At 38.8% G+C, this 121,896-nt stretch overlaps 7 protein-coding genes and 1 long non-coding RNA gene across 9 annotated transcripts in view; 5 read left to right on the top strand and 3 right to left on the bottom strand.

Annotated features, from left to right (window-relative positions):
* The first annotated feature begins 4,188 nt into the window (after positions 1 to 4,188).
* Positions 4,189 to 13,399, top strand: LOC140936511 (aristaless-related homeobox protein-like). Of its 2 annotated transcripts, XM_073385994.1 has the most exons (4): positions 4,189 to 4,335; positions 5,785 to 6,071; positions 6,527 to 6,741; positions 11,970 to 13,399. In XM_073385994.1, the coding sequence occupies exons 2-4, from the start codon at positions 5,849 to 5,851 to the stop codon at positions 12,420 to 12,422; spliced, it is 891 nt and encodes a 296-aa protein (XP_073242095.1). In that variant the 5' UTR covers positions 4,189 to 4,335; positions 5,785 to 5,848; the 3' UTR covers positions 12,423 to 13,399. The 2 variants fall into 2 exon arrangements, with proteins under 2 accessions (XP_073242095.1, XP_073242094.1); XM_073385993.1 differs by lacking the exon at positions 4,189 to 4,335 and having other exon boundaries at positions 5,670 to 6,071.
* Positions 13,400 to 22,215: 8,816 nt separating this feature from the next.
* On the bottom strand, positions 22,216 to 29,580 carry LOC140937766 (retina and anterior neural fold homeobox protein 2-like). The gene is made up of 3 exons (XM_073387334.1): positions 26,037 to 29,580; positions 25,734 to 25,906; positions 22,216 to 23,780 (listed from the first exon to the last, which is right to left on the bottom strand). Exons 1-3 carry the CDS (start codon positions 26,257 to 26,259, stop codon positions 23,364 to 23,366), a joined length of 813 nt encoding a protein of 270 aa, XP_073243435.1. The 5' UTR covers positions 26,260 to 29,580; the 3' UTR covers positions 22,216 to 23,363.
* Positions 29,581 to 29,631: 51 nt separating this feature from the next.
* Positions 29,632 to 40,506, bottom strand: LOC140938714 (homeobox protein orthopedia-like). The gene is made up of 3 exons (XM_073388216.1): positions 38,869 to 40,506; positions 38,470 to 38,723; positions 29,632 to 31,490 (listed from the first exon to the last, which is right to left on the bottom strand). The coding sequence occupies exons 1-3, from the start codon at positions 39,185 to 39,187 to the stop codon at positions 30,966 to 30,968; spliced, it is 1,098 nt and encodes a 365-aa protein (XP_073244317.1). The 5' UTR covers positions 39,188 to 40,506; the 3' UTR covers positions 29,632 to 30,965.
* Positions 40,507 to 53,062: 12,556 nt separating this feature from the next.
* LOC140939062 (uncharacterized) lies at positions 53,063 to 64,665 on the bottom strand. The gene is made up of 5 exons (XM_073388618.1): positions 63,780 to 64,665; positions 59,268 to 59,918; positions 56,599 to 56,855; positions 54,964 to 55,198; positions 53,063 to 53,952 (listed from the first exon to the last, which is right to left on the bottom strand). The coding sequence occupies exons 1-5, from the start codon at positions 64,603 to 64,605 to the stop codon at positions 53,534 to 53,536; spliced, it is 2,388 nt and encodes a 795-aa protein (XP_073244719.1). The 5' UTR covers positions 64,606 to 64,665; the 3' UTR covers positions 53,063 to 53,533.
* A 13,485-nt stretch (positions 64,666 to 78,150) lies between these two features.
* Positions 78,151 to 89,067, top strand: LOC140939063 (uncharacterized). The gene is made up of 7 exons (XM_073388619.1): positions 78,151 to 78,964; positions 82,222 to 82,393; positions 82,733 to 82,988; positions 83,847 to 84,074; positions 84,422 to 84,673; positions 85,648 to 85,833; positions 88,456 to 89,067. Exons 1-7 carry the CDS (start codon positions 78,178 to 78,180, stop codon positions 88,918 to 88,920), a joined length of 2,346 nt encoding a protein of 781 aa, XP_073244720.1. The 5' UTR covers positions 78,151 to 78,177; the 3' UTR covers positions 88,921 to 89,067.
* A 5,818-nt stretch (positions 89,068 to 94,885) lies between these two features.
* On the top strand, positions 94,886 to 111,076 carry LOC140939061 (uncharacterized). Its single transcript, XM_073388617.1, has 9 exons — positions 94,886 to 95,819; positions 98,046 to 98,214; positions 99,148 to 99,406; positions 100,774 to 101,001; positions 101,743 to 101,997; positions 104,405 to 104,590; positions 105,799 to 105,924; positions 106,608 to 106,739; positions 108,953 to 111,076. Exons 1-9 carry the CDS (start codon positions 94,916 to 94,918, stop codon positions 109,145 to 109,147), a joined length of 2,454 nt encoding a protein of 817 aa, XP_073244718.1. The 5' UTR covers positions 94,886 to 94,915; the 3' UTR covers positions 109,148 to 111,076.
* Positions 111,077 to 114,845: 3,769 nt separating this feature from the next.
* Positions 114,846 to 121,896, top strand: part of LOC140936229 (uncharacterized) — a 25,879-nt gene continuing 18,828 nt past the window's right edge. The window contains exon 1 of the mRNA XM_073385661.1: positions 114,846 to 115,697. Within this exon, the coding sequence (XP_073241762.1) occupies positions 114,848 to 115,697 (850 nt within the window). The 5' untranslated portion in view covers positions 114,846 to 114,847. The remainder of the gene's footprint in view (positions 115,698 to 121,896) is intronic.
* LOC140937279 (uncharacterized) overlaps positions 118,138 to 121,896 on the top strand; it is a 3,784-nt gene continuing 25 nt past the window's right edge. Inside the window, exons 1-2 of the long non-coding RNA XR_012165450.1 lie at positions 118,138 to 119,957; positions 120,561 to 121,896. The exon at positions 120,561 to 121,896 is cut by the window's right edge and continues 25 nt beyond it. This is a non-coding gene — a long non-coding RNA (uncharacterized lncRNA). The remainder of the gene's footprint in view (positions 119,958 to 120,560) is intronic.

The following is a 121,896-nucleotide window of genomic DNA, read 5'->3' as shown; positions in this document are numbered from 1 at the left end:
ATGACGAGGCACGCGACAGGCTGAAACCTGCCTTTACTTAGTTAATGTTGGAACATCGTTACGGAAATAATTTTAAACATCAGGATCTTAAATAGGTAACAAGCCCATGACCTATTTTTTGCAACTTTCCCTAATTGCACAGCTGAGGATGTTACAAACATTAAAGTCAAGATGCCAAAATTGACAAGAAACTAAGAGGCCTGGAAGTAAATGAGATTTTTCTAGTTAAATATCGGAAAAAAGCGAAAAGCGAACGCACAGTTCCACTTAGAGCTTTTGTTTTCAGCATTCAGAGCTGAATCACCCAATTAACTCATTCGAGGACTTGTGGTGTTAAATTGTGATATATCGTTATTTCACTAAACATTCCGTCAGTCTTAACGTACTTATTTTCCGCATAACCTTTCATCGGCACTAGTTTATCGATAGCACATAGGAATCTGAAACATTTTGAACATTTCGTTCAAGGAGAGAGAACGTCCTCAATTGCCATTTACTAGCTAATGGAGAGAGTATTGCAAACTTTGTTTTCAACCTTCATTCTTCATTCTCGAAGCTTTGTTGGTGTTTAACCTTCTGCGAAATTACTATGAATATTACAGTTTAATTGCCCCATGTTCACCTCTTCATCTTATCGCCAACACCTACCATTTATACTGACTCATTATGGTTTGAGAAAAGACGAGCGGGTTTCCCTCCTGGTAACTTACCGGCCATTAAAAGCCTAGTTATGCGTAACTGACATCTTGTGTAAAATAGTTAGTTAGTTTCAGGTGTGTTCCAGAAATATTAGAAACCGATAGTTAGTGGTAAAAAGATGTTGTATTTGCTATGCGCAAAGCAACCAATAAGAGGTAAGGTCAGTAGCGACTGATATCATAATGGTTTAAAAAACGCGAAACTGAAAGTGTCGATAGAAATTAGTCTAACCATTTCTTCTCACTTAGTCTGCATTTTCTGCATTTATGTTTCTACGTTTTTTCAGTTTAATACTTTGTTGAACATACTATATATTACGTCGTGGTTTCGGTTGCTACGCCAGTCAATTCAGTAAGACAAGCCTCGACAAAAATTGATAAAAAATCTCAGCTATTGTAAGAACGGCTTGAACTTACTACAAAACTAGCGTTCCAGTATTTAATAATTTTCTCGTCAATTTGGTTTCATTTTCCAAATTTTTGTTAAATAATTGTTTGTTTCCTCGTCAATACTTGAACTAATATCATGAATACTGTATTACGTGCATTTCCTTTATACAGAAAAAATAGTATGTTTTCAACGTTCAGGAACATTTCTTAGTTGAAACATCCCAAGATGGATTACACTGTACAAGCTATTTTCAATTGCTATTTTCTCATCAGTAACTTTCCCTATCTGGTCAATTTTCCGTCAATTTATTTTTATCATCCAACTGAGTTAAATTCCTTGACTGTATAAAAATAAAATATGTCAATTTTATATTCAATCTCCATCCGTTGCAATAAAAATTACTTACTCATCAAAAAGTTTGAATTGAGATTCCTCCGTTGTTTCAGTGCAAAATAAACACTTGAAAAAATATTTGCGGTTAACTCCATCAATTTTCTTAATAATTCGGCATCTTTTCTGTCAATTTTGTGTAATAATCGTTAAATTTTCCATCATTGGTACATGGTCCGTATACAATTTGGATGAGAACACAGTTAACTTCTCCTCTGGTAAGTATAATGCAATTTAATTGCGTTAACAGTCATCCTACAAACACAATTGAAAACAAATCTGTTTTCTTGTTTTGGGTACTAGTTTTTAGCTTTCTATTATTGGGTTAACTTCTCCTTAAAATGTGCGAAACTTGCTTTAGTCCGGGTTTACTTGTTGTAAGTCTTTGCATGGCATGATGAACACGCCTTTGGTTTTTACATTCCGGTATTCTGGGTCCTTTATAGGTTTTCTACTTTGGTTTATGTGGAATAGGCATGAAATCCTTAACCTAGTAGAAAAACAGGAAATACTATTGTTTAATAACTCAATTTAAGAGATGTTAAATCCTGCAGTATTCTGTTTATTATACTGTGCAAGATTTTATCATTAATCTGTGTATGAAATCCTCCAGTCAGGGTGTGACCATTCAAATGGAAGTTACTGAGTAGAATTTTTCTGTGGAGCTGTTTATAATTCAGCCCGTTGACTCTAACTTGATTCAGTTATATAAATATCGAAATCCTAGAGAAGCCACGCCCGAATGAACGCTGATTCGTTTCTCTATATTTAACTATGACAATGCAAAATGGTTCGCTGTCAATGTGGCACACAAAAAAAATTCCCAAAATTCGACCATTATATAGAATAGATTAAACAGGTGCGATTGAAAGCTCTTAGTTTGGCTCAGCACGCAGTATAAGATGGTTTTGTTCATTACTTTCCTGGGGTGTTGTCTGGTTTTGCTACGCGAGGCTCAGTTCTAATCCATAGTATAAAACTACTGATAAGTAAAACTACTGCGGTGGTAGCTGCTGTTATTGCTACTACTACCGCCCTGTTTATTGCTGCTGCCACTACAAGGAAGGGCTCGCGGCGTTGCACACTTTAGTATGCAACTAAAAGTGGTACCAGGTTTTGATTTTGTGGCTTAAAAACCTCAGTGCTTCTTCCTCGGAAGGTGCTGGTAAGCTTCATCATAGAGGATTATCCGCTTCGATAAAAAATGAGGCGCGCATCATTGTAGAGTACTTTTCAATACTCTTTCAGTTTTCATAGCACTTTTCATATTAAAATGAGGGATTCAAACTCAGTTTTGTCTCATAAGAAACTGAAAAATGAATCTTATAACTTGTCAGCTTGTCCTACAAAACTGGCAACACCCAAACACTTGAACTCCTGTTAAAAACTTGAAGGTGACATGGCCGAGAAACTAACCCATATAAGAAGGATCTGCTCAGTGGCAGGACAAGTGAAAGCTTGACGAGCGAAAATATTGAGTTATGTAACAAGTGCAACAATACTTGATTTTAACGGGAAAGGTACTTAAAAATTCTGAGTCTTTAGACCTGAGAGATGTTAGATACTCTTTACTTATTATCGACTGCAGCATCCTCTGCTTTGTAACTCTCTCAGTACCAGAGTGAGAATAGTAGGCTAAGGCCCTTACACCGGAAACTTGCTTTAAGTATTTACGCAATTTTGGAATTATTTGGAAGTGACAGGGATGCCAAAAATTGAACTTACTTGGTTCGAAACTCGAGACGAGTTAAACTGAAAGTTGAAGGATAAGTAGAAAACAAGCCAGGTTGCTGGCGTGCAAATGCCAGTTTCATTCACCGGATTCACAACAAAAGGGTATACTAAATGTAACTGAATGAATCTTTTCCAAGCGCTTTTGCACTGAAAGAGAAAAGCGTTTTTCAGTTAATCGACAATAAGCAAATATTTGCTTTTGGTTGTGTGGGCTCTCAAGGATGATTTGTTTAGTTACGTTTAGTTTCCACTCATTTATGAAACATTTCTAAACTTGGGCAAAATTTTTAAGACTTATCCTTTTCTTATGCTGCAAAAGATGATCACTAGATGATAAAAACCCGCCACGACAATGATTTTCCAATGTTCAAAACTTTCGTCTCAAAAGCACCCCAAATAGACAACTTTGTGTTGATATTGCGACTTACGTTTGTTTACCTCTGATCTATCTTTGAAATGTACTTACTATAAATCGAATGCGTGCCACGAGAAAATTTGTCTTAGAAGAAACTGTTCCGAATCTTTTTTCTTTCAAATTATTCTCTACCCTCATTTAATAGAGTTCCTCGAAATGACTCATGTTGCGTTTTTGTGTTTTATTATATTTACTTAATATTTTTTTAATGATCAAATCCTTCATGTATACCTAAATTCCGTTTTTGGGCCTAAACGATAACGACGTAAATGTGCAGTTTTCCAGGTTCGTTCTTATTAGCAATCAATAAAATTAAAATATTGTTTTGATCGTGCCACATAATTCTCTCTAAACCGAACGATAACCTTAAGTCCCAAACACAATACTGTAAATACAATACGCTGAGGCATCCATATATTACCTTCCTTTATATTGATGTTTGCCTTTAGTTCATTATTTATTACTCTTGGCCACTTAGTTTATGCTCCACCATGAGCTAAACGTCAAATATCAAGTACCATATTAAGTGATGTTGTTACTCGCGACACGATCACTATTTCAGTCCAGCCTTACATAACTCTGCAGCTCGAAAAATAGCTCAGTTTGACGTTTAAGACTTTACGTGAGGTGGGTAGTAAGTCAAGGAAACAGAACTGTTCTAGCGCGTTGATAAGGTCTTGACCACTCAGGAAACGCGTAGGTTGTGGGTAAGTAGTTTATGATGTTTGGTAAAAATTAGGCGCCATTCCGGATAGTTTCTTTTGTTTTACTATACAATAGTTTAAGTTTGCTCGCGGCAGTGGCTGTAATCCCCGTTAAGTAGAGATGCAATATTTTTCTCTCTAGGTGTAAGAATGTATTGACAAGATACAATAAACACAACTTCTAAAAAGAAGACCACATAAAAGGCTCCTTGAATTTTCAAAAAGCAGTAATGGTTTGTTCTTTTAAAAGACAAGGATTCGTGCGTGGCAATCTGCGTTCGAGCTTCAAGGACCTACACAACTGACGCAAACGAAACTTGGTTTTAAATAGTTTTTAAATAGGTCATTAACCAACTAAGGAATATGTGAAGTAAAACTGTACTATACTTCAGTTTCGACAAAGATAAACAACTAACTTGCCCAAGGCTATAATTAATTAGTTATCTTTGAAATATTCCAGTGGACTCCTTTATACGTATTCATTTAATTTGCAAAGCAATTGTTTGCTGCACATAACAGATTGTTCTTTAATTAGAAAGTTACGAATACATTAGTGCTTCTAAACACCTCCCAGAACAAAGAGCGAAAAGGGGCTTAGAAATTGTGCAATACTGCGAAGAATAACCCTTTTGTGCTTTCGCAGCTTGAAATTAAAAGTATGATAAACATTTCGCGGATATAATGAAAGCAGCAGTTAGTTCATGGTTTCCAGTGGGGCTATAGCGTGCTGCGATTTACTCACTTCCACAATCAACGAGACTGTTTCATTCCTCATACAGGATACATGCCAATTTTAATCGCGCGATGTTTAACACTCATCACGTATTCTCGAGGCAAATTGGCTGCGACCGAAATTTAATTAATTTATTAACCCTATTGCCTTAGTGAAACAACAAGAGAGGTGTTAATATATCCATGGATACAGAGACAGTTTAATAATCTTCATTGAACGTTAATTGTATTATGGAGTTCTTTTAATCACCACCCAGCGGTCAAAGACGACGGCTTTTGAGATTTTAAGTCCATAAATCTGGCCCAACGATCGCGGTATTCAAATTCCGGAGCCACGCACTTTCGCCATCATGGCGTCAATTTTACCTACGGCACTCATGAGCTATTAACATGTAATAAAAAGAATTAAGACAACGAGGCGATGACACAAATACATTTTATCAACTTCCTGGGAGGAATAGTGTTAAGAGGGGACCATGGGGGCGAGAGGAACAAACAAACTTAAGTATTATATTGTTAATATCGCCTTAATCACAACGCGCGCCCCTGATTGGCTGAGCGCAATAGCCTATTTATTTTGAGGCCTTTGTTTGAACAAATAAACACTGATTAAAACTATGACAGTCGGTCATTTTGATTAACTAACAAAGGACGAAGATTAGGGGCAAATATAAAATCTGCATTAATCTAAATTTTCTTTTCAAATAAAAATTGCTGAAGACGAGGCAAGTTCTTATCGAGGACAAACAGCAAAGCTGGTCTTCAGAGAGAGTAATTGTTGTGGATGTTAATGATGGAAGGAGTGCGACCAACCATGGTGTTTTCAGAGAAGAGGGAAAAAAGCGAAAGGCATGGAGCAGATCACTCGATAGAGTCTGCTTTGATTAACGCATCGAGTAAAGGCTACACGATTGATATGATTCTAGGAACTCACGATCGAAAACCCAAGCAGGAAAGCAATCTTGAAGATGACGGCAAATTTTCTGGAAATCCAAGCGACGATGAAGGTACAGTAATTAAATAAACCATTAACTCGTTCGGTCTCAAAATTGATAGCACAATCTTATTAAAACATTCGATATAGTTTACTCAAGGAATTTCAATGCGTAATTCTACCTTTTAAAATGAACGCTCCGTAAACATAGCGAAGAGCTACAGATGAGGTGCTAATTTCGTGTTTAAACTTCGATTCCTTTATTTTTCTTTCATTAAACACAGGAAGAAATGTTTGCTTCTGTCTCTCGTTAGGCCTTTAAGTATCATTTTCGCGGTCAGACTTCTGCTAACTGTTAGGATAAAATATTTGTATAGTGAGTTTATTTGTGTTTCTCTCGCCCAATATGATTGTAAATTGACGCGCATGTGGCACTGAAATAAGCGCGACCTCTCGCGTCTTGTAAACTAAGTCAAATACAGAGTAACTCGCTCGTCAGTTGCCCACTTAACTTTCATTATTTAACAGACGATTTAAGTATTGGCGACGAGAAAGGGTGCAAAGATGGGGACGACATTGATGATAGCGATGGCAAACCTAGAAAAATGAGACGGAGTCGAACCACCTTTACAACCTATCAGCTGCATCAATTGGAGCGAGCGTTCGAGAAGACTCAATACCCAGACGTGTTCGCTAGGGAGGAGCTAGCTTTACGGCTAGATTTGAGTGAAGCAAGAGTACAAGTGAGTACATTTTCATATCATTCATCGGTGGTCATTTTTTGTATTTAAGGGTAGGTTAAAAATAGTTTTCAAGGTGAAGCCTGGAGTCAGTATTAATGGGCACAGACTACAGTCGGAACTTGGTTCATGGGCAAGTGTTAATGCCCACATCAAATGCGAACACCATACGAATAGACCGCTCCACTGCCGGGCTCGAGATTCTCTCTTCTCTTCACCAACTGAGAAGTTCATTTCGTTCTCTCATCCGGTGACTTGCTGGAATCGCGTGTTTAAGCAGAATGGAGGAAAAACGTAACTCCAGGCTGCGGAAATTATCTTTTGCCTTTTGCATCAGCATATAGAATGGTTGCGTGGCGCCCGAATCTTCATTTCCGAGAATGCAGCAATATTTAAACTTAGTTTGCGATTCAATAGTTGTGATACAGTCAGGGTTCCTTTGTTTTATCAATTATATTGGTGAAAACAAGCCAGTCGCATAACAGTTTCTTGTCTTTATCAATATTTTAGAGATTTGTAAAGTAATATTTTTTAATTAATTAAATAAGAAGTGTTTTTGATGTTTGCATTAGTTCTTTCGTTTGTTATATAAAAACGCGCGTGCGAATTGTTAAAACGAAAACTACCCTTCGATTTTCAGGGCTCATTCCTTATAAAGCCAGTGGTCAGAATAACTGGCGGGAGTGCTTTTTAGAGAGAGGAAATCAATTCTTTGAGTTGCTAGTATAAATAAGAAAAATTACCAGCTGAATAACTATTAATGGGGATAAAAAAAAGTACACGCGGTGTTCGGTAACGCCCGAAGTTGAGTGCCTGTCATTACAACCTGCCAACAAACGAAATATACCAAGAAAGTGAAAAATCGTTCTACACGACCCAAAAGTGATATAACTAGTCCGTTTCGGCTCAAAGTGGCGCTGTTTCAAAATGAACAAGACAACAGAATCTTACAAGCTTTTGTTGTGATACTTTTTATGTTGTGTAATTAAATCTCGGAAGGTTTTGTTAAATTTCAAAGATTTTAAAATTTACATTCAACTGTCGGCGTGTAAATGCGTAGCATTGATTTCTTTTAATAAATAAACTTCCTTTGAAACGCAGACTTCAAATTCAAGTCATTAATATGCTGAAAGAAAATGTTTTACCGGATCTTAATGATGGAGTTTGGACGGCGGCGTTGCGTTTCTTTCGTAATATCATTTCGAATTCATATTTTGTGCTGACGAATTGCTATTAACCACTGTAAATTGCATTTTAAGTGAATATGTATACAAAGAAATCACAATTGAGGCAATTATTTCGCTGTATTAATGGGTTATATTGCACAGCCTTGAAAACAAAGTGGATAATTAAACATGACGTCGATACTAGAATTGGCAATTAGCACAGGACCTTTTGAAAAGTCAGAGGATCTTTACAACTATTTCAATGGGGCAAGGCTTTCATAAATAACGCTTGCCCGAGGGGTTTAGGCTGGCAAATTGAAAAAGTTAATTAAGAATAACCTTTGCTTTGTAAGCTTTGCGATGTCTTCATGAGAAACAAGCGACATGTTAATAGTAATAATTATAACTATATTGAAAAGCTCAGATGAAACAAGAGAAGAGAACGCACATTACATAGATGCCGTGCGCAAGAATAAAAATCAGGAAAAACCTCATGGTATCCATTTCCTTTTCAGACACTCAACATTTGAAATTCTTTCGCGTGTATTTATAACTAAGCATGACTCGGTGCATTCTTTTTATTGAAGTTCCGTCGAGGTTCAATGAAATCGGTCAAGTACCATTATCCAAGTTATCCATCTTATTTTTTTTTTATATAAAAGACATTATTTGAGAGCGTCTTTCAGCTAAGACTGACTGATCAAGACAACGCAAAATATAAACACCTATAGTTTGGTTAACAAAGAGTGAAAAAGAAAGATGCATTGTTTAAATTTTGTGTTGTATAGATGAAGATGACGATGAAAAATAATGCCAAAATAGACGGTTTAAATTTGATTTTTTGATAAGGAAGTGATTTCATTTTTGAAGATACCTTTCGAAATTATCCTTTAAATTTGTTAATTTTATATTTCATTTGCCATGAGCCAATTTCGTTCCTTGTTACTATTAATTACTTTTTTTTACGATGGCAGCCAGTTACGTTCTAAAGTACACTTAGACATACAATCCGGTAAACTTTAGCCTATCAATAAACCTAATAAGTTTTAAAAATGACGCAATTTCTTTACGCCGGCCATTGTGTTCCCCTTAAAATATATTTAGCGCGTCAGTTATGTTTGCTTCTCCCATCTTATTAACGAGATTCAGTAAACGGCTTACCAAAAGAGTTACTCGAGTTTGCGTGTCGTAGAAGGTTAATTTGTATGCAGAAATCACACGTATAGTCAGTTTGCCGGAAGGCAAAAAGTAATCAGACAAAGTCCAACATCGTGCGTTTCATTCAATAGTTTAACGCTCTTTCGTAGAAATACTTAATGTATCACTTTCAAGCTAGAGTTTTCTCCGTTGATAAGACCACAGTGAATTAGTTGTGAAAACAATCTCGTTATCTCAACAGGCCACTCCTAGTTTAGACATAAAATAAAAACGACATGAAAACTATTATCAGGAAATGAAGTACTTAATGAAACTCCAAAATATTGATTCCACCTCAAGCTAAAAGCCCCATAGCATAAGTTAGAGATAAGACAGATAATTAGGTGGACCAAATTCGTCTAATTATAGAGTTTATCGGCGAGATGATCTGATTTTCCGTTGTGCCTCTTTCATTTGTAACGCATTTTATTTTCTCTACTCGACTTGCCCCAAGTTTATTACTTGGCCTATTTAAGCGTTAATTAAGTTTTTTGCAAGTTGTGCCTCTTTTTTCAGCGAAAATCCAATGCGCTAAACTATAAAACTTTCACAAAAATGATGAAAGTATAAGTGAATTATGAATAAGATAAAAATCAATGGCAATACAGCTCATTCTCACCCATTTTACATTTCTCACAATCAAGCTTTCACGGCTGTGTATTTATCAACGCTATGAATCTTCCTCTGTATCAGACACGCGATAAAATTGTTTTATAATGTGTACTTATCAAAATCATTACAATATTTCAATTAGAGGTTTTTTCCACATACAGATATAATTGATACTTGGACGGAAGGAGGACTTCTTTTAACAATTGCAAGAATTCTATGGTTGTTGTTTTTTACATATTCTAAACTGGAGAATGAAATCTTCACCTTACCGGGAAAAATCACGTTAACACAACTTTTAACAAACTGTGGGAGAAGAGTATTAATAGTAGTTAAGTTTAGAATGTCACCATTCGATTTTTTCCCTTTTTAATTTTCTTGCAAGCGGGAATTGTGAGCTAATCAAGAAATAGGAAAAATAGGGGATTTTAAAATGTTCCACAAGTCACAGAGATCCTCAAAAAAAAAAATCGATTCTCGCATAATTTGTAAACTATAATAGATTCTGACCGCGCTGTTATGTTTTTGTAAGTTGTTAATTTTGTAATTGTTAAACAAGTTACTCAGAAACGTTTTAAAAAAAATAAAGCAGAATAAAGTATTTGACAACGTAATGTATGATGACAAAAGGAAACACGTATGTCGACCTAAAGCTGTCTCCAGAAAGTTAGAAATCACAGTTGAATGCAATCTACAAGAAACAAGAGTACATCATTCAATTATAATGTCCTTCATTACCAACGGCCAATTAATTATGACATAAAAACATCTAACGCGGCTATAACTTCTGATTTAATAAACAAAATCTATGATGAGACCGTACCTTTCAAAAGAAATCACTAAACGAATACAGGCTTTTCCATGCTGCTATAAAAATGTTTCTGCTTTATTCAAAATAAAATTGGGTATTTTAAACTATCTCAGTTTTGCTTTCACCGGAGTAAAGAGTAAAAGGGGTTTCTGATTAAGAGGTGAAAAGAGGGGGTAGTTAAGAGAGTGGACTTTTGCTGGTCAATATAACGTTTTCCTTTGCCACAAAACCGTGAAAATGGCGACATCGCGTTTACCTGTATTTTCTAAGACCTGTTTTAAATTAGTTTTGTTGGGTGTATTATTCGCGTGTTTTTATACATGTGGTTCCACCTCTACAATACACGTGCCGTAAGCATGGTTATACCTAAACACGCGGCTTTGCGGTTCTTTGTCTTCTCTAAGCGACATATTTTTTTATATGCCGGATACCTGCACCATTCGCAAAGAAAAAGTAAAATGCGGTAACGATGATCGCATTAGTGTAACGATCTTTGACTGGCCTTTCTTCAGATCAAGAACAGTTCATTTAATAGTACAAATGTCCGTCATCTCGAGCATCGCTTTCCAATCTCCATCCAGTTTCGATCCTAAACTGCAAGCGTTGCATACAATTACAGTAATTTGAAAAAAGTCCTTAATTCAAGCAACTTAATATACAGAATAAGTCTTTAAAGTAAAAAAAGAATAGGCATCAATTTCTTTATATTCAACTAATGGCACATGAAGCGTTTTTTATCCGTTAGAGCACATTCCTCTGCGGAATACCTTGAATTCGCAGCTACTTTAACAAAGAGTATAATAAGTATAATAGTTCTGAAAAGGCTTTGTTGAACAGCGTTAAAGCAAAAACGCGGCATGGGTCGTGTGTATTGTTTTCAGCAGCTGCTGAACACAAGCCTATAGTATTTACCATTGAGAGTGGCTTTAATGGCCTTAATGGCTATCATTTAAGGCTACCAGTTTAAAATGATTGCTGTTAATTGGTTGGACGACACTTTCCAACGCTTGGCTTTCGTTTGAAATTTGGTTTGGGCCTTTGTACGTAATTCACGGCACTGGACATCTAGAGCAATCGGTCCTCGAAAAGGAACAATTAAGCTGGACCTAGGAGGGAAAAATATAAACTGATTTAAGAGAAAAATGCCTACCACCATTGAAAATGTTCATCTATTGCTGGTTCAAAAGGATTAGTGGCAATTACTGTGGCCCCAAAGTTTCTCTCAACCACTCACAATACAATCCCCGTACTAAAAACAAAACAATGCGAGAAGTAACTAGGCCCTTCACGACACTAGCATATATGACGGCTCGTTCGTTGCTGTGGTTGTGGTTGTTGTTTGTGACGCTGACGATGATGATGATGATGATGATGATTTGTTGTGTGCTCAGTGCTTTTTAAAAAACAATATTACTAATGATAACTTTTTGTATATCGTTCTTTTTCAGGTATGGTTCCAAAACAGGAGGGCTAAGTGGAGAAAAAGAGAAAAGTCCATCGGACGTGAAAGCCCGACATACCTTTACGGACCATCAAACGATTATAGAGCACTTCAAGATATGCCACACGTACACGCCGGCGCACATCCCTACCCCCCCGGAGTGGAAAGATGGCACCCACATGTGCCTGCTCTAAGCCTTTTGTCTCCTTACGCAACTGCTCCAAATCCGTACGGTCCCCTAGGGACCCACCTCAGTGTCGCTGGAATCTCACCGGCAGCAATGTACACGCACCATCTTTACAGACAGTACGCACGCCCAGCAATGACTCCATATTTGAAGAGCCCGCTCACTCCTTCGGACTCGCACGAATTTCGTCGGTCAAGTATTGAGAATTTAAGATACAAAGCGAAGCAACATAGTTCTTCTCACACAATGGCGGATGCAGGCAAGACGGCTTAGCTCGCATTTAAAAACACCTTAGGTAGAAAGAACAAAATTAAATTTGTTGAATATTTTAGCCTTGTTGGTGAAACAAAGGTTTCGAGTAAATTAGTTTAGAGCTCAGTACTCTAAGCTTGGTTTTCAGTGTGAAATTATTATTTTTGGTCAATGCCGTTTTTTGATCAACATAATAACAATTTTTAGGCATGTTTGTATTTTTTTCGGTCACTATCAACGCTTATTGTGCTTCTCGAAACATCAACTTGTCGGCCTGTAAGGTCATGATAATTACTAGACATACATTTGTACCCAGTCGTAATATCTCACCTCGAAAATAGAGTGAACAAGAGTTGAAATAAGTTTGTACATAGTAATAAGCCTGACAAATGCACCCTTCGTTAAGAGATGGTTGCCGTAATTTATTACTAAATGCGTGCTTTTTGTACCAATGAGGAATTGAAAATATATTTAACAGAAATATTTCTTATTTATAAACGTGGCCATGTGTGGCACGAGTTAGTAGCAACACTAGTGACAAATCGTATCTTAGATCCCTTACATTACCTGAGAGGTAGAAGTGAACGCAAGGAAAAGCAATTGTAGTGCTAGTAGATACCAACCGGGTATCATTCTAAATTGTATTTGAATAAGCTTTGAAGCGCATTCAGATAACATGTAGAGGTTTTCCGTGCTCATTCCCAAGGCTTCTTGTCACTTGGTCAGTGAAAGAAAGAGCTTTGGGGACGAGAATGCACGTTTTTCATCCTGTTTGACAAAACTATATTTTCCTTAATTTCGTTCAGTGCTAAATTAAATAAACTGACAGCAGTATTCAGCTTTGACCATTACCACTGACGTGGATAGTTTTTTTTTTCTCGCGTCGAAAGACTGACTTGGGTGCAGTGTATTCAGGAAAAAGCGGCTGTGAAAACCACAGTAGAAATTATGATTAGTTAAGGAAAGGAATTACAAATAAACTTCAGTTCAAAATCACAGTCATTGTTGTACTTCTTTATAAGAGCTACATTAAAAATAAAACATGCTGATACCTTACAAACAGTTTCAAAAGGGTTTCTATCTTGGAAATAAAGGTGGGTACCCTGTCTAAATTCAGTCGTAGCTAAGTTTTGTCAGATATTTCGGACCCAGCCCCTTAAGTGTGATTGCCTTCAAGAGGAGCACATATAAGAAAGCAATTTTCAATGCAAAGCAGTTCTTGCGGCCCTGATGTCGGTTCGGCGTATCGAATCAAGATGCACGTGATGTATTAGTGTTATATAAGTCCAAACATTCTTACGAAAGACTTAGTGTAAAGGCAACACCAGCTCTAGTAATACCGATCTGAAATTTAATAGACCTCTAAAACTCTCGAGCTAAACGTAACTGATGGTATAGTAATTAAAAGTTGGCGACGACTGTATTCCAGCTCACTTGATCGCGACCCTCCCCTAAGACTTTCGCTAAGAGTGTACCGTAACCTCTAACACTCACTTAGTTACAAACAAAGGGAGATCGGGGCAATGCCATATCGAGGAAAAATTACTTGGGCGGGGACCACTCAACATGATTTCTTTACTCCGTCTCTTGCGAAGGAAGAGATGTATGACCTCATTTCCACAAGGATAGAGTCTACATGCTACAGCTCAGAAGGGGGAAGGACACATTGCGGCAATCCTTTGAGTTTTTAAGCAATAAAGTAATATTGACCGACAGCGATTTTAGGCACATGGAACTGCAGGAAGGAAAAGTTTGTAATCTTATCAAGCATTCTTTAGGTTTCTCAAACGACTTTTTCGTCGGAGAATACTCTAGGAATCAAAGTAGGCGACGAAGACACCATGTTGTAAATCCTTAATGCCTGTATCCGATCGCGATCGCTAATCGTTACTGCTCGAGTTCCAGATCTAAAGATCACTGTAGAGAAAGAGGGCCGCGGGAAGATTGTCGAAAAATTAAGGGATAAATTTGGGCGTGGTTATAGCTTTATTACGCTAAAAAATACTACTCTGAAAAAGACAGCCAAATGGTAATAATCGAATACTTTCTTTTCCTCTTTTATCCTGACATCTTTATTCCCCCTTCCCCCCGCCACCACCTCCACCAACACCAACACGGATCGATTGATTTTTACAAAATTTTATCAAAATGTCCGTTTAAAAGGTACTAAAATCCAGACGTTTCGAGGGTGCTCCCTCTTCCTCAGTGGCGGTTTTTAGGCAACCAAATTTGCTTGGCTATGGGGCTACAAGCGTGGAGCTCCGCTACAACTGATGCGAAAATGAAGCTAATTAGTTGCCTTAGTAACTCTCACAGCTTCCTTCCACGCCTTGCACAACAGAAAGTTGAGCCGCCTTCTTGACTCGGACGAAGGTCTGTTCAAGAAATGGAAGTAACCGGTACTCGAGCTACAATAGGCTCTGACGCTTAGAAGAATGTAAGTATAAGAAACATCAGACTGTTGTCAATCCTCAATACAAAATCTACGCAATTTGGTTGGTTTAAACCACTGAGGAAGAAGGAGCACCCTCGAAACGTCTGGATTTTTGTACCTTTTGAACGCCCATTTTGATAAACTTTGTAAAAATCAATGCGACGATGGGCATGCGCCCTTCTTTCACGGGAGTTCCCAGGGGCGGATCTAGGGGGAGGGTGCAGGGGGTGCGCACTCCCCCCTCCCTGACATGACCTGCGGTTTTCTAATACAACTGGTATTCTGCCAAAAAAAAAACTATGTGGTTTAATGGTGTTGAAATAGAGCAAGAGACGAGTGCACCCCCTCCTAAAATAAATCCTGGATCCGCCCCTGGTTCCCCTGTCGGGAGGAAAACTACCTGTGAACTGTACACGTTCCTAAGGCTAGATGTTTTACCATTTTGCAGTTCTACCAGGGGCACCCAACTACGGCTTCTTCCTAAGTACATTGAAAACGCTTTTTAGGCTCTCCAGAGATCTCAGATCAGATCTCTAGAAATGCATTTTAAGCGGCGCTATAAAATTTGTATCTGTTCGGTCATCCTAGCAAGCACTTCAGTATTATTATCTCAAAAATTTCAGATGCAATTTAAAGTTTTACGAAAGTGAGAATTTTTCTCATTCCCTTCTCCGTCAAATTTTCGAATCCGAAAATTTTAGGTTTCCTTTTCCTATGAAAAATAGCTTAGCCTGGGGAGTAAAATGTGAACGATTAAACCTCAGATGGAATTTGTAAGATAAGCTTCGAAACTTGTACATGAATGGAATGGTCGCCTAGGACCGTTTTTAGCCGTCCTCAAGAAAAAGAAAATTATAGGTAGTATTTTCTTCTCCGAACAGGTATTTTACAGAAAACAGTCGTTGGGTGCCCCTTTTTTACACTGTAATCATAAAAACTAGACGTGTAAAACGCTCATGCACGCTCCTCTGCTTATCAAATCTATGGTTGCTGTGTCATTCTGAGTCGTTTTTGACTCCCTATTTGCTAGTTTATCCGATCAGAGAAAATACAATATTCTATCGGTATTCATAAGTCCTTGGCGTTACTGCCAAAGGTCTCTTTGCTGCAGCGAAAGTGCGTGTACGGATAAATTGAAAGTAGGATTGGACCCTTACTATTTCAGGAGAGTTTGAAAGGGGGTACCTCGATAACACTTAACACTTCATTTTTTGACTCTGTAACATGAAACAGTAAAATTTTGGGCATTTTAAAACTAACAGTAAAGAATGCTTTGAAACAGTAATTTTTTTCCAGAAAGTAGCAAAAAAGGAAGGCTCCAAAAAGGCCAATATTATTTTGTTTAGTATATCAAGGAGTTTTTGGCCATTTTACGACAATTCTGGATTATTTCAGAAGATTTCCGAAGGCTACCGACGATTCCCGAAGACTAACGAAGAGGTCCGACCATTGCCGAAGATGTCCGAAGAACCCTCCAAACACTTAACGTTCAATAGTAATTGTGAATGACAAAATCACAGATTCGTATTAAACAAATTTGTTTTCCAGGAAATATTTCAAACGTAAGAAACAACAAAAATGAACTTTGAAATACTGTAAGGGTAACAAGTTTTCAAAAACCACAATTGCAATTCGCTTCAATCTTCGTCAAGTTTGTCCATCCGTACCTCCCTTTGTATCTGCTGTGTTATTTATAACTTCTTCAACCCTTTAAGCCCTAAAAGTGATGAGCATCAAATTTCTCCTTAATATCACTGCTTTATAAAACAGAGTGGTCATGAGAATTAAGGACATGATCACACAAGATGAATCTAATTGATACTTCAGAAAATTCTCCCCGCTACTTCTATTGAAAACGTATAGAGATAACTAATGAGAATTTGAATTTTGATGTTAGGGTTTAAAGGGTTAATTTAAGATTTTGAGCGGTTATTTTTATGCTTTACCCAATTTTGTGGAAGTTCCCGCTTTTGACAAATTTCGCCCAAAGCTCCTTAAACTCACTCAAAGCATGATATACTTAGAGTTTTGTCTTTTCGTTAAGGCCTAGCGACAAGACGTATTCTTATAATCCTTTCTCATTCTTTTATAGAACAACCATGCATAGGGGAAAAGAACCGGAGGCTGTCATCTTTTAATGACGGCAAAATAATTTCCGGTGTGTCAGTGCTTCTGTCGTATTGGTTGAGCGGCTCTCTTGCTGGACTGAATATCAGGGTTTTTTTTTTATTTAGAACCGAATATCGCTCGTCACGACTTACACAGCGCTATGTGCTAACCTTCAACTGATTAAATAAGCGGTTGAAATAGATCCAGACGATTTTTTTAAAACTTCTCCTCCACATCAAAAACATTCTCTCGCTATTACAGCCCTGCACCAGATGTAATTTTGCCTGGGGCAAACCTAATTAGTTTGTTTTGTTTTGTTTTTTTTTGCGTGAGACCCTGTTTTTAATCAGAAAAGATATAACTACATATAGTGCCTTTTTTTAATAATTAGCACCCCAAAAATATAATTGGAGAAGTTTTTAACAGTCATAAGTAGATTGAGTAATAGTCTTGGTGACTGGGAGGATAATTTACATAACAATCCTTAAGTGTATTTTAAACACATATTAAAAACACAAGAGAGACATGTCACGCGAAATTTTATAAGTTTTCCAAGCCACACGTACAGGGTGGGGAGTTAGAAAAGATTGACAATAGTTAAAGTCCCCGGTATAATTTCCATTAGGATAACTATGGTTTTTCGTTGAAAGTTACTAAACAAACCGGCAATAACCTACTGGCATACTTGTAGCACACTATAAAGTCGTTAAATAAAAGATATCTAAAAATAATGAGTCTTATAGTGGTCTTATTAACCTATTTTCTACTTGAAATAACCACTTAACTACTGCTTGACGTATGTCAATGACATGCTTCCCCTGCGCGGCAGTCTTTTAAGATCAGTCTAAAAATAATAAGTCAAATAAAACACTTATTAACTTTTCTGCTTCTTAAACTAACGAGCAAACTATGACGTTTTATTTACTTAATGGCATGCTCATTCTTGCCCCACGCAGTTCGTTCTACGATATCTAAAAACGATGAGTCAGATACTTTGCTTATTAACTAGTATTTGCTTCTCGAACTAATGACGCCTCCCCGGCGACCGTGCAGTTATAATATTTATTACCCGAGGCAAAGAGCCTTTTGGCTTACTTTGAACGGTAATCATAGTCCAATATAATTTGGTTATTATGGGCATTTTATTTGCGACAATATTAGCAACACGACAGTCACGGAAAAAATATTCCTCTTCCGTAAAAGTATGCCGAAGCGTTTAACTACATTTTAAATTGTTAATTTTTCGCTTATTTTATAGAATCGTGCTCTCTTTTTAACGAAATTGTGTTTGATATGCTTACTGTTTCTACTGCTTTACGTATATTTTACCGATTTGTTGATTAAGGATTGTCTTCCTCATTGGTTCCACTGTCACCTAGCATTGGCCTTCAGTCTTGACTTTTACTTTCCAACTTTTATCAATTCAGGCAAGAGAAGACAAACTGCCCTAAAACTGGCCCAGTATCCAACGGATAAAAAGAAAATAGTAAGGCATTCAGTAATTTTTTACATTCAGTTTGGGGACTAAAAAATGCCTTACACCGAGGAAGGCCGTTATCTGAATAATGTGTTTGCGCGAATATCACGTGAGGAGAGGGCAAGGAATGTTTTGGTACATCTGAACACACAGCAGAGGTGGACGGCGAAGTTATTTTGAATCTAAAATCCGATCTAAAATATCGGGTGTAAAAATGAAAACGTAAATTACATTCCGCTTCGTATTACTGTGAACTGACAGTTCACATGCAATAAAGGTGTTAGTGGTATCTATTTGAAAAATGGAAAAGTATATATTGATCTTTATACCATGCATAAAAACTGTATAAATAATAATAGCAAAAGCCCAAAAGATCTGAAAGTCTGAAATATATCAGGTCATACATGTAAAACATACACGCGACGTACAGTACAATATAGCAATTTAGGCAATCTTACGCGCGTCTTTTTAGGCCCTGTTTACAAGGAGAGAGGGTTACCCTTGTGCTAGGGTTGCCTCATAGCACGGCAAGCTTTGCCATGCTATGCTAGGGTAACCCTATTGCTAGGGTAACCCTAGCACCAGAGTTACCCTCCCTCCTTGTAAACATGGCCATGTCCTTTTAGGTAGTCAATATGCAAGCTTAGCCCTTTCTCTTCACGAGATATATTTCTTTCTTTAACATCACTAACTGAGCCAAATTTCACCTGATTGTCGCTTTAAAAACTCTATAGAAAAGAAAATTCACGACCTTTCGTAGATAAGAGCCATTAATAATAGCAAAAAAAGTGCTCTCACTTAGCAGTTAGAATGTTTTGTACTCTCTTTACAAATGAGGGTGACATTTAAAAAGCGTTTCAAGCGAAAAACAAAATTTGCATTTGACATCAGTTGACTTTTTTCAAAGATACTACTTGACAAGAGAAAACTAGAAATATGTTAAAGGACTCTTCTAGTACGGTTACTAAAAGTTAACGCCTGTGTCCTAGAAATCAGCAAACAACCGGTAGGTAAATCCATAGCCAAAAAGAGCTTTCAGGATGTTTCTAGTTTCAAATATTTCAGACTTTCAGATCTCTTGGGCTCTTGCTATCATTGTTTATGTAGTTTTTATGGTATAAATATCTTTATATACTCTTTCATTTTTCAAATAGATAACCACTAAACACCTATATTGTGAACTGTCAATTGTAATGCGAAGCGGAATGTAATTTATGTTTTCATATGTATACCCGATACACTGCTATCTTCAGTTGTCAAATAACATTAAATTGCAAAGATTTCACACATTGCTTTTTCCAGTTTATCTAGAAATTTTCAATTGCTAGCTTTACACTACAGCTTTAAGTATAACCTAAGTGTACTTGGAACCTACTTTGAGTGTGAAGGGGTAAAATGTGCCTCTTTCATCTTTACTTGGTGACCATGGAAACGTTCGTAGTTCAAAGAAGCCGAAATTCGCCACCAAGTATGGGCTACACAACACTTGAGAACACACTTGACCAATAAGAACGGGAAGCCATGTCACGATGTGCACGTGCAGCGGTTCAAAGATTCTAATGAACGGAGAGATTGACAACTTTTTCTTCAAGTGATATACTTTGTCAACAACTGTGAAGCCATGTTTTCTACAGAGCAACTTAAGATTTCCAAGCGCACTTGAAACAAGTGCTTACTTGAAACAAACTTACTAGCTTGTGAAGCCAAGTAATATGTTCAGACTTTTTGAAATCTAAAATGAAGTCAAGAATGCGAAATCGCGAAATTTAATGCCCCTTTTTTCATATTTGGCTGTTGAAATCGCGAAAAAACTACCCGCTAAATTAAACACCAATAAGGTATAAACGTTTTCATCTCTCTAAAAGACTCATTCATATATTCAAAAAATAACACTGAGGAATCAAATGGTTAAGAGTTTAACACGCTAGTTGTTTTACGATAATTTGCACTTCATTCTTCCCTTTAGATAATAATCACCCATTAACCACCGTCAATACAAAAAGTTAACGTCTTCGCATTAACGTTAAATTTTTTCAAATATCTGAAGGAACATTAGCCGTCCAAATCCAGCATAAATGGAAATTCCAGTAACGTGCAAACTGTTAACTAGAAACGGCTTGTTTAGAATGGACGTTTCTGTCAACACAGCTCTTTAAATATATTGAGACATCATCAAACTCATTCATCGTATAAGTAAATACAGTTGGATCGACGAACAAGATTAAGTTGAGTCTGACTTTTGCCAAGGGGTAATCCAATTCACCCCAAGAAGTGTAAGATTAATTTTTCATATGCCAGTTCAGTTCTTGCATTTTTTCAAGCCAGCAATAAAAATAGATATAAAGATATATAATTCTATATTTAAACAACTTAGGGATGTCATTAAAATGGGATTGTGTGCTTGTGCTTTCTGTCTCCATGGTAATTGTAATTCGGTTTGTCAGTGTATTCTACTTAAAGTTTTCAATTTATCATTTCTTCCGCTGATTACTTTTTATCAGTTAATCAAAGTATGCAAAGAAAGAAGTGGTTTAAATTCCAGTCAGAATTATGAAAATGCGTCGATCACTGACGGCTTTCTTTCTGAAATATTGAACGTTAAGTTGAGCCATAGTCCAAGATTGGGGAAATTTACCGAAATGTTTTTATTTTAATTAACAAAACAACTTTCTTCAGCAGTGATTATTTGACGTTCTAGCTGCGCGCGAAAACGACGTACTCAAAACATGTGCTCTTGACTAGAAAATTAACTTTTACACCTTCATTTATTGTTTTCCAACGCAAAAAGGTCACTGAGAAAGCCTTTCTGTAACTAAGTAATTCACTCTAATGTAATTTTTTTGGTTTTTATTACAATTTAGGCCGAGGACAAAAGGATCTTTAAGATTTTCCTTGCCAATTTTGTACGCAATTTTTTTTTATAGTACTACACTATGTAAGGATATAAAAACATCCATCAAATAAAGAAGTAACAGGATAAAGTATAAATGGCAAATATATATTTGAATTGATTTATACTGAAGGAGAATGATGACTCAACACTGTATTAACGACCCAAAAAGGTCTCTAACACCCAAAAAACCTTGTTATTAGAACGTGAAATAGCGCCTTGAAGGAAACTATTTACTCTCTTAAGAAAAAAAGGCCGGCCAGAAATAAACGAGAAACGTCCCTTTGAGACAACAGACAGGCACAGCCGGCGATGGTCTTTTAGCGGCGTTTCAAACTACTCCAGTTAACGTTCTTAAACAGAATACTTAATCATAAAAACCGCACATGAAACAAATAACCAAAAGAAAAGCCCTAACAGGAAGTGTTGGCAAGTGGAGCCGCAGCAGTCATAAAGAGGTCATACCGCCTGTGCGCTCCAACATTTGGCCACAAAATTTGAAACCGTGGACAAAATCCGAAATACCATTGAGGTAAATTCTCTTACGCAGTTCTCTTGCACGATACTTTTTGTTTCTCAGTATTTTACAGCATGAAAAAGTCAGTGTACGACGCGTGGGCCGGCACTCTTGGATACAGTACGTCAACTGTAATGACGAAAATGCACACCCTTCCTCGCCTTTTTAAATGGTGGTCAAAAGGCTGGTTGCAACATGTTTGATTTCCCCCGCAATTCCCGCCTTGATATTATTCAGTGACGTCTTTTCATTTGTTTGGTTTAACTGGACGTTTCAATATCAATGTTGGTCCGTTAATGGACAATTCCAGTAAATCATGTGATGTCTCTTAGAAACAAGCAATTCACTCGAAAACGAGACTGAAAAAGGGTTTAGAGAAGTCATAAACTAAAAAACTTATGTCTTTAATAACCTCTCTGTTACTGTCGCCTAAAACACAAAGTACAGAGCTTTTTATTCTTTCAATTTACACCAGATACACTAAACTTTGCCTAAATAAACATTTGCAACAACTATTCTAAAACACAGCAATGCCTTCTACAGGCGTATACAACAGAAGGAACAAGTACGACTGACCTAAAATCCCACAAAACTACGTACGAACCGCAAGTAATTATTATTTCACTACTTACAACTGCAACAGCTATCTGATTTAAGTGGAACGATATGAATATAAATTAAATATGCTCTTAAATATATAGTACAAATTAATGATTTATTTAGTCTGTAAGTCACTGGAGACGATACCAAAGGAAAACGCGAATTAGATTGTGAGCTTTTTTTCCTCTTTCGCTCATACCTTCGTTATTTCGGGGGCTTGAAAAGCTATCAAATAAATATTTCGCGCTTAGTCATAGTCAAACTTTTCATGCGATTTGCTTTTTCTCCATCATGCCAGTTAAATGTGTCATAAATGAATAATTCGATCGATATTGGGTGCAAAAAGATTTGTGGGTGAAAATGCCGACCAGTTATTGAACTTTTCAGACATGCTATATCATTAATCATTGCCATTTTTCAAAAACGGAACTGATTTATGACAAAAGAATGAACGAACCTCGCTTCATCGGAAGTAAAGTTTTGCAATTATCTGTCCGAAAAAATTTTTGGAGGTCTTCATGTTTATTCTTGGACAACATTGCATTCAAGAATTTTAAACCCGTAGCGTAATATTCAAAAACAATTTTGCAAAAATTCTTGTTGCTGAATTAAACCAAATAGTTTCCTGTCTAATATTCAGTAGTTGCGCGTGGTCGCAACTTTGTCGAAAGTGTATGAGTAAAATTCTCGCTCTTCATTACATTCCTCTTTTGAAAACTCTCTTAACTTGCAATTTTGTAGCTGAAATCATTAACATTTTACCAGTCTAATAAAAGAGCAGCACAAACAAGTAGCACTTTTAAAAGTTCCTGTTTGTTTGTTTGTTCTTTCTACAGATATTTGGCTAAGTTCTATTTATACATTTTTGTTTTATTAATTCTTGTAGTTTACTACCCAAATAGGGTGGAAATGATTTAATTCTGTTCTTAAGAGTGTCATTGTGTAGCTGCGGACAGCTCACACCACTCTTTGATGCTAGAGTTTTCCATATGTTCTTTAGCTTTCATTCTCAAAGCCGCAATACTCGTTGTTCTCTCGTCTCTTGGTCCCTGGGACATTCCAGCCATGCACCCAACACCCGATAAATACGACGAGAATGGTACATAACCAGCAGGGGAATACGACCCAGGATAACATCCCATTGTCGGGGATGACGGCAAGTTACAAGTAGTTGGAGGGTATAACGTTCCGCCAAAGGCTGGGGAATACGTTAAGGAACTTTTCCATGGGTCCGGAAATGGTAAACTACTGAAATTAGCACGAGGTAGCGTCGGTGATGGAAGGTTTTCAAGGGAGGCCATCTCCATTTTCTCTTGTCGTCGCCACTTAGCTCTTCGGTTTTGAAACCAGACCTGAGAAATAATGTGGGCATCACGTAAATTGAAGGAAAAAAATTACAGTCACAGACAAAAAACAAATGGAAAGAAGTACGTTTCAGGCACTACTCCAATATCTTGACAGTAACTCAGTAAAAGCGAAGAGGAAAACTGAGAGATTAAACAAAATCTCATCCAATAATACAATGGAATCTTGAAAGTTTTAAAGTGAACCATTAATCCTGGAGTAAAGGGGACGTTATTATCTATAAACATAGCTTAGAAAATTGTAAAGGAAAACGCATGTTCTAAGATATAGATTTAACACAAATACACATAGCTTTCTAACCAATAGTTTACCGTTCGCGAATGTGTATAACAGATAAAAAAGACAACAAAACAATGAACTCTTGTCGGTTGTTCAACAGATAAAAGTAATCACTTGTATTCCACGTAGGCGTATAAATTAAGAACTTAACCGGTTTTGTTATCAAAAAAATCGTAATATGGAGGATAATCAATACGAACGCTGTGAGGCGACAATTACTTTGAATCTTTAAAAGCGTCGGAAAAGAGCTGTCTTTAAGTGTCTTCTTTTATCAGTTTTAAATATTTTTTGCACTTTACATGAAGATTTCCTAAATTATACTGGAGATAAAGAGAGCTTTGAAGAGAAAATGAATCACTTTGTTCCTTGACTTCCGAGTTGCCTGCAAACTTCTTCCAATTATGAGTAAGATAAGGTTTAAATTGAAAATTTACAGGAAATAAAACAAATGCAACAAAGAAACACCCAGGATAAAGAAAAGGACTTAACCTTACAAAGTAACTTCGATTAAAATGAACTTCATGTTTTGCTAGCCTCACAGGCGCTTTGGCGACACACGTATTTCACTCACGGCGTGAAAATGAATTTTACTGGTAGGACCTTCGTAACTGATAATAATGCATCCTAATTAAGGCAAATCACACTTTTTCAATGAAAAAGGAAAAATATACATTTAATAACAGATTTTCAGTCTTCGATTTTTCGTGAAATGATTAATGCGCCACTAAGTACCGCTACTTTTCCCCATCGTCTTTTAACGATTCTCGAGAAAGCTCTTGGTGCTCCAGCCATTTACAGTGATTTTCAGGGGGAAAAAAACCTCGAATTAACGATATAAACATGGCTCGTCGAAATAGTGAGATCCGAATGGCAGTTTAATTAGACTTAATTCTGTCTTGGACACCCTCTGCAAACACTTTTTCTTGAGACGGGCATAGAATATGGATTTCACACGCTGTCCGTTGTTCTATTGGATGTGCTATTGTCACAATAACTATAGAGAGTTATTATGAAGAACTAAGCACCCGCAATACGTTTGACACACTAATGGGTTTTTACAAGAGAGGTACGGCAAAACGAGAAAACAAAACAGTGCCTACAGAGAGCGAGGTTAGATTGTCTGCTTACTATATTTGCGATTTAATGTCTAAAAATGCAACGAACGGTTTCTTTTTTCTGTCCAGCCTCGCCTGTTGCTAATGATTATGACATTAAGGATCTAAAAGTAAACTTTATCGCCAAAGTGTTCTTTAACTCTAACTCTGAATCAAAGGTTATTTTTATTATAATCAGTTTCCTGTCCATTATGAGGCTGTTTTTTCCGTTAATGTTCTTTTAATAATGATTAGGTCTTTTCGAGATAACCCTATCAAACCATGACGTTTAACTACACACACGCTTGTAATGGTAGCTAAACTTGTCCCTCCCCTCACTTGCCTAAGAAAATAAAATAGGTAAATAGATAAAATTAAAATGATTCGCTTCGCGTATCAGTAAGTCCCTAGTCGGTACGGAACCGGTCGTAACAATGATAAAACAGCGTCATCATCATTTTAACAACTTGAAAGCTAACAAAGCGTTAGTGATATTATGTTCTCCTGATGAAATTTATTTACAAAGCTAGATAATAGAAAAAGTACACAAATTAAGATCGTTTGTACCTGTACTCGAACTTCGGGAAGGTCAATTTTTAGTGCCAATTCCTCCCTTGTGTACACATCTGGGTAATGTGATTTTTCGAACGCACGTTCAAGTTCGTGGAGTTGAAAGGTCGTGAAAGTAGTTCGGTTTCGTCTATGCTTCTTCTTCCCTGGTGATCCGTCGTTACAGTCATCTGCCCAACACAAAAGAAAAGAAGTTGTTTAGGTTTTCTTAGGAAGGGAAGTACGTTGTTTAGACAAATTGACAAAGTTTTCAAAAGTGGTCACTTCACTTGGACATTATAAAAGCTCAAGCAGGCCTACCTTGTGGTTCGCTGTTTGAGTCCTCGTAATCCGAGTCGCGATCGCTGTGGCTCCCTTTAGAACTCGTAGGTGAGTTGCACTTTCCCTCAGCCTTTCGCTTCAAATTTGAACTTAGGAACTGGCAGACATCGTCAATGTTTTCGCTGTCTGTCTCGGTGCTTTTCAAATCGCTCTTGTGCGGTGCTGTAGAATCTTTCCCGATGGGAGAACTCATCTTGGTCATAACTATCAGAAGGTCCGAGACGAAGCACCAACTAATCTATCGTCCCGCAATCTATTAACAAAATACTTGGTCCGCTCGTGCTAACAGTGAATTAATAATACTAGGCGGGTGAAATAATGCTTAAGATATCTAGATAACAAAGAGACGTCCAATCACGATACAGAACTCAATATTTTCTATGTTCTGATATTGTATTGAAATTGCCTGCTTGTTTGTTAGTCGTGACAGAGCGGTGATTACTTAAGAAAGGCTAATCGCTAATGAACGCAACCAGGGGAGTGTGAGAAGAACACATTAGTGAAAAGAAAGAGGTGCTTATTTTGATTGACAATAAATAATCACGGTGCTTTCATTTCGTATTCAACTGTTTCTATGTTAGATGGAACGTAGCAGTGACTAAAGGCGTTAGCAAAATGGACAGAAAAGAAATTAAATTATAATAAATGTCATATACTTTTAAGAGAAGCTTTGGCATGTACTCTGCCTTATTCATGTCGACGATTATAAATTGTAATATCTGAGAGATATTCAGGCCGGTACGTTCCTTTTCTTCTTTTTTTATTATTTCATTCAGCACAGACCTAGTGATTCCGCCCCACCAAGCAAACCAAGGAAACGCGGTTTGTAAGCTCAATATTGGTTTTCAAACATTTAAAGAAACTGAATAATTAAGTGCATGAGTTTTGCTTGCGTGTGATCAGTGTTTGCTGTTTAAGTGATTTACTTTAATCACAGGACTATAAACATACTACAAAGGGATATTGGACGGAAAAGGTGTTCGGCGCGCACGACATAAAGAAATATCCATCTATTCATTGAATGATCTGAGAATGACCAACCTTGCTTGTAGGTTAAGACGGTAAGACATACGGTTTTTACTTACGCGCAAGTCATCGGAATTAGCTTAAACTTAGCCTAATGTGCTTGTAATTAATGGTTATTAACTGCAAGACGTGGTAATCCTCTGATAGTAATAAAGTTGAAATCGTTAAGTAAAGTTAACGGTCTCGAAGGAAATCGGTCGTCAAGTGAACTGCGCACGCTCAGAATCTGGATGGCACGTGCAAAATAAGTGAAAAATCTAATAAATCTCGGCTTACTTTTCAATTGGTGAATTAAAGCAGAAATTCCCTACAAGCCGCGAAGGTCTTTGATCTTTTGAATGAACTGACGACAGCGTTTTCACTGTTGGACTGCTCTCATTTTCCTTCCACCGATTTCCGAGAGCGGAACAGCGCGTCCGTTTATCAAGATCTTGGATAAACTGTACCGAAATAATAATCAAGAAATACAATCCAACAACATAATCATAATTTCTATGATAACCAGTTCTTTTTCAGGTCGTACAATCTCTTTTTCCAAGCATTACTTTATAAATTGAGCGCGTGCTATTTATTGCCAAGGCGCAAATGCAATTTATTTTCCTATTAAATTGGAAAATCGACCCATTGTCTTTATCATTGTGTTCCCTACCTTTTTCATTAACAGATAGTTTAAAGAATGAGGGTGTAGCTATAGTAGCGGCCTTCAGAGTTCAAGGAAATTAAAATCAATTTTAATTAAGGTTCTTGTTAAAGTCTTCATTCATTTGACAGTTCTGGGACACTGACTAGATAGGACTGCTTTGCCGCCAAAGGTAATAAAATTAAATAAAAAAAGGGGGTTGATGAAATCTCTAGCTTCTTTCGAAACGATTATGATTGGATTTGCAATTTGACTGGAGCTTTGAACTTTGAGTAAGAGGGGTTTGTTTGGATGAAGAGATTTGAAAAATAAACAAGCTTTTTGAATTGCAATTTCGAGCGCCTCATGAACGTGTTTTGAAAAGCGATATATTGCGTGGATTTTGTTACGCTCGTGTTTCGTTAGATTGGCTTTTAAAACCGACCGACCCGCTAACTCATGCGGGAGACCCCTCAGTCTCACGTGATGAAGCTATATTTAACAAAGAGAAACTTCCAGCTTAGAAATGTGTGTGTTGGTGAATCATCATGAATCATGATCCGTTTTACCACAAAGGGAATTTTTAGGTCTACTTTTTCCAAGTTTCTTTTCTACTCACGTCAAGCTATTTTAACAACGGAAAGTGAGCGTTAAGGAAATTGTCGATGCGTTTTAGGAGCAACATTATATATATATTTAGCTAAAGGGATTCAGTCCATTCCTCTAAGAAAATTGGCAAAAATATCTCTCGGGATTGACGTTAAGCCTTTACACAAAGCCAGTAATCTTCGGGTCATCAAGCTTTATTTAAGATCGGTCTCCATATAGTAATTACATGCTGGCTGCCCATTTGGCCTTACTACGCGTTGAGTCTTTGGCAAACCGCGGGGTCCTCAATCAAATCATAGCCCGAGGGCATGATTCCACCCCCGAATTACGTTGTGATCATATCACAAGCTGCTTATTAATGAAAAGAACATAAATAGTCACTCTACTATATCTTAAATAACAATAAAATTATGCATTGTGTTGTACCAATCCTAACAAATCTTCGGCTACTTTACAATTATTATTATTATTACGAAATTACATAACTGCAAGAAGATGCTCCTTTTGTCGTTGTTTTAACATGCGATTGAAATATTTTGATGATTATGTGTAAATTGCCACGTACGTTTAACGTTAAGTTTTCCAGAAAAAATTCAAGGCCTTTAGTGTAAAACTTAGAATACTTTTTAAAAAACAAATGCCAGACAAAGATCAAACTTTCTGTTGCCGGCGCGTCAGATTCCAAGTGAAACAATCAATTTTAGTAAAATTGTCGTTCGAAACGCTTAACCCACATCTAGACTTAAGAGGACATTTCCATATTTTCATTAGTTTATGCTAGTGGAAAGATTAATTTTAAACCCAATGGAGTGGAAAATAGAGATCAAAATGGTTGTACCGGCTAGAAGATAGATATTTAAAACCAGAGGGCTGAGTGACAGGTTTCTCTGAACACTCGGTGAGCTTCCTATGTAAACGTATAGCGCTTTTTCTATTGATCAGGATGTTACTAGGACTAGCATCAAAGCTTAAGAAAAGAATGTCGATCAAATACATTCCCCCCATTTCTTGAATTGAAAATTGCATAAGAAAAAACGTCGACTTCTACGTTCTTTTACTTGATTCTGTTGCTGTAGGCGTTGTTGATCAAAACTAAAAATTCATAAGAAAATTTACAAAGACGGTAACTTAAAATTCAAAATGCAACGAAACGTTTAAAAATTGATTAACGACTACCCTCTTCTTCTACAGACGGTAAATAAATACCTACTTTCTACACACTATTGATTTGCTGTTGTATTCAACGAAATGTAGTCATGTTTTCCTCCTAGTATCACAATATTTCTTCAACTTGGACCTTAAAAGATACCAAGAGGAAAACATGACTACATTTCATTGAATACAACAGCAAATCAGTAGTGTGTATAAAGTTTCCAATAAGGAAACTATGAATGTAATTTCTTGCTTTCGTGGGTTCTTCAGCCGGTTAAAAAAGAAAGCAATCTATCTTCCAAATAAACGTTTATAACTTACATAATATAAAATGAAACTCAATTGCAAAATTACGTATGTGTTCAAAAAATATTTTTCAAAACAGAATGAATTTTCTCAATAACCTGGCGATAAGATTTAAACGCAATTTAACGCTTACTCAAGTGCAGGTCTTCTGGCATCTTTTGACGCTGGAATAGTAATTTACTGATGAAACAGAACTGCACCACGTGGGGAGTCCATACCATATAGTTAAGACCTTTCGATGAAGTTTTCGTTGCACTTCGTACTTGATAATTAACTTTTTATTAACTTTTGACAGCTGCTTTGATCAATTTGCGTCAAACCCTTAAATAGTTCGTGATTTATTTTTTCCCTATAGTGATGCAAGAGTGATATACTACGCTGGAAATGATGGTTTCTACAAAAACTTTCAACGAGGTCACAAATAAAAGCAAATTTGACTGGATTATTAGCATCAATGGTCTTACCCGATTTTTCTTTTATTATTGTAGCCAGCGTACCCAGGATTCAGGAAGAATGAACCTGTTTGTATGTCCAATATTTTTGTTATGGTCCAAAGGCCTGTTTAACATCACTGAAAAAACTATAACTGTACTTGGAAACGAACCAAGAAAAAAAGAACGATTAAAACGTACAAATGGGACGTGCTATATTCAAAATGATTTCAGTGTGTGTTGGATGACGATAAAACATTCGAAAATTGTGGACATGAACCTTATAACGAGAGGTCAGAGGGGTCTCTTTATCCTCTCTTCATAGATCAAAGCACCAGTTCATCCAGTTCTACACCTTGATTGGCAGATTTCCTGATGTTTCCCAAATTGACAATTTCAATCTATTAAACATGAAAGTTTGCTCTCTGGTCGATATATGGCATAACATGGCAAATTATTGTTCAATAAACTTTTTCTACAAGCCAAAGATCTTTTGCGTTCGGGAAGTTCCAAAATTAGAGAGAAATACGTTTTCACTAAACCAGATAATTTCTAATTTTAAAATCTCTTTAGCGAATATGGCAGAACGACTAACAGGACGACCTAATAAGCTTTCTTCTGTATTGATTATTTCACTAATATGTTACACGTAAAATTTTTCATTGTAGGTGGATGGAGCATAAGCGTAAAGTAAGTATATCGATTTATCTCGCTGGTTGAAAGTCTAGACGTTGACCCAACGCCGTAACTGTACTGGCATACCACTTATCTATACGTAAATGCGGCCTTATGTTCAAGTGCTTTTCTTCTTAAAGACGCTATACTCGAGCCCCGCCATAACTCTCCACCATTAGGAATACTGCATTGAATATCTTGAAGAGATGGCGACGACGATATTGGCATCTCTCTGGTGCCAACGAACGGTTGTTGAAAGGTTGGCTGAGCTGGCGAGTTCCCTTGTTGTTGAATGGACATGCTCAGATGCGACCGAGGCATAGACGACTGGTGTGAATACGATTGCTGGAGTACATCGTGCCCAGTCTGTGCGAATGGATGGTGCGGGGGCGATAGCGGTAGAGAAGGAGTGGTAACTGGCGCCATTGTTGGCATGGCTGTGCCTACTGTGGTGGGCCACCTGTGGTCATTATGGAAGGTACATAGGGAGTCTGCTATGGGGCTTGGATTATATGCCTGTGCCATATGGGAAGGCAGAATGGGCGCTGGAGGACGGAGAATAGCCGCCGTCTTCTTGCGTTTTTTCCACTTTGCTCGACGATTTTGGAACCAAACCTACAAGGGAAAAACATGATGATCAGTTGGCTTGTCTTTTCAAAGAAACTATAGCTAAGTAACTTTCAAGGTTACAGATGGTGATGGTGATGGTTATTTGGTCGGGATGGGTGACCCACAGGTGTCTCGTTGAAAGGCACAGGACAGATTGACCCTTCCGTTGTACCAAGGAGACACCGTTGTAAGGTCCACATCATTTTGACTTATTCCCTATCCACACCGTTTTAAAATGATATATATATATATATATATTTTTGAACAAGTTAACGCTGATTTGCCGAATCCTGTATAAAACCCAGTCTTCTCCCACTTATTTTCTTATTTTTTTAAAAAGGTCGGGTTTGATAAAATATGCCAGCTTTGTTAGTGTGAATGGGACATAAGAGGGAAACAGCATTCGGCTACAAAATAATATTATCACTACCTCAAGTACCTGCAAATAAACATTCGCAAAAAAATCCTACTTGTTGTCCTGCTATATGTTGTAAAACAAATAGATCCACGTAACAGTATCACTGGAAGGGTTTTATTTGATTGATCATAAAAACAGGATTCCTTAAACGGGCTCAAAAGTAAGACCGACTTGTTATGCCTCAGCTAAAATTGATCAGTAAGAAAAAACGTTTCTTCCCAAGGGCTCCAAATATAAAAAAATTAGGAAAAAAAAAAAAAAAACACTGCAACCGGCTATGTTTTGAGAAGAAAAGCTCAGTGAAAAATAACTCATATGTCACAATGTAGAGGTTCTTCTGCGATAGCTGTACATGGATTTTCACACTATATGTATCTCCAAACAACTAGAACTTGTACTTATTACATGACATATTTCCTTAACCAGGGTGCGTACAGACTTTTGGATCCAAACTTCAAGATTTTTTTCCACAACAATAATTTCAGTTTTTTTGGACTCAAGGTTCTCAAATATATGATCAATAGAAACCTCGAAAGGAAACTATCAGAACCAATCTTTTCTCTTGATGTACTGCAAACGTAAAGTTATCAGGGTGCAATGCAGACATAGAGAGTTCTGAAACTTCTCATTCTACGAGAAAAATGCCCGTAACATTCTATGTTACAGGCGAGACTGAAGGAGATTTGACCACGGGAAAAAGTTCACTTACAAAGTACTTGTTGTAGCTTAAGAAAAACTTCAATTTTTTTTACCATTTTTCCAGATTTTCTCTCCATTTACCAGACTTTTTTCAGTTTCGAAAAATTGCGTTGCAAATTTAAAGACGTTCAGAATTCAAGACTTTGCCGAACACTTAAATTTATACTTCTTGTATATCTATTATTTGTTTATTTTCAGTTTAACTTAAATTGAAAGAGTTAGACATTTCCATCTCAACGACTATTCTTCATATTATTCACAGAACGTGTTCTTCGAGAGACCTAATGTCAAATATCTTCATGAAAATTTCTCTTAATAAAGTGCTACCTTAATGGGGGTAAATTCATCCAAAATTTTGAACTTATTAACGATTTCTCGTCTTCGGTACTGTCCGCTTTCAGCGTAGCCATTTGTAGATACTACCTGCGGCGAATAAATTATTTTGACGATGTTTCCCCTTCATGAAAGCTGACTTCGCTGAAGGCCACTTTTACAACGTAAATACTGCATCATGATTTGCGAAATGTTAGCGCATGTTTTCACAATTCAAAGTTACTGTATATTCACTTCATTGGCAAAACATACAGTATCAGTAGCTTAATCGAAGTCGAACATCAACGAATACAAAAGTAAAACATGCCCCAATTTGTTTATAAGTTGCGCAAACTCCTGAAGAGACTATTAACTAACAAATTGATAAGAAATTTTTAACATACTAAAACTATGAATTCCTTCTTTTGGGAAAAATGCGACTCTTCTCAGCCGTACAATAAAAATAGCCTTGGGTTTTAAAAAATGCTTCGGAGTGAAAAATTTAATTTAAAAAAAGGACAGAAACCACACCTTTGTGGACGAAGCAATCTTAGTGGAAATTGAGATTGAATACTGTTAATTGCATTCTGAATACGCAGGATGAGCGATTGTTCTTGGTAGATAGCCTCTGATAGCGAAATCAAATTGCTATTTTCCTACACTCAGAGAGCGTTCTACGTAGGAGAGGAAACCAGGGCTGACAAAATTTGTTCCTAGAAAGCTGTTTAAACATACGAGTGAAGTTTTTAATTAATCTTCTTCGCGGCATTGTCGGAAAATGATTATGTCGATTTGCAAACAATTATTTCGCATTTTACAAGAAGTCACTTGAAATTTAACAAGCTCGGGTATTACAACAAACTAAACGTTATATTCTTTTTTTCCCCTACTCTAGAGACACTAAAACAAAGAATGAAGTATCTCAATCATTGTTAAAGTCACCTTCGTCACTTTTTTAATAAATAAAGTGTTTTTCTCCTATGTTGAATAGAGCCAAAACAGAAGTGAGTAAGCTTTTACTTCGCCGACAAATCTTGGTTGTTTAGTTTTATCTGCAAACACAAAAAATGCTAATTTTGATGAAGTTTGCATTGGGCCTAACCAGCAAAAATAAGAAAGCAAAATATTCGAATTGGAAGGAGAAATTGCTTACATTAATAACAAAAACCTACGTCTGAGGAATTCGAAAAAAATGTTGAATGTTAACTTTTTCTATCAATAAGACAAGGCACCAATTTAACGGGAAAGAAACTAACTGTCCGTTGGGAATGTTAACAGTTAAAATGATACACTTGTTTGTATAAAAACGCACATGTATAACACAACTTCTTATCTCACCTAAAAAATAACTTTACAAAAAATACATGAAAGTACCTTATTGTATCGTTTGAAAGAGGTACCTCTTTAAAATCACACTGCAAGAAATTGGCGAGCCCCCCGTAAACTCAATTGCTTCTTAAGTCGCTAACAAAGTGAACTATTAAAATGATACTTTTGTTTGTATAAAAAGCACATGTATACAACACGACTCTTCCTCCGGCTAAAAACCGATGAAATAAGAAACTAGCAGGTAGTCGTATCGATTGAAAATAATTGTTTGAGGTATACCCGAGGAAATTGACTAACCCCACGTAATTTATTTCCTGAAGTTCCCAAAGATTTCTCAAAACTCGCAGCTGCTTCTTGAATAGCTATGACTAAAGATTTCTCAGAAAAACCTTATCACTGAAGAAACGTATCGGGTTTAACTGTGATTTTTACAAAGATCTGAATAGTCCGAAAATTATCATGACCCGGTACCCGTTCAGTTAACAAAGTGGCACCAGGTTGCCGCCTTGGGTACAGAAAATCAAGCATATGCTGTCCACCGTCGGCTTTCCTTATATTTACTTCTTTTTATTTCAAAGACTCTCTTTTTATTCCTAAATATATAAAACCAACGATGGAAAACTTCAAGACAACCTTAATTTAAGTATCAACGGAGTCCAAAATTTCTCTTCGAAAATATGGAAAATATGGTGATGCTTTGTTAGCAAAATTCACACGCATCTCCTCTCAGGTTTATAATACACCACCAAAATAAAAGTTATTTCTAGTTTTGTTCCGTTTGAAGCTGTTTAGCTTTGATGATTAAGAAAATTATTGGCTAAATTTAAAATATAATTCTTTAAATATGTGAAGTAAACATTTTTCGCGGGGCTGGCAAAGGGAAATGTACACTTTTTCTTACGTTGCACGTTTTTCTAAGGTGTAATCCGGCATAAAAACTTTTGTACCATTTACAATCCGTATTCAATCTATCTTCAATTTGTTTTTAGTTTTAAGATTGCGTTTGCCACGGATTTGTTAGAATAAAAACCGTGCTTTATTATTTGCCGACAAAGGATTTCTACTTAATAACCCCAACTGAACATATAGTAACATTCTTGCTGGCGAAGCCGGCCCTTTTCTCACAATATTCCATCTTTGACATCCACCGCTTAAGAGATTTCTCGCCAATCGTCGTTAATAAAGCCATTAAACCTTCAATAACTTGTAGCGCAGTGATCAGACAAAGAGCCAAGGAAATACTCAAATCCTTGACGACAGTGCAGTGATTTACTTCTATTTTAAAACTTTCGGTTTTATTTTTTAAACGAACAGAAAAGGCAAACAATAGACTTGATGTTTTCATTTTACACTTTGATCAACCCGGCGTAACCTATCGATACCTCTAAAGCAAACACGGATCTGTGCCGCCAATGTGCCGACCGCTATAGAATATTTTGTACAATGGTTCAGAATATATCCCGGTAAATAACTTTGGTATTGCCTTGGTGTTCTGTACCGCCGCGTGTCTGGCTTGTCGCAGTGAATCAAATCCCTTTAACACAGCTAACGTGCGCAAATCCGCGTTGAGTTTCTTGGTGTACAAACTTTTGTGTCAATAGCAGTTAAACTGCACAGGCGTCATTTTTAAATGAAATGTGATTTAAGGTTACATTTAATATTTTCTGGTTCTATTTCCTTGCAATTGACGATTAATTTAAGTTTTACAACGAAGCTTAAGATTTAAGTAAACTGTTTAGGTTTTTCTTTCTAGGGGTCAGGGTCGTTCTCTGCCTTGTGTCATGATCATTGCCAGAAGCGCGGGTTTGACACGCCTAAAAATTAACCACCCATGGAGTGAGCTAATATTTTCAATTTAGTACGACTTGTTCAAAACAATTTGCCTACCCAAAAGTACAAGCGTCTTTTCTTCGCGATAACGTATACACAACACAATTTTTTTATGTTCAAACACAGAGTACATTTAATCTACGCGTAACATTTTGGTTTCGACGACAAGAAAGATTGAGGCCCTAATTATAAAACTCTTTTGCAAGAACCAATCTATTGAACTACCTATTTACAGCAAAACAAGGAATAACAGTCAAGCATCATATACTAATACGTTTTTAGTGACTTTTTAATTCAGTAGTCGTTCAGCGAGACGCGAAAATAACATAATTGTGGTTATGACTCTGGTTCCTTTGTATTCCTAATCATTTAGTTCTCCGAACAATCGCTCAGTACAATACGAGTAACCAAAAGAGATACGAACCCTGGTTTTGCAGTAATTATCTTTAATTTCATTACTGACTACACTGAGGAGAACCAGCAAAAACAGAAGTGTAAATTCGAATGAAAGGTCACACTAAAAGAATCCTCCAAAAAAATCAGTGCGTTTTCCAAACACGACTTGGTGACCAAAAATAGACTTCTCAGTACAAAGTAGCTCAAAATAGCGGATTTTGAACCATGCCAAATATTTTTTCTAAGTAAACAGGTTTTGATGCCCGGCACGGTTTAATTCTAAGGCGGTTTTGAGGTAATCCACTTCTTAAGTTCGCTGTCCTTTATAAGTATGCGGCCAAGAACACGCTGAAATGAAAAATGTAATTACAAGAGAGCTAAGCGAACCCGCCCGCCTTTATAGGTATTCTAATTATATTGAAAAACACCGGTCTTTGCTTTGTCTTTCAAATCACTCTCTCCTCTAACGAGCTCCGTACTAGTCTGCCTTTCTAATACGCAACACTGTTTCTCCTGGAAAATGACTTCATGAAAAATGTTTAAAGTTCTACCTGAAGCTAACTAAAAGCTTGACAAAATGTAGACCAGAATTTATTAGCTCCAGGGGCAAATTAATATCTTGCATGTGACTTTTCAATTTCACGTACTATAATGTGAAAGTAACCCTAAATAGTTTATAGAAGTTTTTCTTTCCTTCGTTGAAGATAAAACTATGTTTACAAAGTTACAGTACATATAACTTTACCACAGATATCGATAACATTTTGTTTTTCCAGAGCCAAAAACCACTTTATATTTCTAGAAGGAATTTTCAGAACTAAAGTAGAATTCAGCTGTCCGCGATCAACGCGCAGAATGTATTGAAACAGGTGTTTATAGGCGAGATGTAGTACCTCATTTCCATCGTTTAATATCGAATCTGCGATAACCGAAATTTGACAAGCTTCGACACTCTAATGTAGTATCAGAAGAAGCCAAGAAAAACTTTCCAATTACCCCGACAGCAAAGTCAAAACAGAAAAGAACACCTCCACTCTGCTAAAATACTTGAAAGTAATTATTTCTACGCCGGTGTAAACACAACTACGGTTGGCAAATGCAACACACTGTTTCGAGATAATAGTTTCCATTTCAGCAGCACCCATTATTCACTTGCACTTCTTAGACATAATAGCTTGCAGATAAATTTTAAAAATCACGAGAGGGTTTTCCGTTTGGCTCGCTTCATTAGAATTTCCAATAGGTTTATTTTGGCCATTGCTATTGAATATGTTTTTAATAATCTATTCATTGTGTACATTCAGAGATGTGTGGTCTACCTTCTCTCTGAGAGTTCTACCACGCCAACGGTCAAGCGCTCGGGAAATAGGGAATCAACAGGAACAACCCACGGTTTGCAAACCCATCTATCTTTCCACACGGTTTATAATCATTTGACGAGAAATTTAGCCGCGAGGGACGTGCCATTTCTCGCTCGCTGAAGACCACCGGTAAAGCGTATCTCAAAACAAAAAGCAAATTAATACCACAAAGGCAATTCTTGTTGTGTCCGCGATAAAAATAATAAATCGTTCTCGCAGCAATAAAAATTTGATTTCTTCTTGCAAATATTGCTCGCTTACTGACATAATTCCCCGAGACAGCGTCTTTGAATTGAAAGGTTTGTGCTAGTCTTTCCGCAGTGTGAAAGTGATTAGGGCGAAAAGTATACAAATATATCATTATAGCCGGAAAAAATTGGTGGCGGCGTAAACGATTTTATCATTTAACAGAAATCAGATACTAAACTCTAACTAGCTAACGTCTGCCCGCTTTGTACGACTAAGTTGCTGGGAAAAAAGTGCCAAAGATTAAGAGGTATTTATACGGAGGAGCGTTTTTGTTTTTCATCTCAAAACAAACCGTTACATAAACTTCATTATGCCAAAAGATCCTTAAAGTGCTATTTTTCTCCCACTGATATCGAGTTAATCATATATTGCCGGTCTTTAACATTTGTACCTGAACTCGCGATTCTGTCAGTCCAATCCGTGCTGCAAGATCTTCTCTCATAAACACGTCGGGGTAATGCGTGCGAGCGAAGCATCTCTCGAGCTCGTTCAGCTGGGCTGGAGTAAATCGAGTGCGATGTCGCTTCTGTTTGACGCCTTGGGTATCACTGCCCTTTCTATCTTCATCATCTAGAGAAACAGTATCAATCCTCTTGTGCTCAGTTGGGGAGCCTTTGCCGTCTATACAGCCGTTCTTGCCGCTATCTGTTAAGGCAGATATCAAGTGAATTAAATTAGAAGGAGCTCTCACTCAAGTCATTAGAAAATTTATTTTTTATAATACTGAGTTAATGTGAGTGATGAGTACAAAATTTTCGAAGATTTGTTACCCTAACAAGATAGCCCCTACCTGAATCTTGATCATTTAGCTCGCCGTTGTGATTCAATATACCAACGATTGAATGCTCCAAACTTGGAACCAGCTCCAATAAAGAGGACGTAGTATGGTCTTCACGATGATCCAAACCCTGAGCTCTAGCCGTACCGTGAGCGTCGCTCGGTGGCTCCATTACTAATCTTCTGCGATTCTGCCAAACTTTCGGCCTTCTTTGTAGAGTGCTTATTACCTTGGATTTAATATCTATAGTCGCGGCTAGCCAATGAGCGCACGCCGTGCCGCTATTTTCTAATAAAATTATGTCAGGTGTCACCACCGGATCAGAAAGCATGTAAGCAAATCACTTTATATTAATATTTAATTGTGCTAATTGAACATGAGAGCATGGCAAATTAAGCGCCCGTAATATAATTTTTTCGCCTTTCAAAGCGCCATCTTCCAGCGGCTCCCAGTGCGTTTCGTGCTCGACGTGTGTAATTAGTAGGAATTTTCAAGCGCGTTTCGCAAGCCGGTTCCTCTCCATGTCACACTCTGGCCATGTAGCGCGAACATTAATTCTCTTAATTAAGAAGCATTTGTTTGTGATGAAGTATTTTGGCTTTCAAATAATTGTTCAAATAGACCGTGATTAGACGAAACTGAATCGTCATTAACGTGATTAATAAAATATTAATTGTTAATTATATCGATAGTAGTTGCTTTCTCCAGCTCGAGGCTTTGCACGGGGAACGATGCATGGAGTTCGACATCTTGGCGTCAGAATTAATGTGATTTTTTCTTTCATTTTTGACCAAAGAGTTCAATTGCGAGGTCGTGTTGCCCTGGGCAGGGAATATATTTGCTAGATTTCCCCTTCCGTGTGCGTTTCCACGAAACACGCGGGAGGCAGACCCACACTTCCCCCATGAAAAAAGATCCTGTAGAGCGACCAGTGAGGAACAAAAACACGACTCGTGCCGAGCTATAACAGCCCCTTGATCTTTGACAAACTCTTTTGTATTCATTTTCTACACATGACTGTTTCTTCGTTTCCCTAATTACTCAAACATGTTTAGCTTACAGCTTTTGTTCTCAAAGAAAACTAACATTTTCGTATGGTTTTCAAATAATTACCGGCCCGCGTGTGATCGTTGAAGAGTTTTTATGTGGCATTTAACTGAGGGCCTCCTACGTAGCAGAATTCATGACATCGCGAATAAACTGCTTTTTAACATTTTGCAGTCGTAAATATCGAGTGGCATCTTAATCACCGAAAAGTATTGAATTGATTGTTACTTCAAAACAACTTTGAAAAATGTTCGCACATCATTTGCAATGAAAAGGAAGTCACTTAATCACTGACGACAACTTTGCTTGCAAAAACACAATGGCTCTAATGGTACGAAGAAAGGCTTAAGAGATACCAATAACTTTTGCTAGTGTGAGAGGAAATCCTTGTACAAACTAGGCCAAATGTGAATGAGTTTTTCTTTGTGCGTGACAAGCATAAAGTACAAAAATATATACTCTGTGTTTCTGGCGGCAGCTGCGTGTATGCGAGGTGATTACTTCGAAATTAATAAAATTTTCTAAATTGTGCTATTAACATTTTTGCATAGTTATTATTTTCATAGCTTCAATGAATTCTGCAAATGTCTCTTTGGAGCTGAGATATGTTGCAAAGTTTCTACAGTCGCCAAAGAGTTGGCGACTTTTTTTTTTTTTTGGCGATTTTATTACTTTTTCACTTTACTTATTGAAATCCCTGATAAATATTACATTGTTTTCCTTTGCGCAGAAATAAAAATGTACTATACTAATTCGCCAAATGAATCTTTAGAAAACTAATTTATCTGTAAATTCGAGACGATATCCGAAAGAGATAAGATAATGTGTCTAATTTGGTTTCTCGTGAATTTAAAAAATCTTTTTTAGACAGCTAGCACAGTAAAAGTTTACAAATATGCCGAAGCTCACGACATAACGGCTAAATTCTTGTCTACTTTCAAACTGATTTCATTTTTCACTTTCCTCAAAAAGAAAAGAAAGAAAGAGAGGAGTGGCGATCAGCTGGGAACGCACGCAGGCAGAGATCGAATCTGGCAAACGAAAGCAAAGATTTTCGGATTTGTGTTAACAGAAAGAGAGCAAATTTCAAATACCAATCGCGGAGTGGGCTCGAAAGACAAATCAGTTTGCTTTTCATTAAAAGTAGTTTCAATTACTCCCAGGTTTGTCGGTCTCCATTTTTTTTTTTAGCCTAAGGTGGTATGAGCATTGCACTGAGCCAAGAGATATTCATTTTTCCCTAGTTATTTGGGGTCGAGGCTTTGATCAATTATTAATTACCACGAAATTTAGTGATTAGAATGTGTTCGTACAAAGAATATAATAAAAACCGCGTGCTTCAAAGGACAGTAATAAGAAGCAACTTTTTAATGCTAAAGATATCGTCATCGCTTTGTACAATAAAAATACGACATTTTTAATATAATTACTTACTTTGTTAAAGATATAAAGCACCTACGTTTATTTTCTTCAGGGCTAGTATCCCTTAAAAGTATGCTTGTTATCATTTAAGGTAATTGGTACAGATCGCGGACTACGAGTTGTGAGATGTCATGAAACTTTATTTGCATGCTCATAAACGCTTCCGTGAGACATTTTGCGACTACACACGACCGCTTAAATTTGCTATTTGAGTATTTCCGATCCATTGTTCCGACCTCAAACCAGCTCTTTTGATATTACAAACACGGCAAAGTGTTCTTTGTTGACAAGAAAACAATTCGATATTTGAATAAGAATCTCCCGGTATGTGAGTCCCGGTTTTTTCACGTAGGCCGCTAAGCGACAATGGCCGAACTTCGACTGAATTGCAATTACGTGGGCCGGGTGAGGAATTGTTGTAGCAAAGCAAGAAGCGACCTTCGTGCGCTATTCGTAAAACGTGGTCTCTTTGTGTTTGTTGTGCTCATGGCAGAAGATTTTGTGTATATTTAGCACCAGAGTAGATTATCATTTAAATATAATTAATCTCTAAAGAAAGAAAAGCGATCGGTCGGGAAAAATAATCGAGAACTTTCGTTCATAAAGACCTCTGTGCCCTCACGCTACACTGTCGTGGTGTCCACCTACTTTCCCGCCAAAAAGACTATTGTTATTGAAACCCCCTTCCGCCCTTACTAAGTCACGGATTGGTATTTTGGTTGAATAAAGTGACTGCAATTTGACTTTTGAGCGCGAGACAGGTATCCGGCTTTAAAGTAAAAACACAAAAGAGATTCCAAAATAAACTCCCGTTATTTCAGAAAGAGAAACCCAAGGCAGCTAATAAACTATTGTTCATACCTTCTCACCGTTTATTTTCATGGATTTTGGAATAAACGTTTCGATTATTACTTTAGTAATATCACATCAATCCCTTTGCAAAACCTTTCTCTGAAGCTGCTCGATTGCTCGCAATTTACTTACACGCGAAGCTAAACTTGACTAATGATCGTTCTCCCTAGCGACGTTTTCGCTTTTTAATAAATTCAATTTATTCTTCATAGTGATTCGGGTACTGCAACAATCTATTCATTTTCAGGTCCTTAAAAACCAATATGTCTGATACACATTAAGCAATTTCTTTTAAAAACTTCACGGTGTACTCTAAACTATTTATGGGTTCTTTTATGGGGACACAAAACGAAATCTATATTATTGAGTTAAACATTAAATTAAATCAAGAAGACATTGAATGTCTTTTAAACTGATTCTTAGGAAAGAAGGGGATTCAAACAACCGACGACTGCTTTCATTCTTGGGAAAAAAGGCTTTGAGAATGAATCCTTTACAAGCGGATACAAAGGATGACGAAAATGACTGTCAAAGAACGAGCCTGTAATTCTGAAAATAACAGACCATGTATAGGTGATTATGACAATCTTTAAATCAACCGTGTTCCTAATGGATTGGAATTTCTTAAACTACGCTGAACAAGATCCATTTCGCGGTTAATCATCGGATATATACATGTCTTGCTTTAATTTTTGTATGTTTTGTTCATTTTATCGTTTATAGATATATAGTACCCGTGGTAAAACAGCCAATATAAGCTGACCTATATCCATTGCAGACTGGCAACCCATTGTATCAGCCATGCTTTATTCTTAAAGAAAGAGAGAAGAAAAGATGCATTGCTATTTCACTCTTTGTATGAAAACAAGCGTATCTGGGTATGTTTACAGTAAAGTATTGCCAGAGAGACCATCCTAACGTGAGACGGTAAGGCTATCTCTTTGTCTGTTTAAATTACTTTACATTTTACTTAGTATTATAGTATTTTTGCCTTTATGCAACACATCGCAACGTCGATTACCTATAAATTCCCATTGCGATTTTTGCGTAAGTTTAACGATATGAGAGTCACAATTTTGCTCACATAATTACATATAGCCTTCTTCTAAATAACATTATTTTGTAATTTTGTAATTTTTTTTGGTCCTCTTCGATAGAACATCTCCCTTATCTTCGAGATTAAATATAAATGTTCTGGAGACCACATATCTTATATATTCAGTTCGAAGCTAAGCAAGGTCACACAAAAAATATTACTGCATCTGATCGAAGAACTGAGCACTAAATACGAGTTGAAACATCGACTTTAAGGAAAGAGCAAAATGCTTATGGTGTTCTGATAGCTTGTAGCAGAAAAAGGGAGCTTAAAACAATAGGGCGACGGCTAAATACTACGAGGAAGTTCAAATCAAAGGAAAAACATCATGTGAAATAATCTCGTACTCTTGCCTCGGGGCAGGTGGTATGAGCACAGAAGGCAGTATTTCGCGACAGCACGTCGCTTGCGCACACTTTTAATTCTTAAATATCTGATTTAAACCCAAGTGAGTTCACGGCAAGCAAAAATTGAGGTTTAACCCTGCCCGGTACGACACAGCAGTCTACGGAAAGCTAGATTTCCCAAATGCTGTGAACTCCGAAGTCGTTGGAAAAACAAAATTGAAAAAACCTTTGAAGAACTACACTGCCTTATTATCATAAATTTTTGTACATTTCGACAACCATCCCAAACGAACATAAATCCTAAAGTTTTTCTAAATTCGTGCAAGAATACACCCATATGTTTTATTTTTGTCAGAATATAATTCAGCGTTTTCCTTATCGACAAGATCTGCAGACGCCACGAGTTTTTAACTATCTCATTTGTCATAAACAGTTTTTTTTGGCACTTGCTGATAATGTAAATCTACTATTTCATGATATTGTCCCCTCGAAACACGTAACGACTATAAATAAGGGTTTTAACACCTGCCTGCGGTTTCTAAGACTCCTATCAGATCTGCATCAATTCTCGTTTTATTCTCTAGGTCAATCGGAATATTTTCTTCTGAGCATACTATCTATTAAAATTTGTGCGTTTTGTCAGCGAAGGCCAAATAACGGAATAAGTAAATTGCATTAACAAGAAAACTACCTATTAAGTACGTACCCCGAGACAAATTAGAAAAATGTCTTTCGAGAAAGCAGGTCACTTAATTTGACTTCTGCTGTTTGAGAACCCTAAGAGATGACTCCAAACTCTTTGCTCTATTGGTTCCTTTCCATTTATTTCTCCTAGCCTATTTTCTCATCGGCGAAGACGTATTACTACCAGTTTTCTGTCGTAACGTTTTCGTTTACATTATACAGCGCAGAGAGATTAAACTAACTTGCATGTTCGGGCTCTCTAATAATAAGTCCCTGGTACGCTAAAATTGGAATTTTCACAAAGGAAAACGCTTTTGGCGTCCCGAATCGATAAGATATGTCTTGTACAAAAAATGTCAGTTAATACATCTTTAAGTAAACGCTGTTCTAGATTTCTGGAAGAGGCCTTGGTCCTGACTCAAAATGAACAAATTCGTATCATTCTACTAGTTGAGTAAGAATAATCTGTTATCCACTTTATTGTAATAGATAAGCGATGAGAACATAACGGATGGCAGAACTTTGCAGCAAATGCAACCCAAAAAAGTAGTGTGAAGTATCACGAAACGTCCAAATCAAAATTGATGTAGGGACAAGGGGATTGAAATCCCAACGAGAGTTTTGTTGGTACCTCACTTGTTTATGTTTTACCGTCTTTTGAGGTCTTCTACTTTACTTTACCATCAGAATAAGTTACAGCAACAGAAGCAAAAATCTATGTCGTTGATAAGAAATGTTTCCTTTTGCGGAGCCTGTAACAATTCCCTTTAGTATATATAGATATATATTGCGTTAAGGGCTTGCAAGATTAGACGCACAAATTGGCTGTTAATCTTACGCAGTCTAATTTATTCCCTTAAATTTAACTTTTAGTGTCATTGCAGGGCACAAAAAAAAGTATGAAACTTATGGTAAAGATATACAGCTTCCTTAAGGTGTTAAGAGAGAATACGTGTTTAATTAAAGATGAACACTTAATCGACAGCAACTTTAACTTACTTCTCCAACTCCGTAGAATATCTCGCAGCAAAGTAGCATATGTGAAGAAAAAAACTGACACCGCAAAGCAGTGATATATAGTATTGAGATTAGGTTTACTTTCTCTTCATAACATAGCATTTTTATATCTGTAAAATATACAGTTCCCCATAATTAACTGGAAAAATATCATATTACCTTGAATAAACGAGTCATCTTTGAGAATAACATACATCTTATGACCCCTACATTTTCGCCAAGTGGCAAGAATTCAAAATTTGACAGACGGAACGAGATTTCTCGTTAGAGGTTTGTTCAGCAGTAGGTTATGAAATAAGTCTAGCCTTGGTAATGCAGGCTACTATCAAATTAACACAGTTTTTTCAAAAACTCTATAAATGTAGCCAGGACTGGATCAACAAAACGTACATTAGAATTACTGGGTTTACTTGATCCTTACTTGATCCTTGTCCGAAAAAAAAAACGTGATACTGAGCCGCCAAAATTTCTACGATCAAGACGCAGATCGGACATTAATTTCTTTTCCCTTCTTAAATAAATATGATAGTTTCAGTGAAACATTTTTACAGAGTGAGGAAATATAGAGAGTTTTGTTTCTTGTGCAAATATAGTAATAGCAAGTTATTTTAAAGACCGCAAAGCCATTAAGCGAAAAGTTTTCTATCACGCAACTTTCCAGCTGAGTAACAATCTTATTTATCCAGATGGAATTTAACGACATACTACCATATGAGTCTCCTTTAAATTGTTCTCATGTCTCATGTTGCAAGCACTGATCTGTATACTTCGCCAAAAGACACATCTCACCTACTTGGCCACCAAACGAAATAGACCGTTTACTTAATTTCAGAAAGAACGACATTTTTTTCTTGACGTTCATATGATGCAAAATTTAGAGTGTAAGTTTTCACCTCCAGATATGTTCGCGAGCACTTAACTCATAAACCATACCTCATCAACTCGGTTACTGAGAAACCTTTATTTAATTTTCAGAGTAAAATTATAAAGCTCAATATCTCAGTACTTGATTTATTTTTCGGATACTGAGGTGTAAGTGTATTATGCGTTAGTCTTTGGGGTCTATTGCAGATGGGTTGTTTAAAACCTTTGTTTGGTCAGGCGAACTCTTTTTGCTGCAGTCTCACTAGCTGTGGGTTTAGCATACATATAGTTTGGTCGATGACTCAAACTGACTGCGCATGAAACCAAAACAACATTAACAAATAATGAAATAATTCGGTACTTGAATTGCTGTGTTCGACACAGTAGAATTTGCTTCTTCTAAGCGAGTTCCTCAGTGAATTCCTCGAAAACATTCATTTTATGACCTTACATAAACGTTCAGTGGAAATTTGATCCAATGAACCGCAAACGATTTAAAGACTCGTAGCAACGATGAAAATACAGTAACTAGAGCTTGAACGGGCGAATATTTCTGCAGTGAATTGCCTTGCTGTAAATACATAGGTCTCTATTTCAAATTGCAAGGGTGTGAACTGTAGTCGAGTATTTCTGCATTGAATTTCCAAGTAAAAATGTAAGGGCCTGTAGTATAACTTTACGTTCAAGATCTTACCACGGAAAATTCTTGATTGAAAATTGTAAATGATGCGAGATCCAAAGTTAATTTCTAAATCCTAGCAATATGCAGGGTGTTTGTCATCATCACTAAACTTGGTTCAGTGAACCTAGTTTAAAGGCCTAAACTCCTGGGAGTCTCCCATAGCTCAGTAGTAGAGTAACTGGGCTAGTAAGTAGAAGGTCATAGATTCCACTACTGTTTATCTTTCCCTAGTTACCTGTGTCACAGACAGAAAAAAATCATTCCCCTGGACGGTTGATGAAGTTGCTGACTTGTCAAAAATAGGTTTTTCAGTATCCAAAATTTTTCCTACTAGATTTTCTTCTAGATTTTCTTGCTGGCCGCAAACCGAAAACTTTTGACAATACAAACGACTGGTCACAACGGAGTCAAGAAAATCGACGAGATGGTATCTCAGACTTTATGAGTTGATCTAGATATCCTTTGGCATCTCCACCTCGGCTGATTCCGTGTAGATACAATAAAAAAAACAACTACTTCTACAAAATGTCCTTTCCTAAAACACTTCTCTAATTAGTGAGCTTAACAGCGCTGTGATATTTCCCACAGTTACAATGTCTCATCTGCAAGTACAAATTCAAGTTGATTGTACAAGCTTACCCATAATTACTTCTTTAGGAATGGAGTCTTTAAAATGCTCAGAGACTCGAGACTCAAATACTTATGCTGGGTAATTCAGTACTAACACTGGATTACAACCAATCTTTTTTTGCTACGAACAAATGAGGTATTCAGAGCATGAGATGGCTTTTACCTTGTCTTCAATAAGATTTCTTATTTCTTTGACTTTCAAGTTTCAAAGTTAACAAAGGGAGTCAGAGTAAAAGGGGAATGAAAAAAGTCCCTATCTGTTTTGAAGCAACCTGGCGCAAATGGAAGAACATTTTTCGGTATTTACGAACACACTGGCTTCACTGGATGCCATTTGTTAGAAAAACTGGGAACAACTGCGACAAATATTGCATCATTCTTGAAGATCGCTGGGCTCGTTACAGAAATATTACAGAGCACGTAATATTCAATAATCAATTGCCTTAGCTAATTCTCTCTCTTCCAAATGTTCTTGGTGATTTTTAGCCAGCAGTTATATATCACACAATCACCACGGTGTAAGTGAAACATCAAAATAAAACTGAAGCAGAACAGAAAAATACTGCAGGATACACTGATTCTTATAATTTGATGTGCACACCCAAAACTGATAACACGGACTGCATATTATTGGTTGTGTATACATGGAAATATTTTTCCATGAAACGTTAGTTCTCGCAACCTAGGATGACTGAGTGTCTATAGTAAATTCATTCAACAAGATTGTTGACACAAATGAAAGATAGGATATCTCAAAACTTTAATTTTTGAGTCAGTTGCAATTCACTGATGATAAATTAACGATACATCTCGTGGTCTTCCAAACTTTGACAGTAAATCAGAACTTATATAGGTAAAATCTAAACAGACAAAGAAAAACGGACTCTTTAAAAACAGTACTGAAGTTACTGATTGATATGATTCGAAAAAAATGAGCTGGTAACGCAAAGTTTTAGGTCATATTCTTTCAAACTTGTGACAAATGTTTCATTGTTAAATCTATAACGTTTATATGATAAGTTTCATTTACTGCTCTTTAATGGAGTTTGCGGTTTAGGTTTGTCAAAATTCAATGGCATTTAGAATTAAGAATCTCATTCCCCATTTGCAAATTTGGGCACGCGAAAGAAAGTAATGAAAGAAAGCATTTAGTCGCCTAATTAAGACTTAGCACGTAGGTTATTAAAAGACGTGTGTATAAAGGAATTACAATCGTAGCCGAAAAGTTGTTTGTCTCAATATTGATCACACAATCTTTAACGAAAAGCCATTTTACATTATCATTCTTTCCGAACTACAAAATTGACGAGCCGGATCGCGGTGTATATCGGCGGATATTTCTAATTCGTACCATGTAATGAAGTGGTGGCGGAAGGCTATAATGAACTTCGCACAAATTGAGTTTAATTCATCGATGAGATTGAAATTTAAGCCGGGAAGAATGATCATTAAGGAAACTAACACCAGGAAAAAAGCAATCAATAAGTTATTTTCGGGTTTATTTTGCTCACGATTATATGTTTTTCGGTAGAGAGCTGTCTGTCAAAAGTTACATTTTCTTTTCAACTTGCAAAAACGGCCAATGAGTTCCTTTCTCTGGAGCAGTCAGTAGGTTTACCGTTTTCTATTTCAGTCTTCAAGAGTCGTATTTTAAACCATTGTCGTATTTTTTCCCTCCTTTAATTTATCGAAGCTTTTAGGTAATCCTCACCTCTTTTTGTTCTTAAAAACGTCCATGTCTTCACAGCATGAACCTTTAAAATACCAAGGGCGCCATAGCGCGAAGAACAATAACTGCGTAAGAAAAAATGAACTATTTATGTTGTAACAAGGTGAAACACGCATACACACACACAAATTCTTTGTGTTTATTTTCAAGACTGCTGTTTGAAACAGTAGAAAGGCGGGTTTTATGTGTTTCTTTCTCCAGTGTATTACCAAAAGACTATGAATTTTTAAAGAGCGGAGCACGATCGTTTCAATAAAATACTAGTTTTTCAAATTGCCAAATATAAAACTTAATATCAATAAGGCATAAGATGCTTGATTTAATAACAAATGACTCGAAAACGTATAAACTACAAGTGCTTCCTTTAGCTGTAAAGAGTTATTAGAAACTGTCAAAAAATCCGACTGAAAAACGCGATTTATGATTTTTCATTTTATTGTTCTACAATGGCGCTTTCTCCGTAAAGGTGCAAATGAATCAGGTGGCTTCATGAGTGACTATTTTAATTTACTGTACTTTTTATGTTATATTAATTTGTATTCTGTGCATTTTCATAAATTTTAAACTATGCTCTGTTTTGCTATCACTTTGACGTGTAGGTAGCAAAGGAAAATAAATGTTGTTCGAGTGTTTAGTCCTCTTTGAAAAGATCATCCATTTTGCAGGTCTGGGCGTCATCTTCGAAAAAAAAGTCCACTTTTTAAAAGTGCTCCTGAAAATGCCTTAGATAATTTATAAATACTTTTTGAGAAAGGGCAGCATTTTCTCGATATAATTAAGTTAATCAAATTAACTTATTTCGAACAGAAAGATGATTTCATAAAAATAAAATTTCATATCGCTCCGGGACTCTTATTTTCTCTCGTTTTTGCCGTTTTGTAATTTTGTCCAATTGTGGAATTAAGACAATGTTTATAACATGAACCTCAAATACGAAATGTTGTTACAACGAACACTGAGATAATTCACTTTGAAAAATGAATTTTTACGCCCACTATATCACGTTAACTCGGCGTTTTTTCTACAACTGAAAATACGTAGTGTTATATTTTTATTAGTATTATTATTTTTAAAACAGTTCTTTTTGTCAAAGTCCTTCTAGGACACTTTTTTACTTTAAGTCATAAAAAAAGAAAAGTGCCATAAATGTACCTTGTTTTCACTTGAAATATACGAACATGAAATTACATAATAAAATTTAAAAGTGCTGAATTTACATAGATAAAAATAAATAAATGTGTAAATAAATAAATAAAAAGCAGATCACAAGAAAGTACTCCACAAAGACACCCTTTTAATAATCTGACTTTTACTTGAAAAATTAAACTTAAAAGAGTTACTCGACGTTTCGATGTTTCAAACATTATCATCAAGTTTTTTAGTTTACTTGGGCGAAAAATATCGTTCGTTATACCCAGGACTTCCTTACATCGAGGTTTTCTTTGCTTTATAATTTTTCCGGCTGAGATAATCCTGAAATCTGCATGTTGTTGATCCATTACCTAGATTCACAGTTTCACTGCATTCTTTTTTTGTTGTTTTACCACGCAAGTCTTTTTTTGGCGAAGTATAAGAAACGCGTCTGCCACCGGACTATTTTCTTCTTTCGCGATCGTAGATATCTTTGTTCTTTTAGACGTACTATCAGCTACTTTTGATTATTTCTCTACTTTTGCCATTTTTAAAGTATGTTTTGAGGTCCGTCTGTTTCTTTAAATGTAAGTGGCTTAAATGTCTACGCCTCACGCAAATTTTGCAACTTTGAACTTGAAACAGTTTTGAAAATACATCGACAACAAAGTCATCAGCCCTGGAAACTTAGGATCGGTATAGATAGCCAAGTGATATACGTATGTTGGTAGTTGTTAGGCAGGGCACAAAAATCAAAGACAAGCTCTCCTCAAGTAAAGATAAAAAACACGTTCAGTTTTCCATTGCCTTTTCTTCTTATTATTCTTCCTTTTTTTCAATGTAACTTTAAGTTGCTGAAAAAAATTAGTTATAGCCACATTTTGTGCCATAAAATTCACATTTGGATGAAATAAACACCATCATTAAACTCACTATCCGGACCGTAGGCTGTTGTGCGAGACAAGGAGACAAATTTAGTTATTCCGCCCAACTATATAGAACTTTAATTTTTTTTCAACAACGGCAATTATCACGTTGGGCTGACATCCTCAAGGCAGGTGATGCAAGATTAATCCTTCCCTGGATTGAATTCAAAAAATCGTTTTAAGCAAATTTGCTATTAAAACAACAAGCGGGAAGTGTTTAGATTAACCCCCTCCTGAGAATATAAACCGACACTGGGTTGCGGTTTAGAGTTAAAGAGAGTTAATTGCTGTTTAATAGCCGATTAGAACCTCTTGAAGTCTTTTATTGTTTAGAGAATTTAAGCATGATTTTGTTTAGAAAACTTGCATAGTATTCCTGTTGTTGTTTCCGGTCTTCATTTGTTTTGTCTCTGTGTGGATTTGTTCATTTTCAATGGCAATATCAGTCATGAATCGATAAAATCGACATGTTGTCCTAATATCTATTGATGCCAATCAAGAAAGCAAACGCCAAAGAAATCCCTGTACAACGACAGTACCAATTTAACTCAATACTTGTCGATGCTGTTTTTGCAGACGGTCGTAAGGAAATCAAAGAATTAGTCGATATGAGCTTTCATCTTAGAACTCCTCAAAGTGTCCCTTTTTGAAAACCTATAGATCAGCATATATGGGTTCACTTTTTATTTTTAAGCTATTACCTCAAAGTGAAAAATACGTAAGCCCTGTTTACTACCGGGATATGAAGATGAAGAACTAATAAAAGTTTGCCAAGACGCCCAGAAATTAATGATAAATTTAGCAATACAGTGGTGTCCCGTTGAGCTACATTGGATCATCACCGGTATTTGTGCCAATTGTACATCAAATTGCTCTCGTTAATTGGAAATTTAACTGCTTTAGAGAACCTATGTCCTCCTACAGCGAGGTCGTAATTCTTGTAAATAGTAGTTTCAACGTTTGAATCTTTTTAAAAACTTTTTTAAAGCTAAAAAATCGCTTGAGCTTCATCCCATAAATAAAGAAGTTCTTGGTTATGGAATTTTAAGCGATAAGCATTGCTTGAATCGCCACAGTTGGGAAGTTTCCTCCATGCTCACGACTTGCACTTTTTGGAGAAAAAAGTTAATTACAAGTCTTATTCTAAATGACATGTCTTGAACATAAATGTGTGTCATGAAGCCCAAAAAAGGATAAATAGAAAACTGTCCGATCAGCGGGTATCTTCCATTGTTGTCATTGGTATTAAATAAAAACACATCAATTACGATTTTAGGTTCTTTTTCTTGTTTTTGTTTTGTGCGGTTTCCACAACGAGACAGTTAAGCATTTTTTTCTTGAATGTCCCCTTTATTCTGTCCCTAGAACAAATCTGCCCTCCACTATCTGCTGGTTGCATATTTGCTGGCAGGTGGTCTTCTATGTCTAAATCACTAATAAAACTCTGTATGGCTCGCCCTTGCTGTCACTAGAGTATTTTTTTTTTCATATTCTGAGTCTTTAACATCTGAATTGATGAGATTTCACAGAAATACCTAAAAAGGCACCTTCCACCTGTTGGCATTCCGCTTTATATCTTTCGCTTTGTTTTGCTGCCGCTTTTAGCAAACTACTGCTTAACGTAGGTTTTTTTTAAAATTTAACAATATTTTCGAAGTGAACTGTCATGGCAAACTAAATAATAATAACAGAAACAAAACGTGCCACTCATACCATATACAAGGCTGGACAGCGAGTAGTTTTCAAGGGTAGTTCGACTGAAACAATCAAATCAAATGCTGATATCGCAGACGTTTAATTTATTAGAAACAGGGAGTAGATCTACAGCTCATTTGATTTACCACAGCTAGAATCAACGTAATCATCGAGGTTTCCTATAAACGAAAACGTCATTTCATCGCAGAAAAAGCATTCAAAAATCGCGATATCTATTAATGCAAAAATTTGAGATGCTTTCTGCTCTGCACTTATGTATTCTTTAGAGTTAACAACCGATATAAAATCTTACAAGAAGAAAGACAAACTTAAGCCAACCAGTCTCTGAAACGTACAGAATTTGTTTTGAAAAATGTGTTCAAGTCTGGAGTCAATATATATCTAATTATCGCCTAGAATTGCCTCGTTTGTTCGATTCTCGTCTGTTCTATGGTGTTTATTGATATTGGTATTGATCAAATAATTATTTATTAATGATAAATCTATTTTATATTAAATCATGTGTATCCTACAACAACGTACATACCAATCCACCTAGTCATAGTGTTCATCATAAGGGCGGGGTTGATATGGCTTCACAGGTTTGTTATCAACGCTAACCATGACGTCAGAGGTCTGCTTCATAGGAGGACCAATGACATACTCACAACCGTCAGCATCCGGATCTATAACACAAGCAGCAAACTTCTTCATGTGACTCTCGAGATAACTGAGTGGTGAAGAACCCTGAGATAAAACTTGGTAGTGGAAATCTTGCTCGTTAAACGTTTTTCCCGCTTCTTCGACAGCCTTTCTCGTATCGTTCCTTATTGACCAGATTTTCAGTTGACCAATCATGTATGCCGTGGCCTGGCCCGGGACACTCTGATACCGTGTGACGTCTTTAACGGCTTTGTCTGTTTTGTCCCAGGCCTTATCAGCAAACAGCTTCAGTGCTTGCCATCGTTTCATTCCTGCAAAAGAATCAGGTGAGATGTTTCGGAAGTCCGTATACATGCAGTGGTTTCATGCGAGTTCATGCGCGACCACCTCTGAAAGCTCTGTAGTTGGAACCTCTCTTAAGCGATCACCTCTAGGCGACCACTTGAGTCTTGATCTGGTCCCTACGTTCGCAGTTTGTACTACGCTACTAAGGGTATGCGAATTAGTTTCGGTGCCATCATGGAACTACTCATATCGTTACTTAGAAATCGCATGTAATAAATTGTTTGCCAAAAAGATGTACCAGGGCATCTTCTCGAAAGAGAGTACGGTGTTTTGATTCTCGGAAGCGACCTCCTTCTGAAGGCGACCACTAAATCTTCACATTTTCGGTGGTCGCTGACGGGAGTTTTCGACTGTATATGCATTTAAAAAACCTGCTAGAAAATGACTATAAAAAGTTTTCTCGCTGATTCAGTCTGGGCTACACATCAGACAAGTTGTACTTGGCTTGCAAAATTAAAACTCTTAGGAGCAAGTTGCACCTCGCCATAGCTTCTTATTGTGTTACAATCTTTTAAAAAGGTTTTGCCAAAAATCCACGTCTGCCTGTAATATTAGGAACCTGTGACGTCACCCAAATGGCCGCCATAATAGATTTCATTTTCATACAAAAAAAATTGATCATAGGAAAGAATTCTGATACTCTCACTTAAGTTTGCAAAAAATGGCAACAACAATCAGACGTAAAGCTCATTTAAAAGGAAAAACGTCTTGATTAGGGATGTGGCACCCCCTACCTTAAAATAATTCCCTGCTGGCAGAGGCCTCTTTTCCCTGGTATTCGGCGGGCGGGGAGGAAAAGAGACCACCCGCCGAATACCAGGGAAAACAGGACACTGTTCTAAGTCAGATGAATAGGCTTCACTGAATAGCGAGTCTGTTGAGAGAAACTTTAGAACACCTTTTAAAACAAATTGCGTAACCTCGCCACGTATTTAATCAGCAGAAGTTTAATAGCGACCGTATATATACCAACAAACCTCTGAAATGGAGGCCAGTGTCCATCATAAGACGCAGTGCCCGCCATATTTGCCACTTGAGCATGCCGTACAACTGAAGAGGGTCGTTATCGTAAGTGTCCGTCTCTTCAGCAATCAGCGGATTCTCGGCGTATAACGCCCAGCCTTCTGTAAACGCAGTATAGTATGAGGCGCCATTAAGCCAACTTATTACGCCCTTGCAGTCGTCGCCAAATAGTTCACGAAAACCTTGAACCTATCACGTATGCACAAAAACCGATGTACGCATTAAGGGTCTTGTCAGAAATTAGCAGGGGGGAATCGGGGGCGGGGGGCGGGGGTGGGTGGGAATTTGAAATTTGGGTTCGGAAATGAGGCGACCCATCCCTGCAATGGGAGTGAAATTTGCTAACCCTCCCCTTGAGCTTGGCCTAAAATATCATGACCCTCCCCCCATTGTATAAATGATAAAAACTATTTCTTGCAATACACCAGGGTGAGTCAGTATTATGAAAACTCAAAATAAATTTCTAATCTGTTCTTTGTAATGCTATAGCTATATACATTTTAGATGACAGCATAAAGAATCCGATTCTGATTCTGACAGCCGATCACTTGACTCTCCTATTTCTCTCTGTTTTTTTTTTTTTTTTTTTTTTACCAAATAAGGAACTTCCTTTTTCTTCTGTGGGTGAACCTCTACATGATCTGGGCTTATATTTGCATGACCCTCCCCCTTTTAACGGTCCATTTTTTATGACCCCTCCCTTTTCTGAGTCTCAAAAAGTTGTGATCCTCCCTCTGTTTCACCCTCCCTCCCCCTCTGCTAATTTCTAACAAGTAGCTAATGATGTTACTACAGGTAGTTAATGTATTAATTAATATTGCCATCGTTCTTTTACATATACATTTATCATATTTTGTTTAAGCCAACAACTTCTACCGCCTCGACTAGTTTAAATTGTGTGCCGGTAGAAGGTACCTGTCTCTAAGTATTCTTATTTCAACAACAAAATTTTTTTACCTGTTATTTTTCATTCATTTGCTTTCCTTTTTTATTTTGTAAGCCTTGAACAACACACGGTGCAACATTAGGCTAACGTTGCCAGCAACATCTTTCAATCAGAGTGGCTAAAAGACTCCGCATTTGTTGTTGTCGTTGTTTCTTTAAAATGTGACTTGAGGAAGATTGAAAATTGTGTCTTATGTTCTTGGACAAACAACTTTGCAATGGATTCATGCATTGCCATAGTAGTAGGCGTAATCAGGACGTTAGCAACGGCGTGTTAACTTCTCTTGGCGTCAAGAAACGAGATTAACTTTAGAACTCGCTTGTTCGGGCATAAAACCCATGAGATACATATACAGCATTCTGGAAAAAGACCTATTTAATATGCAGGACCACAAAGTGAAAAGTTACCTACAACACTGCGCGCAGCGTTCTACAGTAAGCCAGCAAACACCCTGCAACAATTGTTGCAAAATTACGCGAAAAATGTCCCTACGCTCGCTAGCTCATAAAGCGACTACAGGCTTTGTTTCAGCGAGCACCTATCTGAGAAACAAAAATACTCTGCTCAAAAACACAGCATGAGGACTAAGATAGTCTCCAGCAACAGAAATTAAAGAAGCTATTGACAGTATCAAGAAATCTACCTGTGTATGGTGTCCAGGCTTGGCCTCATGAGCGGCAACCGAAATAGCGTTGTACCTTGGACCCATGTCCTTCAAGAAGAACGGTAACCTATAATGCGAAGCCCTGGCGCATTTTTTACCGCTGGATGAGTAACTTTGGGAACCAGTCCCTGGGTTAAAGTTTGCAACCAACAGGACTGGGCAGTTTGGGGTGCTCCGCCTCTTTCCGGTATGGTGGAACATATGATTGGTCTTCGGAGCAAGGGCGCTCAAGATAGCTAAATAAGGAACAAAATAAAACAGATCAGATGACAAATCATGACCATGGCATGTGTGCAATATTGTGGTAGCTTTTTGTGATACACCACGTTTGAATTTTTTGCAGCTCTTTCGTCACACAGCATGATAATGGTCAGCAAAAAAGCTGTCATATTGGTAGAAGACATTAGCTTACCCTCTAAGCATTTGCCGCATAATTGGCAGCCCTTGAACTGGAATATTGAGAACTGATTTCTATGTCTCTGAATTCTCTACTGATGGCTAATAACCTCTATATATCTTAAAAATTCTGAGTTAAATTATTGTCCCCAGACCCAGACCTGAGTCTGCAAAAGGGAGCCTACACAATGGAGGATCTGTTCTGTGGAACAAGATTCCCTCCGAGATAAGAAACAGCCTGCCTAGTTTTAAAAAATGTTTTTAAACCTTCATTTCATCGGAAAGATTATCTTAATACACCATGACTCATTATAACTCTTATTATAATATAAGTTTTTGTATTTTTAACTTTACATTTAAGTAGTTCCTTAGAGTATTTTAGACTAATTTTACACACGATTCCTAGGAAGACCATGTAAAAATAATACGATTTAGTGTATAAATAAAGATTGATGATGATGATGATGATGATGATAGCCAAAATCAATGGCAAATGTGTCTGTTTATATTCGGCCACCATATTTGTGTGCCTCTAAGGGACCCTGACCTGGCCTCTTCACACTTAGCCCCCTCTCCGCCGACGCCATAAACCCCGACTACATTTTTTTTTTTTCATATGAAACCAAGATGGTCCCCTGAACTAGAGACTATGAACAGTCTGCTTCACACTAAGGTCTATAAATTAGCTGAAACATTTTTTTTTCTAAATAACTACTAAAATATCTCACAAACAAAAATGCACAGATCTCAATATTGCATATTTGCACACTTTAATTTCAGATTCTTGACCCAAAGAATGACTTTGATTTTTATATTTGAAGGCGTGAATGTAGAAGACTGCAAAAGTGGGCTTGTATAGAGTAGCATACAGTACAGGCATCTCCAAAGTAGCCATTATAAAAACTAAGAGTACAACCATTACTTTTTCTCTTCTCCTCCTTTCTTCCTCCTCACTCTTTCTTTTTCACCTATCCTGGTGTGATTTGGAGCTGAAGGGGCCCCAAAAACCTGCCATTTGATGCCTTTTCACTCCCAATGACTGCAAATTTCATTAGGTTGGTTTTCAAAAACTCGGCTAGATATATATCAATGGAGGTCTAGCTATTTTTTTATAAAAACCCCTACAGTTTTGCAGACATTCCAAAAGCCATAAAAACTTAGTCTTAATTGGCATTCTCATTAACCTTCTTGTGTTCTTTTCATCTCTGGTATAGAGGAGTTCACGCTCGTAGTTGCATCATGGGTCATCAGGGCAAGATGGCGGGAAATAATTATTAGAAGATTTGTATAAGAATCAAAGCCAGCTAATTCTTCCTGAATTCATATATTTGATGCTTTCTCTTTGAAAAGAGTAACTTACGAGTTCAAAGAAACAATACACTGAATCTGGAGTGCAAAGAAGTCTGTGATCAGTTTTTAGAAAACTTCAACTTTTCCATACATTTTCTGTAATTCTGATACTGTTGAATTACAGAAAATGAGTGGGAAAACCAAGGTGTGCTAAAAACTGATCACGGACTTCTTTGCACTCCAGATTCAGTGTATTGTTTCTTTGAACTCGTAAGTTACTCTTTTCAAAGAGAAAGCATCAAATATATTAATTCAGGACGAAATAGCTGGCTTTGAAGTCTAATACAAATCTTCTAATTTCCCGCCATCTTGCCCTGATTACCCATGACAGAACTATGAGCATGAACTCCTCTATTGTTTAAGTTGCATCAAGCGCTGGATGAATTGACTGCGCGCTGCAAAGCGCTACTCTTCTATAATGCCTTTTTCTATCACGCCATCAGCAAAGATAAAAATCGAATCCATTCATTATAGTAGAGATCTTTACATTGTAAGACAAGAACTACAAGGAAAACGAGATTTTCTCAATACTACATGTTATGTACTATTAAGTGCTCGCGCGTGAACAATCGTCATTTTGGCGGGAAAACTTGTGATAGCCGTCGTCATTCTACTAAGAGTTTTAGGGAGAATGCCGTTCGTAGTGCCGGAAACAAGTTATCAATTTTTTAAAGTGTTATCATTTTGCGATCGGGAGAAGGTTTGACCTCCTTCAATAAAAGTAACAGTGCCGACCTTTTGGTGAATCAAAAGCCCGATGAAGCTTTCCGAAGTGTCTAATTTCTAAGAATACACGAAAAAACTTTAGTCAAATGTCGTAAACGTAGTCGTTCTCGTCCTCCAATCTAAAGGTTTCTAATAATAGGCAAAATTAATGACAAAGTAGTAGTTTTATTACTTACTGTTTACATAATCGAACCAGGTCAACATAGCTTGGTATCGCTTGGGGCAGTAAATCCTCGCCGCCTCCATACTGGTGCACTTTGAGAAGGCATCTTTGTTGCTCTCGTTTTCCGGAATTTTTTCATCGTTAAAAAACATGCTCTGTTCTTCCAAACGCTTTTTAAATTCCTCAACGGCTTCATCTGTATCGTTGTTGCCTGTGATCTCCTTTGCGATTTCCACAGCTCTTGGGTAAAGCTGAGCCAACATTGTCTCGCCTAACTTGTACACGTCATCGGGCGTCATTTGATTGGTTGTGAAGTAAGGAAGGATCATTTTATAGGCTTCCTTGCCGCTCAGAGCTTCTCCCGTCGGTAGTGTTTTCGTTGTTTTGATTCCACTGTTAGTTCCATTCTTGTAAATGTATGATAAAGGTAGCGTGGCCAAACCACTAGATATGTTACTTGGGACACAGTACTGCGAGTGCTCCAACTCTAAGTATTTCAGTAAACTGTCCAGCGGTTTTCCTACGAATTGAACTAGCGCCTCATTTATGGATGCCCGAACGGTCTTTCCGTATTTCTTCTCCCACTCCTCAGATGCACTTTTCTCGAGGTCGTCCAACCATTTTGAATCTCGCATATTCTTTGTATATGTTTCATTCAAAACGCCTATAAAAAAAGACGGAAGAGAAAAACCAATGGTCACACAGTCACTCGATTTAAACTTGTAAGGGCAGTTTTTTGTTGTTTAGGCTATCCCCCCCCTTTTTTTTTTTTCGTTTCTCGTCGAATGTGGTTCTCGATGTTGGGTCAGTCGGTCGGATTGGAAAAAAAACCTAACCTAAGTCCCCGCACACGTATCCGCGCAGCCAGAAACCGTATAATCGATTTCTACACGAATTCACAAATCCGACGAATCCAAAACCAAACAATCGATCGGGAAATTGAGGGTTGAGTTTGTTGTTGGTTCTCTCCCTTGCTCCGAGAGGTTTTTCTCCGGGTACTCCGGTTTTCCCCTCTCCTCAAATACCAACACTCCCAAATTCCAATTCGATCTGGAACGCACGGAAACGTTTAAACGAGTTCATATGAACTCTTAAAAAGCAACTTCTTTTTTCATTCCACCACCCGTATAAAATTGCCTTACAAACATATCTTCATGGATTTATGAAAACCGGGTTAGCAAACATTTTGTAATTTCTCTCAACTTCCCCTGTCTTACCTTATTTACTGTGTTGTTTGTTTAAGTGTCTTTTTTTGTTGTTGTTTTGTGGTTACGCATTTGTGTAGAAGTGGCTGTAGTGGCCCAGGTATATGTTAGGCCAGGTTCAGACGCCGCTCCACTCTTGTGCTGAACCTAATTGAATTAGGTCCGACATTGGAGCGATATTGGCGAGGCAACTGATTCAGACGGAGTACCGTGTGTCGATCCTAACCTTTATTCCATGTACGAAGAAAGAGAAAGGCCAGGGTCCGATATTATATTTTCGCGCCACAATTGATTTCCTCTTTGTAGAAGACCGTTCTTCTGCTTCTGTAGATATCTATATTTGCAGGATTCATTTGAATCATTACATTCGACCTTTTCGTGCTCTTCCATAACTTCTAGGAAACATGGCTCACAATATGCGACTCAACTGCCTGCTTTCCAGCCCTTGACAGTTTCATCATTCTCAAAGACAAAGCAAGACATACAGAAGTATTCCTTGCACCGTAAACAAGTTTACTTTGTGTTCTTCATGTAAAGCAGAAGGGGCAAGATTGAACTTCTTTACCCACCATTTTCCTCAATTTAGTGTTTTCGCATGGCAACTACGTGAAAACGAGCCGTATTGTGCGCCGTATGAATCACCTGCCGCAACGGAGGCCCGTTCTGGTCAAAATCATTACAATAAAATTGCACCACAAGTCAATTTTAATCCCACTGCGCAGCAAATATTATGGACCTGTTGTGTACTTTTTTCATCACTAAACAATACTTTTTTCAGCGTGTTAATAATTATTTTTAGCAACATGAATTATTTTTGTTATAATTATACGAATAATTTTCTCATTCATACCACAAATTATTTTTTCATTGGGCCGAGAATTATTTTTCGGGGTATCGCGATTTTTTTTTCTAGCCTACAGTGCATTGCAGGCCTTGCAGTTGAAGGGGACTGGTTCGAATGTTTGACTTTTGAAAGCTGTGCAAACGGGGGAGTACTTTCAAAGAGAATGCCAAGGCGAAACATCGTCACGGAAAGGAACGAAGGAGGTTTTCATCTTTTCTCACAAAATCTGAGAGAAGCCAGTAGTCTGTACGAAGGTGATGACGTTTTCTGGCCCGAAGATTTAATAGAGGAGACTACGAAGCGACTTCACCACTCGTACACAATACTAACCCTTATAGCTCACTTCGGAAAGAATGATAGCCTGGGACTCAAACTAAGCGCGCGCGAATTTTTGGGATTGTTTGGGGGGACAAGTGGAGAAGCCACCTTAAATTATGACGAGACATGCAAGTTGCTGTGTGCCTTTGTGCACAAATAACTTCAGGAATTCTCGTGGTCTGGCATTGTATAGAATACCAAAGGCAAGACGTATCCAGCGAGAATATGTATGTTTGCTTCGGAAAGCTGAGTTGAAGTTGAACTCCAATAGCATTCTTCTGGTTTTTCTCGAGGTAAAATCGTCCCAGGCACATCTTCTTCTTTCAGCTTCACATTTTTATGTTTTTTTTTCTTTTAATTCCACCTTCCGTTTTGCTATTTTGAGCTGTTTTGACCCCGCTGAAACATTCCACGTCGCTTTTCCCCCTAAAATAATCTTATAAACGCGCGCGCGCCTAGTTTGGGTCCCGGGCTATCACTCTTTTCCGAAGTGAGCTATTGAACATGTCATTTCTGCCCAAATGAACAGTCGCCTACCCAGTCTTGTACCTCGAGTCTTTGTGTCCCGTACTACACAAGCTGGCTTTCGGAACGAGGACGCTGAGTATGAGAGTGTCCCCTACCCTGAACTTCAGGAAGAAGCTCCCGATTCTAATCCAGACGGGCGGGCACTAGAAGCAAAGCCAGATAAACTCGAGGTCGAAGACTTTCGCGGAGTGCTAATGAGAGTAGACCTCACTAACTGGGAAATTCGATTGATTCATGCTATAGCATTATCGGCTATCTGAAGTTTATGCCGTTGGACAGACTCATATTCATCTCCGAATGTTAAAAATATAATGTTAAAAATCAGGAATAGGCACTCGAGCTAGTCCCCGTCAATCACAAGCCCGCAATGTATTGTAGGCCAAAATATAAAATCGATATACCGCCAAAAATAATTATCAGCACAATGAAAAAAATAATTCTCAACACTTGTGGTAAAAATAATTCATAAAAACGACTGAAAAAATAATTCGTGGTAAGAATGAAAAATTGTTTCATAGAACTATACAAAAAAAAATAATTTGACTTAATAAAAAATAATTCATGCAGCTAGAAATAATAAGCAACACGCTGAAAAAAGTATTGTGTAGCGATAAAAAATATCAACGATCAACGGTGATCAACGGTCCATGATAAGTGATGCACTGGCAAAAATTGACTTACGGCGCAATTTTATTAAAAACGATTTTGACCGGAACGGGCCTCCATATGCCGTTCCAATGTCGAAAAATGCGACACCAAATTAAAACTGCCGTACCAAATTGATGCCGTACTTAATTCACCAGTTAGGTTGGGCACATTAGTAGCGTCCCACGCAGGGGTTCTTAGGGGTTCGAGGGACGAGTGACGAACCCCTAACAACAAGGTCTGTGTGGACCTGCTTACCAGGAAGACAAGGAAGATTGAACATCAACCTGGGTTTAAAAAAAATTTAACCTGATTTGACTTGTAACATATAGATTATATTGAGTATGGCGATTAAATGACGAGGTACTGCTTTTTGTAAACCATGTATAAAAATAGTTTTCTCATGATCAGATAAATATTAAAAAGGCGCAAAGGCGCTTACTCGAGCAAATGATAATATAAACAATAACGAATTAGAAAGTAATCGGAGAAGAAAAACAAAACCCCGAAACATAAACAGAATAACCCTAAGACAGTGCTCTTATTTTCAGGATCGTTTACAGTGCCAGGGCCGGGCGTCTCCCAATTGCTAACCTCGTACAGCACAACAAAGGAATGTCTTTGAGCACTAACAGGCCCAGCCTGACGCGTTTCCCTAGTCCGAAATCGATTCGAGCAGTTTTTATGTACAGTCTTTCAGTATCTCGAATGTGATTGTCAAGATCGCTAAGATCGTTCAGAACGCTAGACCTATTTTAGCTAAGGCGTGTTACATAATCGTAGAGTGTTGTTTGTCATCGGGCGAGTTGACTTTACGTCTGGGTGAAACAATCTCGGGGGACTCGACTTTCAGGTGAAACGACCACAATTCTCGGGAGCTAAAGGGAGAGGGCCCACACGGCTTGAACGGTGAGGCCAAGGGAGGAAATTTGGTTTTATGGGGCTTAAAAATTACTGGGAAAATGTATTATCGAAATAAACATACCCTCTGGTCCGTCTTGCGATACTCTGATGTAAGCACGTTGAATTGAATATAATCCATCTTGACAGTCTTCCACAGAGCGCACGAACCCTGCCTTTACACCATATTTAACATTCTCGATGTACTGCATTATCGAGTCGTTTAACTGTTTTAGGTGGTCAATGACAAAGTTTAAATCGTCCAAAGTTTTGGGCCGTATTCCCCAGCTCTCGTAGGTAAAATGAGCCTTCAAGTCCTTTCCCACATCACAAATGGGCTGCCAACAGAATTTATTAGGTCCAAGCATCCAGTCACCGGCATAGTAATTCTCGTCGTAGGGCGCACCGAAGTTGCTCTGTAGAAAGTGCTTTACTTGGGCTATCGCTTTGATCTCGCGCGGTTTTAGCTTGTCGCGGTCAACGCTCTCCTCGAGATTTACCGCCTCCTTGAACAGCCTTCTAGCTGCGTCCGTCCTGTCACGGATGGCGTCGGGATGAGCATTGTATGGACTGAAGGTTTGTCGAACAGACACAGGGGTCGAATCAGGATCATAAACTACATTGTTAGGACGCATCTTGAAGTAAGTCGATTTTACTTTCTTAAGGAAGTCATCCAGCCCAACGCGGTTAGCTTCATTCGAATAATCGCATGGCTTCGATTGCTTGATTGCCTCTTTCAACGACCGTTTGCTGCAAACCTTCTCGTCTTTCCACAGTTCCGTCCCTCCAATTCCAACAAGAATGATTCCTACTAAACAGAGGACTACAGCCGCAGCAATAGCGATGTAATAGGGTGTTTTAGAGGGTGGTCGTACCTCTTTTAAATCGTATTTTTTGTCATCGATCTCCATTCTTGACCACAGTAAGGACACAGAAAGTCACAGAATCCGAGCCCCATAACGGACAATGCATGCGTGACCTACCTCACTGGTGTTATATTAACAGACTGAGGATATTTTTATTGACCGTCCCTGTTGATTTGCATATTCAACTAGCGTTAGATGCAGTCACCTGCTGGTCAGCTCTATTGTTTAAAATCGTCACATAAGAGTCAACAAACATGAAAAACTAACGAATAAATATTGAATTATTGAGTAGTTAATTAAGTAATTTAAAAGTAAAAATAAAATCACTCCTCAATAGTTCTTTCTGTGAACTGCAAGAGGTGCACAGGAACTGTGCGACGGTAAAAGTTTGAAAAGTATTTTTAAGGGTAGAGTGAAGAAAAGCGTCAAAATGGATCATTTTGTCGTAATGTACTTTTAGCTCTACACTGGGACGGATATTGGCTACATCAATATAAACGTATTTTTACCTCTCAGAAAAGTTGCGCATGAGGATCCGCAAGAGACTTTTTTTTGCGATCAGCATGATTTCTTAGTTGCTACGGACGCTTTGTTTTCAAAAGGTGACAAGAGAATTTCCTGCTGTGGGAATTTAATTAGTACATTAATTTCTGGCCAAAAAACGTAATCCGATAAGGTGTCAACCCTGTCATATGCCACTACAGTAGTAATCCTTTTGAAAGCTCAGAACGTGTTCAAGATAGTAAAAACCAGATGAAAATACAACGCTATCCATTATAAAAATTAAAATAAAGCAAAATTAGAACAATTTTGCTTATAGTAAAGTGTATGCCTTGCAAAACCTTCAAGTTGCGTTCTAGATAATTTTTTTGCCAGATTTCAGCACGAGGAATCCACGCGCCAGGACGCGCGGACAGCAATGATCAAGAAATAAAGTGGAAGAACGAATTGTCTTATCAAAAATATATTTTCCCTTTCAAACTGAAATGCTTCAAGGCTAAACGAGATTTTGCCTAATGCGACTGACCGGTGCTATCTCACGATAGCCGATCTGTAGCGAAGACACGGAGTCCAGTGTAAATATTGAGCCGCTTTTTAGGCATGCGGTTGACTGCAGTCTTTATTTATGCGTCGTAATGTCAAAACAAAGAAACAAATCAGCAAGTCGAAAAAAGGATTGTGCAAGTAAAAGTATAACCCATCCTACAATGGCATTAATTGGATTTTACTTTATATGGTATGCTTTTGGTATATCGCGCTAGATCTGCCACGATACTTTGTCAGAAGATTCCTGAGAGTGAGAGCCACGAGTGATGGCGGTGTACATGTGTGACGATCCTCGTCTATTCTATTGCGCCGGGTTTTTTTCTCCTTCGCTGGATACCGAAAAGACTTGGTATCATTGCTTTGAATTCCAGCCTATGTAATGGAAAGCTATGCATGTTCGGCTCCTCCGATTCAGTCAAGAGTTTTAGCGAGGAATTTAAGCAGTCTGACAAGATGGCGTTCTTGCTTGTATGAGTTGGTTCTCCGTGCCGTCGATGGAGGGGGCTTTTTGGTCCGCTGTCGCTCGATATCATTCGCCACAAGTCCCTTAGCTAACTCCTGTTTCTAGAAGCGGATTTCAAGAGGTGGTCGACTGGATCATTTCATTTTGATTCAAGGGTTCTGTCCATTGGCGCCAAAATCGAATAGCCCGCCAATTCCCCAAAATAGCCCGCCAATCCAAAATCTCTGTACACATCCTTCACTCAGGAAACAACCAAGTAACAATGGGGATGACTCGCTTTTATTAAATAACAAAGTCAGTATACCAACTTGCATAGCAAATTGTGAGAAATGAGGTCAGTTAACCAGTTTGTTGTTTGTTGAAATATCATTTTCTTGTAATTATTGTGTGACATAATTTTTGAAGCCCATTGTTTCTCCCTTATTTAAATTCAATTTTTTCTCCTTTTACTTTAATTCCTGTCACTTTTCAATGGCTAATAATGTTTTTTTTTTTTTCATAAAGGTTGATCTCAGAAACTGTTTTGCAAATGTGATTAGGCATACAGAGGTCTTAAAGAAAAGTGGATTTTTTTTGACAGAAAACCCTACAATATGTTTGTTTAAAGGGCGACATTTAACTTTAAGAAGAAATTCTTCTTTTTCACCTATCTGTATGTATTCAAGAGTGGGTGTTTGATACTGCCATGATGTTCTGCGACTCCTAAGTGCAAATCGAGAAATGCAACAGAACACTAGGTGTGTTGCCCGTGTTTCTGTGAGTTAGAAATTCATGGCATTATTAATTCACCTGCAAACTTATCTAATAGTCCTCTTGAGTGAGTAGGTTTTTGATAATGCCATGATGTTCTGCGACTCCTAAGTGCAAATTGTGAAATGCAACAGAACACTAGGTGTGTCGCCCGTGTTTCTGTGAGTTAGAAATTCATGGCATTATTAATTCACCTGCAAACTTATCTAATAGTCATCTTGAGTGAGTAGGTTTTTAATAATGCCATGATGTTCTGCGACTCCTAAGTGCAAATCGAGAAATGCAACAGAACACTAGGTGTGTCGCCCGTGTTTCTGTGAGTTAGAAATTCATGGCATTATTAATTCACCTGCAAACTTATGTAACAGTCATCTTGAGTGAGTAGGTTTTTGATAATGCCATGATGTTCTGCGACTCCTAAGTGCAAATTGTGAAATGCAACAGAACACTAGGTGTGTCGCCCGTGTTTCTGTGAGTTAGAAATTCATGGCATTATTAATTCACCTGCAAACTTATCTAATAGTCATCTTGAGTGAGTAGGTTTTTAATAATGCCATGATGTTCTGCGACTCCTAAGTGCAAATCGAGAAATGCAACAGAACACTAGGTGTGTCGCCCCTGTTTCTGTGAGTTAAAAATTCATGGCATTATTAATTCACTTGCAAATTTATCTAATAGTCATCTTGAGTGAGTAGGTTTTTTGATAATGCCATGATGTTCTGCGACTCCTAAGTGCAAATTGTGAAATGCAACAGAACACTAGGTGTGTCGCCCGTGTTTCTGTGAGTTAGAAATTCATGGCATTATTAATTCACCTGCAAACTTATCTAATAGTCATCTTGAGTGAGTAGGTTTTTAATAATGCCATGATGTTCTGCGACTCCTAAGTGCAAATTGTGAAATGCAACAGAACACTAGGTGTGTCGCCCGTGTTTCTGTGAGTTAGATATTCATGGCATTATTAATTCACCTGCAAACTTATCTAATAGTCATCTTGAGTGAGTAGGTTTTTGATAATGCCATGATGTTCTGCGACTCCTAAGTGCAAATTGTGAAATGCAACAGAACACTAGGTGTGTCGCCTGTGTTTCTGTGAGTTAGAAATTCATGGCATTATTAATTCACCTGCAAACTTATCTAATAGTCATCTTGAGTGAGTAGGTTTTTTGATAATGCCATGATGTTCTTCGACTCCTAAGTGCAAATTGTGAAATGCAACAGAACACTAAGTGTGTCGCCCGTGTTTCTGTGAGTTAGAAATTCATCACATTTTTAATTCACCTGTAAACTTATCTAATGGTCATCTTAAGTGAGTAGGTTTTGGGAATGGGTTTTTGACATTATACTTCTCTTACTGACAATCGGTCATTTAGAAAATATTGTCAGCGTCTAAAAAATGATCTTGAGTGAAAACAAAAGAAACTAAAATCTTTATTTTTAGAAAATAATTACCCAATATACATGGACCATCTTCTTGACCTCGAAATGTATGTCGCGGAAAAAATAAGATTCGCTCAGTAAAAGTTTAGAACGCTCCACGCGCGGCATAGTGACCAACGCGCGACAAAGAAAACTCCTGTTGTTCAAGCAAACTCTAAGGACCTCTAAGGTCACGTCTCACATTATTACTAGTTTATAAGTCGTGTTTATTTCAAACAATTAAGAGAGTTTTTCTAGACTGCTTGCAGGCCGCTTTTTTTTGCATAGACCATTTTCATGACCGCTAAATGTAAGTCTCAGTGCGGCGGAAAAAATACAATTTTAGAACGCTCCATGTGCGGCATGATGACCAACGCGCGACGAGGGAAAGAAGGAAAACCCCTGTTGTTCAAGCAAACTCTAAGGTCACGTCTCACAACATTACGAGTTTTTAAGTCGTGTTTATTTCAAACATTTAAGAAAGTCTTTTTAGACTGTTTGCAGCCCGCCTTTTCTCTTAAAATCTGTTTAGTTCTTATTCCAGCTAGCGAGATTGTAAACAACAACTTTAGAATAGAGAATTTACCCTGGGTGCCAGAGACTTTCCATGCCCGCGCTTTCCGTTTTCGGCCAAAGCTTTTCAGTGAAATCAGTGAAGGTCGAGACGCCCGCATTTAGCAGTTCGCGATTTTGTAATGGAAAATAATAGACTGCAGTTTATAGTCGTTCAAGCAACGAGGCCTTCTGTTGGCAAAATAAATATTGTACTAAAAAATTTTGAGTTAACCTTCGCAAACTGACTAAAGAATTCTATGTAAGATTTGGTTTCGGAATAATTGTTACGGCGTGCATTTAGTTTTCCTCGCTTTTAGCCAAATATTTCACTCACGAGAAAAATAGTTTTTAACTGGGCATTTGCAGCTCACACGCAAAATTGTTCACGCGTTTTACTCGCCGTTGTCGCGGCTTGCTTTGAAAGGTCCCACGAGTTTTTTTCTGTGTTTCCATTGAGTGCAATAAGCTGTCAAACGATGACTTGTAAATAAAATGAAACATCCAGTCGTGATGATTTAGAGAGGATCGTATTCTATGAGTTGTCAACACGTCTTTTGTTTTACATTGCGCAATCGGTCATTTCAGATGACCGACTTCGCCGATCTCTAAGTCTCGCGGGTCCTCATGTTACAGTGTCTTCAGCTAATTATAAAAACGACAATTCTAGCGAGCGATTTAAATAAAATGGCGATACAATTGGCCATTTTCATTCAACATAAAGGACCAAAAGGGAAAGGGTGCTTCATCAAACTAGCGTTTATGGGCTGACATGCAAGTCCATACATGTATTATCAACTGACAAGGAAAACATTAACGGTCAGATTTTTGTTGCCGCAACCTACCCTTACTCCTCACCAAGCCACCAAACCGAGACAGTCTTTTTTCTCTGGGGCCTCAGTAGCGGATCCAGAGCTTCAGAGGGGGGGGCGTTCATCCCGACCCTGACATAACGAATTCAGTTCTCAGTTTGGTCTAAAAATAAGGGGGGGGGGCGCTCCCCTGGATCCGCCACTGGGTCTCCCCCGACCAATTCCTCCGCCCTCTGCGTAATGGTTGTAAAAACAGAACGTGATTTTTCATAAGTGAGGGGAACATTTGGGATTACGGTATCAGTGCGGTACAGTGGAACCTCGATCATAAAGAGCCTCCGAATAACGTAGTCGTCCGTAACGAACGACATTTTTTTGTCCCAGTTATTGTACAGTGGGACCTCGATATAACAACTGGGCCAAGGGACTGGCAAAATATGTTCGCTTTATTACGAGGATTACGAGGTTTCGTTATATAGAGGCTGTTTTCCATATATTTTACTCAGTTATTGGGGCAAAAAATATCGTTCGTTACTACAAAGGACTACGTTATCTAGAGGTTCGTTATATCGACGTTCCACTGTAAAATATATGGAAGAGAACCTCTATAACGAAACTAGATTTTGCCAGTCCCTTTGGCCCGGCTTCGTTATACCGAGGCTCCGCACTATATTGAGCTTTTTTTGAAGCGGTAGTTCAGTTTTTTTTTTTTTTTATTGTATATACTCCTTCGGCGGAACTGACTCAACTTAGAGGGAACTGTTGTCTGATTCCCGTAGTAGTTTCAGAGAAGATGACTTTCATTTTGACACCCTAGCCTTACCATTTAAGAAAGTGAATGGGGAAATTTGGCTTCGTTCCGGTTCTTATATGAAGGAGTAAGCTATCACGACGACCACGACAGCGAAAGCGTCTCTAACAGAATGCGTTCTTTCACGTCGCTGTAGTGTCAGTAGTCGGACGAGAAAGAAGTATACCAAATAGTGTGATGTAATTGCAGTGCTTTAGTTTTGAACATAAATTCCCCCCTTCCCCCACTCTCTTTTTAATCCTCGTTACCGTAGTCGGTCGTCGTGGTTTTGTGGCTCGCCCATCTTGGCCGCCAAAGAGTGGTTGATCTCGATTATATGAAGAGAAGGCTGCTTTACAAAGCATAGGCAACTATTTGAGTTGGTGACTTACTATCGTTCATTGCCCTGGCTTTCTGGTATCTCCGTGCCTTCATAGGTAACGTATTTATTCGATTAACCGCCCAGGGCGCTTATTTAATTTTTGGCCCTGAGAGTGGGCGCTTATTCGAGCCTGGGCGTTTATTAACTTTTTCTGCCTTTAGGATGGGCGCTTATTCGAGGTAGGCGCTAATTCGAGGTTGGACGCTTATTCAAATAAATACGGTACCTTTGATTGCTGAACTGGGTGGGCAAATATTAGGCTGAAAAGCGTTGTTCACCTCTTACTGGCAAAAAACCGACGACCTCGCTCTCTTACAACGTCTAATATTTGAGCTGAGTGTTGCAAATTCAATCGAAAATTTACAAAATTTCACTTTTGAAAATTACGTCCTTTGGATATCGCTAAACTTGTGATATGTGTTTACAAAATTCACCAGAAACTGTCCAACAGAATAATACGTGTGAAAGACATTTGTTAAAACCTTCAACCCAACAAGAAGAAGAGCAAGCATCCTCGAAAAGTCTGTTTTTTTCTGCACTTTTTTAGCGTATATTTTAACAACACTTACAGTTCGAGATATAGCTAGTTTTGTTTTAGTCTCGCACTCACAGGCTTCCTCTCAGGCTAGCTCAAGTCGTACACTTTAATTTTCTCTCTCAATGGCAATTGACCTGTCCGGATTGTGAATCTCGCCACATGTTGCGTGTACCTGGTGTTCTAGTTCCAAACAAACAGACCTTTAATTTAACAAAACGATTATAATATTCTAAACAATTATCAGGCAACGAATAACTCTGATAATTAACTTCAGTTTAGCTTCCTTCAGTCTGAAACCGAAAGTAATCTCAGACTGCTTAGTTGAACGGAAACTTGAACGCCACGGATCGGATAGTCATTCTTTGTCTGATTTCAACTTAGTTAAACTTTGTTAAGCACCTGAAGTTGAAGTTATAAACAAATAAATAAAATAACTTCTGAGGCTCTGAGAAAAGCAATTAAGCCCGACATTAACTAATATAAGCAACGGGATAGAAACGCCATTTGCATGTTTTCGCGCGCTTCACTGGTTCGATCGAGGATATCGGCCTAGCCAACCCCGGAATCTGGTCCGTGTTTGAACCATGCTTAATGTCCGAGCTTCCCTTTTCATTTTCATCGGCAAAGTTCTATGGTAATCAGTTTTAGAAATACAAAGTGCTCTTATCTTTCAGAATCACCTAAAATAGATATTACCTAAGAATTTTTATCAGCAAAAAAATAACAGCGTGGTCTTGCCTTGAAATAACGACATGGCCATGGAGCCTTTAACTTGTTACTACACCAGACTGGTCGGTATGATTCTGTTTTTTCTTGGCATAGTCTTTCTACTAACATCTGCATCCGTTAAGTACGACCATAATTCGACTGAGCATGGTGATGGCCGTGTTAAACAAGCTCACTGCAGCTTCTCCAGAGAAGCTAGAAGAATAGGCCTAGAAAAATACCTTCAAAAGGTTCTTAACACATATTATGAGCTTCATCCGCAAGACTTGGTTTATAGGCCTGGAGGTGTAACAACAGAGGAACTAAAGGCAAAATTTAGACCATACAATCCAGATCCAAAACATTTGAAGCGAATCTCCGATGTAGCGCGACAGCTTCTAAAGCAACTCAACGCTCTTCGTGTTAATAAAGGGCTATTAAAACTTCGCGAGAAAAAGGCGCTTGCTCAAGTTAAACACTATCTTGTAAACAATTTCGGAACGCCTTATAATGGAGACTATTACGCGGGCGATTTTCTTATGGGACCCAATCTGTTTTGCTGGCAGCCTATATGCGATGTGGGTTATTCTGATATCCGGTATGGTTTGAGTAATTTACGCATTAAAAACTTGAAGGATGTTCAGTTGGTGATCAGTAAAATGAAACTTGTTGAAAAGACGTTCGCGCAGTACATCCATAATCTGAAACTTGGTATTAGAGCTGGAATGGTGCGATCAACTGAAGAATGTGTTGCTGGCATAAATTCATTTCAACGAAGCTATTTTCAAGTGTTTCTTAAAGGGGAAAAAGGTATGTATCGTGAAATCCCGATGGAAGTTGATACAACAAAAATAACCGGTACTAAAAAATTGTTCTTATCCGCCTCTGATATATATGAGATAAGTGTGGGTGTTCTTCACTTCAATTGCAGGGTCGAGTGTTCCGTTTGATAGGTTCATTTGATTTCCAGTTTTTTTTTTTCCTCATAACTGATGGGCAGTCTGCAAACTAGTTTCTTTAACAAAATAGGCTGCAAGACAGTCCGGTTTTTCTCTCAAAATCGGTTCTGCAAGGTGCGAAGTGAAAGCGTGATATCCTTGCGCAAAGCGCGCGAGCTCCTTTGGCGGCTCTCGCGCGTGTTCTCCTACGCGAAAATTCAGGCTGGTTCAGTTTGTGTATAACAAACGTTAACAAAATGTTCTTGAGATCAGAGACAGTTGGAGAACGCGTCACTAAGTCGTGAAAGGCAAGAGAGAATTTGGTCCACTCTTAATGTATGTGTAGCTTTTCTCGGATTGTCCGAAGAAAGAGCTTCTTTGCTTCCATTACAGGTAAAGTAGCGAAGATGGCAGTCGTAAGACGCTTAGCACAGCAACTGTCTGTACTCATTTGCGGTCAAGAGGACGGTTATCATTCCTGGTCTTCTTCAGTCAGAGTATCACTGCAATGAATTTTTACACTCTGCGCATAGCCGCGTTGACTCGATTGATGATCAAATGATAGAACTAGGTAGATACCATCAGACTTCTAGAGAAAATAGACATTGCCCTCGTTTTGGGTCCGATCAAATAGAAGATAGCCTGCGTAGGAAGTAGTGGGCGAAAGAGAGAACGGGCGCCCGTTTTTTCTTGTGCCCACTACTTCCAAGCGCCCGCTACGCATGCTAAATAGAAGACAAAGTTCACTTTTTTTTTTCATCGCCTAAGTACTCTATTTTGAGCCACGGTCTGAAATAATTTTTACAGTAAAGTTCAGACTCTGATTCCAAATATTCTACGCAGTATCCTGCGTAATATCAATATCATACAATTCATTACACGTATTGCAGCTTGCTTTGATTTTGCGACAAATTATTAACCGGTAACTTCACTGTCCTGTGACAAAATTTTAGTTCTCCTACTTTTTTTTCCTTATTTCTGTCAAATAGTTTTTTTCAGTTCTGTATGTATAAATGTATAACTGTTAATGTATAGTTATGCAAACGAAGTTTGTCGCTGTTAATCTTAAGATTTCAGCCCACTGAGATTTTAGCAGCCGAGAGTTGAAATGGGATAAGCCGCTTGCGCTCATCTGGAACCAGTCTCTAATATTGGGCCGCTTCATTATTGTGTTCTATCTGGTGAACAGCTATTCAGCTCTAAAATATAGTAGAGAAAATCACATAGTCTGGTCGGATCATATACATTTCTAGGAAACTGCCCACCTACCCTTCCCTTAAGCTAACATTTTGCCGGAAGTGAAAAGAAAGTGTGAATGTTGGCTTAGGGGAGGGATAGGTGGACAGTTTGTCAGAAACGTATGATCCTTTGGTCTGCAGTAGGGTAAGGGTTTCACAAACATACCGCACCCCACACCTCCATCTGTATTCTCAAGGAGTACTCCCTGGGGGCCGTACCGAGAGAAATGCTACATCCTGAATGGGGCTTTCTTCATGAGTGCTCTTTACGTGCGGTTATCCGTCGAAGTTGATTTACGAATCTCATTCGCATTGGTAATTAAGGATCCCAGAATAGTCTAGTATAAAAACTCTTTGCGTCATCGTAGATCGAGAGCAAGCGTAAGGGACGAGCAGTAGGATAGGAGGCATAAAAGGAAGAGGTATTGGGGAATGTGGAAAAGGGATGGTTTTTCACTCGAATGTGGCTCATCTGGGTGCGAAGACCGTAGCTCAAAAAGGAGTTTAACATATCAAAGTCATTTCCCACGCAGAAGGATATTAGATATTTGTGACTCTTACATACAGGGGGAGCTATCGCGGTTGCGCAGTAGTATCAAATTAAATTGCAAGAGATGGCAAATCGTCCAAAGAGAGAATTTATGCCCGCCTAAACGTTATGCAGAGCCCGGGGGGAGGACTCCGCATATGAAAGGGTTGGGGATGCTCGTTGGAAATTTTGAATTAAACCCGTAAAGGAGACCGATCTGGGCGTGGCCCAAGCTTTTTTGACCCCTAAAAGAGACGAAAAAATATACATATGCCCAGAACACCCTAAGTGAGACCAAAATCCGAAATTTACACCCCTAAGCGAGACGGCGACGGCGAGTATCCCCACCCATATGCGAAGTCCCCCCCCCCTCCCGGGATGCAGAGGAGCAAAATGATCTGAAGCGTTGAATGCCAAAAAAAAGTCGAAAACGGACATAAACCTTTACGATATAGAGATTGTGCAGGTGGACAGGGAAAGGAAACGATTTAAAATTCATTTTGTTCGGTTGGGTTTGGAAATCAATTCGACGAGTGGCGTGATTTCAGTACCAGCGGTGGACAGTTTCCGTTTGTCCGCTTGGAGAAAAGTTTTGTCCCCGGCGAAGAATCATTGGAGGACACGCAAGGAAGTATATTTTTCATGGGCATTTATACCGAGCTGTTAAAAGAAAGATGCGGTCAAGCCGGCGAGAAGACCCTGAGGTCAAGATAGAATTACCCATAGAAGCTGATGTGTTTTCCTGTGATCTCGGTCGGACAACCAAAAGCAACTTTCAGATAGCGGAAACAGAAAAAAAACTGCTTAATTTATTAACAAACGTCAAAAGAAAAATGAGGGGAAAAAAGAATAATCAGAAAGTAAAATGGTTAACTTGATCGATCGACTACTTACTTGTTTATTTGGAGCGTAAACGAGGGACAATCCCCTTGCCCTGATGTATTTTCCCCGCCTTTGAACCCGTCGGACTCGTCTTCTGTAGCCGTCACGAAAGCAGCAAAGCTTAGCAGTATAGCCAGCACCAAAGCGCTGAGTTCCACATCCATTTTACGTTTTTAATTGACAAAGTTCAACAAACCCGCATAAATTACATATCAAAACGCGCCAAATTTATTGTCCCCGCAGGGATTTCGCCCAGAAGGCGAAATCCCGAGGAGGCACTCTAGTAACTCGCGCGTATATTAAGGAAAGTACCTACAGTTGAAATATACAGTCAGTATGCCTGAAAAATCTTGATTTGCTTGAACAGGGGCCGCGAGGAATCGGTAGGTAATGACGACGTTTCTATTGTTTGCGCCCGCAAGTACGAAATGGTTAGGGTGACGTAAAGACAGAAAATCCCGAAGTGACCGCTTAGGTAGATTATGTGACATTTATTGTGCAGTCGTACTTCGACACTCTTTTGCGCTACGTGTTGTCAGTGACATTCTGTAGAGCTGTTTTGAAAGTTATGGACCAAAAGACACTCGTTAAGCGCAGGTAAAGTTATAAGGTGCGTATAACTATGTATATATAAACACTTGGAGGGGTCTTGGAGAGCTGGCCAGACACGAGTTCTCAAATCTTTGATTGGAAACTTTACCAGACACTCTTTCTCTCTCTTTGACCGGAATAAGACTCAGCCCCAAACAAGCAAGACGAGTCAATCAACGGCTAGCTTATCAATAGCAGAACGATGGACGATTACAGAAATTCGCCGCCTTAAAATTCTGTGCTGACTAATTCCCTGCTCACAGATGTCCTTCCGCTATAAAGTTTAAAAGAAGACTAGAATGCGCGAGCGTGAATTGATCAAACGTCCAACAACAGATGGACAATTTATTTCAAAGGTTCTGCTCTGTTCGATCCTTTCTGTTGTCGAGAAAGCTTTATTAGTTATTTGCAACGGGCAGTTTTCATTTTCGCACCGGACAAGCCAAGTTGAGCCTTGCCCACTTTTACTCGATACATTTTTTAAAAGTTCGACACTTCCCTGGCAAAATCAACAACAAACCGCTTCCTGGAGATTTTCTTGAAGCTTCTTTCCCGCTACAATAGACTTTCCAAACAGTACTTCATCCGATTTTTATATGGCGCGGGACGTCTCGTGACTCTCGCTTGGCTGCTTCGCGGCCTAAAAAGCTCGCTCCGCTCGCTAATCAATTCCGCGGTAGTTTCAATGGGTTTTTTAGGAGCTTTGTCATCTTTTAGCCAATTTTCTTGATTGTAGTAGGAGCCCTTGTCGCTCTCTGCTAATTTCGAAGCCCACTCTTTGGCGGAAAAACGATTTTGTTGTCTTCTTTTGTCGACTTGGAGTCGAGGACGAAAACGGACAAGCTCTTTTTTCTTCTTTGGAGGCATTCACTTTCAAACTCCACGGAAAAACAGTGAGCAATATACCTGTAAACCACGATTTCTGTCAAATTGCGTGATTAGCTTGGTTCAACAACGGCACGCGTATCAAGTATGACAGGACTTGTCAACGATCAATTAAAATAATTAGCATAGAAAAAACTTTTGCACTCCATAAGTCTGCACAGAAAAAACTTTTTTTCCTGGAATTTTTTTTAAAGAAAGCCCTTAATGAGCTCTATTTAATCGTCTAAAAATTGCAAATTTAGAAAAATGATGAGTTTTTACCCTGGATGATACCTTAATTTCTAAGGCTCACTTACCCGCAAATAAAATGAACTGAATGTAAAAAGTGAAAAATTCAACTTCTAATTAAATTTTTTCTTATGGTTTAGAATAAACTATTCTCGAAACTGAGAAGCTGAGTAAATCGAACTGCAACTTTAAAAATATGGATGTAACAGAATGATTCCTTCTTTAAAACCAACGAGAGAAGAAAAATTGTATCAATATTTGTGCTGTCCCGAGAGACCTTGGCCCCAGCAGTGTCACGCGATTTTCAATGTAAGGCTTTTGTCTGGCGTGACTTTCATATGACGTGCTTTAAAGGCCTGAAAGGCAGTCATCACACAGATGAAAACAAGTTAAAAGTAAACTTAAAATGGAAATTAAATAAACATTTTGCTCATTTACTAAGCAAAGCAACAACTGTTGCTGCATGAATAGTTAATTAGCGCCGCCTGTAACTCGATACCGATTCGTTCTCGTCACATAATTTAAATTACATCTTAGTTAATTCTTAATTTAAAGATAAAATCTTCATTCAAAAATTGCTGTATAATAACTAATTAAAAATGACATCTAACTGCTTCGAAACGCATGCTTTGTACTGGTCGATTTGTTCTGCCAAGGCCCGTTGGTAAATAATAACATACAAGTTTATGATTAATAAAAAAAAGTCTGTTTTCCTCCAATAAGATACAGAAACCTCCATTACGATCTCAGTGTGATCTCACCTGTGAACAAATGAACTGTCAATCTTATGTAAATAAAGCCTAACTTACCAACTACACCACATATAAATGTGCGGCATCATCTCCAACTCAAGTGCGAGTACTATAAAATGGCGTCTCAAACTAAACAGCAAAGAAAACTCGTGATCATTGCTGGGATTTTTGCTCTTGTCGGGTTCATTCTCTTAATCGTTGGGATAGTACTCTTGACAAAATCTAAGTCGAAAGATTGCGACCTAGATGAAGCCGATAATGATAAAGAAAAACACCGGCAGACGGACCGATGCAGTTATTCCGCGGAGGCTGAACTAGCAGGCGTAGGTGACTTTCTACAGAAAGTGCAAGACAGATACTTTGAACTTCACCCGCAAGAGTTGATTTTTAAACCTGGAGGGGTGAAGCCAGAGGAAATGAAAGAAAAATTCCAACCGTACAACCCAGATCCGAAAAACCTAAAGCACATCACTGATGCAGCGCGTGCTCTTCTGCTCGAACTGAAGGAAATGTCGATCAATGCTAGACGACTCAAGCCGCGCGAGAAGAAATCTCTAGCTCAAGTAAAGCATTTTCTGGAAAACAATTTTGGAATACCTTTTGATGGAGACTATTATGCTGGGGACTTTCTTATGGGTCCAAATCTGTTTTGCTGGCAGTCGATTTGCAATGTTGGTTCGACCGACATCAAGTATGGTCTGGGAAACTTACGCCCCAAGAGCTTGAGTGATGTCCGGTTAGTACAAGGGAAAATGAAGCTTGTAGCCAAAGCGTTCACACGGTACATCGATAACTTGAGGTTCGGAATAAAAGCTGGGATGGTGCGATCAAAAGAGGAATGTATCGCTGGAATAAATTCGTTTAAAAGAGAATACTTCAGCGTTTCCATGAAAGGAGACATAGGTATGTGGGAGTATAGTACAAATCAAATATCAGAGTTTTCATGCTGAGAGCACCCCTGGGATATATTTTTTGAGGGGCGAGTGTCGCGCGACTGATTTTTAAACAAAAGTAATTGCGCAATATTCATTCTTAGTATCCTGCTTCTTTGCAGAGACATTTGCAGTAACTGAAATACCTGGTTTGAAACAGCCTTGTCATTGTGGCCGTCACATAGTATTAAACCCAGGATTATAAAACTTTTAGTTAATCTGGAGAAATTAATATCAGGGCAATAACATTCATCTGTCAACGTCTATGTCAAAGGCAATAATATCGTCATAGTCCACTTGCGATCCCGGCACCGTGCAGGTAACTCCGAATCGACTTCATATCCGCAACCCAGATAAACTTGCATGCGTACAGTTTTCTTTTGGTAATGGGCGATTAGGTTCCTGGGGTGGGATCGAGGGGGATGGGGTGGGGGGGGGGGGGGATGGTATACTGTTTTTTTGCTTGGGTTCTTCTGGCTGACCGTGACCTATATAGGAGACATCACTGTTTACCAACGTTGGTTTTGTTATTCAAGTTTTTAACGAGCGAACCAAAAGGATCTTTTATTACAAGCACCAATGCGCTACTGGTTGGCACATTTTGAAATATCGGTAGGTGACGTCAGCGTGCCCCTTTTATAGAACCACATAGAATGGAACGCAAGCAAGGCAGGACAAAGCATCTACAAGACCAAACTTACCTTTCACAGTTTCATATCGAAGAGCTGAAGGAGGCAACAATTTAAGAAGCGAAGCATTCCGCCGGTAATAAGCTGTAAAATCTGGTTGACTAAAGAAATGGGTAGAAATATATTTTTGATATTTTTGTAAAATATCTTTGCTGAGACAAGGTTTTCTGGGCTCTTGCCTAAACTTTCTTCAAGCGATTTTATCACTTTTAACGTGAACCGAAAATGTGGTATGTGGAAACACAAAAAAGTTATTTTTGAGTGGTTTTGATTGGAATTGAAGGTTTATTTCAAACTTAGCACAGCTATATTGGAATGACGAATGTTTGTCACATGAGCGTTCTCACCAAACAGTTTACCTAATGTTGCATTCCTTCGTTGACAACATTCATCAAAACTGACGTAATAACGGTGATGGTAGATCATTACCTGTTTGTAATGGGCTCTGCGGCAATGTATCGTATTTTCCCCTTTTTTTCAATGCTGAATCAAATGAGGAGACCATGAGAGTCTGCACATGGTAGCAGAAAAAAAAAGCATGCGTAAATGGCGATATTAGCGAGCGAGTGCATACTGTTGCCTTTTTGGCGAAAATCCATCCAAGAATGTACCCCGTACCACCAAACAATCTAGCCAGCTAGGCAGGCTAAGAACAACCAGAATTAAGGCTTCTTTCTTTTCACAACTTCGAATTCTTCCTACCTGATCTGTAAATAAATGCGGGAAGAAAATAGATCTAAAGTACATTGCCGATTTTCAGTATTTAAGGGGCGTACCGTATTTATTCGAATAAGCGCCCAACCTCGAATTAGAGCCCACCTCGAATAAGCGTCTATCCTAAAGGCAGAAAAAGTTAATAAGCGCCCAGCCTCGAATAAGCGCCCACCCCAGCCCACTCCCTCCCACAAAGACTCCAATGAGAGATAATAAGAGACCCTCCCGAAGACGGAGTTTTCTTCAGGGTATTGTACAAAAACCTTTCTTTGTTACACCTTCGCTTTTTGTTATTAGCATTTACTGTTTTGTTGCAAAATATACTACTACGGTTGGTGAAAATAGTGAAAATTTAATAAGCGCCCACCCTCGAATAAGCGCCCACCTCGAATAAGCGCCCACTCTCAAGGTCCAAAAATTTTCATAAGCGCCCAGGGCGGTTAATCGAATAAATACGGTATGTTATAATCTAAGGGGTAAAGGAAGTAACTTGGTACAGCCTCATTTTAACACTCAGTGGATGTATAAATCCTTTTCATTTATAGCTAGTAAACTGTGGAATAAGCTAGCGTCGTATATTAGAACTCCGATAATCTTAAAGTGTTTTTAAAAATGCTCTTCAAAAGTTAAATTTAGAATCTTTATACTAGTTTTTGTCTTGCCAGTATGTTATTATTAGGGTATTTTATCATTATTACTATTTTCTAATCTATTTAATTTTTTGCTATCATAGTTTGTGACCTTTTCCTGAATGTTCATGTTAAATTTTAGCTCTCTATAAATAGTTTTTTTTAAAATAATGTTGATATTTTTTATGTAATCGATATAAGATCTCATGTAGTTAAAATTTTTACTTAGGTTTTTACTTTTTGCTAGTACATCACGTGCACCTTCGAATGATTTTCTGTTGTTAACTCCTAGGTGTTAGGTGTATAACTGAACTACCTACTTACTGACTTATTAGGGTCAAGGGAGAGGTATTAAACCTGCGATCACGCTTTTTTTACAGGGATCGGAGGGAGAGGGCATGATCTCAGGCTAAGGGAAAGGAATTGATACTGAAGAACTAGTCCCAACCTTTTCCACTATGGAAAAAGGGTTTTGTCCCCTTGGTAACCTAATATATATTTTATTAGAAACAACCTGGTATATTCAATTGAACTTCCTGTTGTCGGCAAAAATAAGTAGCAATCATGCGCGTTTATCTAAGTTAACAATTTCAATTCATTATCACTAACAACGTACCATTATAAGTTACAGTGCATCATGCCAAAAAAATAGGTTTAAGTAGATCAATACCTCGTATCACGTACGTATGCTACCGAGATAGAGACTTTTCTACTACTTGATAATGATCTGACAGATTCTATGGTAATTAACTATTATTCCACGAATGCGCGTTGGATATGAGATGGTGGATAGCCAACGAGGCGCGTAGCGCCGAGTTGGCTATAATCATCTCATATCCAACAAGCGCGAGTGGAATAATTGTTTTATTAAAAACGCCCACAAAATATCGAGAATTCTTCTCGACTTTATTCTGTTTATTTGTAAAAACAACCGATTTTCAGCTTCTTTTTAATTTTGAGCAGACGCGTACAGTTACCATATTTGGAGAGCATGGCATAATGGCACATATACCATGATGGCTAAGCCAATCAGAGCTCTGATCTTGAATTGCATTATCCAATGATTCAGTTTTTAATAGTAGGAGATATTGGTATATGACATTTCCATGTGATATGATCGATTTCTCTTATTTGCAAGGCTGCTTGTTTTGTTGTGATCTGAGTTTTCAGTGCCCGTCCTTCATTTTTGTTTTCAGGTATTTTTGATGAAGATTATATGAGGCCTATATTAGATGAAAGTTTTCTGGCCTTGTTGCAGCCCGACGACTTGACAAATTGGAAAAACGACAATGGTGGAAAGACTGTGAACGAATCTATTCGAGAGCACGCGTTGGAATACATTGGTAAACCCATCCAAAAGGCGATAAGGCAAGTCTCTAAAACTGTACGCCTGCATCTCGCCCCAGCTTTTCCGCGAGTTTAAACAGGGGTGTACCTCCCCTACCCCACCCATTACTGCTGAAGTCCAGCCTTGAATAAAAAATTGTCTGGGCTGCACGTGAGACGTGCGTTGGTTTCCTTGCCCGACTTTACGATTTATGCCACTGTCTCTGATTGGTTTTAGCTTTTCAACCGCTTAGGTTGTTCATTCAAGCGTGATGCAAGCCGGCCATACAGAGTTATTAACCTTAACTAAGACTTTTTGCCGTTCTCTTTGCCTTCGCCGTAGTCGTTGCTAAAGCTTGCTATTTATTTCTCCCATTGCAGATTCTTAGAAACGGAACATCTTCACCACTGCATTCCAAGTGATGTTTCCAGCGGTCTAGCAACCCTGCCGCTCTCTTACGTTTACATTAACGGAACCAAAACTGCAAACAAAACCACCAAGAAACTACCTACCGGTGAACAGTTGAACGGAAAGCAGGCGTACGAATCAATCATGCCTTATTTCACGACAATAACTAAAACGCCAGATCAAGTACACCAGCTGGGCAAAGACATGTTGAATAAACTTTACCCAGAGGTACGTCTATTTGTATGTCTACGGTCCAATACTCGACACTTGTTCAAGTTGTGAACCAGTAAAAGTCAAGCAATTGCTAAGAGTTTTAAATCAATGTTTACCTAGCCAGCGTGGCAGGCGCTGGTTAGTTTTCTGTTGTTGTTGTTGTTTTTTTTTAATAGAACGCTCGAAGGGATCAAGCGAAGAGGAGATGGGCCATCTCTCTCCTTTTCTTCCCTCGCACGCGCGCGTCCCTTTTTTTTCCTTTCGCCCCCCCCCCCCCCCCCCCAAAAAAAAAAAAACTAGACCCTATTATATTTTTACTATTTTTTACGCGATTGGTTCAAGTGGTGTGTGTAATTGATGCGTTTGAGTGAAGTAAAATGAGTTACAGTACTTGGCTGCATCGCATTGGTGTAGAGAGGGGACCTATTTTCAAGTAAGTGGTTCGACTCGCACGGGTCGTGCGACCGGTGAAATGGAATGAATAATCAATATGAGTGACTAAATTATTGATAGCTCTTGAAAAAGGGAAACATCGATCTGGCATGACAATTTCTAGTTCTATATGCCACTTACCGGTGCTCGAACCACATTCTGTACGTGCCATGGTGAAACTGCATCAACATTACACAAAAATTATAGGTAGCACTGACATGAACTGAAAAGAGATCAGCACTAATGTTATGGACACTGCTTGTTTACGGACGAAACACATCCAATGAATGGGGTGTTTAAGCTGCATAACAATGTCGATTACACAAAAACTGATTTACTATTCCGATAGTAAATATGATGATTCCAGGTGATGTTATCATTTCCTGTGACTAAAATGGTTCTTTTTGAACCAGCAGTTTAATTAATTTTATACATTTTCAGGTTCTGGAAATCGCCCGCCAAGTCACAGGTGAGAACGACAATAATACTGCAAAGGAGAAATTCATCCAACGACTGAATCAGTCAGATATGTTCTTCAATAAGGAACCATTTCCTGCAAACGAATCCAACGAAAACGCTCACAATCTCTGCACATCTGTCAAAGAAGCGAAGAAATATTGCCCAAAACGATGGGAAACGATGGAGAAATGGTTCGCAGAAGCTCGGCGGGTAAGAGTGTATTTGCGCGCCAGTATATTAGCAATATTGCGCACACATGATAAAAAACGTATTCCTGAGATTAACGTAAAATAATCCTCTCAGGAATACACTCAATCGAACACAAACATTCAACCTTCTCACTCTTTATTTTTCTCTTGATTTGACTGCATGATTGCGACTAACCAGATTATACACGAGCGCATGAGTATTTGAGAGAAACCACCCTCGTTACACTACATGCGGACTAATGATGACGACCCAGTGTCGAGAAAGTTCGGTTTTTTATCTTCGTTTTGAATATAAACTTTTTGGCCTTGTAAATTCTTCATTTTAATAAATTTTCATTTTACTGACAGGTGATGAGCATGCTGGATCCTCAAACCACAGACATGTTTTATTTCTCTGGCCCTAAACACACCACACCCAACTGCCCTGTGGACCTAGCTCCAAACTTTAATCCCTCAAGCGGTGCGCAGAGCTACCGAAGGAGCGACAAAGAATGTACTAGAAATGCGTATTACAACATCCCGTTCTTCCTGGACAGACCTAAAAAATACGAGGAATGGAGTGTAAATGCACACGAAGCAAGGCCTGGCCATCACACTCAGGTGACGTAAATTCTCTACATCTATGATCTATAGTCTATAAGGAAACCCATGCCTTTTACAGCCATATTACTGCAAGCCGATGTACATTGTACAAGTCAACTATATATCCCCTAAGGGATCCCTAAGGGGATTAAATAGTAGTGGATACATACCGGGACTCCAACCGTATATATCTCAGCTAGCGCTATGAAGCAGCCCTAAACGGGGGCATATATGCTTCATTTAGCGCTAAAATCTCGTCTTCCGTGGAAACTCGTCGCAAAATAAGACTCTATTTTCACACGTCCCAAAACTGTGAATAGCGTAGAATATTCCGAGTAAGGTAAGCCAATCAAAACGCGCGGAAAATAGCCTGCGAATACATCCGTCTCTTCTAGCTCCTGGCTGCTAAGGAATTTCCGCTGACGTCTTTCCTGCGAAACGTCCCTAGCGGCGAGGAGCGAGGAAAGACGGATGTATTCGCAGGCTAGCGCGAAAATTGCTTTCCACTGATTTGGTGCATAGTAATGGACTGTCCTATCCTCTCTGATCTGAATGTAGTCTGCTACTCAGCAGTCTTTAGTGTCGTCACGCAAGGCTCCTTCCCAGCTGTTTGTGGTGAGGCGCGTTGCGTGACGACCCTAAAAACGGCTGTGTGGCAGACTACTCTGAATGGAGAGAGCTTACAAAATCCATTCACGTGAGGAAGCATGTCGTAAACGCTAAAATTTTAATGGGTTCTCAGTAACCAATAAAAACGGATTCCGTTAGAAGCAGCTAGTTTCGTGATTGACTACCAATCGGAAAAGAAAATTCTTATCGAACCGCAGATCTTACAGCACTTGGCGTACACATTTTGTTATCCACCAAACTAAGTTTCTCCCAGTTGCGAAACTGAGAGACAAGTCCGTCCACGCAAACCCAACAATTGTCCCGCCATTCCCATCTCCCATTCTACCGCGTAATTGAATATTTTTCTTTTCATGTAATCCCAGGTCCAAGGTTTGGTTGAGCATTTTCGAGACAGCTGTGGTGGTGTAATTAGCTGGCTGGATAGTTCTACCTATTATACCGCCTTTACAGAAGGCTGGGCGCTCTATGCAGAGAACCCATTGATCGCCCGGGAAACAAATGTCTACGACAAAGCGCCTTTTCAGAAGTATGGGATGCTAAAATGGCAGGTATGGATCAGACAAAGTTTTGTTTTGTGGGCTCAGGAAAATTCCAGATTCACCCTTCTAATTTCTTGTTCGTTTTCCGTTTTTAATTTTTTTTCCCCAGTTATTGTGCTTCAGGGGGTTGCTAAGATAATGATAATGATAATGATAATAATAATGATAACGATGATGAAACTTACAATTTTGATAATGATAATGAAAATGATTAAAGTGCATTACAATTAATATAATACATTGTAAGTTACAAATCCTTACACCTGTGCGCCAGAACGTACGCACCCACCTGAAAACCTGTTGAAGATAAGAAAACGAAAAAGGCAAAATAAACGGAAGGGAAATAAGCTATAGCTGGAAAAAGAGTAGATGGCTATGTTACTCCGCTTTTCACCTTTTTTAGAAAATAATTTTGCTCAATGAAGACGGGCCTAAACCAAGCTACCAAGAGAAATGATTACCTATTACCGTACTTGCCTAGTCTCTAGGCCTCATCATACAGCGCGGCCTATGCTTTTCGGGTCACGTGGTCCGTGGGAGGGCCGTTCGTCTCGGAACAGGACGGAAACGTCAGTTGATGACGGGAAAGCGCGCGGAAAGGACTAAACACGACTCCCGGTGCTCAATTTGCCGCTCTGCCGTTGGTCAAGATGGTCAAACCAGTTGTTTGATTTGCGCGCGCCGTCGTCAACTGAAGTTCCCGTTCTGTTGCTAAATCAGCCTATCATAGGGAAGCTTAAACGTCATTTGTAAAATAAATTCGCTTTTTTTCGCACTTTGTCGCCTTTACTCGAATTTGCTGGAAATGTCAAATGCAGACGGCGAATTTCCTTGGAGTTGATTTCTTGGGGACTGCACTCAAATTTAGAAATTAAGAGAAAGAAAGATTCGTCGTCGCTTGGTTACGTACTCCATTAAACGTGAAATTAGGTATTCTCACGTCGTAGTCGTGCAGTGACAGTAAAGAAATGTACAAAAAATTGTGACGCACGTGCAAAGTTTTTATTTTGCTTATCTAAACCTAAAGCTCTTTCCACGTTCTCTTTGCCGTCACCGTCGTCGTTTCTAAAGCTCCCTAATAAGGAGTTTAAGGAGCGACGTTTTTGAGCGACGCGCGTCAACCGGAAGTGGACTTTTTGCAATCTTGGGCCGTGATTTTGAACAAATGGTTGGGCATATCGGCTCTATAAGAGTAAAGACACTTATCACTACAGATTTAGTATGGTCAGGGCAAAGAAAAAGGCTCACATCCGGCTGACGTGCGACGGCAACGGCAGCGAAAACGTCACCCTAAAAGAGAATTCGCGCTGTTTCAAACTTCATCGCTCTTATTAATTCGTCGAATGTTGGCGATTTTTTCAGGAGTTGAATTCTAAAGGACTGTATTTAAGTTCACAAAAAGAGAAAGAAAATCTTGGTCCTGTGTTCCCATCCTCCATAGAACGTGAAATGAGGAAATTTTACGTCGTAGTCGTGCAACGACGGCAAAGCAATGTACAAAAAAGCGTGATGCACGGGAAAGTTGTTGTTTCGCTTATCTAAGCCTATTGCTTTTTTCCCGTTCTCGTTGTCTTCGCCGTCGTCGTTGCTTAAGTTCCCTATTGACCGCGAAGACCCGGTAAGACCCCGGACAGGAACTAGGCAATTACCATACCATCTGATACAAAAGAAACTTTTAACGAAGTCGTGAAAGCGATTAGAGGGACGGGCTAGGATTGGTTTAGAAAACTTTACCTATGTACCTTTGCAAAATTTCTGGTTACGCCCCTGCGCTCGTTTAGCTTGAAGTGTGAAAGCTTTCCTCTTTATTTCACTTTTTTCATTTACCTCTTTTCCCAGTTCCAGAGTCAGTCAGGAAACTAAACAATGAAATGCATGAGGTTCTAAGACAAAATCGTTTGGTGTTGAAATTTAACCCATTAAGCCCTAAGAGTGATCAGCATCAAATTTCTCCTTGTAATATCAATGCTTTGTAAAACAAAGTGGTCATGATAATTACAGACATGATCACACAAGACGAATTTGCTTGATATTTTATCACCTTCTCCCCACTACTTCTGCGGGAAATGAATATGGGCAACAAATGAGAATTCAAATTTTGATCTTAGGGTTAAAAGGGTTAAATAGAACCCATTCAGGCGCACATTCAAATGTTGCTATTTGATTTTTAAAATTTATAAACATTTTAAATTTCTGTCAGTCTTGACTTTTGGTAGTATATACTCTTAGGACTCTAATACAGGGTCAACTTTTGTATATTGTATCGATGGATGCAATATCAGGATTAGGAAGGTAGAATTAGCACAATCCGACTGTCCGGGAGGTCCTGAGTTAGATTTCCGCCAGGTGTGGCCTCAAATCCTTCTTTCGACTCCTTTAAGTAGCTTTAAATACCCATAAAACGGAGCAGTGATGGAGAGAAGAGGCCGGGGGTAAAATGAGCGCAGCTTCGATCTCAGGTTTGCTCAGCCATACCAACGTAAAATAAGGACCCTCTTTTAACCTTTAATAGACAGGAAAGAACGTTATTTGGCGCGTAAAAATAAAAATTCACTTTGTGCGTGTGCAAGTTTGATAAACTGATACAGGGAATAGTACTTACTTCTAACCACATCTCACTGATCACGTTAGGTTTGGCGCGCTCTTCGCCTTATTGTAGACACAGGTCTGCACTACAAGAATTTTTCTCGTGCCGTCGCCTTGAAATATTTTGCTGATTATGCGTGGGATACGAGTGATTCCGCACAAAAAGAAGTCACAAGATATCAGAGTGACCCTGGACAAGCCACAGCATACATGATCGGCCAACTGAAAATCATTGAACTACGAGAATTCGCAACTAAAGAGCTTGGCGACAACTTCAACCTAAAGGATTTTCATTTCTATCTCTTGGCACAAGGGTCTGCTCCGCTAAGCTACCTAGAGGAGAGTATTCATGAATACGTTCGATGCGCTAAAGACCAGAAACAAGAGGGATGTGATGATGTGCTTAACCCGGTTGCCCCAGAGGAAGATCAAGTCACCGAGTTTGTGGGAGTGATCGGCGAGAAGAGCTTCGAAAAGCCAGAAAGGCCCCCTCTTGACGATTACATGTAAATAGCTTTATGGTCATAGCAGGACCATGATGGAGTTGTTTGTATGTGACTGTCATAGAAATAAAAAAAAAAGTTGATCATGCTGATTGTCGTGAGTAAAAACAGATTCTGCAGGTAATTCGACTAATCAATGTAATGTGAACTCCACTGTCATCAGAAACGGAAAAACGCCTGAAACGCGAGCTATCAAAACCATCAAAAGATTTTGCGAGATATCTTTTTTCTCCAGTCACGATCGCGAATTGAAACGCAGCAACGCGAAAGCAATTTTGTCTTAATTACGAAACTGCACCTGAAAACGACTTATTAAAAGCGGTTCCAAGTAAAAGATGATTACGAACTTTGGGATGAAAACGACTGATCAGTTACCGTATAAGGGGAGTGGGAATGGAATGTAGTGAATGTAGGCAGAAGGGGAGGTTTTCAAATAACGTGATTATATTACAATTCTCTATTTTCCATCCCCCTATAATATAATTAGTTTGCCCCCAATTTGTGCATAAATGGTTGCTGCTTTCAAATTTTCCTGGAAGAAATGAGTATTGTCAAAATCATTTAAAAACAATTACTTAGACAGAATTTGGAGGGGGCAGGGGTGGTGGCAGGGGAAAACAGAGTGTACTATGCCAATCCAATTTGCGTATTCAGATTGTCAAACAGATGCCTTGAGCCAAGTAAGTGGGGACAGAGGTAGCGGGCAAGCGCCCATGACTCTAAATCACGACCCGGCCATTTAGCTGCCTCACTCGTTGCAACGTTTCTTTTCCTTTTCTTTTTATATTTTCAAGAGCGCATCGGTTAGTGGCTATTAAAAGGGATTTGACTCAAAACGGTGTTGTCAGTTTTCATGCCGTCTGGTTATTGAAACATCTAATTAGGTCCTACGTATACCTAACAGGCTACTAAACATAGCTGGGAGCTTTAATTAGGGCCTAGCTTCCGGTTAAAAAAATGATGCCAATGTCTATCGATTCATGCTTTTTGAGAGCCTCAAGATATAGGTGATTATTATCATTTGTCCACCAATAAAACTTTGTGTCCTTCCGATTATTAATATTCTGTTCATAAATCAAAAAGATGGTGTATTAACATTGTAAAAGCCTCAGCGTGAAGCTTGATAGGATTAGCAATTAAACTGTTTTAAAAAGAAATGTCAACTTTGGAGACAGTATGTCTCAACCTGAAAAGCCTTCCATTTTTAATGATCGAGAGTATCAATATCGCAGGCGCTTCATTTAATAAATTCTGCAAAAAGCGTGCGTTGAAGGTGTTTCGGAGATTGGAAGTAGAGATCGGTGTGCTTGATAAGAGGCAAATACAAAGTTTGTAGTTTTATGATTAATGCGTAATAAAGGAAAACCTTGGCAATTTTTACCTGCAGAGCGACATCCGTGAACTTTGTTACTCGTCTATAAAGCTCTTCAGCTAAACTGGTAACTTTTTCGGCTTTCTCTTAATCAATCAAACAGACGTATTATTCATTAATTTCGTCACAGGCTTTTGGAGACAAGATGTCTCAATCTAAAAACCATCTACATTTTTTCATGATCGAGAGTATCAATCACAGAATTTATGTGAACAGTCTCGTTCTTTGGAGTTTGGAAGTCGAGATATGAGAGCTTGATAAGGATGAAAAACAAAGTTTTGTAGTCTTACGATCAATGCGTTAGAAAAAAACCCTTTCATTTTCACCTGCAGAGAGACATTCGTTAACTCTGTTGGATCTCTAAAGCTTGTCAGCTAAATAGATTTTTTTCCTCTTTCCCTAAAACCGAACAAATCGACGCAAAACCGGGTACAAGAATGTTACTCTCATACACCGTATTCACAAATGGCGGACACGCGGGAAAAAACTGGTGCCTAGTCATGAAAGCGAGGCGTTGGAGGGTAAACAAAAATTGCAAATGAAGACTTTCAATGAACTTGCAGAGTGTTTAGCACGGATTCCACCTAAAATAACTTTGTACGGACTTCTTTTTAAATACAATTACGTGGGATGTCTTCTGCTTCTAAAGAGACGCGTATATCTTCAAGGAAACAGGATGATTTTGTAGGTTTCCGAAGCAAGTGGGCGATGGCTGGAGAAAAGCGGCAAACATGTTGGCCCAAACTTCACATTGAAACCGAGTTCGAAAGCCAGCTCACTGCAATTCGGTAAAACAAAAATATAAACAATGCAAATCTTGGTGGCAAGAAACAAAGAAATAAGCGATGGAAATATGGCCTACTTGTTAACGCAAGAGACGTGTGCTATTGAACAAAACAGTTCAAATCGAGATGGAAAAAAGGAAGACAGGAAAGAAGCGGTGACTGAGGTTTCGATGAAGTTATGTTTGGTTTTTGTTTGCCAGGACGTTATTCTCTGGTCTTTATCGATGACGGACATCAATGAAAACTATCTTTTTGGTATAAATGCAGGAGCGATCGAGTGGAGTACGCTCAAAATTTCAACTTGTTACTCGGCAGACTCGGTAAGCCGGCCACATTTCATTTCAGCGAGTAATTTTCCTATTTCTTATCTTTGGCTGTTAGGAGTTTTAACTTCATGTTCCATAATATTTTAAAAGTGAAGAATACATAAATAAATAAAATGATGGCCTTCTTAAACGGATCTAGACTCGCAGTTAATGATTCGAAACAGAAGCTTGCCGTGTTCAGTCCTGACACAAACATTGCCTTAAAAGTTTAACCTAGTAAAATGTGAGCTTTATACCACTTTTTTACCAAGAGCTCTCCGAGATAATGCCGTAAAGGAGACCAGGCAAATAGCAAGCCATAAGATTCACACACTAGAGCTTCTAGTTTTGATAAAATTATTTTATTTCGCAATGACAAAGAAATCAAAAGATTTTAAATTTGCACTAAATTTGCTAAGCTCTGCCAACGTACCTCTAACAATTCACTCCTAAGCGACGGAAGTAATATCATCCAAAGGAAGTTGTAAATACAGACATACATAGATATGTGTAAAATGTCACTAACATGAATGAATGAGTCTCGTGAATGAATCTTTCACCCGCTCTCGACTTGACCTGTTTTGAGTAATGGCGGAGGTCTCTTCCGTTGACAAGTAGGCCATATATCCGTCGCTTATTTCTTTTTTTCTTGCCACCAATATCTGTTTTTACTTCTGTTTTACAGAATTGCAGTGAGCTGGCTTTCGTATTTGGTTTCAGCGTGAAGTTTGGGCCAACATGTTTGCCGCTTTTCGCCAGCCATCACCCACTTGTCGAGCTTCTGAGGCTTCGGCAACCTACAAAATCATCCTGTTTCCTTGAAGATATACGCGTCCCTTTTGATTGCAAACAGCAAATCAGTACGAAAGCAGAAGACGTCCCACGTCATTGTATTTAAAAAGACGTCCATACACCGTATTCACAAATGGCGGACACGCGGGAAAAAACTGGTGCCTAGTCATGAAAGCGAGGCGTTGGAGGATAAACAAAAATTGCAAATGAAGACTTTCAGTGAACTTGCAGAGTGTTTAGCACGGATTCCACCTAAAATGACTTTGTACGGAGTTCTTTTTAAATACAATTACGTGGGATGTCTTCTGCTTTTAATGTTTAGTAGCGATTTGCTGTTTGCAATCAAAAGGGACGCGTATATCTTCAATGATTTTGTAGGTTTCCAAAGCATCAGAAGCTCGACAAGTGGACGATGGCGGAGAAAAGAGGCAAACTTCACACTGAAACCGAATACGAAAGCCAGCTCACTGCAATTCGGTGAAACAGAAATATAAACAAATCTTGGTGGCAAGAAAAAAAGAAATAAGCGACAGATATATGGCCTAGTTGCAACTGTTAACGCAAGAGACGTCTGCCGTTGAACAAAACAGTTCAAGTCGACATGGAAAAAAGGAAGACAGGAAAGAAGAGGTGACTGAGGTTCCGATGAAGTTATGTTTGGTTTTTGTTTGCCAGGACGTTATTCTCTGTTCTTTATCAATGAAGGACATCAATTAGAACTATATTTTAGGTATAAATGCAGGAGCGACGAGAGGAGTACGCTCAAAATTTCAACTTGTTACTCGGCAGACTCGGTAAGCCGGCCACATATCATTTCAGCGAGTAATTTCGTATTTCTTACCTTTGGCTGTTAAGAGTTTTAACTTTATGTTCCATAATATTTTAAAGTTGAAGAATACATAAATAAATAAAATGATGGTCTTCTTAAACTGATCCAGACTCGAATTCAATTATTATTCAAAACCGAAGCTTGCCGTGACAGTCCTGACAAAAACATTGCCTTAAAATTTTAACCTAGTAGAATGTAAGCTTTATACCACTTTTTTTACCAAGAGCTCTCTGAGATAATGCCCTAAAAGTGACCAGGCAAATCGCAAGCCATAAGATTCACACACTACAGCTTCTAATTTTGATAAAACTATTTTTAACTATTTCGTAATGACAAAGAAATCATGAGATTTTTGCTAAGCTCTGCCAACGTACCTCTAACAATTAACTCCAAAGCGACGGAATTAATTTGATCCAATACAGAATTGTAGTGATCTGGCTTTCATATTCGGTTTCAGTGTGAAGTTTGGGCCAACATGTTTGCCGCTTTTCTCCGCCATCGCCTACTCTTCGAGCTTCTGATGCTTCGGAAACCTACAAAATCATCCTGTTTCCTTGAAGATATACGCGTCCCTTTTGATTGCAAACAGCAAATCGCTACTAAACATTAAAAGCAGAAGACATCCCACTTAACTGTATTTAAAAAGAAGTCCGTACAAAGTTATTTTAGGTGGAATCCGTGTTAAACACTCTGCAAGTTCACTGAAAGTCTTCATTTGCAATTTTTGTTTATCCTCCAACGCCTCGCTTTCATGAGTAGGCACCAGTTTTTTCCCGCGTGTCCGCCATTTGTGAATACGGTGTATACAAAGTTATTTTAGGTGGAATCCGTGCTAAACACTCTGCAAGTTCACTGAAAGTCTTCATTTGCAATTTTTGTTTACCCTCCAACGCCTCGCTTTCATGACTAGGCACCAGTTTTTTCCCGCGTGTCCGCCATTTGTGAATACGGTGTATACACACATCCAAAAATTCTTTAGACTTTCTCAAAGTCCTTTAACTTGCCTCGCTCTGAGTTTTTCCCACCACAGCGCGCGTACATTCAACTCAAACGTCTGGGGCAGCCTTTGTGGCATGAAAACGCGCGCAGCTGTTTTGGATCCCAATTTTTTTTCCTTTTAAGCAAATGCCGCCCTATATTGACAATAGCTTTCAGTTCAGATCATTTCATGATCATATTTTTTCAGCTTCGTTGGAATTGGCAACCCAATCGAGTCTGAGAGGGCTGGGGTAATCGTAAGCAATCTACCTTTTTGTCATCTTTGGGAGCCTAATTTGTTTTAAACAACAATGGACAAAAGTTATACCTTTATAACAATTAAAATTTTAATTGTCTTTATTGTTTTAATTTTCCATTCGCAAAGCAATTAACCGTTAGCGGACCCGTAGCTAATATATTTGCCACTACCCCACTGAGACCTCCGATTACAACTTGACACGTGAAACCGACATGACATATGTCAATTAAGATGTTATTAGCGAACAATAGAGTACTAAAGTGTGACGTCATAAAAATGAAATTTGTGAAATTATGGGATTTGTCAGGACATTCTGAAAGAACAATGTCTAAGAGGCCTACTTGCCAAAAATGAGCATTTGGGGGCAAATTGTCTCTGAGATCGTAGCCCAGTTATGCTTACAAAACTCCATACAAACCCTTCTAAATTTTTTTTGGGTCGACCCCAAAAAAAATTAGAAGGGTTTGTATGGAGTTTTCCGAGCATAACTGGGCTACGATCTCAGAGACAATTTGCCGCGAAATGCTCATTTTTGGCAAGTAGGCCTCTTGGACATTGTTCTTTCAGAATATCCTGACAAATCCCATAATTTCAGAAATTTCATTTTTATGACGTCATCACTTTAGTACTCTATAACACAAGCGCTCCCCAGGAAGCGCCACAAACGCGTTAGGACAGCATCATGGCCGTCGGTGAAAAAGCAGAGTACAGTGGGATGCTTATGGAAGAACCCAACGGGAAAGTGAAATACAAGTATGGGAGCTCTAAAATTATCTCCAGAGAAAGACTTGCAGTGCTTGGCCTAATTGTTTTAGGGATTGTCCTCATCACAATCGGAATTGTCTTGCTCGTTCTTGCGAATTCGAGAGAAGCAAAATGTGGAGGTAGAATTGTAAGTAATACAGATAATAACACTGCTAGAACTTCTAGCGGTGCTTCTTTTCAGGGGGCCAAACGATGCCAGCACTCAGAAGAAGCTAAAAGAGTTGGTCTTACTGAATTTATTGACAAGGTGAAAGAAAAATACTATATACTTCACCCGTACAATATTCCGTATCACCCAGATGTCGATTACTTCAGTTTGGAAAGCGTCGAACGAGTGAAGAGAGAGTATGTGGCGTATGACCCCACTCCTGCGGTGATCAAGCAACGAACAGACCTCTCTGACGTTCTGCTTCAAGAAATCAAGGATAAAGATATCAATCTCAACGCTTTGAACCCCAGAGAAAGAAAATCTGTTGCTCAGATTAAGCATTATCTCCAACATGTGTTCGGACAGCCTTACGATGTGAATTATTATGCGGGTGATTGGATGATGGGACCGAATTTATTCTGTTGGCAGCCAGTTTGTTATCATGGATACGATATTTACAATGGTATTGGACTTTATCACAAGCCTTTCAATGCTTCCGACGTGGAAGCCATTAAATCCAAACTAGAGACCCACAAGGTTTCAATTTTGCAGTACATCGAAAATATGAAGATGGGAATTCGTAAGGGGATGGTGCGAAGCGTTGAAGAATGTGTCGCAGGCGCGGATTCAATTAAAAGGAAGTATTTGAATGTATCACTCTACAACGAAACAGGTAAGGTGTGTGATCAAACAAAATGTCATCTGTTTACAGACGGAAAGTATTAAATCTTATAAAATAAGCTTATTAAGATGATATATCAATTTGACCTCACATAATGAGGGGGGCATTGGGATTTTCGGTTTTTCGGTTTTGGCTATTTTTTAGATCGGGTTTTCGGTTTTTCGGTTTTGGTGGTCATTGCGGTTTGCGGATTTTTCGTTTTTTAGCATCTGGTTTTCGGTTTTCGTGAAAAATACTAGCGGTTTTTCGGTTTTTGTACCCGATGTGGTTTTTGGTTTTTCCTATTTTGTCCTATTTTGGATTCCGGTTTCTGTTCGATCTGATCTCGCATAGCCGCGAAACGCCAAAGTTATTTAGAGGAATGCGTGACAAAATAAATGGCATGGTAGGGTATCAAGCGTCTCCCTTGACGCCGGCGAGCCTTTGACCTCGCAGACTAGGACGACCATTTGGTCAGTTTGCGAGATATGGCTTCCAATGTGCCTCCCGCGCCAGCAAAGGAAGAAGCAATTGTGGATTGTGTTGCGATTTTTTACAAGGAGGGGAGTTATCAAATGGTAATGTTCGATTAGAGATTTTCGATTGAAGTTTCCAGAGCTATAGCTTTTTGCGACTGCAAAATTGCAATTCTAAAGAGGACTTGTGTGCAAATTCTCCTAAGTTAACTAGGCTCCATAACTAGCAGCTTTTCGGAAATTGAGCTGCAAAGTCTGGGCTCGAGAGAGCGGCAGAAACAAAGCCTATGATTTAAGCAGACACAAGAGATACGAAGGCTTCAGACAAAGTCCATGACATTCACAAATACTTTGGTGAAATTAGTGTTAGTTTAGTTTGCTCTGTATGCCCCACTTGTCACCATTGTATCGGTTTTTGACGGTTTTGTATGTGGTTTTCGGTTTTGGCCGAATTTTTTTTCGGTTTTGCAGTTTTGGATGATTTTTTTCTTCGGTTTTGCGGTTTCTAATATACCCCAATGCCCCCCTCCATAATCTACCTGACCTTTTTATGAATTTGGCCATTGTTGAATTTAACATTGATTGATCAAATCACTGCAGGTCAGGTTGCTCTGCAGACAAATTGTCACGACAATATCTTCTTACTGAAAAATAGGAGCAGAACACTCCAGTTGCCGGCATGATAACAACTGGGTTGCTGGAGATTTTTCTCCTCTGGGCTTAGGGCATCCTGATTGATATCTTAATCCTTGAGGAGGCAGCATAGCATGGCCGAGGGGCAGAAGCTCCGGACTTGCAAGTGGGAGGTCCCGAATTCAAGCCATGCCCTGGCTGCAGGGAGGTAGCAAGTTCAAATCCTTGTACCTAGCAGTCTGGCCCACCTCCGGTTGGTTGGGATTTTTAACCCTGTTATACTGGATTAAGATTATTATTTTAATATTTCATTTCAGTCACTGATTTTGCTTGGTCTCTCTAGCCTCTACACTGTTAACACTACCAAGGGTAAATAAAGGAGTTGTTATTGTTATTACTCCTTGGCTAAAGGGCCAAAGCAAGTATGTCCATTTTCTTATCCAGAGGTAAATGCAGATCAATGAAGTCAATGAGTAATCAGTGGGTGATCAATGGGTTTTACTGACTCAAGGTTAAAAAATAAAATTTAATGTTAGTCAGCATGGGCCACTAGCCACTGCAAGAGCACAGCCCCATAGCTATGTAGATCTCAGGGAGCTTTTAAAAATGCAGCAGCAGTGGCAATGGTGGTGGAAACGTCAAAAAAGCAGTAGGTTTCAAATACGTGTAATTAAGCAAGACAACAACTCTGCACAAGCATCATGCTTAATTGGTATATTGCTTTGCTTTAACTGCATGAATGCAGCATGAAACATCCTAATTCCACGTTTGCACAGTGGGTGTACTTACAAGACAGCGATTTTTCTTTTCCTGAAGCTACATGACGTCCTTGAGAATTCAAGTGGAAATATAATAGTGACGAAGTCCAAGAAAGTATGACTTCTGTTTTTAAGTTACGTTATTGCTGCCATCGCTGTTGTGGTTGCTTAAGCTCCCTATATTTTGAGAGTATACCCACCCTTCCCTTCTAGTGACTGCAGGATTTGCATTCTACCCTTATAGGTTTTTTCTCAGTACAAAGTAGAACATTGTAGAGAGGCCTAAAAACCTTCTACTTTTAATATGATCTCCTCTTTATTATTATTTTTTAAAATAGTTTTCTTTATCTCTTATTTTTTTTCACCTGTAGGGATCTGGAAGGAGTGGTTTGTGGAACCACTTTTGGACTCTGGATTTTATAGTAATATAACAAAAGAAGTTGACAGCGCTTGGGAAAAAGAACATGGGATGAATGTCAGTGATTCTGTCAAGGAATACTTGCTAACTTATGTGGGAAAACCACTCCACCAACTTATAAGGTAGAAGTTTTCTAGAATTTTCTTTGTAACCTATTACACAATATACTACATTAAGAGCTAAATGATGGGACCTGCTTCATTCTGTTTTTCCGAGCCTTTTTAAGACAATTTTTTGCTCTGCTTCTTGATAATTAGCTAAAATGCATGTACAGGCCATACAATTCTGTATTTGCTACAGAAAAATACAGTGCATAATTTCTGTTGAAACCTGTGGTCATGCATATAACATGTGAAGTTAAGACTGGGATTTTGTTTTCTAAATATGTGAGACATGGTATGAATGCATCCGCTCAATATTTATAAATAAGCTGATATTGACCAGCCATGATATTGTTAACTACTGTATTAGCAGCCGCAAAAAATTTCTTGTTGCAATTAGTACAAATAAAATAATGCCTTTTAAATGGCCTGGCCCAATATACTGATCAGTAGAATTACTGCTAGTATGAGACTGTCAGTAATACATTACTTCTAGTCAAGGGTTAAGAATGTAAACTGTGCTACCACATCCTTTTTCATTGTAATCATTGTATACATTTACCATCCCAAATTACATGATAATGATTGTATTTAACTGTTCTTGTCAACTGCAAAAATTTGATAATAACCATGGATCAGGTTTCGTGAGTAGGCAAGATGATTAAATGAATCAAATCCTAGTGTGTTAGCTGATTGGCAGCCTGAATGGGCAGGATGCGCCTGCCTAACACAGGCTATTGGGTGTACAAATAAAATGCACTTATCCTGTATCTACTCTTAATAAACTCAACACTAGGCACTGTGCCTGAGCTATAAGACGTGAGACTTTAATAAAGTTCATTATTTGTTATTTTTATTATTAGGCCATAATGCCACTCTTTCACTGTTCATTTCCAAGGTTTGCCTGGATGGTATCATGTTTAATCCCTCCCTATTGCTCTCTTTGTTGTGTAGATTTTTAGAAGAAGAATACATTGACTATTGTGTGCCAAGTAATGTATCTAGTGGACTCGGAGGTTTACCACTCAGTTCTGTGTGGTACAAAGGTAAAGAGAACAAGTCTTGGCCTACAGACCCAACTTTGCCAAATGGTGACAAACTGGATGGACCGTATTCATATTCACTCATCATGCCATATTTTACCACAAATGACATGACGCCAATTGATGTCCATAATCTTGGCAAGAAGCAGCTGGAAAAATTGTATCCCATGGTAAGAACTTTTTCTAATAGCTTAATTATTTATTGCTTATGTGCATTTACATTCTATAATATTGTCTAAACACTTGTCTGTAGCTAGTGCAGTGATGTTATGCTTACAATCTTGAATTTGCGTGGTGATTGAAATGCAGTGGATAGTGTTAACCTTGTATCTATATTTAACTTTTATTTACAAGTTTGCCAAAGAAAATTTTAAAAAGGTACTTGAGTAATTGTTTGAAGGAAAAAGGAAGAAGGGAGTTGACAGGGACATTGCAACAGCAGTTGAGGCCAATTATTGCAGCAAATCTTAGTAAAAATACCCTGCTGGCAGAGTCTCTTTGATCTTTCCTAGGTCTTTTACCTTCCCAGCTTATCTAGGAATTAGATAGACTTTGCTTGCAGGGTAGAGTTTCTCTTTTTGCGTTTTTATGTACTTAGACAACGTTGAGGTCCACGAAAATGCAAAAAAGTCTGAAATGGGCAAATATTCAGCTATCTTGAGCTCTTGCTTGGTCAATGATATTGGTGGCTTTCACTGTCAGGTCATCAGAAAACTGAAATCAAAACCATTTAATGCCTTAACCGAAGCATTGCAGATAATATAGACGAATGTCTAAGAATAGACAACCTACCCAAGTCTCAATTCTGTAGCAGTGCAGCTGTCCTCTGCTGAGTCATTCTCCAAAATATGTGGCTCAGAAAGTTTTAGACCCAGTATATGGGGCCCTAATGCGAAGGAGACAAATATGGCGGCCGGATAAACGCATGCACTTTGATTTTGTGCCCAGCTTTTCCACCAAAATGATCGTTTCTTGAATCCACTGATAACGAGTTTGTATTTACCTTAATATTCTAAATCTTCCACTGTCTACGGGGTAGACTTTCTCAAAGTCCTTCGCCTCTGAAAACATAAAATATTCTACCGCTAGCGCTTCGCGTTCGTGAAAGAATTTGAGATGGACTTCTAGGCAAGTCTATCCACACGGCAACTTCCATCAGTTCCATGGTCGTCATTTTAACATTGTGAGTCAAAAATGTAGGAAATGATGAAGAGTTCTTTTTTGAAAACTTGCAAAATGGTTGGTTTTAAGAGGTCATTTGCCCGGTGGAATCGAACCTTTTAATTTTATTGTGATATTTTTTTTTAACGACTTTACGTGAGAACCCAGACTACACTGCTTGTATGGGTCGTATGGCGAGTAGGCCTTAGGCTTCTCAAAACTCCCCCCACCCACCCACCGTTACTTTTCTCTATTGCCTCTAGGCAATATGGTACCTTTCAAAAAATATAATCTGGGAGTTAATAGGGTTGTATATTAGTTGTGTTCATCCATTTGTTTAGTTAAGTTGCTTTTTTTTACCGTCCTTAATTTCTAGGTGGTAGAAATCGCAAAAGAGGTAACTGGCACAAGTGACAGTGATGAAGCTGTCAGATTGTTCAGGCAAAAATTAAATTCCACAGAAAGCTTTTTCAATGATGCCCCTATTCCAAAGAATGAGTCGAACAAAGAAGCTCATAAAAAATGCAGTAGTCTTCAAGGTGCAGAAAAACATTGTCCCACAAGATGGGCTGCAATGCAGTTATGGTTCAAAGAGGCAAGAAGGGTAAGCTTTTTGTTACAGTTCTATAAAAACGGAACCACTTTGCTTGCTACTCTACTAGCTTCTCTTTTTCGCTTTTCTTGGCCCGTTTTTTCCTTTTGCTGGGTATTTACTAAGCTTCATTTCGATGTTAAAGTTTTTCGCAAGGCGTTTAGGATCGTAGGGTTAGATGGAAGGAAGTGCAGGCGGGTAGTGGGAAAAAATTTTATGGGAATTTTCGCGTTAATTTTACATGGTTTTTGGCCCTCTTCCGTGGCTTCCTTGACTGAACCATGCTCATTCTGATACGGTTTGAAAGATCGTTCCCCTCTGCACTACCCTGGGTGCCAGAGGCTTTTCATGCGCGCTTTCCTGGTTTGGTCAAGTCTTAAAAAAGTGACCCGCGCCTTCGGTCGAACACTTGTCGGCTTGTAGCCAACGAAAGAAAGCCCCCCGTCGCACGCGAGAAAAAACCTCTGGTACCCAGGGTTCCTCCGCACGCGATAGACGACAAATAGCCTGCTCCAGGACGTAGATCCGCAGGAGCGGATACTGTTGTGTAAAATACAGATCGAATCATTCCTCCACTGACGCTATACCACAATTTCTTTGGAAGCTAACCCCCTTTATATGTTTTTTGTCTAGATGCTCTGGATTTCCAATGACACTTTAGTGTGCATGGGACGAACGCGCTTAAACGACTGGTTAGGAGCTCTTTAACGTTTCGTAGGAAAATCTGAATTGTTTTAACATTTACATTTTCAGGTGATGAGTGTGCTGGACCCCAAAACAGTGGACATGTTTTACTTTACGGGTCCTAAACACACCACACCAAACTGCCCCATCGACCTTGTCCCTGATCTCAACCCGTCAAGTGGTGCCCAGAGTTATGAGGGTAGTGATCGCTTTTGCTCAAGAAATGCTTTGTACAATATACCATTTTTCTTGGAAAACCTAGGCCCTAGGTTCTCTGAATGGAGTGTAAATGCACATGAGGCAAGGCCAGGACATCATACTCAGGTCTGTAAAATACTTATGCGCAGTTTTGTTTTCAATGGCGACAGTGTTGGAGTCGGCGTCGTAATCGGGTGAGCGCTTATGACCAAGCCACAATCAAAAATCCGAGTCCTAAGCAGAGTCTTAAGAGAAGTCGTAGGCCCGAAGGGATCTTTGTCGGAAGAATCAGAACGTTTCCATTTTCCTTCCGACTCTGCTGATAACTCCGTCACTTACGATGTAGTGAAAAACAGATTGTCGCAGTCGGAAGCAGAGTCGTTAGCTCGACGGAATCTGATTCGAAAGAATCAGAACGTTTCCATTTTCTTCTGATGTTCTTGTGATTCCGTCGCTTACGGTCTCGTGAAAACCAGATTGTCCGAGTCGGAAGCAGAAGGGAAAAGATAAACCAATCACAATGTATGTTTGTCCCCATGCTTTATAATGGGACTAGCTCCTTCGTAGCCTGACAAAACGGCCGATATTTCGCGACGCCATCACTGGTTCCGTTCCGAAATGACGTCTGAAAAACGAGCGCTGAAATGCCATACTGATGACGCGTCACTACCCAGAACTGGGTAGTGCTTCTGATTGGATGAAGCAAATTTCCCCCGCGGCTCGGCCAATCAGAAGCACTATACCCAGATCTGCGTAGTGACAAGTCGTCAGTATGGAATTTCTACGATTGTTCCTCACAGAACATTTCGAGGGGAAATCAGCGGTGGCGACGCTAAATGTGGGCTGTTTTCTCAGGCTAGTTTCTTCGCTTTTGATTGTGACCCTCTCAATCTTGTTTTCTCTAAATCGTAACTGCCGGGGTCCCTCGTAAGCGGAATCGGAAAGCTTATTTTACTTGAGAAGAACCTGACTCCGACTCCTCTGCTATTAAAGGCAGCCTTAACAGTCGAGCCTGTACACAACGGCCACTGTGAGGATAAACTGAGTTTGATGCCTTTGGATGTAAGGGTGCGATGTAATCGCTTAGGAACTGCGATAAAAGAATTGTCATATTTAATTGGCGATTGCGCTAGTAAGCTTAAAAAAATGGTCAGTACACATTTAGTTGATATGGGCATTACTGAGAGAGATACGTGTGACAGAATGGCCATTTTAGAACTTCAGAGCCTCTAGAACATCAAATTTATATTTGTTAGAATTACTCTGTTTGATAATCGTTATGGTGACGATGATAGGGCCATTTATACGAGGAAAAGTAAGACGCGTCTTACATAGGACGTGTCTTAAATAAGACGCGAACTTTCCGAATAAACGGCACATTTCATCTAAAATAAGACGCGTCTTAGCTAAGACACGTCTTATTTTAGAACAGCCCTTAACACCTGTTCTTAGATAAGACGCGTCTTAGCTAAGACGAGAAAAACTTCGTATAAATGACCTTCGCGTCTTAAATAAGACGCGAACGCATAGTGCGCATGCGCTAATTTTTGGCGCGCTACGTTGGATTGGAGTTGCTACGGGCAACATTCACATGAAAACGAGTCAAGAACAGAAATAAGACGCGAACCATTTATACGAGCTGCTCTCGTCTTAGATAAGACATGCTCGTATAAATGGTACAGTTCGCGTCTTATGTAAGACGGACAAGGAACAACAAGTCGTCCTCTATACATTATGAAAAGCTCAGCATACAATGGCGCCACTGGCTGCCGTTATCGGTCCATTTACCGTATGAGCTTACTATATTATGTTTGATGAGTAAAGTGATGACAGAGGAAGAGATGAACCACACCACCGGGGAAACTTCCACTCTTTTCAAGTAATGTGGGTTCTTTTAATTCTTCGTGGGTTTCACTGATTAAAATGGACCTTTTTAGGGACGGACCATTGGAAAACGTATGGGGGGGGGGGGGGGGGGGGCAGGCGAAGTACCAAAAAAATACTCGCGCAAGGGAAAATTAAATGAAAAAAAATTCATGCACACCAGTGAATCCTAAAAAATATTGATGCTATGGCCTAAAAAAAAATCATACAAGGAATTTGATAACGAAGAAAATTCCCCTCCCCCTCCCATAACTTTTCTAATGGTCCGTCCCTTAGCTTGTATGTTTTGTGTTGCCTATTCAGACCACGTGATGTTCAACAGGGAATTTGCCTTTTGTCTTATCATAAATTATGCATATAGGACGTGCATAACACGTCATTTGAAAAAAAAAACGGTTTCTGGGGTACCATCACGTGGCCTGAAATGGGAAAACAAAACATACAACCTAAAAAGTCTATTAAAGAGCGATTAAGGAGATGACATTAATCAAAGCCAGCGTCAATGATCTTGCCAGTATTTTTTAAGGCTTCGGTTGGTGGTCCGGCAGGGGCTTGAACCCGGGTTTCCCTCTCTCCTGATCGGCGCTAATCCAACGGAGCCAACCGGGCGACGGTCTCAAAGAGTATCCTTCTTATTTTTATCTTTAAGGTCCAAGGGAACACGGAGCACTTCCGTGACGACTGTGAGGATGCTCTTACGTGGCTGGACATGGAGACTTATTATACAGCGTTTACTGAGGGCTGGGCCCTGTACAGTGAGAAGCCCCTTATCGCAGATGACACTGACGCTTACGAGAGTGAACCACTGCAGAAGTTTGGAATGCTGAAATGGCAGGTATAGCGTGTGATCAACAGAACAAAGGAAAATACATCCACGCAGAAGGAAAAATTTCGCTCACTCCTTTCCGCTCCGTTTCTTTTTTCCCCATTTTTCCCCTTTTGCTGGGCATTTACTGGGCTTCAGTTTGGTGGGAAAAGGTTTTGCTGATGCCCCGAGGTTCGTAAAATTATTTGAAAAGAAGTACGAGTGGTTAGTGGAACAAGATTCTCATTGTAATTTCCTGATAAATCTGACATGTTTTTCGCTTAAGTCATGCTCATTCGGGTATGGTTCGAACGATCCTTCCCCTTGTACAAGTCAAGCGTCAAGGTTATCTATGACCGTCGATAACTTGACAAATGGTACAAGAGACGAGGATCGGCAAGAGCGGATACGGCGAGTCATCGCCGAGTTATTTGTCATTTTTCCTGTTTGTGATGACTTTAATGATAGCTTTATTTGAGTGTCTGAGTTATGCTAGCTTATAGTCAGAAGATATGGTAATTGGGGATACCTTCGGACTTGTTCTAGGCAGAGATCCCCCGTGGTCTAAGAGACCGATGACGAAACTTAAGCTTTTGGAGTGGCTTACAGAAATTTCGACTGTATCTTTGGCTTTCCAGTGGACAGAAAAAAGGAACGCCGCATTAAATGATAATAAAATAGAACGTGCAAAGTGATCAAACTATCCATCCGAGTTGTTGACCGAATCTTAAGCCCAGTCCACACGTATCCGTTTTTGTTTGTAAAGAGAGATTTTTTTGCCCTGTTTTCCAAAAATTTTCACGTCCACACGTTGCGTTTTTAAATCGTTTTTGCCCGTCCACACAAAACTGATGCAATAGTAACTGAAAACGGTACAAAAATGGAAGCATACGCATTTACCGGTATCCAACACCGCGACGTAATCGTTTTCCGACTCTCTTTTTATCAATCCACTCAAGTAAAGCCAAACGGCGTTTTCAAAACCAAACAACTTGAATTTAACACTTAAGACTTGTTTATGTTGCCTGCGTTGTTACTTACGTAATTTTTCTTTATTATGGGAAATCTCCACTCTGGAGAGTGTTTTTAACGACGAATTTTCGGTGACCGCTTTCACAGGATACGGGTGGACGGTGAGCCAAAGCAGAGAAAAAAAATCTCCGTTTTCAAACAAAGTGGATACTTGTGGAGGGGTTACATGATAGCGATAGGTATTATTTTGTCTTCTTTTTTTTTAGATTTGGCGGGCCTTAAGATTAATCGTGGACACAGGGCTTCATATCAATAGCAGTTTCACCAGGGATACTGCTCTATGGTATTTTGATAAGTATGCCTGGGACAATACGGATCTGGCACAAAAAGAGGTACAGTAAACGCGTAAACTTAGAACCTGTCATTTCATGAGAAAGGCTGAAAATTGGCAAATTGGATGTGTAGTGAGAATTCTAACCAGACTTGACAGATTCGTAGACATATATTCTGATGTGGAGAATCTAATTTAGCTACTGCTTAAGTTTTAGCGAATTGTTAACCATGGCAAAAGATAAACAGTTAGAAAGGATGCTTACCGCAAACCTACTGGCCTTTCCCGCCGCATTCAAATCAACGAATAAAACAAGCATGAAGAAGACAAGGTCAACGGCTTGTCGTTACCACCCAATGATGAGATCCGGCATTTGCTTGTATACAGCCAGAATAGTTTAACTTGTTTTCTAAGACACCAGGCCGATTGCATAAAGAAACTTAAGATTAAGTAAGTGCGAATTATCGGCGACTATTCTATTTGTCTCGGTGCAATTATATTTCTTTACCGTACGTGATATCAGGGATAACTCAAGCAAGCTCAAAATTCCGGCCGTTCGGTTTAAATCAAATGGAACGGACCATTTCGGTTGTGTCCGACCGGAATATTTGGGACCACCTTTGAAGACCACCTTTAATCTTATGCTTCAGTATGCATCCAGGCATTCCACACTGCGAGCCTGCGGTGAACAAACCGAACTAACCCAGCGGCGGTTACAGCAAGCTTTGTCATTTTTTTTTGTAGGTGACAAGGTATCAGAGTGACCCTGGTCAGGCTACAGCTTATATGATTGGCCAGATTGACATAATAAAGGCCAGAAAGTATGCAAAAGACAATTTAAAAGACCAGTTCAGTCTACGTGATTTCCATTATCAGGTATGGGTATTTGATCACTGATCAAAGCTTTTTTATTGCCCGTGAGACGATTCAGAATAGCCTAAAGGTGATGTTACACCGGACGATTCGCAACGACGATTTTTAGCGCAACAGAGCGTTGCAATATTGGAACAATGTTGTAACTATACGAAACAATGTCGGAACAATGTTGCAACGCTGTGTTGCGCTAAAAATCGTCGTTGCGAATCGTCTCGTGTAACATCGCCTTAATAGTAGAAGGCCTCGTTTGTGTGGAGGAAAACTTGTCCCCTCTGGTTGGAGGGGCCACTCGCTTATCCGAGAAACACTGGGCGACTGAGCCAACCTTTTCTACATTTGCCTACAAAACTTGGTGAATAGACTGTTCACAGTCCCCTATTTTTCCGTAAGATCGTCGAGATCGAGCACTTTGCGTTACGCAGAGTATTTTACAGAAACCTTGCTTTGTTATATCTTCGCGTTTTGTTATTACCGTTTATTATTTTGTTGCAAAATAAACATACTAAACTTGTTTAAAATGGTAAAAAATTTTATAAGCGCCCAGCCTTGAATAAGCACCCACTCTCAAGGTCCAAAAATTTAATAAGCGCCCAGGGCGGTTAATCGAATAAATACGGTACTTCTCACCTAGTGCAAAAATGGTGGCTTAGGGGAGGGGTAGGAGGGCAGTTTCCCAGAAACGTAAAATGATCCCTTTTTTGTCAAATAAACGTTCGCTCAAGTTGACTCCTTTTGCTGGGAGTGACCCTCTTTACCGGGACAACTTTTCTCCATATAAATGATACCTACTTGGACTATCCTCTGACACTTCTTTGTTATACACCTTAGTCCTTTTATAAGCAGGTAAGTAGATACGCGCAGATAACTAATGAGTGGTGCAGTTAACTAAAGAGTGGTGCAGATATCTAATGAGTGGAGCAGATAACTAATGCGTGTTGTAGATATCTAATGAGTGGTGCAGATAACTAATGAGTAGCGCAGATAACTAATGAGTGGTGAAGGTAACTAATGATTGGTGCAGATAACTAATGAGTGGCGCAGATAACTAACGAGTGGTGCAGGTAACTAATGAGTGGTGCAGATAATTACTGAGAGGTGCAGATAACTAATGAGTGCCGCAGATAATTAATGAGTGGCGCAAGTTGCAAGTATTAGATAAGTGAAATGTTCGCGTCGTTTATCTACCAAAATACCGAATACTATGAGGTTTATCATTAGACTCCATTAACTTCAAGCGGAGGCTCTGTAGTAATACGACGTCAGTCTCTCCTATCAGGAACTGGACAGTGTAATACGCTCGGCTTTGTTGAAAGATCTCCTTTTTCAAATGCGACGCAACAATGTAATTCTGAAGAAGCTGTTGTGATCCCGAGGGACGAGAATTCCGTATAATAGTGGTGGCGGTGTTTGTCAATTTCATTTCAAAGGCACAGTAAAACGGGCCGCAAAATGTACAACTCATCCTGCAAAACGAGTTAAAAAGCGATGTTGCCCGTTTTACCACCCACGGATCAAACCTGTCTTGCAACAATTCAGGTTGTTACAGGTTGCGAAAAGTTGTTGCAGAGTAGGGAGTAGTTCTACTTTTTACAGCAAAACATGTGTTTGTGGAGCGCTTTATCGTGACGTAAATCCCTCATGTATGGCATGACTCCCGCGTAATTCTATCCAATCACAAGACAGTATTCACGCAGCTTCCAACAACCTGATGTGTTGCGAGACAGGTTTGAATGTGTGTGGTAAAACACGCAACGTAACTTTTCATATCGTTTTGCAGCAATGTAGCAAAGAAAAAAGCCTCACACTTGTGCCCTCTATACTGGACATCCGGCAGTTTGACTAAGTAGAAAAAAAGACCGTTAAAAGACCGTTAAATTGTGACGGATCGAAACGCACCAGTGACATTTAGAGTCTTCACGGCCAATAACATCACGGCTTAACTGACCAATCAAGTCAATAACCAGAGTTTAATACCATCAACTGACGTGAGACAACTCACTGAAGATGACTACAACAGATGCGCTGCTGTCCAACCTTCTCGTCTTTCCCAGGTTGTCGAAGCGTCAGTCACTGTCAACAACAGTCCTATTCAGGACCACACTCACCCAAATACCACCTACGTATGAAATGACTCCTGGGTTGAAACTTTTCCCTTAAATACCAGTTGTAAAAAAACAAAACGAATACTAACTTCTTCATAACACCCTCCTTAGGTTCTCGCCCAAGGCTCGTCTCCTATAGCGTACCTTTCCGATCACGTGAAGAGATATGTGGCCTGCGAACTGGACAACGGAAAAGAGGGCTGTGACGTCATTTTAACCCCACCGAAAAAGGTCGAAGCCATGAAAAGGTCGAAAAAAAAGGGTCGCTGGCCTGTTATTCCTAAACCTCATCGACACTACAATTGAAATAGATTGTTCAGAGTCAATAGAGCTCGGACAGTACAAAGATAATATTATTATATAATGATGTTTACACTACTCTATGAAACTGGGCTTTCTGGTCCATTTTATTCTGGGGAAATCGCTTTATTTAAAAAAATATTCATTTTGGGCTTGCTCTCGTAATACATCCTCCCAACACACATTTGTGTGGATTCACTTCTGGTAGTATATTCAAACAAACAAAGAAACCAAAAAAGCAGCACCCGTTTGTCGTGCTTAGTCGATGCTATGGGCTCTTGTTTACTCCCATGGCTGTCGGTCTGTTGGATGTAAATACACCCTGAATGAGACTTCTTCATAAACTTCCGTACAGTGTCTTAGAGTTTATGTATCACTGTGATATCTATTATCGTCTATAACTAATGACTGAAATGATGTTAGAATTGGATTGTAAAAGGAGACTTTTAGATCTAAATTTCCATAAATCGCGAACCACGCCACCTCTCGACTTGAGCGTTGCTGTGGGGCTGCCATTTTGGATTTTGAACGTTTTTGCCCCACAAAAGTTGTGTTTTAATGTTTATACCTTAACTCATTTTACTTACCGTTAAAATATAGAATTATTTACTAGCGAACCTTTTTTTCGTTCATTTTGCTGTTTCTAATAGGAGTAATCTTAATAATTTCCAAAGTGCTTTGAAAGCAAGGCTGGAACTTTTGTCCGCCTTTGGGTTTTTGGTCGTTTTCTTCGTCTATAACGTTGTGGTTGAATGGTGAAGAACACTTGATAGCAGCTAGATTGGTCACTATTGGTCCTTTTTTTTTTTTCGGAAAAGTCTTTCGGTTCACGGTTTGGGTAAATGTTACAAATGGCAAAATTCTTGTTTAGTTCAGGACTCAACTGGTGTTTATCATTTAGCCCGTTTACCGAAAACGGCCGCGAAATCCTGAAGGTGGTATCAAAGTTAAGATGAGATGTGATATGATTATGGAAACTAAATTGTTCGGTACTTTGACCGAACATTCCGAACAGGAAAACAGGACTGCTTTTTCAGACCCTCCATTTCTCCGCGAAATTTTCCTCTGGAATGAACTAAAAACTCGTGCTCCATAGCATAAATCAGTCCCATGTAATTAATCCTCCATCTGTATCCTCAATATCAACATCTTTCCTCTTCGAGAAGTTCCCCTTACCGCCAGCAACAAATGGTCGGCGAGATATTTTGCGGTTTCTTCTTACCATTCACTATTAGAGGCGAAATCTTTCGCTCCTGCTTTTGGGAACAATAGATGTACTTCTTACGTAGTCGAACCTCCATTTGCCAGGGGCACCCAACTACTGTCTTCTGTAAAATATCTGTTCGGAGAAGAAAATATTGCCTAGAATTTTCTTTTGCTTGGGGACGGATATACCACCCAATACCTTTTTTTGTCAATGCAAAAATTCTACCTTTACAGTCTCTATATTATGAATCCGTTTGTAGTCTTATGTATGATGTAAATAAAAACACTGCTCCGGTTAATATTTCGAAACTCTTCTCTCGAATTTCTAGTGTTCATACTTACAACACACGTGCCTCAACCTCTGAATATTTTTATACTAAAGAATCTCGACTCAGTGTCAAACGAAATGCTTTTTCGCGTGTTGGGGTCAAAATTTGGAATGGGATACCTCAAATTCTTAAAGAAAGACCGAAAAAAGCTTTTAAAAGATCACTAAAAGAAATGCTACTCGATTTCCTTGAAACTGAAGACTGCTATATCGATGTGGATACGATCATCGTGAAAATGAAAAAGTAATTCTCTTGTCCTTTATTTTCATTTTATTTTATTTCTAAAATTTCACTTTAATTATTGTCCTTGCATTTAAGTAGAACGTATCTATTTAATGTAAAATGTATATACTTATATAACGCCTAATTTCTTTGTATTTGTCTAGTTTTGTTGTAAATTATGTAGCCTGGCCTGCCTCGAATAGCCTCGCTAACTGCAGGCCAGTCCCAATGTATCTTTTGCTATATTTTCAAATTTAAATAAAGTTGAAGTTGAAGTTGATAAAAATTTCTAGATGAACTTTCCATTCACGTACAATTTTCGAAAAAAAATTCCCTACGATTTTCTGAAGTTTAACTTTTCATACTTTACAACCGAGGTTACAAGATTTTTGTAAGAAAAAGGAAACCTATAAGTTTCGGATTCTAAAATGTGATGGAGAGAGGAATCAGAAAAATTCTCACTTTTGTAAAACGTTTAATTACACCTCAGAGTTTCGGAAAAATAATACTGAAGCTTTTGACCGAACAGATAAAACTTTTGTAGCGCCGCTTAGAATGCACTTCTAGAGATCTAAGAGTACTCTGGATAGCCTAAAAAGTGTTTTCAACGTATTTTGAAGGAAACCGTCGTTGGGTGCCCTTGATTTGCAACCACCTCCCATAAGCGACCACCAATCCAACAATCCCAAGATTTTTCCGGTCAAATTAGCCTCATGACTGAAAACTCTCGTAATTAAACGACCACCTCTCGTAAGCGACCGCAATCACTTCTTCTCGACTTCTTGGAGTGACGCTCTTGTAATTTCCGTTGTTTTTAACCTCCTATAAGCGACCACTTAATTAACATATAGTCTGATCTCTATGAATATTGTATCTAGTATCCACTACGCCCAGTCCCGCTAAACTCAAAGTGTATGGAGAACGTTTAGTAACAGTATGGAACTACACATATCGTAACATGGAAATTGCATGCATAAAATTCTCTTCCAGAAAGACCATGTGCCCGGGCCTCTTCTCTGAAGAGACCAGCTGTGGTTCGATTCTCTTAAACGACCTTTAAATCCTTGCATTTTGGGTTCTGGTTGGCTTCTACTGTAAAGCAGGCATTCAGCCTCGCCCTCAGGCCTATCCCACACAAACGTCATTGGCCTATATCGCTCACTTGGGATTGAACTCCAACAAGAAACAAATTATTTTGGCTGTATGATGAATTCTTTTATTTGACCAAGCTTGTTCGTTTAAAATGGCTTGCCATTGGCCTCGGTCCACAAAAACGCAACAACAGAACGTTGTCACTAACGTCGCCCGGGCCCGATCAATAACGCCGCGATTGGTCAATAACGCATATCCAGAGAGGACCCTTGCGCGTATGTATTACCTATTAGCTGTTGAAAACAAAAAGTTCCTTATTTAATCCCTCTTTTACGTGAACATTCTTTCGCTTTCTTGTCAGTATTGCTCGAAATTTTGTAAATCCTCCTTCGGGTTAAAGTAAATGTAATTCTGTATGGTGCTTAATTTCTATAAATATGGGTATCAAGTTCAGTGGAAATGCACGCGACAAATGACAACGATACATAATAAATTAGCTAATCTAGCTTTATAGAGTGAGGATATTACATGGTGGCGTGAAGATATGAATTTTATTTTCGAGTGGCAAAACAATATTTTACTCACTCGCTGCTTAATTTCTATAAATATGGGTATCAAGTTCAGTGGAAATGCACGCGACAAATGACAACGATACATAATAAATTAGCTAATCTAGCTTTATAGAGTGAGGATATTACATGGTGGCGTGAAGATATGAATTTTATTTTCGAGTGGCAAAACAATATTTTACTCACTCGCTGCGCTCGCTCGTAAAATATTGGTTTGCAACGAGAAAATAAATTCATATCTTCAAGCCGCCATGTACTGTTCTTTTTATTATCTAAACAAAAAGACATCGATAAAATAATAGAGGGAAATCAGTATAGAAATCGGTAAAGCGTGGCGTAAGAGTCGCGCGCCAGCCTCAGCTTAGCTCCAGACCTTTTGTTTGACTGCTCGCGCGAACTTGAATACGCAAAAATACGGACTGTTTTGCAGTCTAAGTTTCCAGTAAAACACTCATGTCTATATAATAAGGTTCTGTATGGTTGTTCTTCTTGTGACCTTTGCTTTCTGATCCGTACGAACACGTGCGAGCAACTGCAAGAATTTTGGGAGCACGAGCAAGCGAGCACTGGTTTAAATTTTGCGAGCAAATCATCGAGTCGAGCAAAGATAAAATTTTGTGAGGAGTTAAAAATTTTAATGGACCATTCATCACCCCTAAATGACTTCGGAAATGCTAAAAGCCAAGCCGCAAAGAAAGCTCTGCTCGCAGGGCACGTCACCATTAGCAAGGAACTGTGTCAATTCAATTCCACTCTCACAATACATATGTAACGGAACGCAGGGTCAACTTCAAAAATCGAACCATGTTCGAAGGAATTATTTCAGTACCATATTTCACTGAATGCTGATTGCCCGAGGGCCGGACAGTGCTGTACGAACAGTCTATTTTGAGACAATGCATAGTATAAGTGTAATATATGCACTAAATTGTCGTTCACGGAAGAGAAGCTTTGGTGGGAAGTTTTTCTGACTCAATAATAGAGAGCTTAACCAACTACGACGACGACCACAACGACGACTTCAAAAAAAACAATAGTTTTAATGATCAAAACAACAGCTCTGCTCGTGCATCACGCTTTTTAGTTCATTTCCTTGACGTTCACTGTAGGATTACGACGTGAAATCTCCTAATTTGCCGTTTTATGGAGGACGTGAACATACGACGACGAATTTTCCTTCCTGTTTTTGAACCTGAATAACATATTGAGCGGGTCCAAATAGACGCGATTAACATTGAAAGGACGCAAATTCATTTTTTTACCGACGTTTTCACTGCCGTCGCCGTCCGTTCTTGCTTAAGGTCCCTAATATGTGGGTTTGCGGGCCCACATACAATCATTCCTAAGCGATACACAAGCTTGCTAAATCAAACCGAAAAATTCCTAAACGCAAAAGTATTAGGAGCGAGATAATAAAAAAGTAATGCGTTTCTTGATATAACATTATAGGTCACAGTAGTGACCCTGTCACATGTAAATCGTCGCCCGATGTAAGGGAATCCAAAATACTCTTGGATTCTGGATTTCACACCGTGGATTCTGAATTGCAGGTACTGAATTCCAAATGTTTTGTGAGTTGAACTTGTATCCTAAATGTAATCGTTAATGGGATTCCGGATTCCAAAGTATAGGATTCCAGATTCCACAAGAAAAAATTTCCGATTTCGAAATCCGTATTCGCTTACATAGGGCAAACAGGTAGCCCAAGTCCAATATTTGAGTGTCGGCATTGTTGCGTAACCTTCGAAAATTAGACAGCAGGCCTCCGGAAACCTGTGAAGAGGAAGGTTTCCTTGAGCTTGAAGTAGAGAATCAAGGAAATTGACCAGAGGTGACCCAATTTCTGCCAATGTCGAGGCAAATATGATCAAGTTACTGTTTACATATAGTAAGAGAATGCTTTGGATGACATAGACAAGGCACAGGTTGATCCACTTTCCTTATCGAGCGACTAAACACAGGAATAGCTCCGAGGGTTTGACTCCGAACTTAAGGCTGTTCGCCAACGCTGTGACAATTTCCCATCACTGCTAGTACTGTTTAACACTAGAAAAAGGTTCTGGCCGATGTAAGTGAAATTTTAAGGTCCATACATCGACTTCTTGCCTCTTTCAATTGAAGACTTTCACTGCATAAGACGAAACAGAAGTCACACATCACTGTCGTTGTCCAGTGTGACACGTGGCTGAAAGTTAAGCTTTAACTTATTACATAATAACTATTTTTATCCTCCAATTACAGGTCGGAGCCATTCCTGTATTTAGTCGCTCGGTGCGAGTCGCACAGTCATGGCGTCCTCTACAAGCACGAAATTCATGTTAAGCGAGGATGTAGGAATTAAGTTTGGCGAGGGTAAAAAACAGCGAATTATCACTATCGCTCTGCTTGTTGTAGCTTTGATCGTCCTCATTGTTGGAATCGTGTTGATTGTAGTCGCCGCAACCAAAAAGGATGATAAATCAACTTCGACTCCCTCAAAGCCCGGTTCCACTCCAACAGTCCCCGTCACGAAGGCACCTTCCAGTAAGTGTGATTTTTCAGAAGAAGCTCAAAATGCAAGTCTTCCTGAATTTCTTAATCGCGTTAAATCAACTTTCTTCAAGCTGCATCCTTATGATGTTGTATACGATCCAGACGTCACGCCGGATCGAGTAAAAACGGAATACGTCGCATACGATCCTACGCCAGCCGTGATCAAAAACCGCACGGACACCGCTCTGGCGTTGCTGAAAGAGATTAGCGACAAGAACATTAACACAAACAGGTTGAAGCCCCGAGAGAGGAAGGCGTTGGCACAAGTAAAGCATTACCTTCAACACATGTTCGGTCAGCCTTACGATGTCAACTACTACGCCGGAGATTGGATGATGGGCCCGAATTTATTCTGCTGGCAGCCAATCTGTGATCACGGGGACGGCGTCTACAATGGAATAGGACGGCATCACAAGCCGTACAACGCCGATGATGTAAAACTAATAGAAAGCAAGCTGAAAACTCACAAGGCAGGATTTCTTCAGTATATTGAAAACATGAAGATGGGTGTTCGAAGGGGAATGATCCGAAGTACGGAAGAGTGCTTAGCAGGTCTCAACTCGATCAAGAGGCGATACTTGAATACTTCTCGTTATAATGAGACAGGTGAGGTGGTTTACCCTTCTTTGAGTTGTCCATTTATGATATTCTTTGGGGCACATTTTTAGACTTTACCTGAGATTTCTTTGATCGATTCTTATTCTGTTCAATGACTTGAAAACTATTTTCCTTTTCGCTTACGTCGCAGACGCTCTAAACCTTAAGTAGAGAGCAAAACAAATGGTTTAGACGAGTGCGTGGGCCGGCTGCAACGCAGCCTTTTTCTTCTTTCTACTTTCTTGAGGTTATCAGTTGGCATGCAGCGCACAGGACCATTTTCACATTTTCAGGACCATTTTCACCAGATCATTTTCACTGTCACGCAACAAAAAAAATTAACCGTCCAGTGGAAGAAGCCAAGAAAATGAGATGTTATAAAAGACTAATTTATAAACAATTTGTCCCAGTCTCAGGTCTTTGTGGCCCATAGTTTCATAGTTATTTGCTGAAACGTTTCACGCACCTTTCTAGAGCTTTGTATGGAGACGCCATATTGGTGTACCGTTTTGGTCCCGCAATATGGCCGCCGGAAATTAGCAAAAGCATCTGAAGCTAACTTTTTCAATGAAAGCTCTTTCTTTTCACTCGAGAACAAGCACACGTGAGCATAAATGAAAATGGTAACACTGCTGAAAATCAAGAGGAGAGACTTGTTTTCAACGAGACAGCATTCCTATTTTGGTGTCACGCACTGTGAAAACTCGGAAGTTCAAATTGCTGTTACAATATAGAATTATTTACTAGCGAACCTTTGTTTCGTTCATTTTGCTGTTTCTAATAGGAGTAATCTTTATAATTTTCCAAAGTGGTTTGAAAGCAACGCTGGAACTTTTGTCCGCCTTTGGGTTTTTGGTCGTTTTCTTCGTCTATAACGTTGTGGTTGAATGGTGCAGAACACTTGATAGCAGCTAGATTGGTCACTATTGGTCCTTTTTTTTTTTTCGGAAAATTGTTTCGGTTCACGGTTTGGGTAAATGTTACAAAGGGAAAAATTACTGTTTAGTTCAGGACTCAACTGGTTTTTATCATTTAGCCTGTTTACCGAAAACGGCCGCGAAATCCTGAAGGTGGTATCAAAGTTAAGATGAGATGTGATATGATTATGGAAACTAAATTTTTCGCTACTTTAGCCGAACATTCCGAACGGGAAAACGGGACTGCTTTAATTTTCAGCCCTTCTATTTCTCCGCGAAATTTTCCTCCGGAATGAACTAAAAACTCGTGCTCCATTGAATAAATCAGTCCCAGTTAATTAATCCTCCATCTGTGTCCTCAATATCAACATCTTAGCTCTTCGAGAAGTTCCCCTTACCGCCAGCAGCAATTGCTCGGCGAGGTGTTTTGCGGTTTCTTTTGACCATTCGCCATTGGAGGCGAAACCTTTCGCTCCTGTTTTTGGAAACAGTAGATGTATTTGTTATTTAGTCGAACCTCCATTTGCAACCACCTCCCATAACCGACCACCGATCCAACACTCCCAAGATTTTTCCGGGTCAAAGCCTCATGATTGAACTGGCTCTCGTAAATGACCACCTCTCGTAGGCGACCGCGATCACTTTTTCTCGACTTCTTGGGGTGACGCTTTTATAATTTCCGTCGTTTTTAACCTCCTGTAAGCGACCACTTAATTAACATGTAGTCTCATCTCTATGAATATTGCATCTAGTATCCACTACGCCTAGTCCCGCTAAACTCAAAGTGTATGGAGAACGTTTAGTAACAGTACGGAACTACACATATCGCAACATGGAAATTGCATGCATAAAATTCTCTTCCAGGAAGACCATGTGCCCGAGCATCTTCTCGGAAGAGACTTCCTGTGGTCTCTTAAACGACCTTTAAATCCTTGCAGTTTGGGTTCTGGTTGGCTACTAAAGCAGGCATTCAGCCTCGTCCCCAGGCCTATCCCACAGAGAAGTCCTGCGCCTATCTCGCTCACTTGGGATTGAGCTCCAACAAGAAACAAGATATTTTGGCTGTATGATGAATCCTTTTATTCGACCAAGCTTGTTCGTTTAAAATGGCTGGCTATTGGCCTCGTTCGTTTCTTTTTTGTTATATGGTGTTGGTATTGACACCGACTTCTGCACTCGGTCCACAAAAACGCAACAACAGAACGTCGCGCTTGGTCAACAACGCATATCAAGAGAGGACCCTTGCGCGTATGTACACTGTAAAATGAAAAGAGCCAAATCGGCCCCAATTTCTCGAGGGCCGATTTGGAACATGCTGGGCCGTTTTGGACAGAAAGAGTCAAAACAGTTCTAGATGGTACCAATTCGGCCCATCTAATTTCTGAATTGGCTACACTAAAAGCTACTTTGGCACTTCCTCTCAATTTGGCCCTTCCGATAGCCAAATTAAAATTCCGATTTGGCCCCAACAAGGGGCAAGGTCTACTCGGAGTGACCGCCTTTTGCCGTCAAAAGGGGCGCAAGGAGACCGCAGTGTTCGGTTGAAGTAACCATAGTCACGTCTGACACAATCCAAAGTACGGTCCGTTTAGTCGAGTAAGGAACTAAGATAACTTTAACGTAGACCTAAAACCGTGACGACAGTCAGAGACTGTAAGGTAAATCATGGTTTCGAGCGAACCTTTGCCTCGAGCGAAGGTGCAAATCGGAAACAAAGCTACAATCACGCTCTCGAATGTTCTGCACGTGATTTCAATATCGATAACATTACATGATGCGTCACGCAAACTAAACGCTGGGAGGGCGTTACAGTACAATATCCCTCGGTATTGATAGCAAACAAAGACCCAGCCATCACGTACATATATTTTCTGATTCATAAGTAAAAGGTTTTTAAAATTTCAAACGCCTGCCACAGGCTCAAAATGACACGACATGTAAACAATCGAAAACATATTTTGGAAACAATACACAACTGGTCAGCGGGCTGTCCCTATGCACATGCTCTTTGGTGTCTTCCTTTTGGCGTCCATTTGAAAGTACTGCAACGGTTGCGAACATGCCAGTTTCTTTGGGGATCAGGAGTCTTGTATTATACTTTTCGACAGCATCAAAGGACATTCAAGGTGTTGTTACTAATTATTTTCGAACTATGAGCCGTCGTTGATCCATCACTTCGCTCTTGAAGTTGGTCGTGAAGAATCGGAGACACAAGCCTCGTGAGGCGCAACGGTTTTCAAGATGAACTGCACAAAATTATAATAATAACAAAGGCTCTCCAAGAATCAAGACTTTGCTGGAAAAAGCCGATAGTAAGACCAGGTAAGCCGCCCTGATTCGCTCTCTTTCTACCAAATGCAAAAGACTGAGCTATTTTAACCACGTTTGATGAAACAGAATTCAGGGTCACTCAAGTCCACTTTGTTGGAAAGCTTTGAAGAACGGGTCATTAGATGCTTTTAATTTTATTATCTAATGATAAGGAAATAAGTGACCCTGTATTCTGTAGTTAAGCCAGTGGAGGAGTTAAAAAGCACTTCTGCCATCCCCTCACTGTCCCCTATTTAAAACAGGGAGAATGATGAAAATATCTAATGAAAAAACCTTAAAGCCATTTCAACTAAAGAAGATGGTAAGGATGGTGTGGTCTGGTTTTACATTTACACTATAGATTTCAGTACTTGTTTTGTTTTAAGTAAGGTTTACCTTACCAATGCATTATTTCTCTTGTCTGATAAATAAGTGCAAAATAAATGCATTAAAAATAGAGAAATTTAAAACCCTTTAACCCTAAGATCAAAATTTGAATGCTCATTTGCTGCCCCTATTCATTTCCTACAGAAGTAGTGGGAAGAAGTTGATAAAATATCAAGCAAATTGTGTGATCATGTCCATAATTCTCATGAACACTCTGTTTTACAAAGCATTGATATTACAAGGAGAAATTTGATGCTGATCACTCTTAAGGCTTAAAGGGTTGAAAGAATAATGTGAATTATAATAATAAAGTTATGCATAAAATTAGGAAATAGAATTTTAGGTTGCAGAATTCTGCTTCAATAATGTGAATTATAATAATAAAGTTATACATAAAATTAGGAAATAGAATTTTAGGTTGTAGAATTCTGCAGGTGTGATTGAGGTAACAGGGTCTGTCAGTCAATTTGCTCCCACAATTACTCAGAACTGTGTGTAAATAAACTTGGTGCTCCAAGTCAACCAGTTTTAATTTAATAACATTTCTCCTATGGCAGAAATAGAAAGGCGGCGTCCTTTTGGTAGTGAACAAGGTTCTGCGGCTTTGATCGGAGTGCTAAGAGGACTTCAGGAGGAATTTATCACTATTGTAGAGGTAGGTGTTTTGGGAATACAATGTTTTTCCTGATATTGTGATACAAAATACCACAAGAGTGCTACAAACTCAACTGTACATTGAACCCTAAATGCTTGGGAGGCTCAGATACAAGTGGAAGTCAGACAAAATTGAGATGCAATTTAGCTTTTGTTATGAAGGTATCCCTTGGGGGCCATTCCCGTCACCAGACTACACCAAATCTCACAGAATAATAATGGCTACATAATACTTAATGAATTTTGATTTACAGCTGCAAAATTTCTTGATTGGTGAGTAAATACATGTACTAAAAGAATCTTCTTGTATCAGGACATGCACACTGTAATTACCTCCTCAATGATGTGTGAATGTATTAGACATAATTATGCTGTCATTCTTTTTCCCATAACATAAAGGAAGCATAATTTCAACAAACTATAATTTATACAGTATACCATACATGCATACCTGAAAAGTGGAAAGAAGTAATTAAACCAACCTTTTTTTTTTGACAATAGTATTGTTATGACCATACTGACTTTTTATGTGTACGCACTGTTTGTTGTGTTTTGATTATTGTTTTTATCATTTCTAAAATTACAACATTTGTTTTTATTGCAGAGGGATGCAGATTTTGACAGGAAAATTCAGGATTTTGTTGTGACAAAGGGAGGCATTATTTGCGAGTTTCCTCAGAAGAAGATTGATGCAGTGATAATATTGCTTGGGTGTTTTTATGTATTTAATGTATCATACACCCAATGCAAAGCCATCTTGACTTTTCTAGATCAGGCATTGCTTGAAAATGGACTGGGGTAGACACTTGTCAATGTTTCCTCCCTTTTTTAATGACTTGGCAAATACCTCAGTTCTTGCTGAATGTTAACTCAGGACAACCTCGCAAGGTGTAGCCAAATTGTCAAAATGTTTTTCTTGGAAGTTTTCTTTCACTCTTATAGACCAAGATTTGGCAAGATTTTTTAAACATAATATCTGTGGAGTAAAATATAGTTTAAAACATTTGCCAAGTCATTAAGGGCTGGACTGGTTTACTAGTAAGATACAGAGTCGGAACTGTACAAATCAAAAGCATAGAGTGTTGATCTAGATATAACACCAACAGGGTATAATTACTCCAATTATGACTCCTTCACTTTTGATCTAGTGAAAACTATAAAGCATGGGAACAAGAATTTTGACTGGTAAGTGGTTTATCCTTCGACGATTACACCCCTGCTTAATCTGGTTTTCTACATCATAAGCAGAATCTGAAGAGTAGAAAGTTGTGATGACTCCAATTCCATCAGGCTTCTAGTTATGACTTCCCTTGCAACTCTGATTTTTGATTTTCACTAGGTGATGAGTGCTCTGACTATGACCCTGACTTTGTCACGAGTGAAAACCACCCTTCAAAAGGATTAGGTCAAGTCATTAAAGGCTCGCACTAGCAAGGTAGACAGAGTCGGAGTCATAATCAGAAGCTTGAGAATTGATATAGCTAAAACGTCTTAGTTCATTATTGCTCTTACAACTCTTTTGCTTCAATCTAATGTACATTGTCGGAATTGTTAGGAGGAGAACTTGACCTACTCTGACAATCTTTTATTTTTTTTTTGTCAAAAGGGAAGTTATAAAAGAAACCTTAATTGACTCCAATTCTGGTGAGCTTTAATTAATGAAACCCTTTACAACTCCAATTTTTGATTTTCACTATAGGTTTTAAGTGTTCCTATGATGCTGATTATGATTTTGACTTTGTCTTTTGTGAAAACCGTTTTAAGAAGTAGTTACTTTGATCGCACCGAAGACAAGTGTCTCTCTTGGCCAATTTAATTCCTCCAATAATTCTAAATGTTCAATCTAGAAAAGTTGAGATTAACCGAAGATAATATTACATAAATAGGTTGGAATACGCATTGTTATGATGTACACAGATCACAGTAACTTATTCAGAACT

This window comes from Porites lutea, chromosome 5 (assembly GCF_958299795.1).
Source record: "Porites lutea chromosome 5, jaPorLute2.1, whole genome shotgun sequence".
Taxonomy (NCBI): domain Eukaryota; kingdom Metazoa; phylum Cnidaria; class Anthozoa; order Scleractinia; family Poritidae; genus Porites; species Porites lutea.
This window is presented reverse-complemented; position numbering and strand designations above follow the sequence as displayed.

Excerpts from the sequence above, each read along its gene's own strand:
- LOC140936511 (XM_073385994.1), top strand. The coding sequence starts at position 5,849 with ATGTTAATGATGGAAGGAGTGCGACCAACCATGGTGTTTTCAGAGAAG. Across the intron at positions 6,072-6,526 it reads AAATCCAAGCGACGATGAAG|ACGATTTAAGTATTGGCGAC; the intron begins GTACAGTAATTA and ends ATTATTTAACAG. Across the intron at positions 6,742-11,969 it reads TGAGTGAAGCAAGAGTACAA|GTATGGTTCCAAAACAGGAG; the intron begins GTGAGTACATTT and ends GTTCTTTTTCAG.
- LOC140937766 (XM_073387334.1), bottom strand. The coding sequence starts at position 26,259 with ATGACCAAGATGAGTTCTCCCATCGGGAAAGATTCTACAGCACCGCAC. Across the intron at positions 25,907-26,036 it reads CTCAAACAGCGAACCACAAG|ATGACTGTAACGACGGATCA; the intron begins GTAGGCCTGCTT and ends TGTGTTGGGCAG. Across the intron at positions 23,781-25,733 it reads TTCCCGAAGTTCGAGTACAG|GTCTGGTTTCAAAACCGAAG; the intron begins GTACAAACGATC and ends ATTATTTCTCAG.
- LOC140938714 (XM_073388216.1), bottom strand. The coding sequence starts at position 39,187 with ATGCTTTCTGATCCGGTGGTGACACCTGACATAATTTTATTAGAAAAT. Across the intron at positions 38,724-38,868 it reads GCTAAATGATCAAGATTCAG|ATAGCGGCAAGAACGGCTGT; the intron begins GTAGGGGCTATC and ends CTGCCTTAACAG. Across the intron at positions 31,491-38,469 it reads TGACAGAATCGCGAGTTCAG|GTTTGGTTCCAAAATCGTCG; the intron begins GTACAAATGTTA and ends TTTCCCTTGTAG.
- LOC140939062 (XM_073388618.1), bottom strand. The coding sequence starts at position 64,605 with ATGGAGATCGATGACAAAAAATACGATTTAAAAGAGGTACGACCACCC. Across the intron at positions 55,199-56,598 it reads AGCCTGGACACCATACACAG|GTTCAAGGTTTTCGTGAACT; the intron begins GTAGATTTCTTG and ends CATACGTGATAG. Across the intron at positions 53,953-54,963 it reads CACTGGCCTCCATTTCAGAG|GAATGAAACGATGGCAAGCA; the intron begins GTTTGTTGGTAT and ends ATTCTTTTGCAG.
- LOC140939063 (XM_073388619.1), top strand. The coding sequence starts at position 78,178 with ATGGCGTCTCAAACTAAACAGCAAAGAAAACTCGTGATCATTGCTGGG. Across the intron at positions 82,394-82,732 it reads CCCATCCAAAAGGCGATAAG|ATTCTTAGAAACGGAACATC; the intron begins GCAAGTCTCTAA and ends CTCCCATTGCAG. Across the intron at positions 84,075-84,421 it reads GGTTCGCAGAAGCTCGGCGG|GTGATGAGCATGCTGGATCC; the intron begins GTAAGAGTGTAT and ends TTTTACTGACAG.
- LOC140939061 (XM_073388617.1), top strand. The coding sequence starts at position 94,916 with ATGGCCGTCGGTGAAAAAGCAGAGTACAGTGGGATGCTTATGGAAGAA. Across the intron at positions 95,820-98,045 it reads ATCACTCTACAACGAAACAG|GGATCTGGAAGGAGTGGTTT; the intron begins GTAAGGTGTGTG and ends TTTCACCTGTAG. Across the intron at positions 106,740-108,952 it reads TACGTGATTTCCATTATCAG|GTTCTCGCCCAAGGCTCGTC; the intron begins GTATGGGTATTT and ends CACCCTCCTTAG.